The sequence below is a fragment of the Phyllostomus discolor genome, chromosome 10 (assembly GCF_004126475.2).
Source record: "Phyllostomus discolor isolate MPI-MPIP mPhyDis1 chromosome 10, mPhyDis1.pri.v3, whole genome shotgun sequence".
Classification (NCBI taxonomy): Eukaryota; Metazoa; Chordata; class Mammalia; order Chiroptera; family Phyllostomidae; genus Phyllostomus; species Phyllostomus discolor.
In genome coordinates this window covers 59,673,452-59,817,630 of record NC_040912.2, presented here as the reverse complement: position 1 = coordinate 59,817,630, position 144,179 = coordinate 59,673,452, and the positions used below count along the sequence as shown (strand labels likewise).

General features: G+C 37.3%; 1 protein-coding gene across 1 annotated transcript; it reads right to left on the bottom strand.

Annotated features, from left to right (window-relative positions):
• Positions 1 to 46,035: 46,035 nt before the first annotated feature.
• On the bottom strand, positions 46,036 to 46,590 carry LOC114508209 (prefoldin subunit 6-like). The gene has a single exon (XM_036010819.1). The coding sequence runs from the start codon at positions 46,473 to 46,475 to the stop codon at positions 46,086 to 46,088; it is 390 nt and encodes a 129-aa protein (XP_035866712.1). The 5' UTR covers positions 46,476 to 46,590; the 3' UTR covers positions 46,036 to 46,085.
• Positions 46,591 to 144,179: the final 97,589 nt, after the last annotated feature.

Genomic DNA, 144,179 nt, shown 5'->3' with positions numbered 1-144,179 from the left:
TTTTTTTATTTTATTTTAATCATTGTTCAAATACAGTTTTCTCCTTTTTACTCCCAATCCAGTCCCCGCTCCCACCCTCCCCACTTCCCTCCCATTACCACCCTCCCCTTAGTTTATGACCGTGTGTCCTTTAAGTTTGTTCCTGTGAACCCTTCCCACTGTCCCCTTAAATTCCCTCTACTCTCCCCTCCAGTCACCGTCAGCCTGTCCTCTATTTCAGTGTCTTTGGTTATATTTGCTTGGGAAACACAGATTATTGATAAATCCCACACTGTCATTCAAAAGAATAATCCTGATGTGGATTTTAGTTGTTCTTCAGAATATCTGTGTTGGGACTCATCTTCAGTTTCCCACAGTGGTAGCTCAATAACTCAGTTTTTTACTTCTTCATTTTCTCTTATTCTTGCTTTTCTTTTTTTTTTTCTTTTTTCTTATTTTTTTTATTTTAATCATTGTTCAAGTACAGTTTTCTCCCCCCTACTCCCATTCCAGCCCACCCACCCAACCCTCCGCCCTTCCCCCCCATTACCCCCTACCCCTAGTTTTTGTCCATGTGTCCTCCGAATTTGTTCCTGTAAATCCTACCCATTCCCCTCTGAAATTCCCTCTTCTTTCCTTTATGTCCTTTGCTCTAGAAAACATATTGGTGAAAATATTGCTGCATGGAATATCTGAGATTTTCCTGTCCATGTTTTCGTGTTCATAGCAGCACAATTTACAATAGCCAAGTGCTGGAAGTAACCTAAGTGTCCACCAGTAAACAAATGGATCAAAAAACTAATGGTACATTTACACGATGGAATACTACATATCAGAAAGAAAGAAGGAGCGCCTACACTTTGTGACACTTTGGATAGATCTAGAAAGCATTATGCTAAGTGAAATAAGCCAGGCAGTGAAAGACAAACACCATATGATCTCACCTTTAAGTGGAACCTAATCAACAGAACAAACAAGCAAAATATAACCAGAGACATTGAAATTAAGAACAAATTAACAGTAACCAGAGGGGAGGTGGGAGGGAATCAGGGGGAGGGGGAGGGGAAGGATTTTTAGGAACATCTATAAAGGACACATGGACAAAACCAATGGGAGATGGGATCATGAGTGAGAGGTGGGGATGGCTGGGGTGTAGTGGTGGGGGGAAAATGGAGACAACTGTACTTAAACAACAATAAAAAATAAATTTTAAACAAAGAAAAAATGAATAAATGAAAGGTATCCCAATTGGAAAGGAAGACATAAACTGTCATTCTTTGAAGGTGACATTGTAGCATATACTGACAACTCTAAAGATTTCACCAAAAATACTAATAGAATAAATGAATGAATTCAATAAGGTAGCAGTATACAAAATAAATGTTCAATAATCAGTTGTATTTTATACAAAAATAACAAACTATTGTAAAGAAGAATTTTAAAAAAGAATCCCATTTACAATTGCATCCAAAAAGTAAAATACCTAGGAATAAATTTAACCATAAAGTAGAAGTTGTGTTACATGGGAAACTATAAAATACTAAAAAAGATTGAAAAAGGTACAAGTAAGTGGAAAGCTATATAATGTTGATGGACAGGAGTAATATCATTAAAATGTTCATATTACCTAAAGCAACCTACGGATTCAATACAATACCAATAAAAATACCAATGGCATTTTTCCACAGCAATAAAACAAAGTATCCCAAAATTTATGGAGAATGACAAAAGACCTATATAGCCAAAACGATCTTGTGAAAGAAGAAAAAGTAGGAGATATGTTACCTGATATCGAATTATACTACAATACTATACTAATTAAAACAGCATTTTCTTGGCATAAAAACAGACAAATAGATCAAAAGAACTAGTTAAGGACACTATGAAAAATCTCATGATTATATGGTAAATTAATCTTGATGGGAGACAAAAATATACAGTAGGTAAAAAGAGTTTCTTCAATAATCAGTGTTGGGAAAGCTGGACAGATACATGCAAAAAGCTAAACTTTTATTAAACCATACACAAGAATAGAAAATCTAAAGTGTAAGATCTAAAAAAAAAAACCTCTGTGACATCAATCTTATCTATATGATTGATGTATATATATATGTGTGTGTGTGTATATATGTGTGTGTGTGTATATATATATATGTATGTATGTGTATATATATATATATATATATATATACACATACATTTTTCTTTAGCAAGAATAAAAGCAAAAGTAGATAAAAAAAACAAATGGCAGTGAGATAGGTGGGAACTGAGTCCACTTCCCCCTGCACATGGGTGGAACACCTAGCTGGTCTTCTGAGGAACAGAGTGAACAGCCAATTGTATTCCAGCATATATGAAGACTGGAGCCCATGAATTGTACAGGACATTGAAAAATGAGATTGTGAGACAATAAAACCTGGAGCTGTGAAAAGACCACAGTTAGACCCAAACAGGGGTCATCCCAACAACAGAGAGTGTGAGAAAATTTTCCTTTGCTACTAGAGAGAACTAGCAAGGTGGGAGCTCTGAATACCAGTACACCTGCTGAAAGAGGAAACAACCCAACAGATAACAATGGAAGAAGGTGAAAGAGAGAGTGGAAGCCACACAAACATCAATCCAGGACCTATCTGGAGATACAACTAAATGGTGGAGAAATTTCTCAGAACAAACAATTGAACAATGCAAGAGAGAAGACCAAAAATCTTGTACACACAGAAGAACCAGCTTCAACACAACCTGTCCACACCTGCACAACAGAATAAAAGACATGGTTGATGGAGTGACCATCAGTTAACCAGCTGGAGGGAAGGACCCACCAAAGAAAGACACAACAGTCGAAACACAAAGACATACAGAGAACCAAAATAAATGACAGCTCCAAACCAGAAAGCTCAGGAGACTAAGGAGACTGCACCACTGAAACTCACAGGTATTATACCATAGAAGGTCATACCATAAACCTAGGGAGTCAGAACAGATAAATTTAACAAGCAGAGGCTAACAAGAAGTCTCACAAACAATGAGAAGTCAAAGAAACAATCCCCAAATGAAGGAAAGGAGGAAGCCTCAGAAAGAATATTAAATGAAATAGAGGCAACTCAACTCTCAGTATTTAGTTCAAAGCAATGGTTACTAGGAAGCTCAATGAGTTCACAGAGAATTACCAGAAACTACAGGGAAATTACAATGAACTCACTGAAAACTATATCAATATGAAAAAGAAAATAGAAACTATCAACAAGAACCAAGAGGAAATGAAGAATATAATTTCTGAACTGAAGAACAAAGTACAAGGAATCAAAAGCAGGGTCAATGAAGCAGAGGATTGGATCAGAAAGCTGGAGAACAAGGTAGGAAAAAACACCCAAAGAGAGCAAGAAAAGGAAGAAGCTGAGAAAGAATGAAGAGGCATTAAGGGAAGTGTAGGACAATGGGAAACATAACAATATCGATATAACAGAGATACCAGAAGAAAAGCAATGGATAGAAAACCTGTTTGAAAAAGTAATGATAGAAAACTTCCCTCATTTGATGAGAGAAAAAAGTCACACAAATCCAAGAAACACAGACAGTCCCAGTCAAGAGAAACCCAAAGAGGCCCATTTCAAGACACATCATAATTAAAATGGCAAAATTCCAAAACAAAGAGAGAATCTTAAAAGCAGCAAGGAGGAAACAGGATGTAACATACAAGGGAGCCCTGATAAAATAAGCAGCTGACATCTCAATGAAAATGCTCCAAACAAGAAGAGAATGGCAAGAAATATTTCAAGTAATGAGAACCAGAGGCCTACAATCAAGGCTATTTTACCAGCAAAATCTCAATCAATATAGAAGGGTAAAGGAGTTTCCCAGACATAAGAAATCTAAAAGAATACACCTCCACCAAACTGACTCTGCAAGAGATGCTAAAGGGACTGCTTTAAGGAAAGGCAGAAAAAGAGAGAGAGGAGCACAGGTACGAAAAATGGTAATGAATAAGTACCTATCAATAATAACCTTAAATATAAACAGATTAAATGTTCCAGTGAAAAGAAATAGAATAGCTGAATAGATAAGAAAGTATGACCCACACATATGCTGCCTACAAGAGACCCACCTCAGGACAACAGACCTACACAGACCGAAGAAAGTGAAGGGCTGAAAACAAACATTCCAGGCAAATGAACAGGAAAAAAAAAAACAGGGTAGCAATACTTATGTCAGACAAAATGACTTCAAGAAAAGGTCCATAAAGAGAGACCCAGAAGGTAACTTCATGATACTCAAGGGAAGAATTCACCAAGAAGACATAAACATTGTAAATATATATGCACACAGCATACGAGCACCCAAATACATAAAGAACATCTTAGAGCACTTCAAGAAAGATATTGACAGCAACACAATTATAGTAGGGAATTTTAACATCCCACTGTCAAAAATGGACACACCTTCCAAACAAAATACCATCAAAGATATTGTGGCACTCGACACTGCCCTAGATGAAATGGACTTAACTGATATATATTGAGCCTTCCATCCCAAACAAGCTAAATACATTCTTTTCAAATGCACATGGAACATTTTCAAAGATAGATCACATGATAGGACACAAAACAAGCCTCAACAAATTCAAGAAAATTGAAATCATATTGAGCATTTTCTCCCACCACAAGGTACTGAAATTAGAAAGCAACCCCAAGGAGGGAAAAAAAAAACACTAAAAATCATGTAGATTGAATACCATGCTGTTAAATAATGAATGGGTCAAGAATGAGATAAGGGAAGAAATCAAAGTTTCTGGAAACAAATGAAAATGAACTCACAACAACCCAGAACTTATGGGACACAGTGAAGGCAGTCCTGAGAAAGAAGTTCATAGCAATATAGGCCTAAAAAAAGTAGAAACATTTAAAATAAACAAGCTAACCCTAGACTTACAAGAACTCGAGGAACAACAACAAAGACAGCCTAGAGTAAATAGAAGGAAGGAAATAGCCATGATCAGAGCAGACTTAAATGACATACAGACTAAAAGCACAATTCTAAAGATCAATGAATCCAAGAGCTGGTTGTTTGAAAAGATAAACAAAATTGACAAGCCCATGTAGGCTCATCAAGAAAAAAGAGAGAGGACCCAAATAAACACTATCAGAAATGAAAGAGGAGAGATTACAATGGATACCACAAAAATACAAAGGATTGTAAGAAATTACTATGAAGAACTGTATGCCAATAACTTTGGAAACCTAGATGAAATGCAAAAATTTCTAGAAAACATAATCTTCCAAAACTGAATAAAGAAGAAGCAGAAAGCCTGAACAGACACATAACAGCAGATGAAATTGAAGCAATAATCAAAAAACTCCCAACACATAAAAGCCCTGGACCAGATGGTTTCACAGGAGAATTTTAGAAAGCATTTAAGGAATAGCTAACCACTATCATTCACAGTATTCCAAAAAGGTCCAAAATGATGGAAGACTCCTAAACTCTTATTTTGAAGCCAGCATCATCCTAATCCCAAAACCAGATAAAGACACAACAAAGAAAGAAATCTTGAGGCTAATATTGCTGATGAACAAAGAGGCTAAAATCCTCAACAAAATATTGGCAAACTGCATCCAGCAATACATTAAAAAGATTGTACACTATGACCAAGTGGGATTCATCCCAGGGATGCAAGGATGGTACAATATTCACAAATCAGTAAACATAATACATCACATAAACAAAAGCAAAGACGAAAATCACATGACCATATTAATAGATGCAGGAAAAACATTTGATAAGGTACAGCACCCATTTATGACAAAAAAACACACAGGAAAGTAGGAATAGCAGGAGCATTCCTCAACATAATAAAGGCCATATATGAGAGACCTATAGACAACATCATACTCAATGGCAAAAACTAAAAGCTTTCCCACTAAGATCAGGAATAAGACAAGGTTGTCCACTTTCACCACATTTATTAAACATAGTACTGGAAGTTTTAGCCACATAAATCATACAAGAAAAGGAAATAAAAGGCATCCAAATCTGAAAGGAGGACTCAAAACTGTCATTGTTTGCAGATGGCATGATACTATACATAGAAAATCCTATAGACTGACAAAAAACTGCCTGACCTAATAAATGAATTTGTCAAAACAGCAGGATACAAAGTGAATACACAGAATTAAAAAGCATTTTTTTATCCAACAATGAAACATCAGAAGCAGATATCAGAAAAAATCCCATTTCATATAGCAACAAGAAAAATAAAATACCTGGGAATAAACCTAACCAAGGAGGTAAAATACCTGTACTTAAAAAACTACACAACATGAAGAAAGAAATCAAGGATGACATAAACAAATGAAAACATATACTGTGTTCATGGATCAGAAGAATTAACATCATCAAAACGTCCATACTACCCAATGCAATTTAAAGATTCAATGTAATACCTATTAAATTACCAATGACATATTTCACAGATATAGAACAAACACCTCAAATTTTATATGGATCCATAAATGACCCTAAATAGCTACTGCAGTTTTGAGAAGAAGACCAAAGTAGGAGGGATCACAATACCTGATACCAAACTGTATTACAAGGCCACTGTAATCAAAACATCCTGGCACTGGCATAAAAACAGACAGATAGATCAACTGAACAGCACAAAGAGCCCAGAAATAAATCCAAGTCTCTACAGTTAATTGATCTTTGACAAAGAATGCAGCAGCATAAAATGGAGTAAAAATAGCCTCTTTGACAAATGGTGTTGGGAAAGGTGGACAGCTACATGCAAAAAAAATAAATAAATAAGACTCAACCACCAGCTTACACCATACACAAAAAAAATTCAAGGTGGACAACAGATTTAAATATAAGGCATGGCACCATTAAAGTCCTACAGGAGAACATAGGCAGGAAAATCTCAGATATTTCATGCATCAGTACTTCACTGATATGTCTGCTAGACCAAGGAACATAAAGGAGAGAATAAACAAGTGGGATCTCATCAAAATAAAAGTTTCTACATGGCTAAAGAAAATAGTATTAAAATTTAAAAAGAACCAACAATATGGGCAAGTATATCTGCCAATGATACCTTGGACAAGGGTTTAATCTCCAAAATACATAAAGAACTCACACAACTCCACTCTAAGAAGACAACCCAATTAAAAAATGGGCAAAGGACTTGAATTGACCCTTTTTCTAGGAGGACATACAGAGGGTTCAGAGACATATGAAAAGTTTCTCAGTATCACTAGCTATCAGAAAGTTGCAATTTAAAACCACAATGAGCTACCACCTCACACCGGTCAGAATGGCCACCATAAACAAAGCAACAAACAACAAATTTTGGAGAGGTTGTGGAGAAAAGGATACCATAGTGCTCTGTTGGTGGCATTGCAGACTGGTGTAGCCATTATGGAAAATAGTATGGAATTTCTTCAAAAAACTAAAAATGGAACTACCTTTTGACCCAGAAATTCCACTGCTAGGATTATATCCTAAGGACCCTGAAACATCAATCCAAAAGAACCTATGCACTCAAATATTCATAGCAACACAATTTACAATAGCCAAGTGCTGGAAGCAAGTTAGGTGACCATAATAAATGAATGGGTCAAAAAAACTATGGTGTATTTACAAAATGGAATTCTGTACAAAAGAAAGAAAGAAAGAAAAGAAAGAAAGAAAGGAAGGAAGGAAGGAAGGAAGGAAGGAAGGAAGGAAGGAAGGAAGGAAGGAAGGAAGGAAGGAAGGAAGGGGGAGGGAGGGAGGGAGGGAGGGAGGGAGGAAGGAAGGAGGGAGGGAGGGAGGGAGGGAGAGGAAGGAAGGGAGGAAGGGAGGAAGGGAGGAAGGGAGGAAGGGAGGAAGGGAGGAAGGAAGGAAGGAAGGAAGGAAGGAAGGAAGGAAAAGAAAGAAAGAAGCCCTGGCTGGCATAGCTCAGTGGATTGAGCGCGGGCTGGGAACCAAAGTATCGCAGGTTCGATTCCCAGTCAGGGTACATGCCTGGGTTACAGGCCAGGACCCCCAGCAACCACACATTGATGTTTCTCTCCCTCTCCCTCCCTTCCCTCTCTAAGAAAATAAATAAATAAAATCTTTAAAATAAAAAAAAAGAAAGAAAGAAGCAAGCAAGCAAGCAAGCTCCTTTGGGACAGCATGGATGGAACTGGAAAGCATTATGCTAAGTGAAATAAGCCAGGCGGTGAAAGAGAAATACCTTACATTCTCCCCTTTCACAGTAACCTAATCAACAAAATAAACAAACAGGGAAAATATAACCAAAGACTCTGAAATACAGGACAGACTGACAGTGATCAGAGGGGAGAGGGGAGGGAGTTTCAGGGAAAAAAAGGTTAAAATGTTTTCAGGAACAATTATAAAAGATACATGTAGAGACTTCTGGCCAAGATGGAGGCATAGGTAGACACACTGTGCCTCCTCGCACAACCAAAAGAAAGACAAAAAAAAAAATTAAAAACAAAAAACAACCAGAACTGACAGGAAATTGAACTGTATGGTCTTCCAACAACTGAGGAGTTAAAGAAGACATGTTCATCCAGACCAGTAGGAGGGGCAAATTAGGACAGCCCGGCTAGAGAGGGCTTAAGGCAAAGCTGTGGCTGGTGGACCCAGCAAGGCAGTGGATTGTGGAAAGAGGCATTGCATGCCAGGGGGCTGGCAGACCAACCAGTCCCACATTTGCACATAGATAAACCAGGTGAAACTGGGTAGTAGGACAGACCACACAACCCAGGGTCCAAGCACAGGGGAATAAAACCTGAAACAACTGATTGAAAACATCTGTGCGGGTTGAGGTGCTGGTAGAAACTCCTAGCCTCACAGGAAAGTTTGTTGGAGAGACCTGCAGGGTCCTAGAATGTACACAAGCCAACTCACATGGGAATCAGCACCAGAAGGGCCCAACTTGCTTGTGGGAAGTGGGGAAGAGACTGAAATCCCTCACAGAGTGGAGCAAGCACCATTGTTCCCTCTCAGACCACTTCCCCACAAGCAGTATCACAACCCAGTGATGTGGGTTACCCTGCCTGGGTAAACACCTAAGGTTCTGCCCCTTACTATGTAACAGGCATGTCAAGACAAAAACAAAAACATGGTCCAAATGAATGAACAGATCAAAGCTCCAGAAAAAAAATACAACTAAGCAACAAAGCGATAACCAACCTATCAGGTGCACAGTTCAAAACACTGGTAATCAGGATGCTCACAGAATTGTTGAATTTGTTCACAAATGAGATGAAAATAATGAAGGCTACTCTAAGTGAAGTGAAGAAAAAATGTACAGGGAACCAAAAATGATGGGAAGGAAACTGGGACTCAAATCAGTGGTGCGGACCAGAAGGAAAAAAGATACATCCAATCAGAAAAGAATGAAGGAACAAGAATTCAAAAAAATGAGGAGAGGCTTAGGAATCTCCAGGACATCTTTACACATTCCAACATCCAAATTTTAGAGGGTACCAGAAGGAGAAGAGGAAGAGCAACAAGTGGAAAAGTTATTTGAAGAAATAACAGAAGAGAACTTCCCCAATCTGGCAAAGGAAATAGATGTCCAGAAAGTCCAGGAAGCTTAGAGAGTCCCAAAGAAGTTGGACCCAAGGAGGAACACACCAAGACACATAATTACATTACTCGAGATAAAAATTAAACAGAGAATCCTAGAATCAGAAAAAGAAAAGGAGGCAGTTACCTACAAAGGAGTTCCCATCAGACTGTCAGCTGATTTCTCAAAAGAGACCTTGAAGGCAAGAAGGGGCTGGAAAGAAGTATTCCAAGTCATTAAAGGCCAGCACCTACATCCAAGGTTGCTCTATCCAGCAAAGCTTTCCTTTAGAATGGAACAGCAGATAAAGTGCTTCTCAGATAAGGTCAAGTTAAAAGAGTTCATCATCACCAAGCCCTTATTAAGTGAAATGTTAAAGGGGCATATAAAGTTCCTTTATAAAGAAGATAAAAAAACATGTACAATAAAATGACAGCAAACTCACAATTATTAACAACCACACACCTAAAACAAAAACAAACTAAGCAAACAACTAAAACAGGAACAAAGCCACAGATATGGAGATCACATGGAGGGTTAGAAACAGGGAAGTGTGAGAGGGAGAAAGGCAGAAAAGGTACAGAGAATAAGTAGCTTAGATGGTAAATAGAAAATAGACGGGGGGAGGTTAAGAATAGTATGGGAAATACAGAAGCCAAAGAATTTATATGTATGACACATGGACATGAACTAAAGGAGAGGGATGTGGGTGGGAGGAGGTGTACAGAATGGAGGGGAGTGAAGGGGGGGAAATGGGACAACTGTAATAGCATAATCAAAAAATATATTTAAATAAATAAGTAAAAATAAATTTTAAAAACTGGGTTCCTCCTAACACTAGGGGGAGACCTAGAGCCTTGGGAAGCCTCCAACACAGAGGGAGGCTCAATCTAAAAACAAACAAACCAAAAATAAATAAATTAATTAATAAAATAAAATAAAATAAAATAAAATAAAATAAAAAAGGAAAAATGGACAATAATGGAGGGGGTGGCATGGAAATGGGAGTGAGGTGGGGGGCTGAGCATTTCAGCTGGGGTGGGATAAAAGGCAGAAAACTGTACTTGAACAACAATAAAAAAAAAGATCTTAAGAGCTTGGAAGATGGCAGTGAGGTAGGTAGGAGCTGAACCCACCGGCTGGTGCACCCAAGCGGGTCACCTTACCAATCTTCCAAATAACAGAATGAACAGCCAACAGAATCCCAGCTGATATGAAGTTTGGAAGCCAAAAGTTGCAAAGATTCTTGAAAAGATGGTAATATTTTGAAGACCAAGGGAAAAGTTCACAGGCCTTGTGCCAGAGACCATGGCTGCTGCAGGAGCATGGAGGAGAGCCTGGTCAGTGATTGCAAGTTAGTTGCACCCTCCACTCCTACATTGGGGAAGTCACAGACCAGGAGGGACCTGGACCCTGAGAGTCACTGAGGGGGATAAAGAGGCACTAAGAGACACACTGCTGGTAGCATACCCCAGCTGGGATGGTAGTCACTGGATGGAGTGGTGGTCATCCAGAGAAATTAGGACAGTACCAGAGAAATTAGGGAGTGGGCGACATCTGCAGCTGGAAAAAGAGAAGGGACAGGATTGGCCTGGTCAGAAAGTTGGTCTGTGTGGAAAGCCAGGTGCTTATTAGGAACAGCAGGCTGCACCCAAGGGGTCTTCTTTCAAAAGAGGTTCCCAGCCACTGTACAAAGAACAGGCACACACAGAAACCTCACATGCAAAGGGTCCTTATGTGCAGTGACCAGGCCAACAAAGAAGGAAGAGAGGGGGCTTGATTTGCTCCCACTCAGTGCACCTCAGGGACTGATCAAAGGGATGCAAAACAAGGTGTATTATTGGCACCAGCCTGATGCATAGGTGCAGAGTGGAGAGTGCTCAGTGCTCTGATGGCATGGGCTGGAAACTGGACATCTGTTAGTATTATAGCCAAGACTGACCCCATCCCTGTGGAACCACAGGAAACGGAAAAAAAACAGGGCCCATTCTGCCTCTCGCTGCCTGCAGGATCTGGGAAGATCTGCAAAACCCACTTGCCAGGTTTAAAGTGAGCAGGTGGCTTTTTTTTTTTTTTTTTTGCCAAGAGTAAGACAATAAGACCTGGAGATCTGAGAAAATCAGAGATGATCCAGAAAGAAGAGAGAGGGTGAAGACCAACAGCTGAGACAAATTTCACTTTGCTGTCCTTCAGAACTTGCATGTTCTTTTTCCTTTCTGTTTAATTAGTTTATTTTCTCTTGTTTGTTTGGTTTCATTGTTTGATTTGTTTTCTTTTTCTCCCATTCATATTGCATTTTAATTTTTCATCTTTGATTTCACTTGTATTCCATAGAACACACTACTCTTTGTCTTTTACTTTTTATTCTTTTTATTCACATTATATATTTCTTATCATACTATTGTTATTCCAAATCCCACACAGCACACTTCCCTATGGTCTTAGTTCATTTTGCCATCTTTCTGAGCTTTATTACTGTGTGGTTAACTTTATTAACCACACTTGGTGTAATCAGACACTACACCAAGTTTCTATCCCTTGCTCTCACTCTTTCTCCTCCATCTAATCTCACATAAGCACTATGCTTTCTTATGTCATCTCATTATGCGCGTGGGTCACCGGCCAGCAGTGACCACAGAACGCTGCGGAAGGCTCACTGAAAAACACGCGAGAAAAAAACACATTCACAGAGACAAACTAGTTTCTGTGGGAAAGTAGGGACAAAATGGCCACCCCTCCTAGTGGGGAGCACTCCGATTTACCGTCCATACCTGCTTTTATTGGGCTCATTTTGCATAATAATTCAGGTAAAGTACAGTACTCATTAGGGGGAAGTAAGGAACTATAGAAAACAAGGAATTCTGCTGCTCTATTGAGTCAGGGTCAAAGAGCTGTAAGACTTTGAGGAACAAACTAACTTCCTCCTTGGACCCCTCTCATTCAACTGAGAGCATTCTAAACAAAGAAGGTTTCACAGTAATTTACATATTCTTTCTTAGGCCTGATCACCCAGGGAATCTGCCCTTTTCAGCACAGAGCTGCACCACCCTGTCAGTGTTTCAGGCTTAGGTGGAGCAAGAGAACTAAGGCAATAAGGAGATAAGGAGATTTTCTCCCAGAAGATGAGAACTCAGGCTATGTCAAAGCCGAGGAGCGAGGGTCCATCGCCCTCTTTTGCTGTAGCCCCCAAGTCCTTCTTTTGGGGGGCCTCCCAAAGTGATCGTGCCTGTCTTAGGTCATATCCCCCCATGGGGAATCTTACCCATCTTTGGCTAACCGACCAAGCTTTTGGGGGTTCAGTTATGAATAAAGCAGCAGAAGCAGCATTCCTGCCAGGGAGATAAGCTTTTGTCTCCCTGCTGGCTAACGGTTCCAAGGGCATTCCCTTAGCCTTAGCCTAGGTGGGGGTTTCAGCTTCTGATACCAGTCAGGGCAGTTCCCAACATCCTCACATTCTTTTTCCCCTCTAATAAGACATTTCTTTTTCACCTTTTATTAAAGTGGATAGTTGGATGCAATATCACAATTATTTCTGTATTTCTCCAAAGGATCTCGTATTTGTTCACTACTTGCTAGCACTTTGAATCCCATAGAATACTCTTATGCTGTCTTACTCCATTTTGCCTTCCCCATGCCTCTGCTCAGTTTAGTAAGGAATTTTTTTTCCTCATTATTTCTTCTTTTTTTCCTCTTTTCTCATTTCACCTTTTTTTTTTTTGTCTGGGAAACCCCTTATTTTGCCTTCCATTCTAATTGACATCATAGCTGGGTAAAGTAGCCTTGGTTGCAGGCCATTGCCTTTCATTACATGGAAAATTCCTTGCCCTTCCTTTCTAGCTTGTGGTGTTTCTATTGAGAAATATGCTGCTATCCCTATGGAACTGCCTTAATGGTATTTCCTGTTTCTCCTTTCAAGATTCTCTCTTTGTCTTTGAAATTTGGCATTTTAGTTATGATGTGTCTTGGAGTAGGCCTCTTTCAGTTCATCTTGATCGGGAGCCTATGTGATTCCTGAACTTGCATGGCTTTTCCCCTATCCAGATTAGGAAACTTTTGTGCCATTGTATCTTCAAGCTGAGTTTCTAACCCTTGGTTCTTTTCTTCTATTTTATTCTTCTTCTAGTATTCCTATGATTTAAATGTTGCACTTCATGTCAGCCTACAGTTCCCTTAAGCTATCTTCATATTTCTTGAATCTTTTTTACACAACTGTTCTACCTGGGTATTTCTTTCTAGCTTGTCTTCCAGGTCGCTAATTTAGTCCTCTGCTTCATCCTGCCTGCTTCTATAGTATTTTATATTTTTGAAATTGTATTCTTAATTTCTTTATAGTTCTTGTTTATAGTTTCTATTTCCTTTTTCATACTGCTATAGTTCCTACTCAGTTCCTTGTAGTTGTCAGTGAGTTTCTTGAGCATCTTTATAGACATTTTTTTGAATTCTATATCTGATAGTTTGCTTGCCTCCATTTCATTTAGCTCATTTACTGGGGAGTCTTCCATTATTTTCAGTGGCAAGGTCTTTCTTTGTCTCCCCATTTTAGGTATTTTTGTTTGTTTCTGCAATTCCAGATGTTCTGCTTTGCCTGCTGTCTTCAAACAGGGAAGTTCTGTGGTAGGAGTTCTGTGGAACTCAGTAGTGCTACTGCTATAACCTCCTTGTCTAGGTGTCTAGGGTTGCCCTTTCTTCTGTTTATGTGAGCTCTCTTGTTGTACTCTGTCTTTACCTGTTGTTGGTTCCTTTGTTGGTGGGTTCTCCCTTCCAGTGCATTTACAGATATTCACAAGTTCTAACTTTTCTGTTAGAACTTGTGAAATTTTCTGTATGCTGTTTTCAGGTGTTTGTTAATGACACAGTACTAACAGATATGTAAATCTACACCAGTAAAAAGAAGCCCCCCACCACATCAGCAGTCTCAACCACAATAAAGTTAGGATTAGTAAATGTGAAAAGGGATTGCAGACATTGTATTATATGTCAAAGGCAATATGATATGACTGTAAGAGGGGAAAATGTTGTATGGTAAGAGGAAGGAGAATTGATAAATGTTGGGATAGAACCAAAGCAAAGAAATGAACAGAGCAAAATTTACAGTGTAAGTATAACACAAAAGGGCTATACAAACAGCGGGGTAAGAAGGAGGAAAAGTATACTATGAGACCTGAAGTGAAATTGAAAATGTACTCAATAAATGGGAGTAAGATTTCAGAAAACCCACAGAAGTGTCAATAGCAACAACAGTTAAATGAAATTTAATGAAGGTGTTATGGGAATAAAGATATTGTAGATAAGTGAAAAGTGAATATGGGATATCTACATTATAAAAAAAAAATGGTTTTGAGAGGATAGGTAAAACAAACTAATAAAAAGTAAGGAGTAAAACCCAGGTTGAAACCCAGGAGTAAAACCCAGGAAAAAAGAAAGAGAGAAACAAAGAGGAAAAAGGGATAATACATGTTCCTTGAAAACCCTTCCCCCCACTACAACCCTCCCTGAACCCCTCCATCACTGTCAGTTTGTTCTTTATGTCCACGTCTCTGGTTCTATTTCACTCATCTGTTTGTTTTGTTGATTAGTTACCATTTACAGGTGAGATCATATGGTATTTGTCTTTCGCTGCCTGGCTTATTTCACTTAGCATAATACTCTCCAGTTCCACCCACTCTGTCAGAAATGTTAGGAGATCCCTCTCCCTTTCTATTGAGCAATATCCCATTGTGTAAATATAGCAAGGTTTTTATTCTCTCATTTACTGATGGGCACTTAGGTTGCTTCTAGCCCTTGGCTATTGTAAATTGTGCTGCTATGAACATTGGGATGCATAGGTTCTTTTGATTTGGTGTTTCAGGATCTTTAGGGTATCATCCCAGCTCTGGTATTCCTGGATCAAAAGGCAGTTCCATTTTTAGTTTTCTGAGGAAATCCCATATTGTTTTCCACAGTGGCTGCACCAGTCTGCATTCCCACCAACAGTGACCTAGGTTTCCCTTTTCTCCACAACCTCTCTAGCACTTGTTATTACTTTCTTTGTTGATAATAGACATTGTAACAGCTGTGAGGTGGTATCTCATTGTAGCTTTGGTTTGCATTTCCTTAGTATCTAGTAAAGTTGAGCATATTTTCATATATATGTTAGTCATTTGTATTCCTTCTTGAGAAAAGTGACCGTTCAGTTTCTCTGCCTGTTTTTTTAATTTGTCTGTTGGTTTGTTTATATGGAGTTGAGTTGTGTGATTTTTCCCAAATGTTGTATATGAATCCTTTTTCAGAGCTGTTGTTTGCAAATATCTTCTCTTATTTGGTTCATTGCCATTTTGTTTTATTGGAGGCTTCTTTTATTGTGCAGAAGCTTTTTACTTTGCTGTAGTCCTGCATTAATTTTTGCTTTTACTTCCCTTGCCTTTGAAGTCAAATGAAAAAAAATCTTACCTAATACCAAAGTCTGTAAGTTTAATATCTATGGTTTCTTCTGTTATTTATTGTTTCAGATATTATAGTCTTTTGATCCATTTTTGTTTAATTTTTGCATATGGAGAAAAACTATTGCTTAGTTTCATTCTTTTACATGTGGCTTTCCAATTTTCCCAGCACCATTTATTGGAGAGGATTTCTTTTCTCCATTATATGTTTTTGGCTCCTTTGCCAAAAGTTTTTTGTCCATACACATATGGGTTTATTTCTAGGCTTCTAATTATGTTTCATAGTCTATGTGTCTATTTTTTGGCCAATATAATGCTGTTTTGATTATTGTTACTTTTTTGTGTAATATGAAGTTAGGGAATGTGATATATATTGAGATGAATCCAAAACTATCAGTGAATCAAACATTTCAACTGAGTTAAAGAATTATAGCATTCTGTTCTCTATTTTGGGACAAGTGAGTGAATTTTTCTTTTTTAATTTTTAATTTTTCTTTCTTTTTTCTTTTAGGTTTTAGAGACTTTTTATCCATTACCCTTTATCCCCTAAGGGGATAACATCATCCATCTTTACCTGCCCCCTGCCCCCATAATCACCACACTATTGTATATGTCCATGAGTCCTTTCCCATTTTGCTAAATCCCTTCACCCACTAACTCACCCCCAGAGCTGGCAGCCTGCTCTCTATCAGTCTAACTCTATTGTGCTGTTAATTTAGTTTGTTCATTGGGTTCCACATATGAGTGAAACCATATGATATTTGTCTTCCTCTGACTGGCTTATTTCACTTAGCATAATGTTCTCCAGGTCCATCCATGCTGTTGTAAAAGGTAAAATTTTCTTCTTTTTAATGGTAAAGTAGTATACCATTCTGTAAATATATCATAGTTGTTTTATCCATTCATCTACTGATGGATATCTGGGCTGTTTCTAAATCTTGGCAACTGTAAATAACACTGCAATGAACTTAGGCATGTTCATATTCTTTCAAATTAGTGTTTATGGTTCCCAGAAGTGGAATAACCAGGTAATAAGGCAGTTCCATTTTTAATTTTTGAGGTAACTCCAATCTGCTTTCCACATTGATTTCATCAGTTTGCATTCCCACCAATAACACAAAAGGGTTCTTTTTCTCAACATTTTCACCAGCACTTGTTTATTGATTTAATGATGATAGGCATTCTGACTAGTGTAAGGTAATATCTCATGGTGCTTTTAATTTACATTTCTCTGACAATTAGTGATGTTGGGCATGTTTTCATATATCTATTGGCCATTTGCACATCCTCTATGGAGAAGTGTCTCTTCAGATCCTTTGCCCATATTATAAAACAAAACAAAAAGCCACAATCCAATTTAAAAAGTGAGTGAGGTATTTTTTTCTGCAAAAAAAAAAATGCACACTAGTTTTTGTTCCTAGACATAATATAAGCTTAGGAACACCTTTCCTCACAAAGAGAAGTTAAGGTTATTTTTGGTCTTGGTCTTTATTTTGTGGAATAGAATGACTATGAAAACAAGACTTTTCATAAGAAAATAGTGTGTTGTATTCTAAAAGGGTGTTTTTAAATCTTTATTTTGTAAATTATATATCATCCTCTTTAGTACTGATGATTGAATTTTAGGTACTACCTGAAATGTCATTCAGAACTAGATGACTTGAACCTATTTAGAGGAAATAATTTAAAGTTAAAGTGTTTTTCAGATGATGAAAGAAATATTGGAACAACCTTGAAAATTGACTAAATATGTTATTTTACTCAAGCAATGAACTGTCTAAAATTAACTAGTAATAAAAAACAGTGTCATTTTCTCTTTCTGAAAAAATGATTAGTTATTAGCAGGCAATGAGTTTAGAATGTTTTGTTAGAACTAGAACCAGGACTGTAAGTTATAAAATTGAATAAAAAATAATTATGCTCTCAAATTTTCACACTTATTTCATCATGAACATCTACCATTTACCAGGCATACACTAAACATAAGACTTACAAAGATGTGTTCATAGCAGCACAACTTACAATAGCTAAGTGCTGGAAGCAACCTAAGTGCCCACCAGTAAATGAGTGGGTGGAAAAACTATGGTACATTTACACAATGGAATACTATGCAGCAGAAAGAAAGAAGGAGCTCTCACCTTTTGTGACAGCATGGACTGAACTGGAGAGTGTTATGGTAAGTGAAATAAGCCAGACAGTGAAAGAGAAATACCATATGATCTCACCTATAAGTGGAAACTAAACAAAACAAACAAGCAAGCAAAATATAACCAGAAACATTGAATTAAAGAACAAATTGACAGTAACCAGAGGGGTTGGGGGAGAGGGATAATGAGGGAAAATAGGGAAAGACCATAAAGGAATATGTATAAAGGACACATGGACAAAGCCAAAGGGAGTAGGTTGAGGGTGGGAGGCGGGGATGGGTGGCATGGGGTTGGGGGTCATGCTGGGTGAAAATGGAGACAAACCTATTTGAACAACAATAAAAATAAATAATAAAAACTAAAAAAAGAAAAAAGATGAGTAAGACAATGTCTGCTCTTTTTGGGTTTTTTTTTTCATTTTTTAAGCTTCAAGTACAGTTGTCTCCATTTTCACCCCATCCTAACCGACCCCGTACCCTACTCATCCCCATCTCCCACCCTTGAACCTACTCCCTTTTTGGCTTTGTCCATGTGTCCTTTATATATGTTCCTTGATGGTACTCTTAAATTTTAAATGACATAGTACAAGGGTAGATTATTAATAGATGTTGATCTGCGAGGTAAAATTAGTACAATTTAATGAAAAATGAATGAATTATGAATTTTTGAAGCATTTATTGTATAATTTTAAGTGAATAGATCAGAAATTAAAATAATGTTCATATTGACTTTCTAATTTGTTTATATAGAGTAATTTGTGTATTTCTTTAAACAATTTTAAAATTAGTTCCTTTTATGGTGAACATAAACTCAATTTTAATTAGAAAAAATAGAAGCTGTTTAAAGACGAATCTTTCATTCACTAAAATAGGCATTTCTTTGTTCTAAGGTAGTCGTTGATAAATAACAACCAGCATGCCAAACCCAGCCTACAACTTGTTTTTGTTTTACGGCTCCCTATGAAAAAATTTTACAAAACTCTGGTCTAAAGAATAGAACTGACAAATATGTACTTCAAAAATACCTTTTACTTTTCACTATTTATGGAGAAAAGCCACAGGAAAATCATAAGGATACACCATAAATTACTCAGAGTTCAGAAATTTCCAGAAGATAACTCTTCAGGCTACAGCAAATAATTTTTGAACAGCACTTTATTCACACACTTAATATAAATTGTTGTGTTATTTTCAAAGTAATGTTATGCATCACAATATTTTGTTCCACTTTCAGTGATAATGAAACTGAGACATGGACAGATCAGAACTGTAAGCAAGAATTGGAGCCAAAATTTGAATTCAGGCAAACTATTCTAGGGCCACAGTACAGCTTTCTTTATATGAGGGAATCTAAAGTGCTACATATCTATTTCCTGAATTGAATGGAAGTTGGCTTTAAATCAGCCTTCACAAGGTGGTTGTCTGAGGAACCATCACCAAACTTAACTTCTATTTCTAATTGGAAATAAATGGCTTTAATCATGTCTATAGATCAAAACTTCCATTTATAGGCTGACTTCATTCTCCTGGTAAATGGACTTGGTAAAGTGCTCTAAGTTGACAGAATATACATAAAGATTAAATATTTTTTCACTCTGAAATTTTTCAATTTGCAGAAGTTAATTAATAAATAAAAAATCATTACAATTATTCCCATTAAGGATTCACACAGTCAAACTAATAAGAAAAAATTAACATCATCTTTATGTGGCTATTTCATGCCTTTCCATGGAAATTTCATCACCTTTTTACAACCAAATGTGATAATAAGGTAACTTTAAAATTCTTTTGTTTGTTATTTCAATGCTCAACTTTTTTCTCCCCCTTTCTTTTTTATCTCTATATATTGAATATTGAATGTATTGGAGTATTATTGGTTAAAAAATTATATGGTTTTCAGGTGTACAATTCTATAATACATCTTTTGTATATTGTATTGTGTGTTTACCACCCAAAGCTGCCTTATTCCATTACCATTTATTCCCCCATACCCTTTTCTACCTCCCCCAAATCCCCTTTCCCTCTGGTAATCACCAAATCACCATGCAGTTGTCTACATCTGTTGGTGTTTTCTTTTCTTTAATCCCTTCAGTTTTCATCCAGCCCCTCAAACACTTGCTCCTGACAGTGGTCAGTCTGTTACCTATTTACTACTATGTTTCTATTTTGTTAGTTTATTTTACTCTTTAGATGCCATATATGATTGAAATCATATGGTGCTTTTCTTTCTCTGATGGGTTATGAACTAAATACATGCTATACAGTTTCATTTAAGTGAAATAAATCAGACAGCACAAATGCTCTTATATGTGGAATAAAAATATAATAAAACATAACAGAAGCAGTGAAGGAACTAGTGGTTTCCAGAGGGAAGAGTGGTGGGAGACAGGCGAAAAGGGTGAAGGGTGAAATTACAAAATAGATAAGTCATGGAGTTATAATCTAACTTCTTACAGTGACAAATGGTTACTACACATAAGATGGTGACCACATAGAAAGTTTTATGAATGTCTAATCACTATGTTGTACATATGAGATGAATATAATATTGAATGTCATCTATACTTTAAAAAACATACTAAACAAAAAGGACACTATGAGACTGTAGTGTGTGATCATGTAATGAACTATCAGCTATATGACAAAGGAGGAAAAAAATGTTTCTCCTTTTTAAAAAAATTATTTATTTATTTATTTTTATAATTTTTTATTCTTGCTCAAGAACAGTTGTCTCCAATTTCCCTACACCACACAACCACACCCCACCTATCCATCCTTGCTTCCCACCCTAAAACCTATCTCCTTTAGCATTGTCCATGTGTCCTTCATGCATGTTCCTTGATTTCCCTTCCCCTATTTTCCCTCATTTTCCCTCTCCCCCATCCACTCTGGTTACTGTAAATTTGTTCTTTAATTCAATGTCTCTGGAAATGTTTTGTTTGCTTCTTTATTTTGTTGATTAGAATCCACTTACAGGTGAGATTATATGGTATTTGTCTTTCACTGCCTGGCTTATTTCACTTAGCATAATTCTCTCCAGTCCCATCCATGCTGTCACAAAGGGTATGAGCTCCTTCTTTCTTTCTGCTGCATAGCATTTCATTGTGTAAATGTACCATAGTTTTTCCACCCACTCATTTACTGGTGGGCACTTAGGTTGCTTCCAGCACTTGGCTATTGTAAATTGTGCTGCTATGAACATTGGGGTGCATAAGTTCTTTTGGATTGGTGTTTTAGGATACTTAGGATATAATCCTAGCAGTGGAAACTCTGGGTCAATAGGCACTTCCATTTTTAGTTTTCTGAGGAAATGCCAAATTGTTTTCCATATTGGCTGCACCAGTCTGCACTCCCACCAACAGTGTACTAGGGTTCACTTTTCTCCTCTACCTCACCAGCACTTTTTTTGTTGATTTGTTCATGATGGCCATTCTGATTGGTGTACCATCTCACAGTGATTTTAATTTGCATCTCTCTGACCACTAGTGATATTGAGCATCCTTTCACATGTCTTTTGGCCCTCTGTATGTCCTCCTTGAAGCTATGTCTGTTCAGGTCCTTGCATTTTTTAATTGGGTTGTTTGTCTTCCTGGAGTGGAGTTGTGTGAGTTCTTTTTTTTTTTTATTTTGGAGATCAAACCATTGTCTGAGGTATCAGTGACAAATACATTTTCACATAAGTTGATTTCCTTTTCATTTGCTGATGTTTAGCCATGTCCTTAGCCATGCAAAACCTTCTTATTTTGATGAAGTCCCATTTGTTTTTTCTTTCCTTTAGGTCTCTTGCACTTGGAGATATATTGGTAAAGTATTCCTCCATGCAATATCTGATATTTTCCTATATGGTTTTCTCTGGAGCTTTTATGGTGTCACAAATTATATTTAAGAGTTTTATCCACCTTCAGTTCATTTTTGTCTATGGTGTAAGTTGGTGATTGAGTATCATCCACCAGTTTGCATGTAGCTATCTCAATCTCCCAACACCACTTGTTGAAGAGGCTATTTTTACTCCATTTTATACTGCTGCTCCCTTTGTTAAATATTAATTGACCATACACACTTGGATTTATTTCTGGGTACTCTATTCTGTTCCATTGCTCTACATGTCTTTTCTTATGCCAGTACTAGTTTGTTTGATTACAGTGGTCTTGTAATACAGTTTGATATTAGGTATTGTGATCCCTTCTACTTTGTTCTTCTTTCCCAATTTCTGTAGCTATTCGGGATCTTCAGTGGTTCCATATAATTTCTGAGGTGTTCTATGTCTGTGAAATATGTCATTGGTACTATAATAGGCATTGCACTGAATCTTTAAATTGCTTTGAGTAGTATGGAAATTTTGATGATGTTAATTCATCCAATCCATGAGCATGGTACATGCTTCCATTTGTTTGTGTCTTCCTTAATTTCTTCCTTCAGTGTTGTGTAGTTTTCTGAGTACAGATATTTTACCTTCTTCATTAGGATTATTCCCAGGTATTTTATTTTTCTTGTTGCTATATCAAATAGGATTTTTTCCATGTTTTCTGTTTCTGGTACTTCACTGTTGGTATACAATGCCTCTGATTTCTGAATATTGACTTTGTATCCCACTATTTTGACAAATTCATTTATTAGGTTGAACAATTTTTGGTGGAGTATATAGGATTTTCTATGTACGCTATCATGTCATCTGAAAACAATGACAGTTTTGATTCCTCCTTTCCAAATTGGATGCCTTTTATTTCTTTTTCTGGTGTGATTGCTGTGAATATGACTTCCAATACTATGTTGGATAAGAGTGGTGAAAGCTGACATCCTAGTCTTGTTCCTAATCTTCCTCTGAAAGATTTTAGTTTTTGCCCATTGAGTATGATGTTAACTGTAGGTCTGTCATATATGGTTTTTATTAGGTTGAGGAATTCTGACTCTGCTCCCACATTGCTGAGTGTTTTAAACATAAATGGGTGTTGTAACTTATCAAGTGCTCTTCCAACACCTATTGATATGATCATGTGATTTTTGTCTTTGCTTTTGTTTATGTGATGTACTACACTTACTGATTTGCGAATAATGTACCATCCTTGCATCCCTGGGATGAATCTCACTTGATCATGATGCATGATATTTTTAATGTATGGTTGGATGAAGCTTGTCAATATTTTGTTGAGGATTTTAGCATCTATGTTCATCGGCGATAGTGGCCTGAAGTTTTCTTTCTTTGTTGTGTCTTTATCTGGTTTTGGGATTAGGATGATGCTGGCTTCCTAATAAGAGTTTAGGAGTCTTTCATCATTTTGGATTTTTTGGAATAATCTGTAAAGAATAGGGATGAGCTCTTCCTTAAATGCTTTTTAGAATTCTCATGTGAGAATTCTAAATCTGGTACAGGGCTCTTGTGTACCAATTATTGCTTCAATTTCATCTGCTGTTATTGGACTGTTCAGGCTCTCTTCTTCTTCATTGAGCTTTGAAAATTTCTATTTTTCTAGAAATTTGTCCATTTCAACTAGGTTTCCAAATTTCTTGCTGTACAGTTCTTCATAGTAATTTCTTACAATCTTCTGTATTTCTCTGGTGTCAGTTGCAATCTCTCCTCTTTCATTTCTGATTGTCTTTATTTGGGTCCTCTCTCTTTCTTTTCTTGATGAGCCTGCTTAAAAGCTTGTTGATTTTGTTTATGTTTTCAAACAAGCAGCTCCTGGATTCATTGATCCTTAGAATTATGCTTTTAGTCTCTATGTCATTTAATTTAATTCTGCTCTGATCTTGGTTACTTCCTTCCTTCTACTTGCTCTGGGAGCTGTCATTCTTGTTGTTCCTCAAGTTTATGTAAGTATAGGGTTAGGTTGTTTGTTCCAAATGTTTCTCTTTTTTAGGTAGGCTTGTATTGCTATGTACTTCCCTCTCAGGACTGCCTTCACTGTGTCCCATAAGTTCTGGGTTGTTGTGAGTTCATTTTCATTTGTTTCCAGAAACCTTTTGATTTCTTCCCTATTCTTATTCTTGACCCATTCATTGTTTAATAGCATGCTATCCAATCTCGATAATGTTGAGTGTTTTGGTTTTTTTCCCTTGGGGTTGGTTTGTAGTTTCAGTCCCTTGTGGTGGGAGAAAATGCTTCGTATGATTTAAATTTTCTTGAATTTGCGGAGGCTTGCTTTGTGTCCTGTCATGTGGTCTATCTTTAAAAATGTTCCATGTACATTTGAAAAGAATGTGTGTTTAGCTTCTTTGTGATGGAGGGACCTATATATATCAGTTAAGTCCATTTCATCTAGGGCATTGCTGAATGCCACAATATCTTTGATGGTATTTTGTTTGGAAGGTGTGTCCATTTTTGACAGAGGGGTGTTAAAATCCCCTACTATAATTGTGTTGCTGCCAATATCTTTCTTGAAGTGCTCTAAGATGTTCTTTATGTATTTGGGTGCTTGTATGCTGTGTGCATATATATTTACAATGTTTATGTCTTCTTGGTGAATTCTTCCCTTGAGTATCATGAAGTTACCTTCTGGGTCTCTCTTTATGGACCTTTTCTTGAAGTCCATTTTGTCTGATATGAGTATTGACACCCTGGGTTTTGTTTTTTTTTTTTTCCTGTTCATTTGCCTGGAATGTTTGTTTCCAGTACTTCACTTTCTTCAGTCTGTGTAGGTCTGTTGTCCTGAGGTAGGTCTCTTGTAGGCAGCATATGTGTGGGTCATGCTTTCTTATGCATTCAGCTATTCTATGTGTTTTGATTACAGAATTTAATCCATTTACATTTAAGGTTATTATTGATAGGTACATATTCATTGCCATTTTCATACCTCTTTCTCTCTCTCTCTCTCTCTCTCTCTCTCCTCTTTCCTTTCCTTAAAGCAGTCCCTTTAGCATCTCTTGCAGAGCTGGTTTGGTGGAGGTGTGTTCTTTTAGACTACTTTTGTTTGGGGAGCTCCTTATTTGGCCTTCTATCTTGATTGAGAGTCTTTCTGGGTAAAGTAGCCTTGGTTGCAGGCCTCTGATTCTCATTACTTGGAATATTTCTTGTGATTCTCTTCTGGCTTGGAGCGTTTCCATTGAGAAATCAGCTGCTAACCTTATTGGGGCTCCCTTGTACATTACTTCCTGTTTCTCCCTCGCTGCCTTTAAGATTCTCTCTTTGTCTTGGAATTTTGCCATTTTAATTATGATGTGTCTGGAAATGGGCCTCTTTGGTTTCCTCTTGATTGGAACTCTCTGTGTTTCTTGGATTTGTGTGACTTTTTCTCTCATGAAATTAGGGAAGTTTTCCATCATTACTTTTTCAAATAGGTTTTCTTATCCCTTGCTCTTCATCTCCTTCTAATATCCCTCTTATACAGATACTTTATATTCCATGTTGTTCTGCATTTCCCTTAACCTTCTGGGTATTTTTTTTCTACTTTGTCTTGTAGCTTGCTTCCGATTTTCTGCTTCATTGATCCTGCATTTTATTACTTCTACAGTATTCTTAGTTCAGAAATTGTATTCTTCATTTCCTCTTGGCTCTTGTTGATAGTTTCTATTTCCTTCTTCATGTTGATATAGTTTGCAGTGAGTTCATTGTAGTTTCTCTGTAGTTTCTGGTAATTCATTTTGAGTTCATTGAGCTTCCTGATAACCATTGCTCTGAACTCAATATCTGATAGTTGAGTTGCCTCTATTTTATTTAGCATTCTTTCTGAGGTATCCTCCTTTCCTTTCATTTGGGGATTGTTTCTTTGTCTTCCCATTGTTTGTGAGACCCTTCTTGCTAGCCTCAGCTTCTTTAATTGATCTGTTCTGGCTCTCTTGGTTTATGATGTGAACCTGTGAGATTCAGTGGTGCAGTCTCCTTGATCTCCTGAACTCACTGGTCTTGGGCTGTCATTTAAGTTTGCTTTGCGTTTGTCTTTGTGTTTTGATTGTTGTTGTGTCTTTCTTTGGTTGGCCCATCCCACCAGCTGGTTAACTGAGGGTCACTCTGTCCACCACCTCTTGTATTTTGTTGTGCTGGTGAGGGTAGGTTATGTTGAGGCTGGTTCTTCTGTGTGTACAAGGTTTTGAGGATTCTCTCTTTCTCTTGTTCCGTTATTTGTACTGGGTAATTTCTGCACCATTTATTTATATTTCCAGATATAAATGGATCGAGGTTCATGTTGTTTCATGAGGTTCATGGAACCTCTGGATTGAGGTTCATGTTGTTTCTACTCCCTCCTTCACCTTATTCTGTTGCTATCTGTTGGTGGTTTCTTTATTGTTGGATTTCCTCTTCCAGTGTGTATCCTGTTGTTTACCACTTCCACCTGCTCTTTTTTGATCAGTTGGAGGAGGAAGGCAAAATGGTTTAAAGCAGCAAGAGTGTATTTTATGGTATTTACAGCTGGTAGAGAAGAGATAGGAGATCCCATGGCTATGTAAAGTGTTAACGATAATATTCCACCCAACTAGCCACCTTTTAGATAGGATGGAAAGAAGATAAGACTCTTGTTGGGGAGGGAAGAATTGTGAGTTGGATCTAGAAAGCAGTGAGGTTGTGGGAGGTCAGATTCTGAGGTAAGGTGAGAGTAAAGGATAGTAAATGGGTGTAGTGTGTGAGGGAATGGAGTTAACCACTACAGTAATAGAATTCAGGAAATTGTGAAGTGGGCTAAGATCTGGGAGAGGTGTTGTGAAGTATTTACAATTGTATGGAACAGCTATTATTTATAATGATATTAGAGCAATAATCATATGACAGAATCTATGTGATCTCAATAACAAGAATAGGGAGTATAGGACCTTGAATAGTGTGCTAATGGAACATGAGTGAAGTGAGGGACTTTAAATTAGCAATACAGTATGAAAGAGAGAATAGGGGAAACCTGTCGAATGATACAATATAACCAGCCAAGCAAAGCAGACTATACAGAAAGAAGAGGAATCCAAAAATACTATTCAAATAGAAGATATAAGAACAATGAAAAAATAATAATACAAATATGAAATAACTTGCAGATTCTCTGTAATAGCAAAGTGAAATTTGTCACACTGTCTCAGCTGTTGGAATGCCCCCTATTTTGGCCCAGCTCTCATCTTTTCAAAGTTCCAGGGTTTTTTTGTCTCACTTGTGGGTCTTAAAAAAAACCTGAAGAAGGAAGGAAGAAGAGATAAAATTGGAAAGCAAGGAAGAAGGAATAAAGCAAGAAAGAAGGAAAGAGAGGGAAAAGGAAATGAAAGATATAAATAATAAAAATTTTAAAAATTACCAAAAAAAGCCTCTTGTTTGTTTCAAACTGGCCAAACCAGTTTTTCTGGTCTTGCTGACTGCCTCAGGTTGAGGGGCAATTGGTATGGCTTTTCTCCCTTTGCAATATGCATTCAGTCAGCCTCATGCACACTCTCCCAAGAGCTAGTCTGGGACTCTCCCTGGCACCTTGGGTGTAGCATCCAGGCCTTCCTGAGAGTGCACTCTCCCCAGGGTTATCGCTGTGGGATGGGGTGCAGGTGTGCACTGGCACGCTAGTCCAGGCTGCCTTGGTCTCAAGGTTCATCCCTTGGTTCGGGTGCACACCCTTCCTAGTGCTATGGGGGTGCACGGGGCCTTCTGTGCAACCTTCTGTGCAACCTTGGGATTGCTGCCCAGCTGGGTTGGGAGGAGGCTGGACTGGCTGCTGCAGGAGAATTCCCCAAACAGTGTCTCTCTTTTCACTTTTTCTTTTTGAGAAATTTATCCTACTCAAGCTTGCTGCTACATACAGTGGCCTGGCTTCTTGCACAGTCCAATTCTCCAGCCATACAGGTGACTATTGGGGTCAGGGCCTGTCACTGCATGACTCTCAACTTTCCCCAGCTGGCATCCACAGACTCCTTGGGTGCTCACAGCCCCTGTGTGTTTGCCACTCAGTCTTTAATCCCCTCTCTGTGACTTCAGGCAACCAGGTCTCTCCTGGTGCTGCTCAAACCTTTTTTGGCTGGGGAGGGAGCAGTTGATCCAGCTCTCTCCCAAAGACCCTGTGCCAGACTCTGTGGGCACCAAACCTGGGGCTGCAGCCACCTTGGTCCCCACGCTGGTCCCTGGGACCTTATTGTCCTGAAGCACTCTCCTTACCGCCTGGTTTTTCAATGTCTGCTACAGTTTTCGGTCTCTTATTTTCATACATGCTGGGGTGCTGTCGTCTGTTTGCTTTGTTCCTCCGTAGATCCCCTAGGTTTTTCTCCCATGTGTAGGAGGAAGTGGAATCTGCTCCTTCCTACTTCATTACCATCTTCCTCCTGTGACATTAAAGTTTAATGTCATGGAAAATAATTACTTGTCCCAAGGTTTAAAACATGTTTTTTTGAAGCACTGTTAATATAATATTTGTAATAGATATGCATTTTCAAAAGTATCTAAGCTATAGTATTACCAAGATCTTTTTTCCTTACAGTAATTTACATCATGATGTTATCTTTATTCTTTTTTCAGTCATTTGAATGATGTAAAAGCCTATAAGACAATATGTCAATTTCTGTGAATAGCAAAATAAACTGCTTTAAGACATACTTGATTCCATATCTGATTCTAATAGAGTTATAAGTTTTCATTCAAAAACTTTCTTTGGGGTTTATTTCCATGATCATTTCTGTCCTTGTGATATAAAAATCTTTAAAGGTATAAAAAATCATTCAAAGATGTACTTTTTTGTCCCCAGACCATTTTTTATAGGTCATAGTGGCCTCATATAAATAGTATATATAAGAACTTTCTATTTTTTTGCTTACTTGTACAAACATATGATAATTATGACATCCACATGTTCAAATAATCAAGATTTATTATTGTGTAACGTGAATGAATGGAGTGAAGATGAGATTTCAAATGCACTTTACTGAGTTATTAAAATCCTTTTCTTATCCAGTAATCATAGTCCATCTCACATCCTTAAATGTTTATTATTACTTCAAGGTACAAACACATACAAGAAGGTAGCTATTATTTACTGTTATATGCTCATTGAAATATTTAAAAAGTATGTACATCTGATACTTTGAAAAAACAAAATTATAGAAAAACTAATCATCACAGGACTCCACACTAGGAAGACAAACAGTCCAATTAAAAATGAGCAGGGGACCTAAACAGATGCTTCTCCAAAGAGGACAAACAGACATACCATAGACACATGAAAGGAAGCTCAATATCACTAGCCATCAGAGAGATGCAAATTAATACCACCAGATACCATTTCACATAGGTCAGAATGACCATCATTAACAAATCAACAAACAAGTATTGACAAGGATGTGGGGAAAAGGGAAATGTAGTACACTGTTGGTGGGAATGCAGATTGGTGTAGCCCCTGTGGAAAATAGTATGGAATTTCCTCAAAAACTAAAAATAGAACTGCCTTTTGACCCAGTAATTCCAATGTTGGGATTATATCCAAAGAATTTTCTTTTCCCACATTTTTTATTGTTGTTCAAGTACAGTTGTCTCCATTTTCTCCCCATACTTGCCATCCCCACTTCCCACCCTTGATCTTACCCCCCTTTGGCTTTGCCCATATGTCCTTTATACATGGTCCTGATAACACTTCCACCTTTTCTCCCCATTATCCCCTCCAACCTCCCCTCTGGTTAATATCAGTTTGTTCTTAACTTCAATGTCTCTGGTTATATTTTCCTTGCTTGTTTGTTTGTTTTGTTAATTAGGTTCCACAAATACAGACATAATATGGGATTTGTCTTTCACCGCCTGGCTTATTTCACTTAGCATAATGCTCTCTAGTTCCATCCATGATGTCACAAAGAGTAGGAGTTCCTTCATTCTTTCTACTGTGTAGTATTCCATTGTGTAACTGTACCATAGTTTTTGATCCATTTGTTTACTGAAAGACACTTGGGTTGTTTCCAGCCTTGGTTATTGTAAATTGTGCTGCTATGAACATTTGGGTTCTAAGAATCCTTAAACACCAATTCAAAGGACCTATGCACACCAATGTTCATAGCAGTGTTATTTATAATAGCCAAGTGCTGGAAACAGCCTAAGTACCCACCAGTACATGAGTGGTTAAAAAAAGTGTGGTTCATTTACACAATGGAATACTATGAAGCAGAAAGAAAGAACTCCTACCCTTTACAACCATATGGATGTAACTGGAGAGTATTATGCTAAGTGAAATAAGACAGGTGGTGAAAAACACATACCATATGATCTTTCCTATAAGTAGAACCTAGTCACCAAACAAACAAATGAGCAAAATAGAACCAGAAACATGTAAATAAAGAACAAACTGACAGTAATCAGAGGGAAAAGGGAGGGGAATAGTGGAGGATGGGATGGGATGGGACAATCAAGGAACATAAGTAGAGTACTCATGGGCTTGGACAATAGGGTGGGTATTGCCTGTGGGAGCAGGAAGACCAGGAAGAACAACAGGGAAAAAGGTGGGACAACTGCAACTGAACAACGATAATAAAAAATTAAAAAAACAAAAAGAAAATCTAATAATCTTAGACTTTGGTAATAAAAATCCAGATCCCAATAAAAAATAAGACTAAGAATGCCAGTAATTATTTGGTTGAAGATTTTGTTAATAAAACAAGGAATACTAAGTTTGTCCAGAGACTGCTACATTCCCTAAAACCACTAGCTTTATAAAATATGAAATTTGTTAATTCTTTAAAGTTTCAGGAAACAGTGCTTGTATATTATGAAGCTGTTTCTCATTTCCTGAAATAGTTCAATATTTTTTTAATGCCTCTTGAATAAAGCATTTTAGAGAATACAAATGTGAGTAGGACATAACCTGTATCCTTAAGATTCTTCGAGTGTACCAGGAGATAGATTCAGAATATCTAAGCTACAAGACAGTTGATGTATTATATGCTGAAGAACTGGTAAAGAAAACTGAAATGGCTACAGATGCCTAATAAAAACATAAATGTATAACTTGAGCAAGAGAAGTGTAATAGGGAGGAGTGGTCCATGTAGAAAACCTGAGGAGTCCATACACTACTTAAAGCCTTTCAAAGAAATTCTTGTACACACTGTGAATGAACTCAGGAGTCCATGAAGTACTTAAATACTTTCAAAGAATTTTAATAAATTCTATGCTAGCCAAACAAAACATAATTCAATATTATTATGTTAAACTATAACATATATGAGCATTTTTGTGTTTTGTGTATGTGTGAAATGTAATAGAAAGCATTGTTTTAGGACATAAATAATTTAGAGTTGAGTTGATATTTATGGCACTTAGAAAAAGTGGCACATTATATGTACATCATTGTAATGGGGGGACCCTTGATAAATGGGGAAGAGTGGAGAAGTGCTGAAGATGGGGTATGTCACCCAAACAACCAGGATGATGCATGCACAACACAGCAAACAGAGGTGCATAGGGCTGGTGCCAAAAGCTAGGAAGGTAACTAAGAAGGTCACATCTATTTCTGCCATATAGGGGGTTATGAGGGTGTTCCTTAAAAGTGGAGCATGCACAAATGCTATGCAGGGGATTTCTGCCATGTCATTTCAGCTATGTATAGAGGTCCCACTGGAACATGTTTTCCAGCTCCAGGCATTTCCAACTTGCCTAGAATGTCCCACAGGTGAACTCTCTATGAACAGGTCAATCAAACTATTTGGGCTGATGGAACTCTGGGCAAAGTAATTAATGTGTGACCCATAAAAGTTAACTTAAAAGAAGGGGTGTGAGTCCCACAGAAGAAACAGTACTTGCTCAAAAAATGATACTTTGGAGGAGATTCAGCCACTATTACAAAAATTCTTAAAATTGGGATTGCCCAATCTCTACGCTGTGTTGACAATGGTGTCTGGAGATAGCAAATTATTTTTGGTCCTAGACTTAAAAGCTGCCTTTTTTTGCATCCCAATGGATGAACAGGCTCAACTACTGTTCACCTTTGAATGGCAGGATACAGGAACAAAACCACACCTCAATACTGCCGGACTTAAGGATTTAAGAAATCCCCAACTATATTTGGTGAAGTAAGGACTTAAGGAATATTCAATTGAAATCAGGAGTTCTTCTGCAATATGTAGATGACATATGGATAATAGCAGCACCTATGAGGACTGTTTGCTCAACAGCATCACAGTCCTAAATAAGTTGTCAAAAAGGGATATAAGGTATCACCTCACAAGTCTCATATTTTAAACAGGAGGTGGCATATCTGGGATTTCAACCAAAACAGGGGACTGGGAGCTTGACGATGGATAGAAAACAAGCCATTGCTACACTAAACATCCCAGAGAACTGAAGGCAGCTTCATGGATTCATAGGGATTACTGGGTTATGGTGAATTTAGATTTCAAATTTAGGACTTTTACAAAAACCACTGTACAATTCCTTGAAAGGACTAGACTCTGAACCTTTAGAATGGACAAGGCATTGTCAGGTAGCATTTGATATCTTCAAGGAAAAGTTGTTTTGGCTCCTACAATAGGATTGCCAAATTTACACAAGCCTTTCAAATTATATGTTCATGAAAGGCAGAGGATTCAACTGAGGTTACTAACCCAGATGCTGGGAAACACCCCCAGACCCATAGCCTATTTCTAAAAGAAGTTGGATCACATGACAAAAGGTATGACCACCATGTCTTTGAGCAGTGCCATCTACCTATGTTGTCTTATTGAAAGATGAGAAGTTCACTTTGGGGAGGTCTACTACAGTATTAGTACTACACCAGGTCCTACATCTATTGGAACAGAAAGGAAGGTATTGGCTGATAGCAGGGTGCATGGGAAATAACAAGCCATTCCATTGGAAAATCCAAATGTTATCTTGCAGGCTACCACAACTTTTAACCCAGTCACTCTGCTCCCAGACACAGAGGGAAACTCAGCATTCTAACATTACTGCTTGGAAATTATTGACTAAGTTTATTCTAGCAAGTCAGATCTAATGGACCAACTATTGGTGGCACCAGACTAGGAGCTGTACACAGACTGGAGCAGCTTCATGAATAATGGCCAGTGATGAGCTGGACACGTGGTAGTTACTATAGACAAGGTAATAAAAGCCCAAGCCCTTCCACTGGTAACCTCAGCACAAAAGACTGAGTTGATTCCCCTCACAAAAGCCTTAGTACTGTCCCAAAGAAAAAAAGGTTAACATCTAAACATTTATATGGACTCAAAATGTGCCTTCATGGAGCAACATGGAAGGAGAAAGGACTCTGAACACTGGAGAACAAGGATAATAAACATGCAGAGAAGACTTTATATTTGCTAAAGGCAGTGAATCTACTGGACCAGCTTGCCATAATACACTGCCCAGGATTGTGAAGAGATGGTTCCCAAATAAGCCAGAGAAACCAAACTGCTGATAAAGCAGCTAGACAAGCAACTGAAGGCCACCACTTTTAAGGGTTTTGACCCTCCTACTTGGACTTCTCAAAATTTAAACCTCATTACCCAGAATAAGATGAGAAACAAGCCCATAGATGGGAATTCATTAACACTGATCACAATTCCATATGGAAGACAAACACATATGTAATATTACTTCCTGAGGTTTTAGTGTGTCCCATCCTCAAACACCTGAATGAAGGGACTCATAATGGGAGAAATGCTTTGATGGATGCCATTAGTCCACATTTGAAGGGTCCACATTTACAAAGGACTATTCAGAGGATTATCCAAGCCTGTTTGATATGTGCCAAAAACAATCTTGACAGAGTGTACCCCAGCAAAAAAGAAAGCACAAATAAAGGCTTATGCTCATTAGAGGGACATCAAATGCCTAAAATCAGAGGAAATTTCAAATTCTCACTAGTTTTTGTGGACACTTTTTTCCAGATTGGTAGAGGCATATTCCACTAGAAATGAGAAAGTGACTGTGTCAGTGAAACTTCCTCTTCAAGAAATAATTCTTAGGCTTGGACATCTTCACAGCATTCAGAGTGACAATTGACCATCAATTACTATGTAGGTCTCCCAGAATGGACAGTTACTACAAATAAGATGGAAACTACATGCATTTTGAAGACCTCAATCTATGAGAAAGACTGAGAAAATGAATCACACAGTAAAAAGACTAGCAAAAATATGCCAGGAAATACATTTGGAATGGGACTCATCACTTCCTACTGCTTTGCTCCAGATTAGGATAGCACCCAGAAGTGGTCTTAAGTTAAGCCCTTTTTAAATAGTTTATGGGAGACACTTCCAAATCTCAGTTCTGGGAGTGCCTCCATCCTTAGATTCAGAGTACAAGCCAAAAAGTAAGTAATATGTATAATATATAGGGAAAACACTAAACAATTTGCTCAAATTTTCTCATTGCAGGTTTGTGTAATCATCTAATATGCACTTACAGTTGTTCCAGCCAGGGGAACAAGTGTTATTAAAGATTTGGAAGACTCAAGGTTCTAAACACCAGTTAGCCAAGCAATGGACTGGACCCTATGATATCCTACTGACAACACACTCTTCTCTTAAGCTCACAGTAATTAAGTCTTGAATCCACTACACACAAATAAAATGGGTACCACCTGAGGAGAATTTGAACCCTGATGCTGTGGCTGATGCTGAAAAGGAAAGCTGCACCTGCATTCTGGAAAGAGATTTGAAATTTCATTCAGAAGAAGATAAAGAATGTCTTTACCATTGGGGCTTTGTGACATTTGTGACCTCAGAAAGGTCATTTATGTGACTGGTTAGTGTGACTGGTTGGTGGAGAACAATATTCTAAGGCTAGTTTTGGTCTCCTCTTTTCTTTTTTGGAAGCCTTTCTTTGGTTTGGATTTTTGTTTTGTTTCTGTTTTAAAAAGGAGTTGAGGTTTCTAAGGGTTAAAACTTCACATTAGATTAGGGAGTACTGTAATGAAGGATATAAGGCTTGGAAATGCAATTATGGTGGATATTAGCAGGACAAGGATTTTACTTTTTGCTTTGTAGTCTTCTTCCTATTTGATTCCTCTAGGATTTGTCATTCTTAATAAGTGAGTAATGACAGAAAATTTCCTTTTCATGAAACCAATAATACCAGTTTTAAATTATGGATTTGATAACTAAGACTTTTACTGAAATGTCATGCCTAAAGGATGCATGTCTGGGCTTTGTTTATTACCAGTAAGCCTTGAGGAACTGAGGTTGACTTTGAGACCTAATGAAAGCCCAGTGGAGAAATGATCTGTTACCTCACTCGGTCATGTTCATGGCAGCCTCTCCAGGAAAGGATAAAAGATTGAGTTCCTGAAAGATATCAATGACAAACCTTAAAACATGCTGGGAAACTCTAGGACTTGATGAATACAGGTACTGCAGGTAAAGCCATATGGCATGTATGAGGCTTGACTTCTGTGCCCTGAAGGGCTGATTAAGGGTCAATATAAAGATTCCTTGTGCAAGTTCAACCAAAGCAGATTTAAAAAGCCTATGTGTTCAGTGCTGCTCTTGTTGTTTTTATACAAACAATAAGGCAAAATTGAAAATTGACAGTATTTTTTTAGGACAACATAGTTGATTTTACAGAGAGGAGTCATGTTTTTTTTCATCAGGTTTTGAGAAAAATCACAATACTCAGTCATGAACACTGAACCCTAGTGCAGCTAACTGTCTTTAAAGTTTTTTTTTCACTGGACAGTTGAACTGGTTTCATTTGATGATATCGAAATGTCACTGCTTAGTATCATTCCAGTAAGGCCTTGCACTGAACATCTTCTCAAAAGACTGTTGAAGGTTCAGAAATGGTATAGTCCCCAGTTGAAAAGGGGGAATCTCAGAATAATCCCCTTAGCTTTTATTTAAATTGATTATAGTAGGCAATAGAGTTTCATATAGGTTTTCTGAATCAAGAACGTTGTAGTATTAGTTCCTACCTTTGTCATTTAGTTATTATAGCTTTTGTGTTTATTTAGGTTTTTTCATACATTTTTTATTGTTGTTCAAGTACAGTTGTCTCCAATGTACACCCATCCCTCCTCCCCACCCAGACATCCCCACTTTCTACCCTTAATCCTACTTCCCCTTTCGTTTTGTCCATGTACACTTTATATATGTTCCTGAAAACCCCTGCCCCTTTTCCCCTCATTATCCCCTCCCACTTCTTTGGTTACTTTCAGTTTGCTCTTAATTTCAATGTCTCTGGTTATATTTTGCATGCTTGTTTGTTTTGTTGATTATGATTATGCTTTCTACCCCTCTTTTCAAATTTGTCACCTTCAGAATATGATAAGGATGCCAACTCATCCAGTTATGCCATCCTTTGGACACCATGCACACTGCTTTCCAGGAACAACCAACTGACCTGAACTTTTACAAGATCTTCCTCTCTCATGTGAAAGTCCTCTCCACTCGAGACCCCCTTTTATTAAGGACCTCTGGACCAGAGAATAAATAGGACTATGCTTCTTGGCCAATAGGAAGTAGTTACAGAATGAGACATTTTTCCAGCTGCCCTTGTAAGATTACAAGTGTCCAGAGTGTTAAAGGTGGAGGGATTGTAATGGGGCAACACCCCTTGATATGGGGAGGGGTGGAGAAGCACTGAAGATGGTTCATGCATGAATTGCCCCAGCAACCAGGTTGATGTGTGCACTATGCAGCAGAAAGAGGCACATAGAACTGGAACAAAAGGTAAGGAGGTGTTTTGATGGGAGAGACATACCTTCACATCTACTTCCACTGTTGGAGGGGAATACGCAAGATCTTTAAAAGTACAGTGTGTGCAAATGTCACATGCTTTTGTTTTCCCCATTCACTGGCTGGTGCATCCATGGCTGGGGGTCTGAGGTTCCTGAGATAGCAGGCCTAGCCAGAATAATTCCCCATGCCCTCACCTGTGTGCTCCAGGATGTGCCTGGCAGGGATCACACTAGATTCTGGAAAGAGGGCAGTGGGGGAAGCTCAGACCAGTGGGCTTAGGGAGCATGGCTAGCTGACAAGCCCTGCACACCTTCCCCAAACAGGAAACCATGGTTGCTGCTGCCCATCCTTGGCCAAGTTCTCCAGTGCAGGCCTAGCAAACCCCATGTCCCTTCTAGATAGAAAACTGTGATAGCCGTTGCCAGCCCTCACCCATTGTCAGTGAGGGCCTATTGCTTTCAGGCCCTGTGCAGCTGAAGGGTAGGCCCTGAGGCCCTCCCTGAATACTCTGGGCCTGACCAGGAGCACTATAGATTCTAGGACGGTAAGAAGATGACAGTAGGGGAAGGAGGCTTGGGTCACTGGGCCCCAGGAGACAATGTGGCTAGAAAGAAAGCCACTCACTCCTCCCTTGTGTGCAAAGCCACAGGAAGCTGCTGTGATGGCCATCCACCATCTGCCTGCGTGCTCCTCTGACAGGGTGAGGCAGGACCCCAATAGAAACCTGTTTTGTATATGTTAAATGTAAAAAATATTTTTTCCTTTCCACTGGACCCTATCTCAGGAGGGTTTGTATGTGCCTCTGTGTGTGTGTGAGAGGGTTGTTTTTGTTTTGTTTTGTTTTGTTTTGTTTTGTTTTTTTGCTTATGGGAGGCAAGTAGTGGGACCCCAAGTGTTGTTTGGTTAGACCATTAAATATTTTTATGATGGTGTGGCTCATCAGGCTGTTTTGGCTCAGTTGGTTGGAGCAACACACCTTTTACCAAAATGTTGCAGGTTAAGTTCCTGGTCGGGGCATATGCCAAGAGTGCTGGTTCAGTCCCTAACTGGGGCACATAAAAGAGGCAATCAATTGATGTACCTCTCTCACATACATGTCTTTCTGTCTCTTTTAATAAATGTGTCCTCAAGCAAGGATTAAAATATTATCTTTATGGTGGGACAGAAAATATAAATTCAACTCAAGTTTGACATGATATTTTTCTTTGTTACCAGAAGTTTTGTATGCAAATGTTTCACAACATCATTAACTGGGAAAATAAAAGCTTATAATTGTTTTATAAATATACAGTTGGATCATTAGAGATGGTGGTTTTACTTATGATGTTTAAATTAAACCCTTGGGATATTATTAATATTTAATTGGCAGAATTTGTAATAATCTCCATTTGTAGTTTTCACTACTCCAAATATTTTAGGAATTTTATTAACACTTACCTGAAATGCTATCCCAAATCCCAAATTTAAATACATACAATATTTGCCATTGTAGTAACTTAAATACAACAAAATAAACTTTAAAATATTTTTATTTGAATAAATTATAGAATACTAAAGAGAGAATTTCTTAAAAGTTTCAGAAAGAACAGATTGACAGCAATATATTTTACATTTTTTCAGCTTGTTTCAGACACTCAGTAGGTTAAACCACAAATTTCAAGAATAATAATGTGAAAATCTTAAAAACAAAATAATTATTCTAAGAAATTATTAGTGCCATTTTCAAATACATTAATTATTGTTAAAGTCAAAATAATAAAAATATTTATTATATATGATTTGTCTTTTAATGCCTGGCTTATTTCACCTGTCATAATGCTCTCCATTTCCATCAATTCTGTTACAAAGGTTAGGAGCTCCTTCTTTCTCTCTGCTGTGTAGTATTCCATTGTGTATAATCAACAAAACAAACAAGCAAGCCAAATACAACCAGAAACACTGAAATAAAGAAGAAACTGACAGTAACCAGAGGGCAGGAGGCAGAAGGATAATGGAGGATAATAGGGGAAGGTCCATCAAGGAACATGTATAAAGGACACATGGACAAAGACAAAGGGGGTAGGTTCAAGGGTGGGAGGTGGAGAGGACTAGCCTAGGGGCCATGGAGGGATGAAAATGGAGACAAATGTACTTGAAAAACAATTTTTAAAAAGAAATATTTATTATGTCAAAATACCATTAACTTGTTCTTTTCTTGAACCGTTCATTCATTCTTGAAGTATTCCTGTAGTGTATGAGACTATACATAATTTTTGTCCCTGGTTGCAAGCACATAGCTCCTAAACCCCTTGTAATTTTCTAATTAAGAAGAGGATTAGAAACATATTTTATGTTGGGAGATCAGGACATCTACAAGCAAAGAAATGAAACTGGATCACCAACTTATACCATATAAAAAATAAACTCATGGTGGATGCAATACTTAACTATAAGTTGCAACACCATGAGTCCTAGAGGAAAGTATAGGCAGGAAAATGTCAGGTATACCACATAGCAATATTTTCATGGAAAAGTCCCCTAGTGCAAAGGGATGTAAAGGAAAGAATAAACAAGTGGGACTTCATCAAGATAAAAAGCTTCTACTTGTCTAAAGAAAACACCAGCAAAATGAAAAGGGAACCAAACATATGGGAAATATATTTGTTAATCATAACTTGGACAAGGGTTTGATCTCTAAAATATGTAAAGAATTCATATGACTCCACTCCAGGAAGACAAACAACCCAATTAAAAAATAGACAAAGGACCTAAACAGACCCTTCTCCAAGGACATACACAGGGCCCACAGACATATGAAAGGATGCTGAGCATCACTAGCCATCAGAGAGATGCAAATTAATACCACAATGAGATACCACACAAGTCAGAATAACCATCATAAATAAGTCAACAAACAATAAGCACTGGAAAGGCTGTAGAGAAAAGAGAACCCTAGTACATTGTTGGTGGGAATGCAGACTGATGCAGTCACTGTGGAAAACAGTATGGAATTTCCTCAGAAAACTGAACTCAGAAAATAGAACTACCTTTTGACCTAGCAATTTCCATGCTGGGATTATATCCTAAGAATCTGGAAATACCAATTCCAAAGAACCTATGCATCCCAATGTTCACAGCAGCACAATTTACAATAGCTAAGTGTTGGAAACACCCAAGTGCCCATTAGTAAACAAGTGGATCAAAAAATTATGGTACATTTACAAAATGGAATAGTACACAGGAGAAAGAAAGAAGGAGTTCCTACCCTTCCTGACTGCATGGATGAATATGGAGAGCATTATGCTAAGTTAAATAATCCAGGTGGTGAAAGACAAACACCAGATGATCTCATCTACAAGTGAACCTAATCAACAAAACAAGCAAGCAAAATATAACCAGAAACATTGAAATAAAGAACAAACTGACAGTAGCCAGAAAGGAGGGGGGGGAGGGATAATAGGGGAAAATATGTAAAGCATCACCAAAGAACATGTATAAAGGACACATGAACAAAGCCAAAGGATGTATGATAAAGGATGGGAAGCCAGGATGGGTGGGATGGGGGGAAGTGGTGGGTGGAAAATGGCAAAAATTGTACTTGAACGACAATACAACTAAAACAAAAACAAGAACAAGGTAAAAAGAGAAATTCTTTTTTTAACTTTATTTTTATTGTTGACATTACTACAGATGTTCCAATTTCCTCCAGTTTTACCTACCTCCCCAGGGCTCTCACCTCTCTTTCTCCTTGCCATTACCACACTATTTTCTGTGTCTGTGAGTCATGCATATATGCTCTCTGGCTCACCCTTTCACTCTCTTTCATCCAGTCTTCACCCCCACACTACAACAGTTGAGATAAATACCATATAATCTCATTTATATGTGGAGTCTAATGAACAAAATTAACTGACAAACAAAATAGAAACTGAAACATCTTTTATTCTAGTATCAGGTTCCTGACACAGCTCCTAAATCTCTTGGAATATCCTGGGTGAAAAAGCAAAGTCTTTTCCCCTCCTATATTTTAAAGATGTTATTTATTTATTTATTTATTAAAGTATATTTTATTGATTATGCTATTACAGTTTTCCCAATTTCCCCCTTTATCCCTCCTCCAGCCTGCACCCCCAAACTTTCCAGCATCACCCCCTTAGATAATGTCCATGGGTTGTAATATAAGTTATTTGAATTCTCTGTTTCCTATACCATTTTTTAACCTCCCCTTGTCTATTTTATGCCTACCAATTATGCTTCTTTTTCCCTGTACCTTTTCCCCCATTCCTCCTCTCCCCTTCCCCACAGAAAACCCTCCATGTGATGTCCATTTATCTAATTATGTTGCTGTTCTAGTTTTTTGCTTTTTGTTTGTGTTGTTCTTCTCTTTTAGGTTCATTTGTTGATAGTTGCGAGTTTGTTGTCATTTTAATTTCTATAGTTTTTTATCTTTTTTTATTTCTTAGATAAATCCATTTAACATTTCATATAATAAGGGCTTGGTGATGATGAACTCCTTTAACTTGATCTTCTTTGGGAAGCACTTTATCTGCGCTTCCATTCTAAATCATAGCTTTGCTGGATGGAGTAATCTTGGATAGAGGTCTTTGCCTTTCATGGCTTCAATTGCTTCTTTCCAGCCCCTTCTTGCCTGCAAGTTTTCTTTTGAGAAATCAGCTGATAGTCTTGTGGGCACTCCTTTGTAGGTAACTCTCTCCTTCCCCCTTGCTGCTTTTAGGATTCTGTCTTTATCTTTAATCTTGGGTAACTTAATGATGATGTGCCTTGGTGTGTTCCTCTTTGGGTCCAACTTCTTTGGGATTCTTTGGGCTTCCTGGACTTCCTGGAAATCTGTTTCCTTCCCCAGATTGGGGAAGTTTTCCTTCATCATTTGTTCAAATAAGTTTTTAATTTCTTACTCTTGTTTTTCTCCTACTAGTACCCCTATAGTTCAGATATTAGAATGTTTAAATTGTCGCAGAGGTTCCTAAGCCTCTTCATTTTTTTTTTGAATTTTTCTTTCTTCATTCTGTTCCAGATGGATGATTATTTCTTCCTTTTGTTCCAAATCATTGATTTGAGTCCTGTTTTCCTTCCTGTCACTGTTGAATCCCTGAATATTTTGCTTTATTTCACTGTAGGTATCTTTCATTTCCTTTTTCTTTTTGCAACCAAGCTCAATCAGTTCTGTGAGGATTTTGATTACCAGGGCTTTGAATTCTCCATTAGATAGGTTGGCTACCTCCACATCACTTAGTTCTCTTTCTAGAGTTTTGCTCTGTTCTTTCATTTGGGCCATATTTCTTTGTCTCAGCATGCCTCTTAAGTTGTAAGGGGGTGGGGTCTTAGGTATTCACTATGGCAGGGCAGCCCTCCTTGCTATGCTGCAGTGCTGTCTGGGGGGGAGGTGCCAGAAAGTGAATAATGCATCTCACCTGCTCGTCTCTAACCCACTTTTCAATGAACCCTCATGTGAGAATGGGGGTCTGTCCCTCCTTGGCACTTGCTGTAGTCCATAGTCAGCTCTGAGTCTCAGTTTTCCATTCAGCCAGCCCTGCCCTCACAGTCCACCACCTAGTTGCAAGTTCTCTCTGTCTGCCTATCTTACTGGCCTGATTGGTTTTGTTGACTGTTTCTTTAATTACTTGGTTGTCAGAGTTCCATGTAGTTTGATTTTCTGGCACTTCTGGTTGTTTATTGATTTTAGATTGGTTGCTATTCTCTTTTTGGTTATGCAAAAAAAGTGAAGGGTTTCTACCTATGCCTCTGTCTTGGCCAGAACAAACAATAAAGTCTTTTGTCTTAATCAGGTGACTCTTGGTGATCTGCTGGATGGTAACTTGTTACCAAAAATAGAGAATAGAGAGACTAGAAATGTAGTTAATGACAGATCATGCTGAATCCTACATGCTGAGGCCTCCATAAAAAATCCCATAAGTATGGTATTCAGAGACCTTCCAGTTTGGTGAATACATCACATATCACACCTTACATTTATCTTTTTTAGATTTGTTTAACTTTGCTATAACTACAGATTTTTAACTGTATCAGCAAATATAATATTTAAAAATTAAAGACAACTTTATTGCCTTGAGAATAGGCAACAAATTATCTGTATTCACATTAGATCCCTCACAGATGTAATTTACAATTTTTATAAAGGTACAGAATATCCAGATATTCAAACAAATAATTGTTTAAAATATTTTAACAATACTTTATTTTTATGCTATTGCAATTGTCCCAATATTCCCCTTTTGTGCCTCTCCACTCAGCCCCAACTACCTCAGACAATTCCACACACATTTGCCCATGTCCATGGGTTATGCACATATTTTCTTTGGCTAATTCCTTCACCTTCTTTCATCCAGTCCCCCCATCCTTTTCTCTCTCACAGCTGTCAGTATGTTCTATGTCTCTATATCTATAATTCTATTTTGCTAATTAGTTTATTTGTTCACTATATTCTACATGTAAATGAGAAGATATTGTATTTGTCTTTCACTGACTAACTTATTTCTTAGCATAGTAGTCTCTTGGTCAACCCAGGCTGTCACAATTGGTAAAAAATATTAAATTGAATGGAATAAGGGTGAATTCCTGTGATGTATTCCAAGTAAATTTCATCATAGTATCATCTTTTGCATATGATCTTTAAATAGCTAAGCTACTGCAGAAACTGTGACATGTAGGTTTTCCTATTTTTAGGAATATAGAATGTCAGACTCAGGTCTAAGGTGATGCGAATGGGGAAAAGAAAAAATGTAATAATGTAATTTTTCAAAAAAAAATTTCCACTTCTATAGATTAGCCTCAACAATCATAAAATGTGAATAAGGTTACATAAAATGTTTAATATAAAAATGGCAATATTAATTCTTTGACTCATCCCAGACTATGAGAGTCCAATCCATACTCATAATGTGAAGGCATTTTATTCCCTGGTTCACAGGGATCATTGGATAGTTCATATAAAGAAGAATATTACATCTAAACAGAACTAAGATGCACATTTTATTTCTATGTTATAGTCATTGAAAATTGCTAATTCAACTAAGTCTTTTATACTTAACATTATGGAGGACACTTCATTTTACTATAAGGAAGATTGTGATTGATAAAATTAATTCCCTCATTATGACTCTTATTCTACAGTAAGGGGAGTGAGGCAGTTAAAAAATACAAGGAGGTACCCCAAAGAAACTAGAATTATCTTCTGGAAGGTAGGACCCTTACAGTAGAGGCTTCCCCTGCAAGGTGAGTGTTCTAGAAACCCATCTGTATCAGTGTACCACCTAGCATTCTTGTATGAGGCTACATTAAGTTTCAGTGAATTTTTTGAAGACTCTTTTAATGCATTTTCTCATTTCATAATGGGTGATTTACTAACACACCTGCCCACATTGTGCTGAGTGTTTAGTAGTTTTTGACCAAAAACAACATGACTCCTGTACTCGATCCACCCTATTTCTCACACTGAGTGCCTCACACTGAGTGCCTTTGTTTTGTGTTCCTGCATGAAAAAGTCTTCAAATAAAAATGTTCTGCTAATGTGGAAGAGGTTAAACAAAAAACAGCAGAAGCAATAACTAAATGACATCAAAATTGATTAGTCCAAAAACTGTTTTGAGCAGTGCAAAATCTTGGCAGGCATATTGCAACAATTGGACAGTACTTGAAGGTGACTGATGTTTAAACATGTGAGAATAAATACATAGGGACTTGAAAGATGGTGGCAAGGTAGGTGGAAGCAAAACCCACTTGCTCTTGCACCCAACTGAGATACCTAGCTGATCTTCTGGAGAACAGTGAACAGCCAATGAAGTTTTTATGAAGTTTGGAAGTCAAAATTTTAGAGGATGTTGAAAAACAGAGAATAAGGAGATTGTGTTGGGATGGTAAGTTCTCTGGAGTCTGTGCAGGGACCAAGGCTAATGTAGTCCCTGGCCTGGTGCTTGGTACTGGGGTCAGCAGGTGACACAAGAGCTTTGGAGGAGAGGGAAATCAATGATTGATTGTAGCTCCACAGTCCATCAAAATAAAAAGCTTCTACATGGCTAAAGAAAACAGCATTAAAGTGCAAAGAGAACCAACAATATGGGAAAACATATTTGCAAATGATACCTCAGACAACAGTTTGATCCCCAAAATGTACAAAGAATTCACCCAACTCTACTCCAGGAAGACAAACAACCCAATTAAAAAATGGACAAAGGACCTGAACAAACATTTCTCCAAGGAAAACATACAGAGGACCCAGAGACACATGAAAAGATACTGAGCATTACTAGCCATCAGAGAGATGCAAATTAAAACCACAATGAGATACCACTTCACACAAATCAGAATGGCCATCATGAACAAATAAACAAACAAGTGTTGGAGAGGTTGGAGAGAAAAGGGAACCCTAGTACATTGTGGGAATGCAGACTGGTGCAGCCATTGTGGAAAACAGTATGGAATTTCCTCAGAAAACTAAAAATGGAACTGCCTGTTTGCTCAGCAATTCCAGTGCTGGGATTGTACCCTAAGAGACATGAAACACCAATCCAAAAGAACCTATGCACCCCAATGTTCATAGCAGCACAATTTACAATAGCCAAGTGTTGGAAACAACCCAAGTGCCATCAGTAAACAAGTGGATCAAAAAATCATGGTACATTTACAAAATGGAATACTACACAGGAGAAAGAAAGAAGGAGATCCTATGCTTCCTGACATCATGGATAGTTCTGGAGAGCTTTATGCTAAATGAAAAAAGCCAGGAAGTGAAAGAGAAATACCAGATGATCTCACCTATAAGTGGAACCTAATCTACAAAACAAATAAGCAAGCAAAATACAACCAGAGACTCTGAAATAAAGAACACACTGACAGTAACCAGAGAGAAGGGAAAAGAGGGATTACAGGGGATAATAGGGAAAAGGCATCAAGGAACATGTATAAAGGACACATGGACAAAGCCAAAGAAGGTAGGTTCCAGCGTGGGAGGTGAGAATAGGTGGGGGGGGGGGGTGAGAATAGGTGGGGTGAAATTGGAGACAACTGTATTTGAACAACAATAATTAAAAAGTTTATATCTGAAAGCCTAAGTATAGTTGCTTTCACATTAACATTTTCTCCTGTGTTTTAATCATTGTGAATATTGGGAATATCTGAAAAAACTTACTCAGAATGTACCTGCTGTGGTTGAAACTTTATAGTTACTTTTCAAACATGACCTTTACTCAAATGTAGGCACAGAAGAAAATTTAAAGATAGCCTTCCAAAAAACTTTCTTTGGTTTTTGTTTTTGTTTTTTGTTTTTTTTTTTTGCCACTAAACAGGTGGCCAGGAGCCAGGGGAAAGGATGGAGACAATTATGACAGAAATGTCTGTTCAGAAAACAGCCAAGTGTTTTCACATTTTATTAGCTACTCTATAAACCGTAGAGCTGCCTGGTTTCCCTCCCTTCCCCCAGCCATGGGGTCAGGCCTTCCCAGGAGCCCCTGCCTTTGTCACCTGGGCCCACTGGAACACCTGCTTCAGCAGAGCGAGGGTCTTCCTCTGTTGCTCTGACTGCTGCTCAAGGTTACTGAACTGGGATTTGTATCTCTTAATTTCAGCTGTTATATAGTCCAGGCTCTTCCCCACTGTGGCCTGAGTGCACCCCAGTTCCTGTTTGACCAGCACAAGACCCAGAAGTTTAAAGACCTTGCTAGACCCATCCAACAGAGTCAGTTCCTCCTTCATGATATTATTTTCCACTAGTTGTACTTCCAGCTTCTGCCACCCTGACATAGATTTACTCAGGTCCTTCTGTAGCTGTTGATATTTCTCCACTTTTCCCTGTAGCTTCTTCTGAATCAGCTCAGCCATGGCGCAGACAAAAGTCTGCAGAAGTAGGAAAGGGGTGCTGGGTCTAACGCTCTAGAAGGTACCCAAGCACCCCTAAAGGTCTGACCTGCGGAAATGACAGCAATCTTGAAATGCAGCCTCTAGGCGGGGTACTACTATCTTCTCCCCATCCAGATATCAACACGACCTCAATTGTAGGGGGCGGTGGTTGAAACAATACCCCAAGCCGCTCAACTAAAACCTTCCAGAAAGCTTTCTTATGAAACAATTTTAAGTTGCTAATGAAGTGTTTATCTTCTCTCTTATTAATGATTACTCAGAATTAATTTTCACACTCTTTTAAATTTCACACCATTTGTTGAAACTTTGTTCAAGTCTGATAAAATGTTAAATAGTACACTCCAGATGATTGAAGCATGAAAATTAATATCTATCAGCCCTACTTCTTATATTTACTGACTGCATGCCTTTGGCCAAGAATGGCTATTATCCACAGGATAATTAAAAACAAGTGTTGAAGTTGTAGAGAAAAAGAAACCTTCATTTACTTCATTCTTTTAATAACTTGCTCAGACTCTGGGGGGTTTCTATTGTAAAATAAGAATACCAATAATAGCTATAGCATATTGTTCTTCAGGATTAACTGAAATAAAATAACTGAAGGCCTTAACCAATGTTTTGACATTGTATATCCAATATATGGTAATTACTATTACTCTCCATATTGATTGCTACCTTTTCTCTCTAGTTCATATTTGGCTGTAAATTCACTATAATTCTGTAGAAACTGTGTTCTCAAAACTTCAATGTCACAAGCTGACAGTAGCCAGAGGGGAGAAGGAAAGGAATTTCAGGGGAAAAGGAGAAGTGTTTACAGGAACAAGTATAAAGGACACATGGACAAAAACTAGGGGTGTGTGGAAATGGGAGGGAGATGGAGAAGGCTGGGGGGTGGGCTAGGATGGGGGTGAAAGAAAGAAAACTGTACTTGAACAACAATTAAAATAAAATAAAAGTTAAAGAAACTTCAATGTCATAATTACCTTTTTACTCATATTTTTAATTTATTTATATTTATATTTTATAAAATCATAAAATATAATTTTATATTTATATTTTATTATATTTTACCTTTAAGTAGGTAAAATATAATTGTATGGGCATAATATATCAAAAACATTTATTATGTTGAGCCTAATTTTATATATTTTTCATTAAATTTATTAAGGTGACATTCATTTATAACATTGCATATGTTTAAAGTATACACTTTTTGATTCATCATTTATATATTGCATCATGTGCCCAACACTTAAAGTCAAATTTTATTCCATCACCATATATTTGACCCCATTTACCCTTTACAACCTCACACCTCACCCTCTTTTTTGTGGTAACCACCATACTTTTTTGAGTCTATGGAATTTTGTCTTGTTTGTTCATTTGTTTCTTTCAGTTTTTAATCCCACATATGCATAAAATCATATGGCTATTGACCTTTTCTGTCTGATGTATTTTGCTTAGCATAATACTCCCAAACTCCATTTCTGTTCTCACAAATGGCAGTATTTCATTTCTTATGGCTGAGTACTATTCCATCATATATATGTACAACATATTCTTTATTCAATCATCTGTTGAAGAACACTTCAGATGTTTTCATGTCTTGGCTATCATGAATAATGCCGCAATAAATGTAGGAGTGCATATATCTTTGTGAATAAATGTTTTCAACATTTTCAGATAGATATGCAAAGAGGGGTTACTAGGTTTTATGGTAACTCTATTTTTAATTTTTGGAGGAATTTCGATACTGTTTTCCATAGTGGCTATACCAATTTACATTCCCATCAGCAGTAAATGAAGGTTTCTTTTCCTCCACATCTTCAACACTTGTTTTTAATGATCTTTTTGATAATAGCCATTCTAACATGTGTGAGGTGGTAGTTTTGATTTCTGTTTCCCTGATAGATACAAAAGTTGAGCACCTTTCTATATATTTGCTTGCTCTTTAAATGTCTTATTGGGAGAAGTTTCTGTTTAGGCACTCTGCTCATTTTTTTTTTATTGAACATATTTATGCTGCATTGGTTAATACAATTATATGTTTAAGGTATACAGTTCTATAATACATCATCTATATATTGTATTGAGCATTCACCACTTCAAGTCATATCTCTTTCTATCACCATTTACCCCCATCTGTCCTTTCCTGCTTCCCCCTGAGTCACATTTCCCTTTGGGATTGTCCATACTGTTTCTTGTGTACGAATGTATATGAGAGGGGTTTTTGTTTTTTGCTTAATTCCTTCACCTTTTTAATTAGTTAGTTTGGTGTTGAATTGTATGAGTTCTTTACATATTTTTATTTATTTTTTTATTTTTCATTTTTTTTAAGATTTTATTTATTTATTTTTAGAGAGGGAAGGGAGGGAGGGAGAGGGAGAGGGAGAGAGAGAGAAACATCAATGTGCGGTTGCTGGGGGTTATGGCCTGCAACCCAGGAATGTACCCTGGCTGGGAATCGAACCTGGGACACTTTGGTTCCCAGCCTGCGCTCAATCCACTGAGCTACGCCAGCCAGGGCTAGTTCTTTACATATTTTTAGATATTAACCCCTTGTCAGAGGTGTTGCTTGCAAATATCTTCTCCCATTTGGTTGTTTAATCTTTTATTTTGTTGGAAGTTTCTTTTGCTGTGCAGAGAAGCTTTTTAGTTTGATATAGTAAGTCCCATTCATTAATTTTTGTCACTACTTTTATTCTGGGGTCAAATTCATAAAATCCTTTCTAAGACCAAGGTCCATAAATTTCGTACTTATCTTTTATTCTATATAATTTATTGTTTTAAGTGCATATTTAGGTCTTTGATCCACTCTGAGTTATTTTTTTTTGTATATGGGTACAAACAGTAGTCTAATTTTCTTTTGCATATGACTTTCTACATTCCTAAATTTACTAAAGAGGCTCTACATTTACTAAAGAGGCTTTCTTATTTCCATTGTGTGTTTTTGGCTCCTTTGTCAAAAATTATTTGCCCATATACATGTGGGCTTATTTTTTAGATCTCAATTCTGTCCCATTAGTCTGCTTGTCTGTTTTTTCTGCCAATACTATGCTGTTTGATTATTGTCATTGTGGTATAATTTGAAGTCAGGGAGTGTAATACCACTGACTTCATTCTTTTGTTTAGCATTGCTTTGTTTATTTGTGGTTATTTGTGATTACTTTTTCCTCTATCTTTTTTAAAAGATGCCATTCAATTTTTGATAGATTACATTATATATGTGTATTGCTTTGGGTACTATGGCCATTTTAACTATGATGATTTTTCCAATCCATGAAAATGAAATATCTTTCCATTTCTTTATGTCCTTTTCAATCTGTTCTAATAATGTTTTGTAGTTTTCAATGACCCTTTGTCAAATTTATTTCTATTTTAATTTTTCCATTTGAACTGCAAACGTGATTTTTTTTTCTTTATTTCTTTCTTTTCTGAAATTTCATTGTTAGTATGTAGGAATACAATGGATTTCTGTACACTGATTTTGGATCCTGAAACTTTATTTTATTTGTTTATTGTTTCCAATAGTTTTTTTGTGTGTGAAGTCATTAGGGTTTTCTATATTAAAAATCATGCCTCCTTTTTGCCAATTTGGATGCTTTTCATTTATTTTCTTAAAATAAGATTCCTAGTTCTATATTGAATAACAGTGGTGAGAGTAGACACCTTTTTTTTTTCGTTCCTAATGTTATAAGACCTCAGCAGCCTCCCTTCTGTATCTTTGCCCATGCCTCAAATTAACTGCAGAGTGTGCCTGTCACTCTGAAAAAAATATTTTGGTGGTTCTAGTTCTCAGGTTTGCAGATAATGTGCTCTCCAACCCAAGAATCACAGCTACAGCTTATTCTTGGGACCACTGATAGCTCTAAGACGGTGAGGAGAGGTCATATTTGTTAGTATGAGGGGAGTCATCCAGGCTCTGTAGCTTCTTTTTCTGTCTGATGGTGGCAATTGCCATACCACCGTGACTGCACATTTGCACTTTGTCCCTATCCAGGTGACTGGGTTCCACTGCAGCATTTACTGACCACTCCCACAGGAGTGCACACAGTATCTCTTTGTTCCTCTCAACTGAAGGGAGTACCAGCAACAATTTGAATCCTCCCCTCTTACAAGAACCTCAGTGAGCTCCAGGATGCATTTTTGAGACTGTCTCAGCAATTCTCATTTTTCGTCTTCCCAGTTTTTTTCACTTGCCCACCTTCAGATATGGATCTCTCATTATGTTTGTGTCTTGAACAGGGAATCCTCTGTTGACTTACAGTTGTTCAAACTGTTGTAACTTGAAAAGGAGCAATCCAAGGGAAGTCCCATGCTACTATTCCTCTCTGCGGAACCTAATTTTGATGGTTGAAATGGCAGCAGAGTAAGAGTATATGTTGTACACATCCTTCCAGAAACAAACTGGAAATAAAATTAAAGAAGGGAATAGTCACCCAAGATAAAATGGAGATTACCTGAAAAAGAGACCTTTAACCAAGGAAAAGCAAAAACTATCTAAGACCAGTAGAAAGAGAAGGGTCATTAAAGGGGCTGGCCCTCTATACATTGATAATGGTCCAAGGTGGTGGCAGTGCTGTAGGAGTTTCCTCTTGAAAGGAGAGAAGCTAGGATCACAGATTGGGATCCCAAGCACAGAGTGCCAGTGCAAGCATCATTTGACCAGATAGCATCCAGGGGTAAAAAACCATGGAGATTTCTTTGCTGAAAGGGATAAAACCCACTAAAGACAAAAACATTATTTTTAACTCTTAAAGAGGCCAAAGTATAAGTTTTGTGTTTATGACCATTACCTTGGGCCCAAGCAAAGGTAATGTGGTGCAGATTGGAATTGTGCAAGGAGAGTCTGGAGTGGGAGGCATTGGGATGAGATGTGGGGCCGTGAGGTTTTCTGTGCCAAGATATACCTGGATTCTTTCTTGAGATAAGCAAGCCCCTTCCAAAAGAAAAGTAATTACCTTACCTGTGGCATACCACTTGCCCAATCTTCTGGAATCCTGCTTGCTCCAACCTGTATATTTTTTTGTTTTGTTTTTTTCTTGTTTTATTTTAGTTTGTTTGAATTTTTTCTATTCTTCATTCTTTTCTCCCATCCTGCATCTTAATACCAATGGAGTAGACAGCAACATACACAGACTTAGGAGGTACCAGGGACTAGCTTTAGGGCACAGTCACTCCATGCACTTTCTCAGGAAATAGACCAGTGCCTTCCCATGATTGGAGAGCCATTGAAACACCCTCCTGGTTTTCAGAAGACCAAATTATGAGCTCTAGAAGACCCACCCTTTAGCCTATTAAGGGCTCCACCCTGCCAAGAATAGAAATAATCCTAGACAGATTCAGACTATTGGCTCAGGGGCAGGAACACACACCAAACAATTTCCCTGAAGTCTGAAAGGCATCTTACACAGAATATCCAGGAGTCCCATCCCCATGGTTCCATCAGAAGCCCTCTCAGAAACAGATCTTCATGTGATCTAAGCAGTCAGAAACAGCGATTTGTTCTGTAGTGAGTTGGGACATATGCTGACACACCCTGGACCTAGTGCTGATACAACCCAGCTTTAAGAGAAGCTTGGCTTATCCTGAGAATAGCCAAGCCTGAAGGAGACAGCCACATATTGTGGATCACATGTGGCTATGAACAAGCCGCTAAGGGCTAGATGTGAACAGCACCTTGCATTGGCTTGTACCAGCCTCAGAGAACATCAGAGCCACATCAAAAGGGAAAACCCAGCAGGTAAGCACTAAACTCTGCTCAGACAAATCCCACTTTGTTCTTTATCATTACTTTCATTATTTTTTTCTTTATCATAGCCTTTTTTATTTTTTTTTCATTTTTTTCTTTTTCTTCTATTTTTTGTTCCCTTTTTAAAAATTCCATACCTTTTATTTTACCCTTACCTTTGATTACCCACTATTTCCCTCTTCTTTCCTTTTCATATTTTGATATTCTTTTCTTCATTTGTCCTTTTACCATTTTTCTTCTTTCATATCATTATTCCTATAAGTCCTTTTCACGTTTCTGCCCTCATGATCACTTTTCTTTCCTTTGGTTTTCCATTATTCTGTTTATTTTCTTACCCCTTTCTCTACTATTTCATTTCTCTTTCCACTTTTATTATCATTCTTTTGTCATTGATATTTCTGTTGTTGTAGGGGTACATTTCTTTGTTCCGTTTCATTTTGAGTTATTTACTTTGTTCTGTCAGCACCTGTATAACAGTGTGCAAGACATTTTAGGGGTTGAGGATCTCAGCCAGCCAGCTGGATGGGAGATGCCACCAATGAACAGACTAACAACATTTAGGACACAAATACAACAGGAAAGTCCACATAACCCACACTAAGGACATTTTTAGAACATCCAGATTAGATCAATGAGTCTGCGCCACTGGGTCCCACAGGACTCCTACCACATAAGACTACCTCACAAACCAGGGAAACAAAACAGACCTACATAATACATAGAAAAAATAGACAGTTAAAAATGGGAGACATAGAGGCAACTTCCAGCTGAAAGAAGAAGAGGAATCCCCAGAAAAAAAAAAGAGCTAAATAAAATTAAGACAAGCAAATTATCAGACATAGAGTTCAAAGTAACAGCAATAACAGTGCTCAAGGAACTTAGAATAACATCAGCATGAAAAATGACATAGAATCTATGAATAACAATCAATCAGATATGAAGAATGTAATATTTAAAATAAAGAATACACTAGAAGGAATTAAAACCAAACTAGACAAAGCAGAAGATCAAATCAGCTATTTGGAAGACAAGGTGGAAAAACACCCATTCAGAACAACAAAATTTAAAAAGACTTTAACAGAATGAGGATAGCATAGGAGATCTTTGGGAAAGCATATTAAACATAGCAATATCTGCATCATAAGGATATCAGATGTAGAAGAAAGTAAGGGATAGCAAGCCTGTTTAAAGACATAATGACTTAAAACTTCCCCAATTTGGTGAAGGAAAAACTCACACAAGTTCAGGAAACACAAGACTACCAAATGAGATAAACCCAAAGAGTCCCACACCAATGTATAGCATATTTAAAATAATGAAATTGAAAAACAAAGAATATTGAAGGCAGCAAGAAAGAAACAGTTACATACAAGGGAGCTCCAATGAGGCTGTTAGCTAATTTCTCAAGAGAAACACTATAGACCAGAAGAGATTGGCATGAAATATTACAAGTAATGAAAATCAAGGGCCTGCAACCAAGACGACTCTATCCAGCAATGTTCTCATTTTATATGGAAAGTGAAGTAAAGAGCTTTCCAGACAAAAAAAGGGGGGTGGGGATGAGGAGTACATTCCCACCAAACCAGCATTGCAAAAGATGCTAAAGGGACTGTTTTAAAAGAAGAAGAAATATATAGAGAGGAACACAGGTACTAAGGGAGAAAATGCCATGGATAAGTAACTGTCAATAATAACCTTAAATAAAAATGGATTTAATGCTCCAATCACAAGACATACTGTAGCTGAATGGATAAGAACACATAACCTGCAAGGGACCCACATCAGAACAACAAATTTGCACAGGCTGAAGGTGAAAGAATGGGAAAAATATTCCATACAAATGGAAACAAACAAAAAAAGCAGAGGTAGCAATACTTCTATCTAACAGAATAGACTTCAAAACAAAGATCACAACAAGGTCAAACAGGTAACTAAGTAGTATAACTGATCAGTCCAACACTAGAATATAACCCTTGTACACATATGCACCCAATATAGAAGCTCCTAAATTTGTGAAGACAATTGTGGAGGATTTTAAGAAAGATATTGATAGCAATACAGTAACTGTAAGTGATTTTAACACTGCACTGTCAACAAGGAACAGATTTCCTAGACAAAAATTCAACAAGGATGTAATGGCATTAAATGACACACTGGATCAAGATTGATTTAATTGATATTTATAAAACATCTCACTCCAAAGAAGCAAAATATATATATTCTTCTCAAAAATATATGAGTCATTCTCAAAGATAGACCACAAGATAGGATATAAACTAAGCCTTAATAAATTCAAGAAAATTGAAATCATATCAAATATCTTTCAGTATTACAATGACTAGAAAATAAACATCAACTTAAAGAAAAAAACTAAAAATAATTTAAATACATGGAGGCTAAATAACATGTTATTTAAAAAACAATGTGCTAAAAATGAGATCAGGAAGAAATTAAAAGGACTTGGAAACAAATGAAAATGAGCACACAACAATTCAAAACCTATGGGACACAGTGAAAGCAGTCTCGAAAGGGAAGTTCATGGCATTAGAAGACTACCTAAGAAGACAGAAAAACTCAAATAAAAAAACACTAATGTTACACCAGAAGAGAACTAGAAAAGCAACAACAAACAAAGCACAGAGAGAACAAAAGGAAGAAAATAATCAGGATATAAGCAGAAAAAAAATGATACAGAGACTAAAATAATTTCAACAGGTCAATGAATCCAGGAACTGATTCCTTGAAAAAATAAACAAAATTGACAAACCTTAACCAGACTCATCCAGGAAAAAAAAAAGAGGACCCAAATACATAAATCAGAAGTAAAAGAGCAGTAACAAGCAACGACACAGGAATACAAAGGATGTAAGAAATTACTGTTAACAAATATATGCAAAAAAATGGACAAGCTGGGTGAAATAGGTAAATTTTTAGAAACATAAAATCCTCCAAAACTAAATCAGGAAGAAGCAGAAAACATAAATAGACCAATAACAACTGGTGAAACTGAATTACTAATCAAAATACTCCCTGCATGATGCAGACTCTGACCAGCAGTGTCCCTGATGTTGTGGATGTGATAAACAAATTCACACAGACTGCAGAAGCTCTGTGAAGAAAAAAGCACAGCATGGCCACTCTCTGAGTGAGCGAGCATCCTGATCCTTGCTTGGACAGGCTTTTATTGCTTTTCTGGGAGTATTACCTCAAGAAAGGTCTTCATGCATCATTGTCAGGAAGTAATGGTTAAACAATAGATAATATTCAAAGAACTATGAGGGCTTATTCTGAGTCAGGGTCAGTTAGTTAAAGGGCCATAAAACTTTGGGAAACAAACTCATTTTATGCTTGGACCCTTATCAGAAAATTGAGGACATTTTTGGCAAAGCAGGTTTCACAGGATTTTATGCATTCTTTCTTAGGCTTGATCACCCTGGGAAACTGCCTGTTCCTGTTCAGGGCTACACTGCCCTTTGGCATTGTTTTAGGCTTAAGTCAGGCAGGGGAAGTAAGGCAGACAAGAGATTAGGAGACTTCTTGCAGACAGAATGAGGACTCAGGCTATATCAAAGCTGAGGGGTGAGGGTCCATCAACCCCTTTTTCTATGGTCCCCCAAGTGCTTCCCTGAAGGCTCCTTCACAACCATGCCTGTCTTAGGTTGTCCCTCCTTTGAGGAATCTTACCCAACATTGGCTAATCAGTCATCCACCTGGGGCCAAGCAGGGTGAAGTAAAAGGGGACAAAAGTGGCACCCCTGCCAGGAAGATAAGCTTTGTCTCCTTAGTAGCTTATGGTACCAAGGTCTCTTACTCAGCCTTAGCCATGGGGGTGGGAGCAGTTGCAGCTTCTGAAACCAGGCAGGGTGGTTCCCAACACCTGCACACAAAAGTCTTGGACAGACTGACTTTACAGTCAAATTGTACCAATTATTCAAAGAAGATCTAATACCTATCCTTCTCAAACTATTCCAAAAAATTCAGGAAGGAAGAAGACTTCCAATATTTTGTTTACAAAGCTGGTATTATTCTAATTACAAAATCAGATAAAGATACAAAAAAAGAAAGAAAATTATAAGCCAATATCTCTGATAAACATAGATGCTAAAATCCTCAGTAAACTGGATTACTGAGATTACTGGATAAACTGGATTACTAAATTAGCAAACTGGATGCAGCAATGCATTAAAAATATCATATAGCATGTTTACTTGGCATTTATTCCAGGGATGCAAGGATTGTCCAATATTCCAAATCAATAAATGTGATGTATCACATAAAGAAATGAAAGACAAAACTCACATGATCATATCAATAGAGCAGAAACTTTATTTGATGAAATCCAGCATTATTTATGATAAAAACACTCAGAAAATGGGGAAAGAGGGAGCATAGCTCCAAATAATATAGGTCATGTACAAAAAAAATCTACTGTCAATATCATACTTAATGGACAAAAATTAGAAGTTTCCCTTAAGATCAGGACAAGACAAGGTTTTCTGCTTTCACCACTCTTATAAACATAGTACTAGAAGTTTTAGCCACAGCAATCAGACAAATGAAGAAATAAAAGTCATCCAAACTGGAAAGTAGGATGTAAAATTATTATTATTTGCAGATGTCATGATATTGTACATAGAAAGCCCTATAGAGTCCATCAAAAAATTACTCAACTTAATAAATGATTTTGGTAAAGTGGGGAGGTATAAAGTCAATATTCAGAAATTTATGGCATTTTTATATACTAATAATGAACTGTCTGAAAGAGAAACAAAGAAAACAATCTCACTTACTATTGCAACAAAAAAGGGTACCTAGCAATAAATTTAACCAAGGAAGTAAAAGATCTGTATTCCAAAAACCATAGGACACTGAAGAAAGAAATTGAGGAAGATACAAATAAGTGGAATTATATACAGTGTAATGCATTGAAAGAATTATCATCATTAAAATGTCCATGCTTTCCAAAGCAATCTATACATCCAATGCATTTCCTATTAAAATACAATAGGCATGTTTCACAGATCTAGAACAAATATTCCAAAAATGTATAAGACACCAAAAAAAAAAAAAAAGATCCTGAATAACCTCAACATCTTGATAAAGACAAATAAAGTAGAAAGGATCACAATACCTGATATCAAACTATAAGCCAAGGCCATTATAATCAAAACTGTCCAGTACTGGCATAAGAACAGACACATAGATCAACAGAACAGAATAAAAAGCCCAGAAATAAACTCATGTCCATATATTCAATTAACATTGGACAAATGAGCCAAGAGCATACAATGGAGTAAAGACAGTCTCTTCAATAAATGGCATTGGAGCCCTGGCTGGCACAGCTCAGTGGATTGAGTGTGGGCTGTGAACCAAAGTGTTGCAGGTTCAATACCCAGTCAGGGTACATGCCTGGGTTGCAGGCCATGACCCCCTGCAACTGCACATTGATGTTTCTCTCCCTCTCTCTCTCTCTCTCTCTTTCTCCTTCCCTTCCTTCTCTAAAAAATAAATAAATAAAATCTTTAAAAAAATAAAAAATAAATAAATGGCATTGGGAGAACTGGACTAGAATATGCAAAAGGAAATTAACACCAGACCACCAACCATCTTACACCAACTCCAGAAAAAACCTGAAAATTGATAAAAGACTTAACATAAGTAATGATACCACAAAACTCCTAAAAGAAAATCTATGTAGTAAAATTTCAGATATCTTGTGTAACCGTATTTTTGACTGTTATATCTCTTAGGGCAAGGGAAATAAAGGAAAAAAATGAAAAACTAAAGCCACAGCCAATTAAAAATTTTCTGCACAGCTAAAGAAAACATCTTCACAAAGAAAACAAGGAGCCGACCATGTAGGAGAAAATATTCATCAATGATACATCAGACAAGGGTTTAATCTCCAAAATATATAAAGAAGTCATATGGATACTTCCAACTAAGATGGAGGCATAGGTAGATACATTGTGCTTCCTCTCACAACCAAAATCAGGGCAACAACAAATTTAAAAACAAAAACAGCCAGAATTGACAGAAAACTGAACCTAATGGAAGTGTAACAACCAAGGACTTAAAAAAAGAAACATTCATCCAGACTGGTAGGTGGGGTAAAGACAGGTAGCTGGAGAGGGCTCATGGAAAGGTGATGACTGGAGGATGGGGGTAGGTGGTGGCTGGTAGAGTGGGTGATCCCACATTTGCATGCAGATAACCACAAAGGTACAACTGGGGAGAAGACAGACCTTGCAAACCAGGGTTTCAGCATGGGGAAATAAAGCCTCAGAACTTGTGACAGAAAAAAACCTGTGGGTATTGTGGTAGTGTTAGAAACTCCCAGCCTCACAGGAGAGATCTTTGAAGGGACCCACAGTGTCCTCAAACATACACAAAATCACCCATCCAGGAATCGGAACAAGAAGGGCCAATTTGCCTGTGGGTAGTGGAGGAAGTGACTGAAAGCCTGAGGAGAGTTAAGCAAGCAGCACTGTTCCCTCTCAGACCCCTCTCCCTACATGGCACCACAACACAGCTATTTGGTTGCCTCACCCTGGCACATACCTAAGGCTCTGCCCCTTATAATGTAACAGGCAGGCCCAGACAAAAAAAAAATCCAAATGAAAGAACACATCAGACCTCTAGAAACAATACAACTAAGCAACCAAGAGATAGCCAACCTATCAGATACACAGTTCAAAACACTGGTAATCAGGATGTTCACAAAACTATGCACAATAGGTCACAAAATAGAGGAAGAAATTAAGGCTTTACAAAGTGAAATAAAGAAAAATACATAGGGAACTAAGAGTGAAGGGGAGGAAACCAGTCCTCAAATCAACAACTGGGAGCAGAAGGAAGAAATAAACATTCAACCAGAACAGAATTAAGAAATAAGAATTCAAAAGAATGAGAAGCTTAGGAACCTTCAGCACAACTTTAAAAGTTTCAACATCTGAAACATAAGGGTACCAGAAGGAGAAGAAGAGCAGAGAATTGAAAACTTATTTGAAGAAATAATGAAGGTGAATTTCCCCAATCTGGAAAAGGAGATAGACTTCCAGGAACTCCAGGAAGCTCAGTCTCAAAGAAGTTGGTCCAAGCAAGTACACACCAAGGCACATGATAATTACATTACCCAAGATTAAAGATGAGAGAATCTTAAAAGCATCAAGAGAAAACAAAACAGTTCCCTACAAAAGAGTTCCCATCATACTATCAGCTTATTTCTCAAAAGAAACCTTGCAGGCAAAAAAGGACTGGAAAGAAGTATTCCAAGTCATGAAAGTCAAGGGCCTACATCCAAAATTACTCTATCCAGCAAAGCTATCATTTAGAATGGAAGGGCAGATAAAGTGCTTCCCAGATAAGGTCAAGTTAAAGCAGTTCATCATCACTAAGCCTTTATTATATGAAATGTTAAAAGGAACTTATCTAAGAAAAAGATCAAAACTATGAACAGTAAAATGACAACAAACTTACAACCATCAACAACCAAACCTAAAAAAAAACAACAAACTAAGCAATCAACTAGAATAGGAACAGAATCACAGAAATGGAGATCACATGGAGGGTTATCAATGGGTAGTGGAAGAATGAGGGGAAAGGTACAGGGGATAAGAAGCATAAATGGTCTACAAATTAGACAGGGGAAGGTTAAGAATAGTATAGGAAATGGAGAAACAAACAAACTTATATGTACAACTAATGGGCTTGAACCAAAGTGGGGGGATGCTGGTGGGAAGGGGATTGCAGGGCAGGAGGGAATAAAGGGGGGAAATGGGACAACTGTAATGGTATAATCAATAAAATACATTAAAAAATGAAAACCAAGAACTCATGTGACTCAACACTAGGAAGACAAAGAATCCAATTAAAATAAGGCAAAGGACCTGAACAGACACTTCACCAAGGAGGATATACAGAAGACCCATAGACCTATAAAAAGAAACTCAATATCACTAGCCATCAGAAGATGAAAATTAAAAGCATAATGAGATATCACCTCACACCTTTTTCATTAATGATGATTAAAATTGCCATAATTAATAAATCAACAAACAAGTGCTGGAGAGGATGTCAAAAAAAGGGAACCATAGTAAACTGTTGGTGGGAATGCAGACTAGTGCAGCCACTGTGGAAAACATCGTGTAATTTCCTGAAAAAAATAAAGATGGAACTGCCTTTCAATCCAGCAATCCCACTGATGGGAATATACACTAAGATACCTGAATCATCAGTTCAAAAGAACTTATGCACCTTTATGTACATAGCAACACTATTTACAATAGCCACATGCTGAAAACAGCCTAAGGGTCCTTCAGTAAGTGAATGGAAAAAAAAACTGCTACAGTTACACAAGGTAATACTATGCAGCAAAATGAATGAACTCCTACCTTTTGCAAAACCACTGATGGAACTGGAGAATATCATATTAAGTGAAATAAGACAGTTGGTGAAAGACAAATACCATATGATTTCACCTATAAGTGGAATGTAATGAACAAAACAAACAAACAGGCAAAATAGAACCAGAGGAATGGAAACATGGAAGAGATTAACAATGACCAGAGGGGAGTGTGGAGGGGTTGGAGGGAAAGAAGGGGAAGGGTCTAATGAATTATGAGTATAAATAACCCATGCACATTGACAAATGTTTGGGTATTGACTATGGGAGCTAGGATTGGCAGGGTAGGGGAGACCAACGTGGGGATATTGGAACAACTGTAATAACACAATTAAAAGTGAAAAAAATGATACATTTATACAATGTAATACTACACAGCAGTAAGAAAGAAGGAACTACTACCTTTTGTGACAGCATGGATGGAACTGAAGACTAAGCAAAAGGTTTCAGGTGAAAAAAAAAAAAGAAAGAAGCCAGTAAGTGAAAGACAAATACCATATGATCTCACCTATAAGAAGAATCTTGTGAACAAAATAAACTAATGAGTAAAATAGAACCAGAGACATAGAATCGTGGGATAGACTGACAGCAGTAGGTGATGGCAGGGTAGGAGGGAGCAGATAGTGGGACTAATTGAAAGAAGGTGAAGGGTTTAGTCAAAGAACATATGTGAAGGACCCATGAACATGGACAAAATGTAGGGATAGATTATGGATGTAGGAGTAGGGATGAATGAATATGGTTGTAATACTATAAACAATAAAATATTTGAGAAAAAGACAACTGTCATCACCACCACTTCATTGGTTATGGCTGTGTAACATGGACTATTCTTCCCTTTTACTCATGCTTCTACTTTATGAATATAAAATATTTTTGCCTATAATGAGAATAGACTTTCACACTTTTTTCTCACTACTTTTTTAGAAAGACTTCTTTCAACCCTACATTCAATCCCTACTAACTCTTTATCAAAGGAGGACTGTTAATGCAATAGCCTATGATAGTCATTGTACTTTCCAAGTGGTTAGTGTTAATGTGGCTTAACAGGCCACCATGTGTGAGCCTCTCTTTCCTTTTATTCACTGTTTCTAAGAGAATTTAGACATTCTTTTGTACACTATTGATCTTGCTTTTTATTATCATCCTTACAGGAAACAGACCTGAAAATGTTCCCTATGGAGGTAAGGCTACCTGCATGGTTTTCCTTGTTCTAACATCTCTGCCTGTGAATGGCTGGGTATCTCCAATTTTATGAGACATTATGTAAAGAAATTTAGAGTCTGTTTGAAAGAACTAGGTGTTTTATACTTCCAGGTCTAGTTTATCAGAGAAGCTTTGTCTGTATGCTTTCTAATTTGCCTAGGACTTAAGAAATCTATTTATCTATTGTTTCTTGAGTATGGTAAGATACAAAGGGCACATACAAGAGAGAGGAGGTGAATGAAAGATTTAGTCATCTGTAACTACTAGCATTATGTTCCTCCCTTCACTACCATTTTAGTTATGGTTTTAAACACTCATTAAAAGGGTTATCAGAGGATAATCCATTTGTATTCACAGATGTTCACTGAATATTTATGTTTTTCACTATGCATTAGTTTTCTTAAACTCCACCTAGAAAGGGATTTCACAGTGCAAATTTTTATTTAAAAATAAGAATCCTCACAGTGAAATAAACACTAGTCCTAAATATAACCTTCATGTTTTGCAGAAAATCACAGCCATAATCTCCTCAAGAAACAGATGATTGATGATTAATGCCACTGTTTAATGTCACAGGGTTTGCAGGTTCCATTATTTAAATTATCATACACTGATATGGTTAGAAATATATTTTAAAACCCCGTGTTATGTCTCACTTGTGTGCTATAACTTCACAACCTCATGACAAAAAAGTAATACATTTTAGTTTCAAAATTAAACTTGAAAACAACAAACTAAATAACAATAACCAAAATGTTTGACTAAGGGTTCCCAGAACTTTTAGAAATACACTACTAAATAAATAAACAGGATAGCAGTGAGGTAGATGGGAGTGGAGTCCACTTCCCCCTGGAAACAGGTGGAACACCTAGCCAATCTTCTGAGGAACAGAGTGACCAACCAACAGAATCCCAGCACATATGAAGGTTGGAAGCCAAAATTGTAGAGAACATTGAAAAACAGATGGTATGAGATTGCACTGGGATGGCAAGGTCTCTGGGACAAGCATGGGGACCAGGGCTGCAGCAGCCCTGGGCCTGGCTGGTGCCAACTTCAAGATCCTTGGGTGAGAGCCAAATCAACAGCTCCCTCCCCTGCCAAACAGGGAGGACAGGGTGGCACTAGGATGGACCTGGATGTTTGAAGTCATTGGGGAGAATAAAGACAAAGTAGGAGATGCACAGGAGCAGCATTCACCTGCTGGGAATGTGCCAGCTGGGTCATCACCAGAGAAATTGGGGAGCCAGGTGACACCTGGAGAAGGGAAAAGAGTTGGGCTGTGACAGACCCTGACCAGGATAGTCTCCAGTCTAGTCAGAATTTGGGCTGTGTGAGAGGCCAGGTGCTTGTTAAGAGTGACAGGCTTGAACAGGAGGACTTTATTCAAAAAAATACTCCAGTCATTATTTAGACAACTCTCCCTCAGTGGCCATCGCTGCTTCTGCTGCTGCTGCTGCCAGCGCTGCCACAACCAGGGCTGCATCCTGCCCCCTCTCCACAGCAGCCACAGCTGTGCCCCTGCCCCACCCCCACCCAGTGTTGCTGGTTGGCTAAGAGGAAGAAGGAGGCACCCCTCTCAGAGGAGAGCAGCAGGGCTCAGGGAGTTAGCAGTTCTCAAAAAGACTTAACTCAGGGGGGAGATGAACTACACTGAAGAGACTTTGAGAGTGCCTAGCACCTAGGACAGCAAAGAGGGAGAAGGTGGTGTGTGAGTTGCCCCTAGTTAGTCCACCTCAAGGATGGCACACTTGGTGGTTTGAAGGCACCAGCCTGGTGCAGACAGGCAGTGAGAGCCTGGCAATGCACAGAGGACCTGGACTGGAGGCTGGTCAATTGAAGATTGGGGGCCAGACCTGGCCCCCATCTTTGCAAAACCATAGGAAAGGAAAGGAGAAAAGCAAAGCCCAACACCCCTCAACCTAAAGCATCCAGGAAGATGAGGAAAACTCTCTTGGTGGGTTTAAAGTCAGCAAGAGGCTTTTTTCCCCCAAGTTATACAACAAGACCTAGAGCTGTGAAAGGTCCAGATACAGACCCAAAGAAGGAACACAAGGCTAACCCCAACAACTGAGAAACTGAGACAAATTTCCCTTTGCTATTCCAGAGAACTTGCAAGATATTGTTTACCTGTATTATATTATATTTTCATTATTTTTACTTTTTATTTTATTAGTTTTTTTAATTTCTCTTCTTCCTGTTTAGATTTCTTCATTTTATTTGTTTGTTTAATTGTGTTGTCTGACTGGTTTACCTTATTCTCTCTTTCATAGTGTATTTTGATTTTCCTTTTTTTTAACTTCACCTCTGTTCCAATAACACACTATCCCAGGGCGTGTACTTTCTATTCTTGTTATACAAATCATGTATTTCTTGTAATATTATTATTGTTCCAATATTATTGTAAATAATTGTAGTTCCATATAATTGTACATACTACATAGCAACCCTCTCAGATCTTAGCACATTTTACTATCTACTGCACTTTTATTACTGGTGTGGTTAACTCTATTCTCTTGCACACTATGCTTATTTTCTATTCTTCACTCTCAATATAGCTCATAATCTGGCCTCCCACAAGCTATCTGTTCTCTGGATTCAGCTCACAATACTTTCCCAGTCTAACAAGAGTCTTATCTCTTTTTCACTTTTTATAAAAAGTGACTAGTTGGGTGAAATACCAGGGTTAACACTACACTTATCAAAAGGATCTCCTATCTCTCCTTTACATTTTGGTACTTTAAATCCAATAAGATACACCCCCAGTGTCTTAATCCATTTTGCCTTCCCCCTCCAATGATCACATACAAAAGTAGGTGGGAGCTGTGAACACCAATATACCTGTTGAAAGAGAGAACCCACCAACAAAGGAACCACCATCAGATAATAAAGGAAGACAATAGAGGAGTGAGTGGAAGCCACACCAACCTCCACCCAGGACCATCTGGAATTACAACTAAACAGTGTAGAAATTACCCAGAACAAACAACTAACAATTGCTAGAGAGAAGCCTCATAACCTTGGATAGACAGAAGAACCAGCTGAGACACAAACTGTCTGCACCTGCATGACAGCATACAAGACATGGTGGGTGAAGTGACCTTCAGTCAACTAGCTGGAGGGAAGGACCCACCAAAGAAAGACCCAACAATATTCAAAACTCAAATACATCCAGAGAGCCAACATAAATGGCATCCCAAGAGCAGCAACTTCAGGAGATCAAGGAGATTGTAACACTGAATCTCACAGGTCTTTTACCATAGAAGTTTACACCACAAACCTAGGGAAGCAGATCAGATCAATTTAAGAAGCAGAGGTTAACAAGAAGAGTCTCACAAACAATAAGAAGATGAAGAAACAAACTTCAAACAAAAGGAAAGGAGGAAGCCTCAGAAAGAATGCTAAGTGAAACAGGTAATTCAACTACAAGATATTGAGTTCAAAGCAATGACTTTAGGTAAGCTCAATTAGCTCACAGAGAATTACCAACAATTATAGGGAAACTCTGATGAACTTACTACAAATTATATCAAAAATGAAGAAGGAAATCGAAACTATCAACAGAAGCCAAGGAGAAATGAATAATACAATTTCTGAATTGAAGAACACAATACAGGGAATAAAAATCAGGCTAGATGAAGCACAGGATCAATCAGTGAGCTGGAGGACATGGTAGAAAAGAACTTCCAGAAAGATCAAGAAAAGAAAAAAAAGACTCAAAAAAGAACAAAGAGGGGTTAAGGGGACTACAGAACAAAAGGAAATGTAATAATATCCATATAATAGGAACACCAGAAGGAGAAGAAGAAGAGCAAGGGATAGAAAATCTATTTGAAAAAGTAATGATGGAAAATTTCCCTAATTTGAAATTAGGGAAAAAGTCATACAAATCCAGGAAAGACAGAGAGTCCCAATCATGAGAAACCCAAAGGGGCCTATCCAAGACACATCATAATTAAAATGGTGAATTTCCAAGACAAAGAGAGAATGTCAAAGGCAGCAAGGGAGAAATGGAAAGAACATAAAAGGGAGCCCTGATAAGGCTAGGAGCTGATGTCTAAATGGAAACACAACAAGCCAGAAGGGAATGGCAAGTAATATTCCAAGTAATGAAAAACAAAGGCCTTCCACCAAACTACTCTATCCAACAAAGCTCTCAATTAAAACAGAAGTTGATATAAGGAGTTTCCCAGACAAAACAAAATTCAAACAATACACCTCCACCATAAAAGCATTGGAAGAGATGCTAAGCGGATTGCTTTAAGAAAAGGAAGAGAAGCAGTGAGAAAGAGAGGAACACAGGTATGAAGCAAGTAAAATGGCAATGAATACATATCTATCAATATTAACCTTACATGTAAATTAAGTGCCCCAATAAAAAGACATAGAATAGATGAATGGGTAAGAAACCATGACCCACACATATGCAGCCTAAAAGAGACCCACCTCAGAACAAAAGACTTACCCAGGCTAAAAATGAAGGTTGGAAAAAAATATTCCAAGCAAATAGACAGGAAAAAAAGGTCAGAGTAGCAATATTCGTATCAGACAAAACAGACTTCAAAACAAAAGCCATAAAAGAGACTCGGAAGGTCACTTCATAATACTTAAGGGAAGAACCTGCATAAACATTGCAAACACACATGCACCCAACATAGAAGCACCCAAGTATGCAAGGTAAATCTTGGAGAACTTCAAAATGATATTGACAGCAACGCAATTATAGTAGGGGTTTAACACCCCATGGTTAAAGATAGACCTTCCAAACAAAATATCAACAAAGATATTGCAACATTGATCAATGTCTTAGGTCAAATGGACTTAACTGATATATATATAACCTTTCATCCCAAACAAGCTAAATATACATTCTTTTTAAATGCACATGGAACATTTTCAAAGGTGGACCACATGAAAGGACACAAAATGAACTTCAAAAAATTCAAAAACATTAAAATCATGTCAAGCATTTTCTCTGATTACAAAGGACTTAATCTAGAAACCAACCTCAAGAAAAAAACTCAAAAACACTCAAATCATGGAGATGAATAGCATGCTATTAGACAATGAATGGGTCATAACTAAGATGAAGGAAGAAACCACAAAGTTTCTGGAAACAAATGAAAATGAACTCACAACAATCCAAAATGAATGCAAACAGGGAAGGCAGTCCTGAGAGGGAACTACATACCAATACAGGCCTACCTAAAAAAGACAGAACCATTTCAAATAAACAATGTAACCGTATACCTACAAGAACTGGAGGAACAACAACAAAGAGAGCCCAGAGTGAGTAGAAGGAATAAAATAACCAAGATCAGAGCAGAATTAAATGACATAGAAACTAAAATAACAATCCTAAGGATCAGTAAATGCAGGAGCTGGTCCTTTGAAAAGATAAACAAATTGGCAAGCCTTTAACAAGAGTCATCAAGAAAAAAGAGAAAGGACCCAAATATACACAATCAGAGATGAAAGAGGAGAGATTACAACTGATACCACAGAAATACTCAGGAGTGAATGAAATTACTACAAAGAACTATATGCCAAGAAATTTGAAAACCTAGGTGAAATGGACACATTTCCAGAAAAATATAGTCTTCTAAAACTGAATGAAGTAGAAAGCCTGAACAGACCACTCACAGCTGAAAAAATTGAACAAGTAATTAAAAAACTCCTGACACAAAAGCACTGGATCAGATGGTTTCACAGGATAATTTTACAAAGCACTTAAGGAAGAGCTAACCCCTTTACAGACTATTCCAAAAAGCTAAGAACCCAAAACTCTTTTTATGAAGCCATAATCATCCTAATCCCAAAAACAGATATAGACACAACAAAGAAAGAAAACTTCAGGCCAATATCACTGATGAACATAGACGACAAAATCCTCAACAAAATATTGGCAAACCCCATCCAGTCATACATTAAAATGATCATACATCATGATCAAGTGGGATTCATCTCAGGAATGCAAGGATAGTACAATATTCATAAAACAATAAATGTAATACATTAAATAAACAAAATGAAAAACAAAAATCCCATGACTACATCAATAGAAGCCAAAAAAGCATTTGATAAGGTACAGCACCCATTTATGATAAAAACACTCAGGAAACAGAATCCACTCTCCTCAATATAATAAAGGCCATATAGAAGAGACCTGCAGCCAACATCATGCTCAATCTGCAATAACTAAAAGCTTTGCCACTAAGATCAAGAACAAGACAAGGTTGTTCACTTTTACCACTCCTATTCAACATAGTAATGGCAGACCTAGCCACAGCAATCAGACAAGAATATAAAAGGCATTCAAATTGGAAAGAAGGAGGCAAAACAGTCATTGTTTGCAGATGACATGATAGTGTACATAAAAAATCCTCTAGACTCCACCAAAAAACTACTCAACCTAATAAGTGAATTTGCAAAACAGTGGTATATAAAGTCAATATTCAGAAATCAAAGGTATTTTTGTACATCAGCAATGAAATATCAGAAACAGAAATCAGGAAAAAAATCCCATTTGACATAGCAACAAGAAAAATGAAGTACTTAGGGATACACCTATACAAGGAGGTAAAAAACCTGTACTCTAAAAACTTCTCAACATTGAAGAAATTAAGGAAGACTAAACAAACAGAAGCATGTGCCATGCTCATGAATTGGAAGAATTAACATCATCAAAATGTCCATACTACCCAAAGCAACTTATAGGTTCAATGCAATCTACATTAAAGTACCAATGACATATTTCACAGATATAGAATAAACATTTCAAAAATTTATATGGAAACATAAATTACCCTGAATAGCTTCAGCAATTTTGAGAAACGAGAGCAAAGTAGGAGGGACCACAAGACTTGATACTGTCAGGATGGGTGGGGTAGGACAAGTGAGAATCTAGTTACAATTAGCATTTTGGACTACAAATATGGCCACCATTTGGACTACAAGTAATATGGTGACTGAACTCTGACCCAGAAGAGGTGACTGACATCAGACCAGGAGCCACCAATGCTAAGTTGCTTCTTTGTTCACCAAGAACCAATCCTTGGCCCCACGCGAAATCCAGCCGTATAAAACTCCCACCCTTTCCCTTCTCCCGTGGGGTCTTTTCTTAGCCCCTCCTCTGGGCAGGGAAAACATTGCCCGGGAGCACAAACTTCTAAAATAAAGCTCATCTGCCTGTTTCCATGGCGAATTGGCTGTTTATTTCCTTGGCAGGGTCTAAAAAAACCATGCAGATACTATACTACAAGGCTCAGTTTTGAACTCAGTATTCTGAGTGAAATAAGGCAGGCAGGGAAAAACAAATACCATGTGATCTCACCTTTAAGTGGAACCTAATCAACAAAAGAAATAAGCAATCGAAATATAACCATAGATATTGAAATGAGAAACAAACTCACATTAATCAGAGGGGAGGTGGTTGGGATAATAGAGGTAAAAGGGAGAAGTGTTTTCAGGAACAACTATAAAGGACACATGGACAAAACCAAGGAGGCATGGGATCAGGGGAGTGAGATGGGATGGCTGCAGTTGGGAGGAGTGGTGGGAAGAAAATGCAGACAACTGTACTTCATCAACAATAAATAATAACAATAATAATAATAATAAAGCAATCACCCTGAATGTAAAGCTGACAACCAAAAAAATAATTAATTAATTAAAATAAAATAAACAAATAAATAAATAAAAATTAGAAAGCTAATTTTAATATGAATTACTAAGAGTAATTACCATTTCAATGAAATCTATAGCCCCACCCTTTGGGACAGCATGGATGGATCTGGAGAGCAATATGCTAAGTGAAACAAGCCAGGTGGTGGAAGACAAATATCATATGACTTCACCTATAAGTGGAATCTAATCAACAAAACAAACAAGCAAGCAAAATATAACCATACACATTGAAATAAAGAACAAACTGACAGTAACCAGAAGGGAGGGAGAAGAAGGATAATGAGGAGTCTCTGGGATCCCCTGCTCATGGGGTCCACTGTGTTGTAGCTAGAACAAAGGAAATTCACACTGACTACCAAATCCTGTGAAAGAAAAGGGCGTGTGGTTTCTCTCTCAAGGAGAGCAAAAGCCTCAGACCTTGCTCCAATGAGCTTTTATTGTCTAACTGGGCACATTACAAGAAGGTCCTCATTAACTATGCACAGGCTCACTTTAGGTGGTTACCTTTTACAGAAAACAAAGGAGATGATCCCAGTAATCACATCACAGAAGAGGGAGATTTGCAAATGAAAAGGCAAAAGTGGTTGAACCAGTTACACTGGCCCTTGGAACGTTTAGCATGGTTTTTGGGAAGTTATTTTGTAGTAAATGTTTGCCACTGGGTCCTGGGCCTATGCCATACAGAATGGTCTACTACAGGGAGAAATAGGGGAAGAGTCATCAAGGAACATGCATAACGGACCCATGGACAAAGCCAAAGGGGAGTAGGAGCGAAGGTGGAAGGTAGGGTGAATAGGGCAGGGGGGAACTGTTGGGGGGCGATGGAGACAACTGCACTTGAACAATAAAAAATAAATTACATTAAGTTAAAAATTTAAAAAGCTAAGTTTTATATGAACAATTAGAGAACAAATTACCATTTCAATGAAATCTAATGGTGAAATGTTTAAAGGCTCATACTATAAAGTGAAACAGAACTGGATTTAAGAACTTAGCAGAGTGAACTCAAATGGGTTATATAATTTTTGCAGGTCTAGGTTCCCTCCTCAATAGAAAAGAGTTAAAGATTTCTTTCTCATAAGGATGTGGTATCAGAGTTAAAGTTTCAAGCACATATGAATGTCTGGCACAGAGCAAGAGCTAAAAATAAAAATAAATAAAAATAAAAGAATTGGCTAATTAGATGAAGTGCCCGTCTAGTAGATACTAATCACCATATTGTGAGCTTACCAATGAGCTAACCACCATTGTGAATGAACTCAGAATAAAACTAGAAAAGTATAAGAATACTTTATTTTCATTTTTAACACTAAATTCATATATGCCTGCAAGATTTTAATTTTTTTCATTTTTACAAAAGGAGACAGTAATAATGCACTGAAATATTTGTCTGAGTATATAACAATATTAAGTGGAATTAACATTTTTAAAGATTGTATTTATTCATTTTTAGACAGGGGAAAAGAGAAGGAGAAAGAGAGGGAGAGAAATATCAGTGTGTGCTTGCCTTTTGACTGCCCTGTACTATGGGCCTAGCTTGCAACCCAGGCATGTACCCTGACTGGGAATGGAACTGGCAACCCTTTGACTCACAGTCCATGCTCAATCCACTGAGCTACACCAGTGGAGGCTGGAACTAACATTTTAACTTATTTCCCAACCTCTGTGTCTTCTCTCTCTCTGATTTATTTCTTCTGATTTATTTATTGGTATTCCCGTGTTCAAAGATCTCCACAAATTTTCCACTGTCCACTAAACAAAGTCCAAATATCTTATCTTGTTTTTCAATGATCCCCTCGAATTTAGTCCTAACCTAGCCTTCGAATTTATTCTTAACTCATTTCCTTTCTAAACATTATGCTGTAGCCATACTGAACTAGTTAATAAAAATCCTTAAGGAATTATTCATTTTGTTTTTATAACCCTAATCTCTGCAATGTATACATGTCCTTCCCACTCAATACCAGTCTGAGCAGTTTCCAGGTTTGTTGATTTTGTTCTTGTTCTTTCCAAAATTTACATTGTGATTTGTCACCATTTTTTATAATTGAAGCCTTAATTTATTTTACACAATGACTTTGTAGTTGTGTTATTGGTAGAAGTTGTAACTCCACTTTTGTTGCGAGTCAGCCAGATTGTTTAAAATGGAGGCACTCTACAGCAGTAGTTATCAAAGTCTGAAATCTGCTCTGACTGGTGTGGCTCAGTTGGTTGTATGTCATCTTTCAAAGTCACAGGTTAGATTCCAGTGAATCTGCACATGCCTTGGTTGTGGATTCGGTTCCCAGTCTGGGCTTGGGTGATCCCTGGTCCATACTCATACAATTCTCAGTCCAAAATCCAGTCCCTGACCAATTAATTGATGCTTCTCTCTTGCATCAATGTTTCTCTCTCTCCCTTCTGCTGTCCCTTCCTGTCTCTTTAAAAGCAATGGGAAAAAAGTGCCCTCTGGTGAGAATAAAGAAAATAATTGAAATTTATTGAAATTTGCTTATGTTGAAGGGGGATTATTGGAAGAATGCTATGAAATTGCTTACAGCTCAACTGTGGGAAGGGAAGCCAGACCTCATGGATCTCAAAATCCATCAAGCAGGCTGTCTCCATCTCATTTCTCTGACTGAACATGTGCATAGCTCAATTTTCCCATTATTATCTTTTTAAAAATATTTATTACTATTATTTTTTATTTGTCATAATTTAGAATGTTGTTTTGGTCTTTTGAAATGTTAGTGATTCCAAAACAACCCTAGTAAATACCATTTCAACTTCATCATCATATACTTAATTATAAAAGTAAGATAATCCAAGGGAAAATATTCTTATATCATCTTCAATGTAATGTTGATACCTTCTAAATTTGTTACCTAGCTAAGCCAGACTGAACCCATGCTTCCCCGATCTAAACTATGCAAACACAGACACTTAAATCTTCTTTTCAGTTTAGTGTGGCAGAAAGTAGATGGCCAGATGTTATTTTTTGAACAAATAAATGAGTTAAAAGTATCAATAATGCACAAGATATATATTACTTTTTATTTCTTACTAGTCAATAGTTCTGACCTCTTTTATCACATACAGAATTTTCCTCAGCTGTGAACCTACTGCACACTGTATGTATTTATATTATTTTATTATGCATTTTTTTGTCTACTTCACTTATTAAGAATTTGAGAGTTTTCAGAATTGCAACCTTTTTTTAAATACTCACCAAAAATGTATGTATTGATTTTAGAGACAGAGGGGGAAGGGAAAAGAGACAGAACAAGAAACACTGATATGGGAGAAAAACATCAATCTGTTGCCTCCTGTGTTCACCCTGACCAGGGATCATACCTACACCCAAGTCATGTGTCCCTCCCATGGATTGAATGTGCAACCTTTGGCTGTATATGATGACCCTTCAACAAACTTAGCCACCCAGCCAGGGCAAAATTTCAATCTTGAACAGAATATAAAATCCTCAGATTTGTATGGAACCACAAAAGGCCCAAATAGTCAAAATAATCCTCGAGGCGCGGGGCGGGGCGGGGGGGGGGGGGAGAAGAACAGAGCTGGAGATACTAAACTACCTGACCTCAAATTATACTACAGAGCAACCATAATCAAAATAGCATGGAATTGGTTGGAAAGACACACAAATCAATGAAAAATAAATGAGAACCCAGAAACAAAACCATGTGTATATGGGTAAATATTTTTGACACAGGAGCCAAAAAAATACAATGGAGAAAAGAAAGCCTCTTCAATAACTTGCGCTGATTTTACTCCTTTCTTTCCAATTTGGATGCCTTTTATTTCTTCTTCTTGTTTGATTGCTGTGGCTAAGACTTCCAGTACCATGTTGAGTAAAAGAGGTAAAAGTGGAAATCCTTGTTTTATTCCTGATCTTAAGGTTAACACTTGTATTTTTTTGCCCATTAAGCATGATGCTGGAAGTGGGCTTAACATATATGGCCTTTATTATGTTTAGGTATGTTCCCTCTAGTCTCACTTTGCTGAGAATTTTTATCATAAATAAGTGCTGGATTTATCAAAAGCTTTTTCCACATCTATTGATACTATCATGTGTGTTTTTTATCCTTCATTTTGTTCACATGGGGAATCACATGTATTGATTTGTGAATGTTGTACCATCCATGCATTCTTGGAATACATCCTACTTGATCAAGGTGTATGATCTTTTTGGTGCATTGCTGTATTAAGTTTGCTAATAGTTTGTTGAGGATTTTAGCATCAATGTTCATCAGTCATACTGGCCTATAATTTTTATTTTAGGTTCTTTATCTGATTTGGGAATTAGGATAATTCTGGCCTTGTAAAATGAGTTGGGGAGACTTCCCTTCTCTTGAATTTTCTGAAACAGTTTAATAAAGAGAGTTATTAGTTCTTCTTGGAATATTTGGTAAAATTCACCTGTGAAACTATCTGGTCCAGGGCTTTTGTTTGTTGGAAGTTTTGTAATTGCCTCTTCAATTTCATTAGGTGTAATAGTCTATTCATATTCTCTGATTCCTCCTGATTTTGGGAGGAAAGGTTGTATGTTCCTAGGACTTTATCAGTTTCATGCAGGTTGTCCAGTTTGTTGCCATATAATTGTTCATAATATTTCTTACAATCCTTTGTATTTCTTTGGTGTCAGTCATTTCTCTTCTTTCATTCCTGATTTTATTTATTTTGGTTCTTTCTCTTTTTTTTTTTCTTGGTGAGTCTGGTGAAAGTTTTGTCAATCTTGTTTATCTTTTCAAAAAACCAGCTCTTGGATTCATTGATCTTTTGTATTTTCTTAAAATTCTATTTCATTTATTTCTGCTCTGATGTTAATTATTTTCTTCCTTCTATTCATATTTGCCTTTGTTTGTTATTCATTTTGAAGTTCCTTTAAGGGTGAAGTTAAATTGTTTATTTGAGTTTTTTCTAGTTGTTTTTTTTTTTGAGATAGGCCTGTAATGGTATGAATTTCCATCTTAGGATTGCTTTCTCAGAACCTGAGACCTTTTGGATTGTTGTGTCCTCATTTTCATTTCTTCTAAGGTATCTTTTGATTTCTTCCCTGATCTCATTGTTGACCCATTCATTCTTTAATAACATCTTATTTAGCTTCCATGTTTTTGTGTGTTTTTCAGTGTTATTCTTGTGGTTGATTTCTAGTTTCATGGCATGATGAGCAGAGAAGATGTTTGATATAATTTCAATCATCTTAAATTTATTGAACAATAACAATAAATTTATTACTAAATTTATTGTTTTTATCCTAGCATGTGATCTATCCAAGAAAATGTTCCATGTGCACTTAAAAAGTATGTATAGTCTGCTGTTTTGGGGCAAAATGCTGTAAAGATATCAATTAAATCCATTCGATCTTGTGTATCATTTATGGCCGCTGTCTCCTTGTTGATTTTCTATCTGGAAGATCTATCCATCAAAGTCAATGGGATGTTAAAATCCCCAACTCTGACCATATTTGTATTGATCTCTCTTTTTATGTCCATCAAGATTTTCTTTACAAACAGGTGTGCCTATGTTGGATCTGTAAATTTTCACTAGGGTTATATCTTCTTGCTGGATTGTTCCATTTATTATTATGCAGCGTCTTTCTTTGTCTCTTATAGAGTCAGGTATAAGTACTGGTACCCCAGCTTTTTTCTTTTCCATTTGCATGATACATGAAATATCTTTTTCTAGTCCTTTACTTTTAGCCTGTCAGCATCTTTTGATTTGAGATGGGTTTCTGGAAGGTAGCGTGTATATGTATCTTCTTTTCTTTTCTTTTTTTTTTTTTTTACTTTTTTATTATTGCTTTTTCAAGTACAGTTGTCTCAATTTTCCTGCCACCACTTATTCCCCCCACCCACTCTGACCTCCCACCCTCAATACTTCCCCTCTTTGGCTTTGTCCATGGGTCTTTTAACATGTTCCTTGATGATCTTTTCCTTCTTTCCCCTGTTATCCCACTCCCCACTCCCCTGTGTGTACTGTATGCTTGGTATTTATTTCAATGTTTCTGGTTACATTTTGCTTGTTTCTTTGATTTGTTGATTAGATTCCACTTATATGTAAATCATATGGTATTTGTATTTCACCACCTGGCTTATTTCACTTAGCATAATGCTCTCCAGTTCCATCCATGCTGTCACAAAGGGTAGGAGCTTCTTCTTTCTTTCTGATATGTAGTAATCCACTGTGTAAATGTACCACAGTTATTTGATCCACTCATTTACTAATGGGCAGCTAGGTTGCTTCCAGCATTTGGCTATTGTAAGTTGTTCTTCTATGAACATTGGGGTGCATAGGTTCTTTTAAATTAGTGTTTCAGGATTCTTAGGGTATAATCCTAGCAGTGGAATTGTTGGGTCAGAAGGCAGTTCTATTTTTTATATATATATTTTATTGATTATGCTATTATAGTTGTCCCATTTCTCCCCTTTATTCCCTTCTGTCCTGCAGTTCCCCTCCCACACACATTCCTCCCCCGTCTTAGTTCATGCCCATGGGTCTATATTTCCTATATGTTGGGAACCGCCCTGCCTGGTATCAGAAGCTGTAACCCCCACCTAGGCTAAGTCTAAGGGAATGCCCTTGGAACCATAAGACAGCAAGGAGACAAGCTTATTTCCCTGACAGGAGCACCGCTTCTGCTCCTTCATACCTCACCCTGCCTGGACCCCAATGCTTGGTTGGTTAGTCAATGACGGGTAAGATTCCCAAAGGGGGGAATGATCTAAGACAGGCATGATCACATGGGAGGCTCCCAAAAGAAGGACTTTGGGGGCTACAGCAAAAGGGAGTGATGGACTCTCACCCTTTGGCTTTGACAAAGCCCTAATCCTCCTGCTCTGCAAGAAAATCTCCTTATCTCTTAGTTGCCTTAGTTCCCTTGCTCCACCTAAGCCTGAAAAAATGACAGGGTGGTGCAGCTCTGTGCTGAAAAGGGTGGATTCCCCGGGTGATCAGGCCTAAGAAAGAACATGTAAATTACTGTGAAACCTTCTTTGTTTAGAATGCTCTCAGTGGAACGAGAGGGTCCAAGGAGGAAGTTAGTTTGTTCCTCAGTCTTACAGTTCTTTGACTCTGACTCAAAATAGACCCGCAGAGTTCCTTGTTATCTATTGTTCCTTACTTCCTCGTAATGAGTAATGTACTTTACCTGAATTATCATGCAAAATGAGCCCAATAAAAGCAGTTTTGGACGGTAAATCGGCGCGCTCCCCGCTAGAGAGGGTGGCCATGCTGTCCCTACTTCTCCACAGAAACTAGTCTGTCTCTGTGCATGTTTTTTCTTGCATTTCAACGAGCCATCTGCGGTGTTCTGTGATCACTGCTGGCCAGTGACCCACGCACCACCTATACTATTCTTAACCTCCCTCTATTTTCTACCTACCATTTATGCTACTTATTCCCTGCACTTTTCCCCCCATTTCTCCCTCCCATTCCCCACTAATAACCCTCCATGTGATTTTTATTTCTATGAATCTGTTCCTCTTCTAGTTGTTTGCTTACTTCATTTTTTTATCTTTTGTTGTTGATAGATAGTTGTGAGTTTGTTGTCATTTTACTGTTCAGACTTTTGAGCTTCTTCTTTTCTTAGACAAGTCCCTTTATCATTTTGTTACAGGGTGCAGCCAAGAGGGGGGACCCCAAATGGACATTTGAAATGGGGTCCAGAACTTAAGGTGTCCAGGAGATTTTGGGATGTCTCCATCCCCCGCCCCGCCAGGGTGTGGGTTGGGGGAAGGGACAGATGGAGCAGGGCCATTGAGAGCTGTTTAGCATAGCAACAGCCTTGCAGCTAAGCTCTGGTATGGTCGTTGGCATATCTATAACCTTTGACTGGTTGCATAGATAAGTTAAGTAGCTGTGATCAGCTCTAAGCCAGGGGAATGGAAGTAACTTCCCCACCCAGAAGTAACTTCCCCACCCAGATGTAACTGGGGGGTGGGGGGCAGGTCCCCTGAGTTACAGCGCCTGCATGGGAGCTCAGAGAGGATTGGCTCAAGGACATGGGGCCCAGACTCATGATGGCAGCCCAGTAAAGCTGGAAGGATATGAGTTCTGGCATGGGCAGCCCTGAGGAGGTGAACCATGCTACTTTAGGAGGAGAACCATGCGCAGCCCTGAAGAGAACCACGCGGACTTGACGGAGTGGAGGCTCCTGCAGCCCTGAGAGAGGGAGAACCACGCGGCAGCCCTGAGGGAGAGAACCACGTGGCCTGGCAGAGTGGGGACCCCCACAGCTTTAGAAGGGGGAACCACCACCTGGTTTTAGCAGAGATCCCGGCGACTCAGCGAAGGGTGCTGGGAACCCAGGGAGGTCTCCCAGTCGAGATTGAGTACTAACTGGGAAGAACCAGAGGACTGCTAAGCCAAGGACTTCTATTTCCTTTCCTGAGATACGGTAATCTGGACTGGACAAAGGGGGAAGGAAGGAAGGACTGTGTCTGTTTGTGGGTGTTTTTAGGGACTTCGGGATTTTGGTGAAGACATTAGGTCACTACTTTAAGTTTGTATAGCATTAAATAAACGTTTCCTTTCCTTTTCACAAATCTCTGGCATTGAGAGACGTCTTTCCTCTGGCGGCGGACATAACGGACCCAGGGCCTTCTTTCAATAATAGTATATCATCCCAGGCCCCCCTTGTTGTGTTCTGTAACAATTTCATTTAATAAGGGCTTGATGATGATGAACTCCTTTAACTTGACCTTATCTGGAAAGCACTTTATCTGCCCTGCCATTCTAAATGATAGTTTTCCTGGACAGAGTAATCTTGGATGTAGGCCCTTGACTTTCATGACTTTGAATACTTCTTTTGCTGATAGTCTTATGGGAACTCCTTTGTAGGAAACTGCCTCCTTTTTTCTTACTGCTTTTATAACTCTCTTCTTATCTTTAATCTTAGGTAATGTAATTATGATGTTTCTTGGTGTGTGCTTGATTGGGTCCAGCTTCTTTGGGACTCTCTGAGCTTCTTGGACTTCCTGGAAGTCTAGTTCATTTTCCAAATTGGGGAAGTTCATTATTTTTTCAAATAAGTTTTCAATTCCTTGCTCTTCTCTTCTCCTCTGACACCCTTATGTTTCAGATGTTGGAATGTTTAAAGTTGTCCCAGAGGTTCCTCAGCCTGTTCTCATTTTTTTCTTGAATGCTTGTTTCTTCATTTTGTTCTGGTTGAATGTTTATTTCTTCCTTCTGGTTCAAATTGTTGATTTCAGTCTTGATTTCCTTTCCATCACTCTTGGTTCCCTCTACATTTTCTTTATTTCACTTTTTCCTCTTTTTTGCAACCATAGTCAACCATCTCTGTGAGCATTCTGATTACCAATGTTTTGAACTGTGCATCTGATAGGTTGGCTCTCTCTTGGTTGTTTAGATGTATTTTTTCTGTTGCTTTATGTGTTCTTTTATTTGGGCCATTATTTTTTTTGTCTGTGCCTGCCTGTTACATAGTAATGTGTATAGCCTTAGGTATTCACCAGGGTGGGGCAACCACATAGTTGTGTTGTGGTGCTGTGTGTAAGGAAGGAGTCCAAGAGGGAATAATGCCACTAGCTCAGCTCTCTTCAGGCTTTCAGTCACTTCCTCCACCACCCACAAGCAAGGTGGGCTCTTCTGTTGCTGTTTCCAGGGTGGTTGGTTTTGTGTATGTTCTAGGACCCTGTGCATCTCTCCAGTGAACTCTTTGTGAGGCTAGGTGTTTCTCCTGCTGTCTCAGCCCCCACACTTTTTTTCAGTCAGAGGTTTTGAGGATTTATTTACCCACACTAAATCCCTGGGTTGCATGGTCCTATCCACTCCCCAGTTTTTCCTCCTGGTTTATCTGGACATATATTTGGGACTGCCCACTCTGCCAGGTACAGCCTTTGCCAGCCAGGTCCTTCAGCCACTACCTTACCAGGAGACCTCTCTGCCTGGCTGCGCATCTCCACCCTTCCTATAGTCTGAATGAATGTTTCTTCTTTAACTCCTTGGCTGTAACACTTCCATACAGTTTGATTTCCTGGCAGTTCGGGTTGTTTTTGTTTTTAAATTTGTTGTCCTTCTTTTGATTGTGTGAGGCAGCACAGTGTATCTACCCTCACCTCCATCTTCACTGGGAGTCATGTTTTCAGTTTTTTGAGGAAATTCCATACTGTTTTCCACAGTGGCTGCACCAGTTTGCATTTCCACCAACAATGTACTACAGTTCCTTTTTCTCCACAACCTCATCAGTGCTTACTGTTTGTTGATTTGTTTATGATGGCCATTCTGACCTATGTGAAGTGGTATCTTTTTGTGGATTTAATTTGCATCAGGGTCTTGTTTTCTTATTCATTCTGCTACCTTCTGTCATTTGGTTGGAGTATTTAAACTATTTACATTTAAGATGATTATTGATAGGTACATATGTAATGCCATTTTACTGTTAGACTATTTTCCTTTATTTTTTTTTTTTATTCCTTTCTCTTAATTCCTTCTTCTTCTTAAAGCAAGCCCTTTAACATTTGTTACAGTACTGGTTTGGTGTTAACAAAGTCCTTCAGCATTTTTTTTGTCTGGGAAGCTCCTTATTTCTCCTTCAATTTTAAATGACAGCCTTACTGGGTAAAGTGGCCTTGCATGTAGGTTTTTCATCACCTTAATTATTTCTTGCCACTCCATTCTGGCCTTAAATGTTTCTTATGAGCAATCCGATGACAGTGTAATTGCTGCTCTCTTGTAGGTAAGTACCTGCTTTTTCTCATGCAGCTGTTAGGTTCTCTCCTTATCTTTAAGCCTTGTCATTTTAATTATGATGTGTCTTGGCATAGGCCTCTTTGGGTCCAACTTGTTTGGGATTCTCTCAGCTTCCTACACTTGTGCTATTTTTTCCTTCACCAGATTGGGGAATTTTTGGTTATTATTTATTTCTTCAGATAGGTTCTCAGGCCCTTGCTCATCCTCTCCTTCTGGTATTCCTACAATGTGGATGTTGTTATAATTCATGTTACCCAAGATGTTTCTTAAGCTCTTCTTACTCTTTCAGGTTTTGTTTTTTTGTTGCTGCTTGACCTGATTGTTTTTTTTTCTACCTTGTCTTCCAAAACACTGTTTCCATCCTGTGCTTCATCTAACCTACTGTTTATTCTTTCCAATGTATTATTTATCTTAGATATTGTGTTCTTTATTTCTGACTGATCATATTTTATGGTCTCTATATATTTTTCCATGCTGTCGAATATCCTTATAATCATTACTCTAAACATTCTACCTGATAAATTTCTTACTTCTATTTCATGTAGTTCCTCTGGAAAATTGTCTTGTTCTCTCATTTGGGGACTATTTCTTTGTCTTCCATTTTGGCTGCTTCTTTGTATATTCCACCTTATACGTTAAACTAATTTATGGATAATCTAATTAATCTGTAGTCTGCAGTCAGGCTTAAGCAAAACAAGGAAAGGCAGTGTAATTCCTGTGGGTAGAAATATTGCTTTCCCTCAGTCTGATGCCAGTCAGAGAGGAGTGATCTGCTTAAGAGAGATGGCTTCTGTAGTATGGGGGATAATTCAGCACATGGATTCTGGCTGCTGTTCCCTCAGTTGTCTCCCCAGAGCCACCAACACCAGACATTCCTCATGTGTGTCTAGTTCACAATGTTCTCCCTTGCCAGGACCCTGGGAAAGTGGCTGTAAATTAAATGTTGTACTTTGATCCTTTAAAAGGCTCTCTGTATCACCAGAAGTCTCTCCCTGGCTGGCATAATCCCTGCTGCTTTCCACAGCTTGATGTTATCTGGGTTCCTTTCTGGCTTTGGTGCTACAGGCTGGTAAGCCCAGCTTGGGGTTTAGACCCCATGCTTCTCATTGGGAGCCTCCTGGCCACAGAAATATCCCTCTGGAATTTTATCTGCCACATTTGAGGTCCCAGCCAGCCCACCCTCTTGCATCTTGTCCACACTCCCTACCTGGCACATTGTGGTGAAGTGTTTTCTTCTGTCTGTCTCTGGTGGTAAGGCTTTTCTCCAGCTAGTGTTCAGTTGGTTATTCAAGATGATTTATCTACAATTTATTTGTAATTCCAAATTGGTCCTGAAAGGAAGTTAGTGTAATTCTTACATATATTTGTTTGCAGATGACATAACACTATACCTAGAAAATCCCAAAGATTCCACCATAAAACTACTAGACCTGATAAATGAATTCAGCAAATAGCATGATACAAAATTAATATTCAGAAATCAGTTGCATTTTTATATGCCAATAATGAAAGAACAGAAATGGAAATCAAGACAACAATCTCATTCACAATTGCTTCAAAAAGATTAAAATACCAAGGAATGAACCTAACCAAGAATGTAAAAGGCCTGTACTCAAAAAATTGTAAGACACTAAAAATATTGAAGATGCTACAAATAAGTGGAAGCACAGACAATGTTCATGGATAAGACAATTTATATCATTAAAATGTCTGTACTACCCAAAGCAATATATAAATTCAATGCAATTCACATCAAGTTTCCAATGATGTATTTCACAGATCTAGAAGAAATATTTCAAAAGTTTATATGGAACCACAAAAGGCCCTGCATAGCAACAGGGATGCCAAAAAAAACAAAGTTGGAGGAATCACTACATAATATCAAACTATACTACAAGGCCATAGTAATCAAAACAGCCAGGTACTAGCATAAAAACAGATACATAAATTAATGGAACAGAATAGAGAACATAGAAATAAAACCACACCTTTATTAATATTCAACAGAAGAAGCAAGCACATACAATGAACTAACTATAGTTTATTCAATAAATGATGTTGGGAAAATTGGACAGATACCTGCAAAAATGACACTAGACCACCTTCTTTCACCACATGTAAGAATAAACTCAAAATATTTCAAAAATGTATATGTTAGATTTGAAACTATAAAAATCCTAGGAGAAAACATAGGAAAATTTCAGACATTTCTCATAGAAATGTTTTACCAGATGTATCTCCCCAGGCAAAAGAAACAAAAGAAAAAAAATAGGACATCATCAAACTAAAAAGTTTTTGCATAGCAAATAAAACTGTCAACAAAATGAAAAGACAACCCACAGAATAAAAGAAAATATGCACTGATACATCTGATAAGGGGTTAATAGCCAGAATTTATAAAGAATTTATAAAACTCATCGCCAAAATAACAAACAACCCAATTAAATACTGGGCAAAGGACCTGAATAAACACTTCTCCAAAGAGGACATACAGATGGCCAATAGACATGTAAAAGAAGCTAAATGTCAATAATCATAGAGAAATGCAAATGAAAATTACAAGAAGATATGCTTTCACATCTGTCAGAATTGCTATCATCAATAAATCAAGAAACAACAACTGCTGGTGAGGATGTGGAGAAAGGAGAACCTTTTTGCACTGTTGATGGGAATTCAGACTGGTGCAGCCACTATGGAAAGCAGTATGGAGATATGTCAAAAACTTAAAAATGCATCTGCCTTTTGACCCAGTGATCCTTATTTTGGGAATATATCCAAAGAGACCCAAAACAGTAATTCAAAATAACATAAGCATCCCTATGTCCATGGCAGTATAATTTACAATTGCCAGGATATGGAAGCAGCCCAAGTGTTCATCAATAGATGAGTGGGTAAAACAACTATGGGACATTCACACAATGGGATTCTACTTGGCTATAAAAACAAAGAAATTTTTACCCTTTGCAACAGCATGGATGGAGAACACTATGCTAATTGAAATAAGCCAGGCACAGAAAGACAAATACCATATTATTTCAGTCATATGTGGAATGTAAGAAACAAACTGAACAAAGAAAACTGCGACAGACTCATTGATGAACAGATGACAGCTAATGTGGGGGGAAGGTTAGAGAATGGAGTGATTGAGCAAAAATGAAAAAGGACTAGTGGACATGGACAACAGTGTGGTGACTACTGGGGTGATAAGAGTATGGGGGATGAAATGATAGTGGAAAAATATAATCAAGATTATATATTTTTAGATTCATATTTTGCTGTGTATATAGTCTGTGTAAAATGTTACCCTCATTTTTGGTCAAAACTTTCAGTAAAAAAACATGTTTTAATTTTTTAATTCAATTTTTATTTATTTATATTTAGAAACAAAACTGATTATCATATTCCAGGGTATTATTTTGCATACAGATATTGTTACTGCTTCTTAGAGTCACACTTTTGAGATATAAGTATAAATGAAAGAGTTAAAAACATTTGTACAGCTATGGATTTAGTACTACCCATGTATAATGTGCATCCTTATTTTTCACTCAAAATTCAGGCAATGAAGTGTTCATTTTACATGGAAAAATATGGTAAATATTGCTGGGAAAATTGGAATGTCTCATGCAAAAGAATAGAGCTAGACTACAGCTTGTCCCCATGCACAAAAATTGATTCAAAATGAATTAAATTCCTAAATATAAAATCTGAAACATAAATTACATAGAAGAAAACATAGGTACTAAATTTATGGACCTTGATCTTAGAGAAGATTTTTATAAATTTGACCCCAAAGGCATGGGAAGTAAGGCAAAAAAGTAAATAAATGGACAATATCAAATTAAAATCCTACACAGCAAATGAAACTGCCAATAAAACATAAAGGCAACCAAATAAATGGGAGAAGATATTTGCAAACAATACCTCTGTCTAGAGGTTAATATCCAAAATATGTAAAGAACTCCTACAACTCAACACTGAAGAAAAGGACAATCCAATTTAAAAATGGGCAGAGGACCCAATCAGACACTTCCTTTGAGAAGATCATACAAATGACCAACAGAAAAAGATACTGAAATTCACTAGGTACTAGGAAAATACAAATCTAAACTACAAAGAAATACTACCTCACATCTTTTAGAATGGCTATTATCAACAAGATAAGGAAAAACAACTCTTGAAGAGGTTGTAAAGAAAAGGAACCTCTATACACTGCTGGTGGGAATGCAAACTAATACAACCACTATGGAAAACAGTGTGAAAATTCCTCAGAAAGTTAAGAATGGAGTTACTTTATGACTCAGCAAAACCTTCTGGGTATCTACCCCCCAAAATTTGAAAACATTTGCATATATATATATATATATATATACTATACACACACACACACACACACATATATATATATGCATTCCTACGTTCATTGCAGCATTATTCATGGAGGCCAGGATATGGCCTCCGTGTGTCCAAAGTGTCCATTAATAGATGACTGGATAAAGAAGATGTGGTACATATATACAACAGAATACTATTAAACCATAAGAAAAGATGAAATACTGACATGTGGGAACACATGGATGGACATTGGCAATATTATACTAAGCAAAATAAGTCAGATAAAAATCTAAGAATCATATGATTTCATGGGTATGTGGGATACAAAACTGAAACTCATAGACACAGAAAACTGTATAATGCTTACCAGAGGGAAGGGATTTGGAGGAGTACTTAATGGAACAAATATATAGTAACTAAAGATTATTTGACTCTGGGTGGTGGGCACATGATGCAATATATAGGCCATTCAGCATAGACATGTGTACTTGAAACCTATATAATCTTAACCAATGTCACTCCAATAAACTTAATTAAAATTTTAAATAATAAAGAATAAGTGAGATTTTTAAAATAGTTCCATCATCTTTCTTTAATAGCTATAAGTACCTTAGTGTCTGTCACATAATAACATTTCACTAAATGTTACTGGTAAAAGTACCAGGACTCGTGTCTCTAATAACAATGTCTTCTTCAATCCTGAGTTAAAGGATAAATGTACAAAGCATGTATCTTACCTGAAAGTTCATAAGATGTTTTATGGCTTTATCATGTATAAGAAATTTTATTAGACATAAGATGTTTCCATGCACTGACACTTGGGCATTGCCCTGGCCTAAACTTTCATGGAAAAAAAAAAAAAAGCAAAAACAGCCATGGCAGGTGTGGCTCAGTGGATTGAGCGTGGGCCTGCCAACCAAAATATTGCTGGTTCATTTCTCAGTCAGGGCACATGCCTGGGTTGCAGGCCAGATTCCCTAATGCAGGGAATGCGAGAGGCGATCACACATTGATGTTTCTCTCCATCTGTTTCTCCTTCCCTTCTCCTCTGTCTAAAAATAAAAAAAAAATTTTTTTTAAATTTTAAAGAAGCAAAAACACTTCTTTATTTTCCTTGAGTATTTTTTATTGAGGTATAATTTACATACAGTAATCCACAGTTTTTATTATTATTTTTTTTGGCTTAGAAAGCAGTTTAATATACATTGTCTTATTTTATTTCTCTTTCTTAATCATTTTTTATTAATGTTTGGATACAGTTCTTTCCATTTTCCCACCACCACTTTTCCCTGCCCCATACACACCCACCTCCCACCCTCCATCCTACCCCTCTTTGGCTTTGTCCATGGGTCCTTTATATATGTACTTTGATGACCCTTTTGCTTCTTTCCCACATTATTTCCCTTCTCACTTCCCTCTTGTTACTTTGTTCTGGATTTCAATGTCTCTGGTAATATTTTGCTTGCTTCTTCGTTTTGGTGATTAAGTTCAACTTATAGGTGAGATCGTATGGTATTTATCTTTCACCAACCAGATTATTTCATTTAGCATAATGCTATCCAGTTCCATCCATGCTGTTGGGAGGGTAGGAATTCCTTCTTTCTTTCTGCTACATAGTAGTTGTTGTGTAAATGTACCACAGTTTTTTGATTCACTTATTTATTGGTGGGTACTTAGGCTGTTTCCAGCACTTAGATATGTTTAACCATACAGTTGGTTCTCTTTGCATTTTAATGCTGCTTATTTTAGCCATGAAAAAGCTTTTTATTTTGATGAAATCCCATTTGTTTATTCTTTCTATTATGTCTCTTGCTCTGGAGATGTATTGTTGAAAATATTGCTACATGGAATATCTGAGATATGCCTGCCTGTATTTTCCTCTAGGACTTTTATGTTGCCACAACTTATGTTTAAGACTTTTAAGAAACTTGAATTTATTTTTCTGAATAGTGTAACATAGTGGTCAAGTTTCATTTTTGCATGTGGCTGTTCAGATTTCCCACTACCATTAGTTAAAGAGGTTATTTTTACTCCATTTATGCTGCTGTTCACTTTGTCAAATATTAATTGACCATAGAGATTTGGATTTATTTCTGGTCTCTCTATTTTGTTCTGTTGGTCTATGTGTATTTCCTTACGTCATACCAGGCTGTTTGATTACACTGGCCTTGTAATACAGTTTGATATCAGGTATTGTGATCCCTCCTACTAGGTTCTTCTTTCCCAAAATTGCTGCAGCTATTCTTGGTCATTTATGGTTCCATATCAATTTTTATGCATTTTTATATATCTGTGAAATATGTCATTGGTACATTAACAGGGATTGCATTGAATCCATAAATTGCTTTGGGTACTATGGACATTTTGAAGAAGTTAATTCTTCCATCTCATGAACACGGTATATGATTTCATTTGTTTGTGTCTTCCTTAATTTCTTTCTTTGGTGTTGTGTAGTTTTCTGAGTATAGATTTTTTACCTCCTTAGATAGGTTTATTTCTAGGTACTTTATTTTTCTTGTTGATATATCAAATGAGATTTTTTTTTTCCTGATTTCTGTTTTTGATATTTCATTGTTGGCATACAAAAATGCCTTTGATTTTTGAATATTGACTTTGTATACTGCTATTTTGCCAAATTCACATTTTAGCTTGAGTAGTTTTTTGGTGGAGTCTAGAGAATTATCTGTCTACAATATCATGTCATCTGCAACAATGACAGTTTTGCTTCCTCCTTTACAATTTAGATGCCTTTTATTTCTTTTTCTTGTCTGATTGCTTTGACTAGGACTTCTAATACTATGTTAAATAGGAGTGGTAAAAGTGGACATTCTTGCCTTTTCCCTTATCTTCATGGGAAAGCTTTCAGTTTCTCCCCATTGAGTATAATGTTAACTATATTCTCCAATAGATGGCCTTTATATGTTGAGGAATGCTACCTCTATTCCCACATTGCTGAGTGTTTTTTATCATAAATGGATGCTGTACATTATAAAATGTTTTTTCCACTTATATTGATATTATCATGTGATTTTTGTCTTTCCCTTTGTTTACATGATGTATTACATTTTTGATTGTGAATATTGTACCATCCTCACATCCTTGGGATAGTTCCCACTTGATCATGGTGTATGATCTTTTTAATGTATTGCTAGATGCTCTTTGCCAGTGTTTTGTTGAAGAATTTAGCATCTATGTCTTCCAGCAATATGGTCCTGAAATTTTCCTTCTTTCTTTTGTCTTTAAATGGTTTTGGGATAGTATGATGCTGGCTTCACAAAAAGAGTTTGGGAATCTTCCATCTTATTGTATTTTTTGGAATAGTCTGTGAAGGATAGGAGTTAGCTCTTCCATAAATGTTTTGTAAAATTCTCCTGTGATACTGTCTGCTCCAGGGCTTTTCTGTGCTGGGATCTTCTTCATTTCTACTTCTCAATTTAATTGCCTGTTTTTCCTCAGTTGAGGTTTTCTGCTTCTTCTTGATTCAGTTTAGGAAGAATATATTTTTCTAGAAATTTGTCCATTTCACCCTCGTTATCAAATTTCTTGGCATGTATTTCTTCATAGTAGTTTCTTACATTCCCTTGTATTTCTGTGGTATCAGTTGTAATCTCTCCTCTTTCATTTCTGATTGCATTTATTTGGGTCCTCTCTCTTTCTTTCTTCATGAGTCTGCTTAAAGGCTTGTTGATTTTGTTTATCTTTTCAAAGAACCAGCTCCTGGATTTATTGATCCTTAGAATTATGCTTTTAGTCTCTATGTCATTTAATTCTGCTTTGATTTTGGTTATTTCCTTCCTCCTACTTCTATGGGCTGTCTTCATTGTTATTTGAGTTCTTTTAGACATAGGGTTAGGTTGTTTATTTGATATGTTTCTTTTCTTTTTTAGGTAGGCCTATATCACTATGAACTTCCCTCTCAGACTGCCCTCACTGTTTCCCATAAATTTTGGGTTGTTGTGTGTTTATTTTCATTTGTTTCCAGTAATTTTTTGATTTCCTCTGTGATCTCATTCTTGACCCATTGATTGTTTCATGGCATGCTATTCAATCTCCATGAGGTTGAGTGTTTTGAGTGTTTTCTTTGAAGTCGGTTTCTAGTCTCAGTCCCTTGTGGTCAGAGAAAATGCTTCTTATGATTTCAATGTTCTTGAACTTGTTGAGGCTTGTTTTGTGTCCTATCATGTGTCCTATATTTGAAAATGTTCCATGTGCATTTTGCTTTTTGGGGGATGGAAGGCTCTATATATATCAGTGAAGTTCATTTGATCTAGGACATTGTTCAATGCCACAATATCTTTTGTTTGGAAGATCTATGCATTTCTGACAGTGGGGTGTTGAAATCCCCTACTATAATTTTGTTGCTGTCAATATCTTTCTTGAAGTCTCCCAAGATTTTCTTTATGTATTTGGGTGCTCCTGTATTGAGTGCATATGCATTTACAATGTTTATGTCTTCCTGAATGGTTCTTCTCTTGAGCATTATTAAGTGAACTTCTGGATCTCTTTTTATGAAGCCCTGTTTTTGAAGTCTATTTTGTCTGCTATGAGTTTTGCTACCCTGGCTTTTTTTCCTGTCTCTTTTTTTGGAATATTTGTTTCCAGCACTTCATGAGTGTGGGTCAGGCTTTCTTATCCCTTTAACTATTCTATGTCTTTTAACTGGAGCATTTACTCTGTGTAGATTTAAGGTTATTATTGATAGGTACTTATTCATTGTCATTTTTCATACCCGTGTTCCTCTCTCTCATTCTTTTCCTTCCTTTTCTTAAAGCAGTGGCTTTAGCATCTCTTGTAGGGCTGGTATGGTGGAGGTGTATTCCTTTAGACTTCTTTTGTCTGGGTAGCTTGTTATTTGGCCTATCTTGATTGACAACCTTGTTGGGTAAAGTAGCCTAGGTTGCAGGCCTCTGATTTTCATTACTTGGAATATTTCTCGCCGTTCTCTTCTGGCTTGGAGCATTTCCACTGAGAAGTAAGCTGCCAGCCTCATCGGAGTTCTCTTAGATAATAATTCCTGTTTCTCCCTTGTTACATTTAACATTCTCTCTTTGTCTTGGAATTTTGCCACTTTAATTATGATGTGTCTTAAAGTGGGCCTCTTTGGGTTCCTCTTGATTGGGACTCGTGATTCCTGATTTTGTGTGACTTTTTCTCTCATCAAATTAGAGAAGTTTTCCATCATTACTTTTTCAAACGCATTTTCTATCCCTTGCTCTTCTTCTGGTATCCCTATTATATGGATATTATTATGTTTCATGTTGTCTTGCCACTCCCTTACCACCTCTTCATTCTCTCTGAGTCTCTCTTTTTTTTTTCTTGCTCTATCTAGGTGTTTTTTTTCTACCTTATCTTCCAGCTTACTGATTCGATCCTCTGCTTCATCCAGCCTGATTGCAATACCTTCTAATGTGTTATTTCTGAGATTTATTGTTCGTTTCTTCCTGGTTTTTGTTTATAGTTTTTTTTTTTATTTTAATCATTGTTCAAGTACAGTTTTCTCCCCCCTACTCCCATTCCAGCCCACCCACCCAACCCTCCCCACTTCCCCCCATTCCCCCCACCCCTAGTTTTTGTCCATGTGTCCTCCAAATTTGTTCCTGTAATCCCTACCCATTCCCCCCAGAAATTCTCTCTTCTCTCCCCTCTGGCCACTGTCAGACTATCCCCTATTTCAGTGTCTTTGGTTATATTTTGCTAGTTTTTTGTTTTGTTTTGTTTTGTTGTTTAGATTCCTGTTAAAGGTGATATCATGTGGTATTTGTCTTTCACTGCCTGGCTTGTTTCACTTAGCATAATGCTTTCCAGCTCCATCCATGCTGTTGCAAAGGGTATGAGCTCCTTCTTTCTTTCTGCTGCATAGTTTCTATTTCTGTTTTATGGTGATGTAGTTCTCACTCAGTTACTTGTAGTCATCTGTGAGTTCCTTGAGCACCTTCATAACTGCCAATATGAATTGTATATCTGATAGTTTGGTTACCTCCAATTTATTTAGCTCTTTTAGTGGGGATTCTTCCATTCCTTTTGATGGCATCATTTTTTTGTCTCCCCATTTTAGGTGAATCTTTTTGTTTCTTTCTGCACTTCCTGAAGTGCAGAAAACTTCCATGAAGTTTTATGGTAGAAATTCTATATGGTTTGCTGGTGTGGTTTCTTTGGTCTCCTTCTTTGGGTGCTCTAGGTTTGCCCTTTCTTCTGTTTGTGTGGGCTCTCTTATTGTACTTGGGTTTTTTACCTTTTGGTGGTTCCTTTGTTGGTGATTTTCTTCCTCCAGCAGATACACTGATGTTTGCAGCTCCCACCTATTCTTGTATGTGATCAGTGGCAGGGGATAGGCAAAATGTATTAAGACACCAGGAAAGTATTTTATGGGATTTAAAGTACCAACAAGTAGAGAAGAAATAGGAGATTCTTCAGATAAATTATGCACTAACTGTGATATTTCACTCAACTAGCCACTTTTTATAAAACGTGAAAGAGAGATAAGGTGCATGTTACAGTGGAGGATGACTGTGACCTGAATTCAGAAAATAGTGTTTGTGCAAGGTTAGATGATGAGATATAGTGAGAGTAAAAATAGAAAGTTGGCATAGTGTGAGAGAGAATAGAGTTAACTACAACAATAATATGCTCAGGATTAAAGTGAATTGGCTAAGATCAGTGAGGATTGCTGTGTAGTATGTACAGTTGTATGGAACAACAATTACTTACAGTAGTACTGGAACAACAATAATATGACACAGAATATATGATTTGTTTAACCAGAATAGAAAATACCCAACCAAGACTTGCATGTTATTGGAACATGGGTGAAGTGAAAGAAGGAAAATTATAATTCAATAAAGAGAGAATAAAGAAAACCAGTCAAACAATGCAATTAAACAGATAAATAAAGCAAGGAAAACTAAACATAAGGAAGAGAAATAAAAATAATAATAAAATAAAAGTGGTAAAAATAATGAAAAGATAATAATACAAATAAGCAATAAAATGCCAGCACTATGGGATAGCAAAATGACATTTGTCTCATTTTCTCAGTTTTGGGGTTAGCCTTTTGCTCACCTTTTTGATCTGTCTCTGGACCCTTGGTAATTTCATGTCTTATAGTCTCATTTGTGGGATTGAAAAAAAAGAGAGAGTATCCAAAAAAAATAATAATAAGCCTCCTGCTGACTTTAAACCTGTTCAGTGAGTTCTGCTGGCCTTCTTAGATGCTACAAGGAAGAGGGGTGCTGGGCATCACTTTTCTCCCTTCCTATGGTTTTGAAAGGATGGCTACCAGGTGTGGGTCACTGGCCCAGGTCCTCCATGAGTTGCCAGGCTCAAATAAATCACCAAGCTGCTCACAGCATGAGTGGATCTCAGGAGCAGAGACCAAGACAAGAGGGGTACACAGCTACTCAGTCTCTGGGCACATGCAGCTGAAATCACTCTCAGGGTGAGTCAGCTGCTGATGGACAGTTTCTTACAAAGCAGCTGCCTTCCATTCCTAACAAGTGCCCAGCTATTCACATAGCCCAGCTTTCCAACCAGTCCACCAGACACTATCCGAGTCAGGGTCCAACATGGCCCAACTCCTCCTTTCTCCAGGTGTCACCTAGTGCCTCAATTTCTCTGGTGCTGGTGTCCATAGTCCCAGCAGATGTGTACTGCCTCTGTGTGTCTCCCATTTAATCTATATTAATCTATATTCTCCCCAGAGACTTCCAGTATCTAAGTCCCTCCTGGTGCTGGGTTGCCCTCCCTGCTCTGGTAGGAGAGGAAGCTGGTGTTCTAACTCTCCTCCTCCTATCCTGCACCAGGTGCCAGGCCAGGGGCCACAGCAGCCTTTGTCCCTGAACAGATCCCAGGGACCTTACTGTCTCAGCTCAATCTCCTCACTGTCTATTTTTCAATGTCCTCTGCAACTTTTTGCCTCTAAACTTCATATAAGCTGGGATTCCATTGGCTGTTCACTTTGTTCCTCAGAAGTTTGGCTACATGTTCCAGCTGGGAACAGGGAGAACTGGGCTCTGCTCCCACCTACCTCACTGCCCTCTTCATTCCTCTCATTAAAACTTTTTCTGTGTCTCATAAATTTTGCATTGTGTATTCATTTTCATTTGTTTCCAGGTAATTTTGTATCTCTTTATTTCATTTATATCACTTTTACTATTTAATAACATGCTATTTAACCTCCATGTATTTGAGTATTTTTGAGTTTTTTATTGAAGTTGATTTCTAGTTTATGCCATTGTGATCTAAGAAAATAAGAACAGTAAAATGACAATAAACTCACAACTATCAACAACTGCACCTAAAAAACAAAAACAAAAATCAACTAACCAAGCAAGTGGAACAAGAACAGATTCACAGAAATAGAGATCACATGGAGGGTTATCAGTGGGGATGGGGTGTGGAAGAATGGGGGAAATGGTACAGGGAATAATAACCATAAACGGTAGGTACAAAATAAATAGGGGAAGGTTAAGAATAGTATGGTAAATAGAGAAGCCAAAAAACGTATATGTATGACCCATGGACATGAACTAAGGTGAGTAAATGATGCTAGGCCAGTGGGTACAGGGCAAAGGGAAATAAAGGGGAGAAAAAATGGAAAAGCTGAAATAGCATAACCAATAAAATATATTTTAAAAAGAAAATACTTGATATAATTTCAATCTTCTTGAATTTGTTAAGAATGATTTTTGTTACCTAACATATGGTCTATCTTTGAGAATGTTCCATGTGCACTTCAGAAGAATGTGTGTTCTGCTGCTTTGGGATAAAATGTTCTGTAAAATTGTAAATATCAAGCTTATCTGATCAAGTATGTTGTATAATGTAGCACTTTCCTTGTTAATTTTTTGTCTGAAAAATGTCAGTGGGGTGTTGCTGTTGGCCCCAGCTTTTTTAATGTTTCTATTTGAATGGAATATTTTTCACAATGTTTCAGCCCCTGTGTAATTTATTTCTGAGTTGGGTCTTTGTAGACAGAATATGTAAGAGTTATATTTTCTTATCTATAAATATTTATCAACTTATGCCTTTTTTCTGAAACATTTAATCCTTTTTCATATAAGGTTATTATTGATGGGCATGTATTAATTGTTATCTTTGTTTAGACTTATATTCTTTTCTCTATTTCTCCTTTCTCTTAAAGCACTTCCTTGTCCCTTTAACATTTCTTGCAATGCTAGTTTGGTAACAATTAAATTTTTTAGCTTATTTAATGTAGGAAGCCCTTTATATTGCCTTCAAATTTAAATAAAAGTTATTCTGGATAAAGTATTCTTGGTTCAGGTCTTTTTCTTTTTCTTTTTTTAAATCACATTGATTACTTGATCCCAATCCCTTCAGGCCTGAAGTGTTTCTGTTGAGAAATCAGCTGACAGCCTTATGGTAACTCACATGTAGGTAAATAACTGTCTTTACTGCTGCCTTTAAGATTTTCTCTTTGTCTTTAATTTTTGCCATTTTAATTGTTATATGTCTTGGTGTGGGTATTTTTTTTTTTAATTTATCTTGTTAGGACTCTTTCTCTGTTCTTCCTGAACTTGTGTGACTTTTTCATTCACCAGGTTTAAAAAATTTCCAGCCATTATTTCTTCAAACAGTTTTTATATCCATTGCTCACTGTATTCTCTTTCCAGTACCCCTATGATGTGGATTTTTGTTTTACTTGGTGTTGTCCCAAAGGTCTCTTAGGCTCTTCTAAGTTCTCTCATTTTTGTTCATGTTCTCCTTTGTTGCATACTGCTATCTTGTCCTCTGATTTGCTGGTACAGTCCTCTTCTTTATCTAACCTGTTATTGATTTCTTCTAGTGTATTCTTCATTTTAGATATTGTATTCTTCATTTGTGATAGGTTATTTATATTTTTAATTTCTTTTCTGATGCTTACTATCTCTTTAAGTTCTCACTGAGATCATCCATACTTTCCTTAAGGTCCTTGAGCATCTTTAAAACCATTATTTTAAACTCTGCATCTGGTATTTTGGTTGTTTCCATTTCATTCACTTCTTTTAAATATATTTCAGAAGATTTCTCATGTTCTTTGGTTTGTGTCAATTTTATTTGTTTCCCCATTTTGTCTCCATTTGTTGGGTCAATATGCTGTCCCAAAGCTGTTTGAATGATTTTATGATGAAGGTGTCTTGTTGGGCTCAGCAGCACAATCTTTCATATCACCTGTGCTTCATGCTTCAGGAGAGTTTTTTTGTTGGTTATGTGTACCAACTCTTGCATTTTGGTCTTGAATCTTTATAAGTAAAGTTAACCTGTTAGGCTCAGAGAATATAAGGGTAAACCTCGATCACAATATATGAGATGTTGTGCAGGGATTTCCCACAAGATAAGGTCATTCCCAAAAGTTTTTGGTGCCTGCCAGCGTCCTTGTTTGGGTATGCCAGTTGTGTGGTTTATTCAGTCAAGACCTGGTGTGGTCTGAAGCACACTACTGGTTGTGTTCGTTCTGCGTCCACTTTAGTGGGTCTACTTTAGATTAGGTTTAGGTACATTTTACTGCCAAACATTGTGTTTTACTGGCCTTGGACTACCTATCTGTAACTACCATGTTGTTCGCTATTTTCTGTTTGTGTCTACTAGAGCTATATGTGCATATGAGGATCCAATCTGTATAGTTGTGTTGGCTTCCTTCCACTTAGAGGTTCATGCAGATGTGTAAAAAGACCAAAGCTTCTTGAGGTATGACACCACTTTTTAGTTACTCTGACTCTCCCTGAGCTTTCTAATGAGACACTGTAGGGTTAACCTACAGTGAGATAGGGCTAGTGGATCCCCTACTTGGAGGTGACACAATCAGGCACTCAGTGTGGGGAAATTAGCACTTGCTTTGTAGCCAAACTCTTCAGTCTTTGCTAAAGTCTCCAACTCTAGTTTTCCAAGAGGGGGATCACTGGAGATTCAGCCACACTGGGCTCAGGGGGATAGATGAAAAATATCTCCTTTTGGAAATGATGCCAGCCTAGCCTGCTGGTAGTGTCTAAGCTCTTTATCCTGGTCCTAGACAATAGCTTCTGAGGGCCTCATAGTTTAGCAGTCCCCACTCTGAGCTGTCTTCAGTGCCCAGCAGGGGTATCTGAGACTTGAAAGGGCTGATCTAACAGTTTCCCATTGAGGGTGGTTCCCCATAAGAGAGGGTCAGGTATTTCTTCCTCTTCCTAGGGTAGTATGGGCTGAACTAACAAAAGAGATTTTATTTTCCTCCTAACAATGTACCTACATAGCCCAGCACTTGTCCATCTGGTTCCCAGGCAGAAGCCTATCTGGACATACAGTCTGAAAATTCCAGCCCTGTGTGGCTTTCTGGTGTGCTGACAAATCAAGCAAAATCAGGCCAAAAATCTCATTTCTGCACCACACTCTGATATTTTGATGTGGCTGGTCTCAGTAGGGTGAAACCCAAAGTCCCTGCCTTGTGCTGTCTCTTAAACATGAATTTGGGGCTGAAAGTCCCAGCTTGTCATGACTTTCATGCACAACCAAGTATACTAGTATGAGACCAAAAGTCCAATTCCTGGATAATCCCTCTGTGCCTCTAAACTCAGCAGGACTGAGACAGAGTGGCTTGGCAGATGGGGATAGTAGTACTGCTTTTCACTTGAGGTGGGGATACTGGTATTTTTTTCAAGCCACGTACTTGTCGTGGTCTGTGTCTCTGCCAAAAGGCTCCCCAGAAAATAGAGGGCACCTAAAGTCACTGCTAGGTGTATTCAGCAGAACCCTCCACAGGACAGGAGTACAGCAAGGTAGCCTCTTCAGCAGTTGGAATCTAGATCATAAACCCCCCAGGCTGGTTCTGTAATAATAGGATGCTCTACCATGGGAGGGTGCACTCTGAGTCTCACGAGTGGGGTGAAATCCCACTGATTCCCACTGCAAGACGCTACATAGTCTCCTCTTCTTGTCTGTGTTGCTTTGAGTTGGGGATCCCTCTAGGACTTTGCAGCCTCAGTATCTCTCTAGCTTTTCAGTTGCTACTGCTGATGTATGTAAAAGTTCTCCCAGTCTGAAGCTTAGCCTTTTCTCAACCAGTCTCTATGTAGATTTTTCTGTATTTATTAGTTATATCAATAAATACAGAATTAGCTATATCAACAGACACAATTCAGGCCAGAAGAGAGTGGCTTGAAATATTCAAGGTGAAGAAAAGCAAGGACCTACAACCAAGATTACTTTACCCAGAAAGGATATCATTAAAAATCAAAGGAGAAATAAGAAGCTCCCCAGACAAAAAAAGTAATGAAGGAGATTGTTAACACAAAACCAGCACTGCAATGAATGCTAAAGTGTTTGCTTTAAGAAAAAGAAGAAAAACAGAAAGAAAGAAAAAAAGAACAGAGGAAAACAGTTAACAATAAAATGACACTAATACATATCCATAAATAATCACCTTAAATTTAAATGGCTTAAACATTCCAACCAAAAGATATAGGCTACCTGAGTGGATAATAAAACAAGACCAATATATATGCTGCAAATAAGAAGCCCAACCTGAGATTGAAACATACACACAGATTAATACTAAAGATATGAAAAAAAGATATTTCATGCAAATGGAAAGAAAAAAAAGTTGGGGTAGCAATACTTATATCCAACAAAATAGTCTTTAAAACCAAGGCTATAGTAAGAGACGAAGAAGGACTCTACATAATGATAAAGGGAACCATCCAATAAAGGGATATAACCCAAGTAAACATTTACACAGCCAACATAGGAGCACCTAAATATGTAAAGCAAATCTTGAAGGATGTAAATGGAGAAAACAATTATATCCTGTCATAATCACAGATTTTAACAAACCATTGACTTCAATGGATACATCTTCCAGACTGAAAATCAATAAGGGGACAGTGGCCCTAAAGCACATACTATATAAAATAGATGTAATTGACATCTTCAGAACATTTCACCCCAAAGCAGCAGAATACACTTACTTTTTTAGTGTACATGTACATTATATCAAGCATCTTCTCTGACCATAATGCTATAAAACTAGTAACAAATAACAAGAAAAGTAGTTAAACACTCCCAAAGACATGAAAGCTAAATAACATGTTATTAAGCAATGGATGGGTCAACAAAAAATCAAGGAAGAAATCAAAAGATACCTTCAAAAAAAATGAAAATGAGAACACAACAACCCACAATCTATGGGACACAGAGAAAGCAATCCTAGGAGGGAAATTCATAGCATTACAGATCCATTCCAAAAAAAAAAAAAAAAAAAAAAGATAAAGCTCAAATAAACAACCTAACTAAATTTAAAAGAGCTTGGGAAAGAAACACAAACAAAGCTCAGAGTGAATAAATGGAAAGAAACAATAAAAATCAGAGCAGAAATAAACAAAAACAAGTCCAAGAGCTGGTTCTTTGAAAAGATAAGTACTATTAATAAAAATTTAACCAGACTCATGAAGAAAAAAGAGGTAGAGTTCAAATAAATAAAATAAAAAGTGAAAAAGGTGAAATAAGTACTGACACCCCCCAAAATATGAGAAACCGTATACTAACAAACAGGACAATTAGGACAAAATGGATAAATTTCTAGAAATGTACAGTTTTCAAAATTAAATCAGGAAGACTGAAAGAATTTGAATAGACAGATTATTCCTAATGAAATTGAGGCAGTATTCAAAGCTCTCCCAACAACAGCAACAAAAAAGCCCCAGGCTTCACAGGAGAATTTTAACAAAAATTCCAAGTAGAATTAATACCTCTACTCTTCAAACTATTTCAAAAAAATTCAAGAGGAGGGAAGGCTCTAAAGCTCATTTTACAAGGTCCACATCATCCTAATTTCAAAACCATATAAAGGCACCACAAAAAAAATAAATTATTGCTCAATATTCCTGATGAACATAGATGCTAAAATCCTCAATAAAATATTAGAAAAAAGAATTCAGCAACACATCAAAAAGATCATACGCCATGATCAAATGGAATGTATTCCAGGAATGCAAGTATGGTACAACATTCATAAAACAATAAATATCATTCACCCTATATACAAATGAAGTATAAAAACCACATTATCATAACAATAGATGCAGAAAAACATTTGATAAAATTCAACACCCATGTAGGATAAAAACTCTCAGCAAAGTGGAATTAGAGGGAAACATACCTAAACAAAATAAGGCCATGAATGACAAACCCAGTGCCAGCACCATACTCAACAGGCAGAAAGTACAAATGGTCTCCATTAAGACAGGAACAAGACAGGGATATCTGCTTTTACCCCTCTTATTCAACATAGTAGTGGATGTCCTAGCCAAGCAATTAGACAAGAATAAGAAATAACATGAATCCAAATTGGAAAGGAATAAGTAAAACTGTCTATATTTAGAGATGACATGGCACTGTACATAAAGAACTCCAAAGATTCCACCAAGAAACTACTAAAACTAATGAGTGAATTCAGTGAAGTGACAGGATACAAAATTAATATTCATATATCAGTTGTTTTTTATTTATTTTATTTTATTTTATTTTATTGTTGTTTGAGTACAGTTATCTCCACCTTCACCCCATGGCACACCCCCACCCCACCGACCCCTACTTCCTACCCTTGACCTCAAACTTCCCATTTGCCCCTGGGTCCTCTAACACTGTTCCTCAATGACTCTTCTTTACCTCACAATCCCCCTCCCACCTCCCATCTCATCACTGTTAGTTTGTTCTTTATTTCAATGTCTCTTGTTATATTTTGTGTGCTTGTTTCTTTTGCTGATTGGGTTCCACTTATAGGTGAGATCATATGGTATTTGGCTTTCACCACCTGGTTTATTTCACTTAGCATAATGCTCTCCAGTAACATCCATGCTGTTGTGAAGGGTGGAGCTCCTTCTTTTTTTCTGCTGCATAGTATTCCATTGTGTAAATGTACCATATTTGATCCACTCACTTACTAAAGGACATTTAGCTTGATTCCAGCACTTGGCTATTGTAAATTGATACCAAAAATGAACTAATGGAAAGGGAAGTTGAGAAAACAATTATATTCACAATTGCTTCAAGAAGGATAAAACACCTAAGAGTAAAGAAACCCAAGATGTTAAAATCTGTACTTTGAAAATTATAAAACACTGAAGAGAGATTGAAGAAGATACAAATAAGTGGAAGCAAATACTGTGTTCATGAATATAAAGAAATAACATCATCAAAATGTCCATACTCCCAAAGTAATCCATAGATTTAACACAATTCCTATCAAGATTTCAATGACACATCTAACAGAACCAGAACAAATATTTCAAAAGTTATATTGAACCACAGAAAGCCTTGCATAGCAATAGCATTCCTGAGAAAGAAGAAAAGTTGGAGGGACCACTATACCTAATTTTAAACTATATTATAAGGCTATAGTAATCAAAACAGCATGGTTCTGGCATCAAAATGGACACATAGAAAAATGGAATAGAATAGGAAACCCAGAGATAAACCTTTATGGTCAACTAATATTTGAAAAAAGCAACCAAGCACAAAAAAGGGTAAAGACAGTTATTCAATAAGTGATTTGGGGAAAATTGGACAGATATATGCAGAAAATTAAAGTAAAGCACTTTCTTATGTCATACACAAGAATAAATTAAAATGGGTTAAAAACTTAAATATTAGACACAAAACCATGAACATTGTAGAAGAAAACATAGACAGCACAAACTTGGACATTGCTCAGAGCAATATTATATCAGATATATCTCCCCAAGCAAGGGAAACAAACAATAAAAAATAGTAATAAAGAAATGGAACTACTACTTAGAGCCAAGATGGAGGCATAGGTAAATACACTTTGCCTCCTCACACAAACAAAAGAAGGACAACAACAAATTTAATAACAATAAATTACCAAAACTGCCAGAAAATTTAACTGTATATAGGTTCAATAACCAAGGAGTTAAAGAAGAAACATTTATTCAGACTGGTAGGACAGTTGGAGATGGGCAGGCAGAGTAGAGGGGAAGCAGAGCAAAGCAGCAGCTGGCAGACCAAGCAGTTCCATATTTGTGTGCAGATAAGCTGGGAGGAAAAACTGGAGAGTGAGACAGACTGCATTATCCAGAGATCCAGTATGAAAAAGGGAGCCTCCAAACCTCTAGCTGCAAAAACTTACAAGGGGGTTGGCAGGAGAATAAAGCCACATATTTACAGGAGAGTTCATTGGAGAGACCCACAGGGTCCTAGAACATACACAAATCCACCCATCTGGAAATCAACACCAGAAGGGCCAAGTTAGCTTGTGGATAGCAAGGAAAGTGACTGAAAGCTGGCTGACAGCTGAACAAGCAGCATTGTTCCCTCTCAAACCACTCCCCCACATACAGTGCCACAACACAATGACAGACATTGCCCTGCCCTGGGGAATACCTAAGGCTATGCCCTTTACTATGTAATAGGTGTGCTGAGACAAAGAAATATGGCCCAAATGAAAGAAAAGATCAAAATTCCAGAAAAAGAACTAAGCAAATGTGGAGGTAGACAACCTATCAGATGCAGAGTTCAAAACACTGGTAATCAGGATGCTCACAGAAATGGTTGAGTATGGTCTAAAAGTAGATGAAAAAGTGGAGGCTATGCAAAGTGAAATAAAGAAAAATATACACAGAACCAACAGTGAAGGAAAGGAAATCAGGTCTTGAATCAATGGTTTGGAGCAGAAGGAAGAAATGAACATTCAACCAGAACAAAATGAACAAACAAGAATTTTTTTAAAAAGTGAGGAGAGGCTTAGGAAACTCTGGGACAACTGTAAAAATTCCAACATCTGAATCATAGTGATTGCAGAAAGAGAAGAGGAAAAGGAAGTAATTGAAAACATATTTGAAAAAAATAATGAAGCAGAACTTCCCTAATCTGACAAAGGAAATAGACTTCCAGGAAGTCCAGGAAGCTCAGTGTCCCAAAGAAGTTGGAACCAAGCAAGCACACACAAAGGCACATTATAATTACATTACCTAAGATTAAAGATGAGAGAATCTTAAAAGCAGCAAGAAAAAAGTTCCCATAAGACTATCAGCTTATTTCTCAAAAGAAAGCTTGCAGGCAAGAATGGGCTGGAAAGAAGTACTCAAAGTCATGAAAGGCAAAGACCTAAATCCAAGATGAATGTATCTAGCAAAGCTATCATTTTAAATGGAAGGGCAGATAAAGTTCTTTCCAGCTAAGGTCAAGTTAAAGGAGTTCATCATCACCAAGCTCTTATTATATGAAATGTTAAAGAGACTTATCTAAGAAAAAGAAAATCAAAAGTATGACTAGTAAAATGACAACAAACTCACAACTATCAACAACCAAACTTAAAAAAATAAATAAATAAAAAATGAACTAGGCAAACAACCAGAAGCAGAACAGATTCACAGAAATGGAGATCACATGGACGGTAGGGGAGATTTTATCAGTGGAGAGATGGAACAGGGAGAGTGGGGGAAAAGGTACAGGGAATAAGAACCATAAGTGGCAGGTACAAAATAGACAGGGGGAGGTTAAGAATAATATGGGAAATGGAGAAAGGCAAAGTGGGGTAGGATGGAGGGTGTCAGGTGGGGATGACTGAGGTAGGGGGGTGAGGGAAAATGGAGACAACTGTACTTGAACACAATAAGAAAGAAAAAAGAAAAAAGATGAAGGACTCAGAAGTCACCTTTGACCCAACTCTCTGTCCCTGCTGAAGAGATTCAGATTAAAAAATGTGCTTCAGGAAGAATATTTTAGGATGTTCCTTGGCCTAAATTTGAATTAAGTATGATAAATATGAAAGCTTCAGGAAGGTATGTGTGCCTCCTTGATTCTCAGATACTTAGCAAGAATTTGCTTGCTATAGTATCTCTTCCTTAACTTCAAGTAAATAGCCCCTTCTCATTTCTGTAATCTAATACCCCATTCCCCCTCCCTTTTTCCTGTGTCCATGTCATATATATTTAATGTTGTTTCACTGTCTTTGGAAATTTTCATGCTTATGTAAATCCAACATTCACATGTATTAAAATGTTGATTTTTCTCTTGTTAATCTAGTTACTTTATTAGCCTACCTAGAAGAGCTAAAAGGTGGAAGAAGCCCTGGCTAGTGTGGTTTAGTGGACTGAGTACTGGCCTGTGACCAAAAGGTCACCAGTTAAATTCCTAGTCAGGGCATATGCCTTGGTTGCAGGTTAGGTCCCCAGTAGGTAGTATGTGAGAGGCAACCACACACTGATGTTTCTCTCCCTTTTTTTCTCCTTCCCTTCCCCACTCTCTAAAAATAAATAAAATCTTTTAAAAAGTAAATAAGGTGGATGAAAAACTATTGGGTTGGCCAAAATTGCTATTCAGTTTTCTCCATAAAAGGCACAATTTTCATTTTCACTAATAACTTTATTGATTTAGATATTTTGATTATGTTGACTATCTCCTGTTTGTTATCACACTGATTGTTCTCAGTGTCTTTATTTCATCACTATTAACTTCAACTGATCTACCTGACCAAGAAGTATCATCCAGCAAGAAATCTCCAGCTCAAAACTACAGAAACCACTTCTGACACATTGAATCAAACAAAGCACTTTCTCTATTTACTCCATCAATTTTCTTTTTTTGTCTGTGTTTCAGCATATGTCAAAAATGTTGTGCATTTCCTTCCATCTTCAATATTAAAATAGCTATAAAAATTCACCAATTTTGATTTTTTTTTAAATGCATGCTGAGATGACAGCTGTCATAGGACAATCTAACAAACTATTTCAAATGATGGTAAAGATAATTAAGCACTTCTAAAGCCATCTTATGGAAAAAATCAAACAAACTTTTAGACCAACACAATATTATTTTTAGCCTACATAATGGCATATATTTTCTTTTCATTTTCTCATTCTTTTTTCCTCTAGGAATTTATTCTTGTCTAAAATAAGATATGATATGCACAAAAATGGCATGTTATCTGTGAGTCAGATGACATTAGTGCTTGGTAGATTGCTCAATATGCCTGGTACTTAAGAATTTATGTGTGAGTCATTATCACAGTATATATGTAACATTGATATATGTGGCTAGGATTCATGCTAATTGGACTTGATTTTATAATCACGTGTAAGAGTCACTGCTCTGAAAAACTGCTCTGCATTTGTGCTTGTGTTTTTGATAGGGGACTCAAGACTTGGAAAATTTTAGCTTAAGGTAAAAAGTTATAAGTCTAGCAAGTAATGTGTATGTTAAGCTTTTATTTCAGAAACCACTGATAAGGTCCATCCTGGCTCCTGGGAAAAGCAGCTGACCTCATGGGGCACTGGTTAGAGATTACCACCTGGGGACATGTTGGAGGCATCTGGGCCTTTTGTGTGACCACATCCCCCCTTGGGAACAGCTAACTGCAAGAACAGGAATGCTGAAGCTTCACTGACCTAATCCTCCCTGAATTTCAAAGCCCTCACTGCACCTTGCTTGTCCTCCCCCACCCCCCCTTATAAAAGATTTGTCCAGGAAAGAGAAGGCAAGATGGTTCGTTAGGGTATGAACCTGCCATCTTCTCAGATCGCCAGCCATCTGAATAAAGTGCCCATAAAAGATTCAATTGTTGTCATTGCTTATTGGATTTGGTAGTGACAGGTAGCCTAAACGCCAGTGTCTTTTCTGGTTACATTTTGGATGAAAAATATAGTTTCTATTTCTTTGCTCATGAAAATGACTGTGATGATCTCTGTGGGGTTTTTTTTTGTTTTTTTTTTTTTTTTGGTTGGTTGGTTTGGCTTGCTTTTTGAGCACTCAGGAATTTACATTAGCAGAAGAATACTTTCTTTTAAAGAACTGATTTTTACTGTTGCCATAGCTTAATTATTCTTAAAGCACCTTTGAATTTACAGAGAGATTTTTAAGGTTTCCACCATCATTTCATAATGGTAAAGAGAAGTTTAACAATAATTTTCATTGTACAGTATCTACAGTCTGGAGTCATTGATGAGTCATTGGGGAGATGAACAACTAAGTCATATTCATTAAAGAGAAAATAAAAATGAACTCAAGATGAAGGGTTGGAAAAAAAAATATTCCAAGCAAATGCAGGGGTAAAAAGCCAGAGTACAAAGCTTATATCATACAAAATAAATTGCAAAAAAGTCATAAAAAGAGAAACAGAAGGACACTTCATAAATTCTACACTTCATTAAAGGGTAGAATCCATTAAGAAGACATAAACATTGAAAACATACACGAACTCAACTAAGGAGTGCACAAATATGTAAGGAAAATCATGGAGGACTTCAGGAAAAATACAGATGGCAACACATTTATAGTAGGAGATTTAAACACCCTACTATCAACAATAGATAGATCTTCTAAACAGAGAATCAACAAGGACATTGTGGCACTGAATGATGTACTAGATCATATGGACTTAGCAGAAATATGAAGAACCTTTCACTTCAAAAAGAAAAGCAAAATACACATTTTTTTTCATGTGCACAGGGAACATTTCCAAAGATAGATCATATGATAGGACACAAAACAAGGCTCAACAATTCAAGAAAATTGAAATTATATTAAGCATTTTCTCAGACAAGAATGACTTGAAACTAGAAAACAACCTCAAGGAAAAAAGTCAAAACAGTGAAATTCATGGATACTGAGCAACATGTTATTAATAGTGATGGGTTAACAATGAGATCAATGAAAAAATTTAAAAGTTTCAGCCCTGGCTGGCATAGTTCAGTGGATTGAGCACGGGCTGCGAACCAAAGTGTCTCAGGTTCGATTCCCAGCCAGGGTACATTCCTGGGTGGCAGGCCATAACCCCCAGCAACCGCACATTGATGCCTGTCTGTCTGTCTGTCTCTCTCTCCCCCCTCCCTTCTCTCCCTAAAAATAAATAAAAATCTTTAAAAAAAAATTTAAGTTTCTGGGAACAGACTTACAGCCAGGATGAAGGTGTAGGTAGACACACTGTGCCTCCTTGCACAACCAAAATAAGGACAACAACAATTTATAAACAACAAAAAAAAAACAACCAGTACCAACAGAAAATTGAACTGTATGAAAGTCCGACAACCAAGGAGTTAAAGTAGACATATTCATCCAGGCCGGTAGAAGGGGCAGAGTCAGGCAGCTGGGCAGAGTGTGGTCATAGCAAAGCCATGGTTAGTGGACCCATGTGTGGAAGGCAGCAGTGGGTGGACACCAGGCATGCAAGGCGGCTGCTGGCAGACCCAATAAGTTGGTGGATTGTGGAAGGGTGCAGTGCACAAGGCAGCTGGCCAACTGAGCTTCCCACATTTGTGCACACATAAACCAGGTAAAACTGTGGAGCAAGAGAGACCAAACAACCCAGAGTCCCAGCACAGGGAGATACAGCCTCAAAACACTGATTGAAAGCACCTGTGCGAGTTGAGGTGCCAGGAGAAAATCCCAGCCTCGCAGGAGAATTCACTGGAGAGACCCACAGGGTCCTAGAGTATAAACAAACCCACCCACATGGGAATCAGCACCAGAAAGGCCCAATTTGCTGGTGGGAACTGGGGGAAGTGATTGAAATCCGGTAGAGAGCAGAGCAAGCACCATTATTCCCTCTCAAACCCATGTCCCACAAACAACGTCACAACCCAGTGATGTGAGTTGCTCTACCCCTCACTGTGTAACAGGTGTGTCAAGACAAAAAGCAATGGCCCAAACAAAAGAACAGGTCAAAGCTTCAGAAAAAAATACAACTAAGCAACAAAGAGAGCCAACCTATCAGATGCACAGTTCAAAGCACTGGTAATCAGGATGCTCACAAAACTGGTTGAATTTGGTTGCAAATTAGATAAAAAATGAAGGGTATGCTAAATGAAATAAAGGAAAATGTACAGGGAACCAATAGTGATGTGAAGGAAACAGGAACTCAAATCAATGAAGTGGGCCAAAAAGAAGAAATAAACATCCAACCAGAAAAGAATGAAGGAACAAGAATTCAAAAAAAAATGAGGAGATGCTTAGGAACCTCCAGGACATCTTTAAACATTCCAACATCTAAGTTATAGAAGTGCCAGTAGGAGAACAGGAAGAGCAACATATTAAAACTTATCTGAACAAATAATGAAGGAAAACTCCCCCAACCCGGCCAAGAAAATAGACTTCCTTCCAGGAAGTCCAGGAAGCTCAGAGAGTCCCAAAGAAGTTGGACCCAAAGAAGAACACACCAAGGTACATCATAATTACATTACCTAAGATTAAAGTGAAGGAGAGAATCCTAGAAGCCGCAAGAGATTAGGAGACTATAACCTACAAAGGAGTTCCCATCAGACTATTAGCTGATTTCTCAAAAGAGACCTTGCAGGCAAGGAGGGGCTGGAAAGAAGTATTCCAAGTCATGAAAGACAAGGACCTACATCCAACATTGCTCTATCCAGCAAAGCTTTCATTTAGAATGGAATTGAGATAAAGTGCTTTCCAGATAAAGTCAAGTTAGAGTTCATCATTACCAAGCCCTTATTATACGAAATGTTAAAGGGACTTACCTAAGAAAAGAAGATAAAAACCATGCACAGTAAAATGATAGTAAACTCACAATTATTAACAACCACACCTAAAACAAAAACAAACTAAGCAAACAACTAGAATAGGAACAGAACCACAGAAATGGAGATCACATGAAGGGTTAGCAACAGCAGAGTGGGAGGAGGAGAGAGAGGGGAAAGGTACAGAGAATAAGTAGCATAGATGGTAGGTAGAAAATACACAGGGGGAGGATAAGAATAGTATGGGAAATGTACAAGCTAAAGAACTCATAAGTATGACACATGAACATGAACTAAAGGCAGGTGATGAAGGTAGGAGGGAGTGTGCAGGGTGGAGGGGAGTGAAAGGGAAAAATGGGACTACTGTAATAGCATAATCAATAAAATATAATAAAAAATAAAGGAATAAATTCTCTTGGAGTCAAAATTTTTTTTTCTGGAAACAAATGAACCTGAACACAAAACAGCCCAAAAACTATGGGACACAGTCAGGGCAGTCCTGGGAGGGAAGTTCATAGTGATATAGGCCTAAACCAAAAAAACCTAGAAGAAATCAGAACTAATAAAGAGAGAGAGAACAAGAAGAAAGAAAGAAAGAAAGAAAGAAAGACAGAAGCAAAAGAAGGAAAGAAAGAAAGAAGAAAGAAATCAATAAAGTAAAGGAAGGAAGGAAGGAAGAAGAAGGAAAGGACATGCATAAAGAAAGTCATGACAAGGACTGAAGGAAGGGAATGAATGAAAGAAAATAAAGAAAGAAAAAGAAAGCAAGAAAGAAAGTAAAGAAAGCAAAGAAAGAAAGAAATCAAGAAAGGAGTAAAGAAAGGAAGAAAGAAAGGAAGGAAGGAAGGAACTTGAGATGAACAACCTTACTCCACATCTACAAAAATTAGAGGAACAACAGCAAACAAAGCCCAGAGAGGGTAGAAGCAAGGAAATAACAAGATCAGAGCAGAATTAAATGACATAGAGACTAAAAGCACAATTCTAACGATCAATGAATCCAGGAGCTGGTTCTTTGAAAGAAAAACAAAACCAACAAGTCCTTAAGTAGGCTCATCAAGAAAAAAAGAGAGATGACCCCCCAAAAATAACATCAGAAACAAAAGAGGCAAAATTACAACCAGTACCACAAGAAAACAAAAGATTGTATGAAATTACTACAAACAACCATATGCCAAGAAATTTAACAACCTGGGTGAAATGGACAAATTTCTACAAACATAAAATTTTCCAAAAGTGAACCAAAAAGAAGCAGAAAGCCTGAACAGACCATAACAGTTAGAGAAATTGAAGAAGTAATACAAAAAATTTCTCTGGAAACAAAGGCATAGATGGGACAGTTTCACAGGAGAATTTCACAAACCACTTAAGGAAGAACTAACCCCTATCCTTCTCACACTATTCAAAAAATCCAAGTAGAGGGAAGACTACCAAACTCTTTTTATGAGGCCAGCATTATCACCAGACAAGACACAAAAGGAAAGAAAACTACAGGCTAAACTACAGGTGAACATAGAAGCTAAAATTCTCAACAAAATACTGGCAAACTGCATCCAGAAATACATTAAAAGAATCACAAACCATGATCAAGTGTGATTAATCCCAGGGATGCAGGGATAGTACAATTATTGCAAATCAATAAACATAATGCATCACATAAAAAAGGAAGGACAAAAATCACATGATCATAGTAAAAGATGCAGAAAAGCATTTGATAAAATTCAGGATCCATTTATGATAAAAGCACTCAGCAAAGTGGGACTAGAAGGAGCATACTTCAACATAAAAAAAAAAAAGGCCACATCCAAGAAAACTACAGCTAACATCATACTCAATGAAAAAAAAAAAAGCTTTTCCCCTAAGATGAGCAACAAGACAAGGATATCCACTTTCACCACTTCTATTCAACATAGACTAGAAGTTCTAGGCTCAGTGACTAGAAGAGAAAAGAAATAAAAGGCATCCAAATTGTAGAGGAAGAGGTAGAACTGTCATTTTTGCAGATTATATGATAGTGCAAATAAAAAAACCCTACAGACTCCATCAAAAAACTACTTGACCTAATAAGTGAAGTAGGCAAAACAGTGAGATTTAAAGTCAATATTCAGAAATCAAAGGCATTTTTGTACACAAAAAAAATAACATATAGGAAAAAGAAATCAGAAAAAAAAATCCATGCATTATAGTAACAAGAAAAAGTGCATAGGAACAAACCTTACCAAAGAGGAGAAAGGTCTGTACTCATAACACTACACACAATGAAGAAAGAAATTAAGGAAAACACAAAAAATGGAAGAAAATACTGTGTTCGTGGACTAGAAGAATTAACATCAACAATATGTCCATACACCTAAAGCAATTTATAGATTCAAGGCAACCTCTATTAAAACACCAGTGATATATTTCACTGATATAGAACAAATATTGCAAAAATTTTTCTGTAACTATAAACACCCCCAAATAGACACAGCAATCTTGAAAAAGAACAAACTAGGATGGATCACAATTCAAGACATCAAAGTATATTTACAAGGCCACCATAATCAAAAGAGTCTGATACTGGAATAAAAACAGACATAGTTCAATGGAACGGAATAGGGAGCATAGAAATGGACCCGTGTCAAAGTGGCCAATTAATATTTGACAAATGGGGCAAAGGCATAAAATGGAGTAAAATAGCTTCTTCAACAAATGGTGTTAGGAGATCTGGACTGTTACAAGCAAAAAAAAAAGATGAAATTCAACCACCAATTTACACCATACACAAAAATAAACTCAAGATGGATAAAGGACTTAAATTTAAGTTGTGATACCATAAAAGTCCTAGAGGAGGACATAGGCAGGAAAATCTTTTATTCTATGCAGCCATATTTCCAGCAATATAGCCCCTAGAGTAAGGGGCATAAAGGAAAGAATAAACAAATGGGACTTCATCAAAATAAAAAGCTTCTGCATAGTTAAAGGAAACATAAGCAAAATGAAAAGGGATCCCACCATATGGGAACATATATTTGACAATTACATCTCAGACAAGGGTTTGATCTCCAGAATATATAAAGAACTCACATGACTGCATACCAGGAAGACAAACAATACAATTAAAAATGGGCAAAGGACCTGAACAGACACCTCTCCAAAGAGGACATACAGAGGATGCAGTGACATATGATTGCATGGTCAGCATCACTAGCCATCAGAGAGATGCAAATTAAAACCACTATGAGATGCCACTGTGTACTTGTGAGAATGGCCTCATAAACAAATTAACAAACAAGTGTTGAAGAGGTAGTGGAGAAAAGGGAAACCTAGTACATTGTTGGTGGGAATGCAGACTGGTGCAGACCATGTGGAAAACATTATGGAATGTCCTCAAAAAACTAAACATGGAACTTCCTTTAGACCTTGTAATTCCACTGCTGGGATTATACCCTAAGAATCCTGAAACACTATTTCAAAATAACCTATGCACCCCAATGTTCATAGCAGCACAATTTACAATAGCCAAGTGCTAGAAGCAACCTAAGTGCCCATCAGTAAATGAGTGGATCAAAAAGCATGGGGCATTTACACAATGGAATACCATGTAGCAGAAAGAAATAAGGAGCTCCTAACCTTCACAACAGCATGGATGGAACAGGAGGGCATTATGCTAATTGAAGACAGTCAAGTGGTGACAAACAAATACCATATGTTCTCTCCTATAAGTGGAATATAATTAACAAATCAAACAAACAAGCAAAATATAACCAGAGACATTTAAACAAAGAACAAACTGACAGTAACCAGAGGGAAGGGGTTAGGGAGTAATGGGAAGAGATAGGCAGAGGGTTGTCAAGGAACACGTATAAAGGACACATGAATGAAGCCAAAGGGGGGAAGGATTAAGTGTAGGATGGGAGGGTTGTGGTGGGGAAAGTGGTGGTGGGGAAATGAAGACAATTGTACTTAAACAACAATAAAAATAAATAAAATCAAAATAAAAGAAATTAAGAAAAATCCCATTTAGTAGAGCAACAAGAAAAATAAAGTACCTAGAAGTAAACCTACCTAAGGGGTAAAAGACCCATACTCAGAAACTACACAACACTGAAGTAAGAAATTAAAGAAGACACAAATAAATGGAAGCATATAGCATGTTAATGGATTAGAAGAATTAAAATCATTAAAATGTCCATACTACCAATAGTAATTCATAGATTCAGTGCAACGCCTATTAAATCAAAAGAATCTATGCACTCCAATGTTAATAGCAGCATGATTTACAATAGCCAAGTGCTGGAAACAACGTAAGTGCCCATCAGTAAATGAATGGATCAAAAAAATATGGTACATTTACCTAATGGAATACTACACAACTGAAAGAAAGAATGAACTCCTACCCTTCATGAAAGCATGGATGGAACTGGAAAGCATTATCCTAAGTGAAATAAGCCAGAGGGTGAAAGACAAACACTGTATGATCTCACCTATTTGAAAAACCTAATCAATAAAAAAATAAAAACAAGGAAAATATAACCAGAGACATTGAAATAAAGAACAAACTGCCCTGGCTGGCGTGACTCAGTGTATTGAATGCCTGCAAGCCAATGGGTTATTGGTTTGATTCCTAGTCAGGGCACATGCCTGGGTTGTTGGCCAGACCCCCAGTAGGGGGCACACAAGAAACAACCACACACTCATGTTTCTCTCCCTCTTTTTCTCCCTCTATTCCTCTGTCTCTAAAAATAAATTGATAAAACCCTCAAAAGAAGAGAAAAAACTTAGAGTAACCAGAGGTGAGGGGTGGTAGAGGGATAATAGGGGCTATAGGGCATTGGTTGTCAACAAACATGTATAAGGGACACATGGACAAAGTCAAAGGGGGTGGGATCAAGGTTTGGAGGTGGGAGTGGGTAGGGTGGAGGGATTGTTGGGAGAAAATGGAGAAAACTGTAGTTGAACAAGAAAAGTAAATAAATAATAAAAATTAAAAAATAAAATTCCAGTGACATATTTTACTGACATCGAACAAATACTCCAAAAATTTATATGGGGTCATAAATGACCCCCAATAGTTTCAGCAATGTTGAGAAAGAAAAAGTATGAAGAATCTGAATACCAGATATCAAACTATTACAAGGCCGCTGTAATCAAAACAGCCTGGTACTGTTCCAGGGCACAGCTGTTGTGGAAAATAACTCACACATGGGGGAGATGGCGAAGCACGATCCTTTATTACGCATGGGCTCAGAGGGGAACCCCAAATTCTGAGCAATGAGCTCAAGCTGGAGTTTCTTTTATATGCTTGTTACAAGGCAAAAAGGGAGGGTGGAACAACTGCCAAAAGCAAGCATACAGAAGCAGAAGCGAAGGTTAGTGTTTTGGCCTTGATACAGCTGCTTATCAGGGAAAGGCTGCTGTCTGGGAACAGCTGCTGGTCAGATCCTACTTAAGAATAGCTACTGCTCAGCTATGTCCTGTCACATTCCCCCCTTTGATGTTATAAGATGCTTTTATCCCTTTAGCATCACTATATTCCTGGCTATATGACTGGGGTCCTTGGGAGGGTTGCAACTGCTGATACTGGTGTTGGTTCTGCTGGAGGGCTAACACTTTGGTGGCTGCCCTTCGAGTCACTGTGGCCTCAGGTGCTGGACCAAGGTCCAGAGGATGCAGGGTCTCATATGCCTGACACTTCCGAGTCTGGTATCCTATGGTCCTGGATATTACTCCAGTCCCATACACCTTCCCTCCCCAAGTGCAGAGGGATTGCTGTGGCTGAATGCAACCTGATGGCATGTCAGTGGAGGAGCTGAAAGCTGAACTTGGAAGATAGTAAGAGACCACTCTACCACCGAGCATAATCCTATGCCCAGGGGTATTACATTTGCAGGCTGGGGCTGAGACAGAGGAAGCATTTGTTAAGTGAAGCATATAATAAACCCAAATGCAGAGACCAAGCAGAGATAAACTATTCCTAGGGTGATCTGCTCCGTGGGATTCCATTCTGCAGGTGTCACAGTCACTAGTCCAATTCCCAATGCTCCTGTGAAGGTGACAATTAAAGTCAGGTACCCTGCGGAACAATGGTCCATTCCTTGGTGTCTTCTTTACTGGCTGGCGTCCTCCGGTGCCTCAGTGTGGGTATTCTAGGTGCAAGCCTAGTCCTCAGGTCCTCAGGATCTGCTGCTGTTTTGGCCCAGCTGTAGTGGATCCAAGGGGTGACTCCTGCAACCTAGGCAATGCTAGTGGCAGCAAGTCTGTCCAGGGCAGTCCTGTTTCCTGGTAGAATTTAGCTAAGGTTCCATTTTCCATCTGCACCCTTGATCATACCGTGAGTACTTCTGACAAGCCTGGTTACTGAGCGTTGTGCTGGCGACACTGCTGGAGTCCCGAGGGAGCTTGCAAGCCACTGGGGAAGGCGAACTCAATGGAGCACCGTGAAGGGCTGTGACAGAGGACTGAGCAGACAGCTGTGGGGGCACTTCAGATACACAGCGCATGCCCTCTGCAACTCAACATGAAGAGTAGGAGTGTGTTCAGGATGTGCTTCTGGTGTTCTTTCCTTAATTCAGCCATGCGCTTCAGCAGCGTGACTGTGCATTCCTTCCCAGCACCGTTCCTGGGATGGGCCGCCAGGAGGTGGTTGTCCATGTACTGCAGAATTGTCAGGTCCATCCCCCCTTAGTGAGGGGCTTCGGGTCTCTTGTTAGGGCTTCCCCAAATAAGGTTGGGGAGTTCCTAAACCCCTGTGGCAGTTTAGTCCAGGTCAACTGAGTTTTCACCGCTGTGTGCGGATCTTTCTATTCAAAGGCAAAAATGGGTTGCCTGGAAGGTGCCACAGGAATGCAGGAGAAGGCATCCTTCAGATCAAGGCAGGTAAACCAGGTTGCTGTTGGGGAAGCTGGCTCAGGAGGGTGTATGGGTTCGGGACAACTGGGTGGTGGGTGACAGCTGCTTCGTAGACAGCCTGAAGATCCTGGATGGGCCAGTACCCACTCCCATCTGGCTGCCATCATGGGTCTGGGCAGGTGTGGCCCCATGTCATGAGCCAATTTTCGCCCAGTTCCCACGCAGGTGCTGTAACTCGGGGGACCTGCCTTCCGGTCACATCTTGGGCAGGGGAGTCTTTCTTTATCTCCCTGGCCCAGAGCATGACCACAGCTATTTAGCATATCTAAGTGACCAGCCGAATGCTATAGGTATGTCAAATGACTATGCCATGGATTAGCTGTAAAGCTGTTGCTGTACAAAACAACCCTGCATGTTCTTGCTCTGTGTGTCCCTCCCCCAACTCATACCTGTGGGGGAAGGGGTGAAGACATCTTAAAATCTCCTGGATGCCTTGAGTTCTGGACCCCATTTTAAATGCCCATTTGGGGTCCTCTCTCTTGGCTACACCCTGTAATAATTTCTCATTTTAGATATATACCCACTTTAAATTCTATTATGTGATTTAAATTTATTTTATTTATTGTTTAATAATAAATCAAATTACTGTATTGCTTTTAAAAATATTATACATAAGATATCATATATAAAATTTATCTTAGTATAAAAAAGGAGCATTATAAAGGGTTATTTTATCTTAGGATAAAAAAGTAGCATTATAAAGGGTTATAGAACATTAGAGAGAACAATTAACTTTTGACTTCTGAAATTTATAGGGGAAATGTATCATCTCTCCTGAGTGTTGTAGATGATAATCTGTACAAATTACAACAGCTTCTTTGTTAATCATTTTTAAAGGATTGACTAGTTATATTAAAGAAATATAGAACAGGAATTTGCCCTTTAGCATTACTGTATATAGGATACAATGATCTGTTTATGATGGTTCTTAGCATTAGGGACCCTATTCCATCTGTTAGATCAGATCGTAGCCTATAGGAAAAGCCATCCTGATATAATATGTAAACATATTGAAAGCATAACAGTGGACCCATTTATTAGCCTTCCATTGGTCTTTGAATTACATCTATTCCCTATGTAGCCTGAGGGCTTTGCTGTCTCAGACAAGGCAAAAAATAAAGCCTTTTTCCACAGACATACATCAAACTTCTTTTTCCCAGAAAATGTCATCATTGTTTTATGAAGTTTTCACTTTGGTTCTCACTCCCACTGTGGTTCAGCCAGGTACTAGAGCCGAGAAAAATTCAAGCAGACTTTGTATGTTTAGCTCCTTTCTGCCCCCTCCCTCTAGAGTCTTCCATGACCATATGCAAATATGCCCTCTGAAGGCTGATGAACATCTCATCATTTTTTGACACAGGTTCAACTTTTCATTGTCATCACTAAACTTTTAATAATCTGATGCACATAATAAAAAGCAATTCTATCTCAACCTGGCTGAGATAGAATCCCAGGCAGAGGCAAGACAGATTTTAAAAAATCACCCTAATGGATTCATGTACTCAAGTATGATGGTTTTCTGTACAGAATTTATACCTGGGTTTCTCAGGTACAAATGCCAGGTTAACCACTTACCAGCTCTGTGACTTTTGTCTAGTTATTTAACCTTTCTGATTTAGTTCTTCTATACAAGGTGATAATAGTACATGCCTACCCCATAGGATTTTGGTGAGGATTAAATTAATAAATTTATGAAAATGTTCTTAGAACAGAACTTTGTGCAAAGTACATACCTACCACATAGGCTTGTGGTGAAGATTAAATTAAGTAATAAATGAAAAACAGTTTAGAACATCACCTTGTGTTGCTAGCACTCAATTAGTGAACACTCAATTAAAAATAGCTATATAATGAGCACTCAATTAAAAATTGTTATCCTTAGGATTCTGTTTTTGTATTTAAGGATATTCACTTATATTTCAAAGATATATAGTTTTCCAAGTGTTCCAATAAAAATAGATTTAAATGTTTATATATTCATTTTTATTTCTTCTTGTGCTTCATAAAAAACATGAGTCCTTTCTTTCTCCGAATGACATGTATGTGAAAATTAAAATATTTTCCCATGACATCATATATTTTAAAATGAGTATTTTGTCTATATTACTGTAAAATGTGAGCCAAGATATTTGGTCATGACAAGCATGGGTAGTTCCATTTAGAGCCAAATTCAGTTTGGGTCCAAGTGTATCCTGGATCCAATGAATCCAATGACACTGCATAGAATTCTTGCAAGTTTACAGCATTGTCCTTTACACTTATTTGACTATGTGTTTCTTTCCTGTTGGAAAATAAAATTTCAACTTCCCATTCACATTGTTACTATGATATGTCTAATACCTATCCATTACCATTAACAACACCAGTGATCATCACCACACCCAAATATCGATTAATGCATGAAGATGATTATAATGGTGGTATAGCCAAAACAGATTTCTTAACTATTCTGTGTCAGAGTTTCAGCACATTTCTAAATAGAATACTGTATCATCCATTTTGACTGAATTGGCTAATAGTCAAATCCACTTTGAATTTACTGAAACTTTTTCTCTCACCTAGGAGGAAGAGCTTAAAGGTTATGAAGATTCCAGACTTTTCTCCTGTGTATAAGTTAAATACTAGAATCATTAAAGTATCTAACACATTTAACCCTTGCTCTCAATATTTTACATTTATAAATATTTGCTTCTTCTTTCCTGCTTTCTCTATTTTTACAGCAATCACTTTTCATTATTATTTTTTCTGGATAATAGTAATGGCTTGTTTACAGCTGATTGTTAAAACAAGGGGTTTGTGTGAATGTAATACATATTTTACCCACTCATCTACTGATAAGCACTAAGGCTATTTTCAGTATTTGGTTATTGTAAATAGTGCTGCAAAAAAAAAAAAAGAAGAAGAAGAAGAAGAAGAACAGGGGCTTTAATGCCAGGTAAAGATGAAATCTTCACGATGTGAACTCTTGTCCTTAGCAGGTTTTTTTACCTCAACTACTGGGACTCATCATAAAAGCACCATTTTAGAATTTACCATGTAATTTCTAAATAACAACAGGAATAACCACTTACATACTCAAAGAGCTACAATAAATTTTCCATCCAAGTAGGCACACTTAAAATAATACAGTTTACATCTACTCAATTTATTTAAATGCATTTGCTATATTTCCCAACAAAAGAAAACAAATCTCATGAAATTATTCCCCAAATATTTTTCTGCTTTTAAAAACAACACCAGACTTCAAAGAAGCTTGTGGCTACCTATGACTCAAAGGATTATTTGCTCAAAGAGTAATGCCATTGCCACTGCATATCATTGTGGTTTTCCCTCATAACAGAGAATTCAAAGATATTAAAAAGTTCTCAGTAAATTAGCATTATTCTATGATCAATTTTAATTAATCATTTGAGTAGGGTAATGTATCACTGCATGTATATTATGGAAAAATTTATCAGTGTCATTGGCTTATGATAAAAAATAGCCCTTATCATCAACTATCCTTACAATGAAGAAGGAAAAGAAATAAAAAGTTCAGGATGGAGAAAAGAAAGGAAGAGAAGTGGGTGGAAAGAAAATAGATAATAAAGACATGAAGGTACTGTAATATTTAAATAGTAACAGTATGTCTATCTTTCTTAACTTATTATACTTAACAGTGCAGATGAACAACAGTATAGAAATGCAAAGTTACTTAAAATGTTATGGGTACGCGAGGTAAGCTATTTGTATGATGTTCCCATCTTTGCTGGAAGACTTTGTTAAAACTGGAAAAACTATTCTTCAAAGACTAAAAGAAAAACTTCAGCAATTATGTAATTCCTCCCACACTGGTAGAGGTAAATATGTTCATATTTCTCTCCGCTAATCCTCAAGGCTGCATCCACATGACAAACAGAGATTCAAGATATCTTAACAACCATTTGGTTATCTGTAATACTATCTTCCCATCTTGTTATCTGGTGTCTTTCAGATTAAACAAGTTTGTTGAAAATTAATGTATAAATGAATCACAAACCTGGATCCTCTAAAGCAATGGTATCAGTTCTTTGTCACACAAAGGAGTTGTATGGGAAAGTTTTGTTTTAAATGTTGATGTCCAGAGGCTATTAAAAACAAATAAGATGGATTTCTCCAGAGTTAACCTCTGGACATCAGTACTGTTTTTAGAGGTATTTTTATTGCTGTTTACGTACAGTTTCCCCCATTTTCCCACCACCACTACCCCCTATCTTCCTCACCTCACACACTCAATCCTTCCCCCCTTTGTCTTTGTCCATGGGTCCTTTATAGATGTTCTTTGATGACCTTTTCCCATCTTTCCCCCTGTATCACCCGCCCCCTTCCCTCTAGTTACTGTAAATGTGTTCTTTATTTCCATATCTCTGGTTATATTTTGCTTGCTTCTTTGTTTTGTTGATTAGTTTACACTTGTAGGCAAGATCATATGGTATTTTCCTTTCACCACCTGGCTTATTTCACTTAGCATAATGCTCTCCAGTTCCATCCATTCTGTTGTGAAGGGTAGGAGCTCTTTCTTTCTTTCTACTCCATAGTATTCCATTGTGAAAATGTACCACAGTTTTTGATCCACAAATTTACTGATGGTCACCTAGGTTGTTTCCAGCACCTGGCTATTGTAAATTGTACTTCTATGAACATTGGGGTGCATAGGTTCTTTTGAATTGGTGTTTCAGCATTCTTTGTTTTTTACAGATTTATGTGTTTATTTTTATTTATTTTTTACTGTTGTTCAAGTACAGTTGTCTCCATTTTGACCCCACCATGGTCCCCCAACACATCCATCCTCACCTCCCACCCTTGAACCTACCCCTTTTGGCTTTGTCCATGTGTCCTTTATACATGTTCCTTGATGGACCTTCCCCTATTTTCCTCCATTGTCCCTCTCTCCACTCCTTTCTGTTTAGTTAGCTTCTTCTTTATTTCAATGTTTCTGGTCATATTTTGCTTGCTTCTTCACTTTTTTGATTAGGTTCCACTTACAGGTGAGATCAAATGGTATTAGTCTTTCACCATCTGGCTTATTTCACTTAGCATAATACTCTTCATTTCCATCTATGCTGTTGGGAAGGGTAGGACCTCCTTCTTTCTTTCTGCTGCATAATATTCCATTGTATAAATGTACCATAATTTTTTGGTCCACTCATTTACTGATGAGCATTTAGATTCTTTGGATATAATCTGAGCAGTGGAATTGCTGGGTCAAAAGGCAGTTGCATTTTTATTTTATTTTATTGTATTTTATTTTTAAAGAGTTTATTTATTTTTAGAAAGAGGGGAAAGGGATGAGAGAGAGGGAGGGAAACATCAATGTGTGGTTGCCTCTCACATGCCCCCTGCTGGGGACCTGGTCTGCAGCCCAGGCATGTTTCCTGATTAGGAATCAAATCTTGACCCTTTGGTTTGCAGGCCCACACTCAATCCACTGAGCTACACCAGCCAGGGCTGCATTTTTAATTTTATGAGGAAATCCATACTGTTTTCCACAGTGGCTGCACCAGTCTGCATTCCCACCAACAACATACCAGAGTTCCCTTTTCTCTACAAGCTCACCAGCACTTATTGTTTGTTGATTTCTTTATGATGGCCATACTTACTGGTATGAAGTGGTATCTCATTGTGGTTTTAATTTGTATTTCTCTGATGGCTAGTGATGCTGAGCATCATTTCATATGTCTCTGGGACCTCTGTATGTCCTTCTTGGAGCAGTGTCTGTTCAAGTCCTTTGCCCATTTTTTAGCTGTATTGTTTTTATAGCTTTCCAAGTGATTCTGCAAGTGGAACTAGATTTGAAACCCACTGTCTTATATCTTTTGAGAAAGTAAGTGTGGTAAAATCTTTTCAGATTTTAAACAATTATTAGGTTTCTTAAATTTAAAAAGAACATGGGGCATTTTGAGTAGCTCAGAGATTGAAGCAAAAATGTGTATGTATGTTAAAAAGTGAGACATTAGATATGTCTAAGATAATGGCAGAGTAGGTGGATGTTACACTCACCTCCTGCCAGCACCAAAGTGAAATTACAACTAAAATATAGAAAAATCAACCTGAATAACTAACTGAATACTAACTGAACAAGGATAATAAAATCAAAGATTTACAAAAGTAGCCACATCAAGGCTAACAAGAAGGGTTTAAATTTAAAAAAAAAGCTGGCCCTATTCCCATGGGCCATAGCTGATATTCCAGAGGAATATCTCAGCTACAAAGTTTCTGACTGACAAGCATGGGTCTCAATGACAAGCCAGGCTCCCAAGCCCAAAGCACCAGAGCCAGGAAGAGGCACACACATAACATCTGGCCGTGGATATCAGTGGGTATTCTGTCTTCCAGGAAGTTATGGGAGCCTGCAATAAACACATAAAACCTCATAAAAGGCCAGTGCACAAAATCTTGTTCACAGCCACTTAACATGGACTCTGGTGGAAGAAAGCTAGAACAGACTAGAATTCTGTGAGGAGAGAATGGGCTTTGTGGCTCTGGGAAAAGTTGAAGGGACAGCTTTCAGGAACCCTGTGCTTATTCCCTCTCCCACACTGCAAGCTTCATGTTCTTAGATGGGGCACTCCCCTTCTTATGGCATCAGCCTAGGGGAATGCAATAGGCCCACATTTGAACTACTTGTTGCTCCACACTACGGAGCTCATGCCCTGATGTACATCAGCTGCCTAGGCTGGGGTGTAAATGTCTAGACAGACTCAGGAGGTGTTAATGATTGAGTGATGTGGCTATTGGGTAGGGGCATTTCCCTCGCTTTCCCATGAACCTGACTGGCACCTCCCCTTCATGGAAGATTCACTAACTCAACCCTCTGGAACCCCACTGGCCCCAACCTCCTGAGTTTTGGTGGCCCCACCCTGATAAAGCCTGGCAGAATCCTGGACACACTGAGTTGTGTGAGTCTGGAAAGTGGCAGGGGGAGGCCAATCCTCCTATCTTCCCCCAGTGTGACCAGCACCTCCCCTTCAAGGGAGATGAACTAGCCTTATTCTCTTTATTCCTGGTGTCCCCACATTGCTGAGCTTCAATTTCCAGCATAAACTTGGACAGACTGAGCTGTGTGGCTCTAGGGTGGAGGCCATTTTTTCTTTGCATGACTGACCGTCATGAGTTCTCCTTCCATGTGGCCAACTCTTGGTCTGTTTGGACCTGATAAATTATGCTGAACTCACCCTGGTGACTCAGTGAGACCCAGCCACACCACGAAGATCTGAGGGCACCCAGCAGGTGGCAGCAAGTCTTAGTGTACCCTGGGATATTTGTTGAGTGACCTCATAACCAGTACTGGCATAAAATTTGAACCTGTGTCAGTCCAGTGAACACCAATTGCCACTACTTGGTTACTCACTGAGAACCTACTTCATGCAACTTGAATACTGCCAGTGGCTCTTTCATTGACTGGGCATAACATGCAGCCAGCACTTAGAGGCCAGCAAAGGTGGATCTTGGGGTGCTTTGGTATGTTTATTGACTTGCCACTGGTCCTGGTGCTGGAAAAAGCTGAACTTGGTACACAACTTTGTCCTTCTCACACATATTCAGGACCAACACAGGCAGCCACAAAATGTGGACCACTTTGCAGCCCCAAACAAGTGGCCCAGGACAAGTTACAAGATGGGTCAGGCATTGTCCTACACCAGAGTCTCTCCCAAGAGATGCCATAAAAAACACACCCAGTGGCCACCTTTAGACAACATCAGAATCCAATTAGCTTCACAAGTGGCATATTGAAAGGAATATTGCAGCAAGCACCAGACCCCGCAGAAGTGAATTCCATTTTGTGTGGTAAGCACTTGCAGAGCAGATTATACAAGTGTGGGGCCAGTACTCACACTTAGCCAGCTTAAGGGTTGACTTCACTCACAAGTGGATCAATAGAAATAAAACTCAATTACAACAGAAATGACTCACACAGGGTACATTCCTGGAGTACCCATACTGGGTAATCAGGGAAACTGTGCCATTTAGTCAGGGAACAACTACTACATAAGACCATCCTACCCAGACTGAAAGTCATCATATCTTTCTAATACATAGAAACAAACACAAAGAAACAGCCAAGATAAAAAGGCAAAGAAACATGCCTCAAATAAAAGAACAGGAGGAATCTCCAGAAAAAAAAAGTTAAATGAAATGGAAACAAGAAACCTACGAGATACAGAATACAAAAAAAAGTTATAATAATGCTCCAATAAAGACATAACAAGAATAAAAAATGACATAAAACCATAAACAGAACAAGTCAGAAATAAAAAATACAATATCTAAAGTGGAGAATACACTGGAAAAATAAACAGTAAGTTGGATGAAGTGGAGAATTAAATAAGTAATTTGGAAAACAAAGCAGTAGAAAAAAAAACAAATGGAGCACGAAAAACAAATGATAAAAATGACAATATTTTTTTTTAATTTTCATTGCTGTTCAAGTACAGTTTTCTGCATTTTACTCCCATTCCAACCAACGCACCCCAGCCCATCTCACCTCCCTCCCATTTCCATCCCTGCCCCCTTGTTTTTGTCCATGTGTCCTTTATACTTGTTCCTGTAAACCCTTCCCCTTTTACCATGAGATTCTTTCCTGTCTCCCCTCTGGTCACTGTCAGCTGGTTCTCTATTTCAGTGTCTTTGGTTATATTTTGTTTGTTTGTTTGTTTGTTTGTTTGTTTGTTTTGTTGATTAGGATCCTATTAAAGGTGAGATCATATGGTATTTGCCTTTCACCGCCTGGTTTATTTCACTTAGCATAATGCTTTCCAGTTGCATCCATGCTGTGCCAAAGGGTAGGAGTTCCTTCTTTCTTTCTGCTGCATAGAATTCCATTGCGTGAATGTACCATAGTTTTCTGATCCATTCATTTACTGATGGACACCTAGGTTGCTTCCAGCACTTGGGTATTGTAAATTGTGCTGCTATGAACATTGGGGTGCATAGGTTCTTTTGGATTGGTGTTTCAGGGTTCTTAGGATATAATCCTAGCAGTAGAATTGCTGGGTCAAAAGGCAGATCCATTTTTAGTTTTCTGAGAAAATTGCATATTGTTTTCCATAGTGCTTGTACCAGTTTGCAATCCCACCAACAGTGCACTAGGGACCCCCTTTCTCCACAACCTCTCCAACACTTTTGTTTGTTGCTTTGTTTATGATGGCCATTCTGATTGGAGTGAAGTGGTATCTCATTGTGGTTTTAATTTGCATCTCTCTGATAGCTAACGATATTGAGCATCTTTTCATGTGTCTCTGGATCCTCTGTATGTCCTCCTTGGAGAAGCGTCTGTTCAAGTCCTTTGCCCATTTTTTACTTGGGTTGCTTGTCTTCTTAGAGTGAAGTCCTGTGAGTTCTTTATATATTTTGGAGATTAAACCCTTGTCTGAAGTGTCATTGGCAAATATATTTTCATATACGATTGGTTCTCTTTTTATTTTAATACTGTTTTCTTTAGCTGTGCAGAAGCTCTTTATTTTGACGAGATCCCATTTGTTTATTTTTTCTTTATGTCCCTAGCTCTAGGGGACATATCAGTAAAACATTGCTGTGTGAAATATCTGAGATTTTCTTGCCTATGTTCTCCTCTAGGACTTTAATGGTGTCACAATTTATATTTAAATCTATTATCCACCTTGAATTTATTCTTGAGTATGGTGTAAGTTGGTGCTTGAGTTTCATTTTTTTGCACATAGCTGTCCAGTTTTCCCAACACCATTTGTTGAAGAGGCTATTTTTACTCCATTTTATGTTGCTGCCCCTTTTGTAAAATATTATTTGACCATAGAGACTTGAGTTTATTTCTGGACTCTCTGTCCTGTTCCATTGGTTCATGTGCCTGTTTTCATGCCAGTACCAGGCTGTTTTGATTACAGTGGCCTTGTAATACAGTTTGGTATCAGGTATTGTGATCCCTCCTACTTTACGCTTCTTTCTCAAAATTGCAGCAGCTATTAGGGGTCGTTTGTGGTTCCATATAAATTTTAAAGTGTTTGTTCTATGTCATTGAAATATGCCATTGGTACTTTAGAAGGTATTGCATTGAATCTGTAAATTGCTTTGGGTAGTATGGATACTTTGATGATGTTAATTCTTCAATCTTTTTATTTTTAGTGTTTGTATTTAGCATTCTTTCTGAGGCTTCTTCCTTTCCTTTCATTTGGGGGTTGTTCCTTTGTCTTCCCATTGATTGTGAGACTCTTCTTGTTAGCCTCAGCTTCTTAAATTTATCTGTTCTGACCCCTTTGGTTTATGGTGTGAGCTTCTATGGTAGAATACCTGTGAGATTCAGTGGTGCCCTCTCCTTGATCTCCCAAGGTCACTGGTCTTAGGCTGTCATTTAAGTTGACTCTGTGTTTGTCTTTGACTTTTGATTGTTGTTGGCTCTTTCTTTGGAGGGTCCTTCCCACCAGCTGGTTAACTGAGGGTCACCCTGTCCACCACCTCCTGTATTTTGTTGTGCTGGTGAGGGCAGGTTGTGTTGAAGCTGGTTCTTCTGTGTGTACAAGGTTTTGAGGATGCTTTCTTGCTCTTGTTCTGTTGTTTTACTGGGTAATTTCTCCACTATTTAATTGTATTTCCAGATAGGTCCTGGATTGAGGTTACTGTGTTTTCCACTCCCTCCTTCACCTTCTTCTGTTATTATTTGTTGGTGGTTTCTTTGTTTTTGGGTTTCCTCTTGCAGCAGGTATCATGGTGTTCACAGCTTCCACCTACTTTTTTGTGATCATTTGGAGGGGAAGGCAAAATCATTTAAGACAGCAAGAGTATATTCGATGATATTTACAGTAACAGCTGACAGAGAAGAGATAAAAGATCCCTTGGCTATGTATAATGTTAACTGTGATATTCCACACAACTAGCCACTTTTTAGAAAGGGTGAAAAGAAGATAGACTCTTGTTAGGGAAGAAAGGATTGTGAGTTGGATCTAGAAAGTAGTGAGATTGTGGGAGGTCAAATTCTGAGATAAGGTGAGAGTAAAGGATAGTAAATAGGTGTAGTATGTGAGAGAATAGAGTTGAGCACTACAGTAATAGAGTTTAGGAAACTGTGAAGTGGGATAAGATCTGGGAGGGGTGTTGTGTAGTATTTAAAATTGTATGGAACAGCTATTATTTACAATAATAATGCAGCAACAATCACATGACAGATTCTATGTGATGTGGATAACAAGAATAGGAAGTATAGGACCTTGACTAGTGTGCTAATGGAACACAAGTGAAGTGAAGGACAGTAAATTAGCAATACACTATGAAAGAGAGAACAGGGGAAAACTGTCAAATGATACAATTTAACCAGCCAAGCAATGAAGACTAAATAGAAAGAAGAGGAATACAAAAGTACTATTAAAATAAATGGTGTAAGAATAATGAAAAAATAATAATAATATAAATATGCAATAACTTGCAGGTTCTCTGTAATAGCAAAGTGAAATATTTATCACTGTCAGCTATTGGAATGACCCCTCTTTGGGTCCAACTCTGGTATTTTCACAGTTCCAGATTTTTTTGTCTCACTTGTAGGAATTTTAAAAAAATAATAGAAGAAAGGGGAAGGAAGGGAGAGGAGATAAAATTGGAAAGAAAAGAAGAGGAATAAAATAAGAAAGAAGGAAGGAGGAAAAAGTAGTTGAAAGATAAAAAATAATACAAATTAAAAAATAAAAAATTACTTTAAAAAAGCCTCTTGATGGTTTCAAACAGGTCAAACCGGTTTTGCTAGTCTTGATGGCTGCAGCAGGCTGACAGGTGATTGGTTTCACTTTTCTCCTTTCCTGATCTGCACTCAGTCCGCCTCCAGCCCAACTCCCCAGCAGTCTTTGTTCTCTTAGTTTCTGAAGGTTCAGGTGTGCACTCACCCCAGGGCTAGCTGGGAGCCCCACCCTAGGGCTTTGGGTGTGGGTTCAGTAGGCCTTCCTCAAAGTGCACTCTCCTTGGGTTGTGGGCATGCGCACTTGGCCAGGCTCTGGTCCCTCAGGCTCAGGTGTGCACTCTTAGCAGGGCTATGTAGGTGCACTGCTAAGGTGGCAGGGCCTTCTGTGCCACCTCAGGAGCACTGTCCGCCTGGGTGGGGAGGAGGCCAAAGTGGCTGCTTCAGGAGAATTTCCCAAACAGTGAAAAATGACAATAATTTAAGAAACCTTTGGGATAACATAAAGAGTAACAACAACTATATCATAGGGGTACCAGAAGGAGGAGAGAGAAAAGGATCAAGAACCCATTTGAAGTAGTAATAACTAAATACTTTCATAACCTAGTGAAAGAAAAAGATGCAAAAGTTCAGGCGGTACAGAGGATCCCGAACAAGATGAATCCAATGAGGCCCTCACCAACACAAATCATAGTTAAAATGGTAAAGATTAAAGGAAAAAATATTAAAGACAGCATGAGAAAGACAGTTACATACAAAGGAGCTCCCATATGACTGTAAGCTGATTTCTCAACAGAAAAATTTCAGGGCAGGAAAGATTGACATAAAATATTCAAACTGATGAAAAGCAAAGACCTAAAATCTACTTTACTCAACAAAGCTGTCATTTAAAATTGAAGAAGAAATATCAATATTCCCAGTTAAGAAAAAGATAAAAGAGTTCATTACCACCAAACCAGTATAATAAAACAGAAAAAGTTAAAGGATCTTCTTTATGAAGAAGAACAAAAAAATAGGAGAAGGAGAAAAAGGAGAAGAAACACAGAAAAACATAGTTATAAAGAATAGAATGTCAAGAATACATACCTATCAATTGTCACTTCAAATATAAATGGTTTAAAGATCCAATCAAAATATAGAGTAGCCAAATATATAAGAAAATTAACTCAGAACAAATCATGCACACAAACTAAAAGTAAGTAGATGGAAAAGATATTTCAAGCAAATGGAAATTCTAAAAAACCTGGGGTAGCCCTGGCTGGTGTGGCTCAGTGGTTGAATTCTGGCCTGCAAATCATAGGGTTGCTGGTTTGATTCCAAGTCTGGGCACATGCCTCGGTTGCAGGCCAGGTCTCCTGCAAGCCAAGGGGCACACAAGAAGCAGCCACACATTGATGTTTCTCTCCCTCCCTTCCCCTCTCTAAAAAAATAAATAAAATATTAAAAGTAAATATAAAAATAAAAAACCTGGGATAGTGATATTTATATCAGGCAAAATAGATTTCAAAATAAAAGCCACATAACAAGAGATGAAAAATGACATTACATAATACTAAAGGGATTAATCCCAAAGAAGATATAATTTATGTAATAAACATCTATGCAATCAACAAAGCAGCACCTAAACATTTAAAGCAAATCTTGATGGGCATAAAGGGAGAGATCACCAGTAATACAGTGACAGTAAGAAATTTTAACAACTAATTGACATCAACAGAAAGAACTTCCAGACAGAAAATCAACAAGAAATCAGTGGCCTTAAATGACACACTAGATCAGATAGATTTATTTGATTACTTCAGAACATTTCATTCAAAAGCAGCAGAATATACATTATTTTCAAGTATACATGAAACATTTTCTAGAATAAAGCACATATTAAGACACAAACGAGTCTCAATAAATTTAAGAAGATTGAAATATCAACCATCTTCTCTATTGCTAATGGCATGAAACTAGAAACCAATCACAAGGAAAAAATATGAAAAGCATATAAAGGCATGGAAGCTAAATAAAGTTATTAAACAATGAATGTGTTAACAGTAAGATAAAGAAAGAAATCAAAAGGTACCCTAAAATAAATGAAAATAAACACATAACAACCAAAAATCTATGGGACACAGAGAAAGCATCCCTAAGAGGGAAATTCATAGCATTACAGCTTTATGAAACAAGAAAAATATCAAATAAACAACATAAAATTACACCTCACAGAGTTAAACAAAGAACAACAAGCAAAGCCTAAAGTGGATAGAAAAAGGAAATAATAAAGATCAGAGCAGAAATAAAATAAAGTTTAAAAAAGACAAAAATCAATAAAACCCAGAGCTCATTCTTTGAAATGACAAAAAAGATTGATCAACTTTTAACCAGATTTATCAAGGGAAAAAAAAAGAGAGGCCAAATAAAATCAGAAATGAAATAGAAGTAAAAATTTATACTAAAGAAATTTATTTAAAGAAATAAATTATAAGAATATATTATAGCTCTGGCCAGTGTGGCTCAGTGGATAGAGCACCGGCCAATGAGTCAAAGGGTAACTGGTTTGATTACCAGTCAGAGGATATGCCTGGGTTGCAGGTTCCCAGGAGTGGTGCACAAGAGGCAACCACACATTGACATATCTCCCTTTCTCTCTCCCTTTCCCCCTGTCTATAAATAAATAAATAACATTAAGAAATATATTACAAACAACTGTGTCCCTAGAAACATAAAATTTTCCAAAACTTAATTAGAAAGAATAATAAATTCTGAATATGTAAATTACAGCTAATGAAATTAAAATGGTAATAATAAAAAAACACACACAACAAACAAACAAAAGTTCTATGCCAGACAGCTTCAGAGATGAATATCACTAAACATCCAAAAACAAATACCTACCCTTCTGAAACTATCCCAAAAAGGTTGAAGGGGAATGTAAACTTCCAAGCTCTTTTGATGAGGCATTATCTTGATTCAAAACCAGATAAATACACTACAAAAAAAGAAAATTATATTTTGCTTATTTGTTTTGGTGATTAGATTCTACTTATAGATGAGATCATATGGTCTTTGATTTTCACCACATGGTTTATTTCATTTAGCATAATGCTCTCCAGATCCATCCATGCTGTCCCAAAGGGTAGGAGCTCCTTCTTTCTTTCTGCTGCATAGTATTACATAATGTAATTGTACCACAGTTTTTTTATCCACTCATTTAATGATAGGCACTTAGGTTGCTTCCAGCACTTGGATATTGTAAACTGTGCTGTTATGAAAAATGGGGTGCATAACTTCTTTTGAATTGATGTTTCAGGATTCTTATGGTATAACCCCAGCAGTAAAAATGCCATTTAAAGGCAGTTTCATTTTTAGTTTTCTGACAAAATTCCATACTGTTTTCCTCAGTGGCTACACCAGTCTGCCTTCCCACCAACAGTGCACTAGGGCTCCCTTTCCTCCACAACTTCACCAGCACTTGTTTCTCAATTTGTTTCTGATGGCCATTCTGATTGGTGTGAAGTGGTATCTCATTGTGGTGTTACTTTGCATCTCCCTGATGGCTAGTGATGCTAAGCATCCTTCAGGTGTCTCTGCGCCCTCTGCATGTTCTCCTTAGAGAAGTTCAGGTCCTTTGCACATTTTTGATTGGATTGTGTGTCTTCCTGGAGTGGAGTGGTGTCAGTTCTTTATATATTTTGGAGATTAAACCCTTTTCCAAGGTATCATTGGCAAATAAATTTTCCCACATGGTTGGTTCCCTTTTCATTTTATAGCTGTTTTCTTCAGCTGTGCAGAAGCTTTATATTCTGTTGAAGTCCCATGTGTTTATTCTTTCCTTTATGTCCCTTGCTCTAGGGGACATATGGATGATAATATTGCTGTATGGGATATCTGAGATTTTCCCTCCTATGTTCTTCTCCAGGACTTTTATGGTGTCTTGGTTTATATTTAAGTCTTTTATCCCCCTTGAATTGATTTTTGTGTATGGTGTAAGTTGGTGATCAAGTTTCATTTTTTAGCATGTAGGTGTCCAAATTTCCCAATACCATTTGTTGAAGAGGCTGTTTTTACTCCATTTTATGCTTCTGCCCCCTTTTTCAAGTACTAATTGACCATAGAGACTTGGGCTTATTTCTGGGTTCTCTATTCTGTTCCATTCAACTATGTGTCTGTTCTTATGCCAGTAACAGACTATTTTGATTACTGTGGCCTTGTGATACAGTTTGATCAGGTATTGTGATCCCTCCACTTTCTTCTTCTTTCTCAAAATTGCTTCCACTATTTGGGTCATTTATGGTTTCACATAAATTTTTGAAATGTTCATTCTATACCTGTGAAATATATCATTGCTATTTTTATAGGAATTGTGTTGAATCTATAAATTGATTTGGGTAGTACGGGTATTTTAATGATGTTAATTCTTCAATTCTTGTATTTTTAGCCTGTTTTTATCTTTCAGTCTTAGGTGGTGTCTTGGAGGCAGCATATATATCAATGTTCTTATATGACCAGCTACCATATAACTTTCAGTTGGAGGATTTAAGCAATATATATTTAAGGTGATTATTGACAAATACATAGTATTTGGTGTCATTTTATTCTTAACTGTTTTCCTCTTTTTATTTTTTTATTTTTCCTCTTCTTAAAGAAAGCCCTTTAATACTTTTTGTTGTACTGGTTTGGTGTTAAGAAATTATTTTAACTTTTTGTTGTCTAAGAGGCTCCTTGGTTTTCATTTGATTTTATATGACGGCCTTGCTTGGTAAAGTAGCCTTGGATGCAGTTCCTTGTTTTTCATCACCTTGAATATTGCATGCTACTCTCTTCAGGCCTGAAATATTTCTGATGAAAATCAGATAATACTTTTAATTAGTGCTCCCTTGTATCTATCTGCATTTCTTGTGGCATTTAGGATTCTCTCCTTATCTTTAGGCCTTGCCAGTCTAATTACAATGTATCTCAGTGTAAGCTGCTTTGGGTCCAACTTTTTTGGCACTTTCTGAGCTTCCTGGACTTGGGTGTTTTTTTTCCTACACCAGATTATGGAAGCTTTGGTCATTATTTTCCAAATACATTCTCAATCCCTTGTTCATTCTCTAGTATTCCCAAGAAGTGGGTGTTATTATGCTTCAAGTTGCCCCAAGGTGTTCTTAAATTCTCTTCATTTTTTAAAAATTCTGTTTTCTTTTTGCTGCTCTGTTTGGGCATTTTTTTCTACCTTGACTTATAAATTACTGATAGATCTTCTGCTTCATCTCACCTATTGTGTATTCCTTCTAGCATACTATTTATTTCAGATATTACACACTTTATTTCTGGCTGGCCCTTTTTATGGATTCTATGTCTTTTTCATGGTGTGTGGGAACCTTATAATCATTATGCTAAACTCTCTATCTGATAAATTGCTTGCCTCCATTTCATCTAGTTCTTCTTTGGAAAAGTATCTTGTTCTTTTATTTAGAGTATGTTTTTTGCCTTCAAATTTTGGCTGCATTTTGGTATTTGTTTCTATGTATCAGATATTTCTTCAAAGACTTATGTAGAGGCTTCTGTCAGATGCTGCTTGTGATTGGCTTTGGGAAATCTGTTTCTAGCTATCACTGATACAGAGCTAGAACTGATTAATGAATTCAACAAAAGAGCAGGATATGAAATTAATCCAGAAATCAGTTGCATGCCAATAATGCATGCCAATAATTTCAGTTTATATGCCAATAATGAACTAACAGAAAAAATTAAGATAATAATCCCATTTACAATTGCTTCAAAAAGAATATAAATATAGAAATAAACATAGCCAAGCATATAAAATACCTGTTCATTAATAATTATAAGACACTGAAGAAAGAAATTAAGGAAAACACAAATAAGTGGGAGCTCATACTGTATTCAATATGAATTAACATATGGAAGCATGTACCATACTCATGGACTGGAAGAATTAACATCATTAAAATGTCCATACTACCCAAGCAATCTATAGATTCAGTGTAATTCCTATTAAAATTCTAATAAAGTATTTCACAGAACTAGAGCAAATATTTCAAACATTTATATAGAACCAGAAGAGTCCTTGCATAGCAACAGTGATCCTGAGAAAGAAGAACAAAGTTGGAGGAATCATATTCCCTAATATGAGAGTATACTATAAGGTCATAGCAATCAAAAGAGCACAGTACTAGCATAAAAACAGACTCATAGATTAAATGAACAGGACAGAGAGCCAGAAATAAACCTTCACTGTTATAGTCAACATTTGACAGGGGAAGAGAGCACATAAATAGGCTAAAGATAGTTTATTCTATAAATGGTGTTGGAAAAAAATTGAACAGATATATGCAGAAAGTGAAACTAGACCACTTTCTTAGACCACAAGAATAAATTCAAAATGAATGAAAGATTTAAATGTTAGACTCAAAATTATAGATATTGTAGAAGAAAACATAAGCAGCAAAATACCAGGCATTGTTCATAGCAATATTTTATTTTAAACATCTTGCCACATAAAGGAAACAAAAGAAAAAATGAACAAATGGGACTACATCAAACTAAAAATTTTTTCATGGCAAAGGAAATCATCAAAAAATAATAAGGCAACCCACAGAATGGGAATATATATTTGTTAATACATGTGATAAAGGGGTTAATATCCAAAATTTTCAAAGTACTTACAAAACTCAACACCAGCAAACCAAACAACCCAATTAAAATTGGGCAAAGGACCTGAATAGACATATAGCTGGCCAATAGACATATGAAAAATGCCTAAAGTCACTAATCATCAGAGAAATGTAATTTAAAACCACATTGAGATATCTCACATCTCCCAGAATGACTATCATTAATAATAATTGTCGGCGAGGATGTGGTGAAATGTGAACCCTTTTGTACTGTTGGTGGGAATTCATATTGGTGCAGCCACTGTAGAAAGCAGTGTGGGGATACCTCAAAATATTAAAAATGGATCACACTTTGACCCAGCAATCCCACTTCTGGTAATATATCTAAAGGACTCAAAACACTAATTCAAAGAACATAAACACCCTTATGTTTATTGCATCATTATTTACAATCACCAAGATATGAAAGCAGCCCAAGTGTCCATCTGTAGATAAGTAGACAAAACAACTAGGGTACATTCACACAATGGAATAATACTCAACCATAAAAAAAGAAAATTTTACCCTTTGTGACAATATGGATGGACCCGGAGAACATTATGCTAAGTGAAATAAGCCAGTCAGAGAAAGAAATGTAACAAATGATTTTACTCATTTATGGGCTCTATGAACAAACTGAAATAACAAGCAAAATATAGACAGACTCATAGAGAGCAGGATGACACCTAAGAGTGGAGGGATGTTACGGGGTGGAGGGATTGAGCAAAAGGAGAAAGTGACTCATGGACAAGGACCACAGTATGGAGATGGCAGTGGGGAAAGAGGTATAAGGAGTGTAAAATGCTAACGGAAAAAATGCAGTAAAATCGTTTAAAAATGGCAAAGTACATGAACAGATACTTCTTCAAGGAGGACATACATACATATGGCCCATAGATTTATGAGAAATGCTCAAAATCACTAGCCATCAGAGAATTGCAAATTAAAACCACAATGAGTTATCATATCACAACTGTCAAAATGGCCATCATTAACAAATCAACATATAAGAAGTGTTGGCAAGTATGTGGACAAAAGGGAACCCTAGTGCACTGGTGGTGGAAATGTAGACTGTTGTAGCCACTGTGGAAAATAGTATGGAATATCCTCAGAAAATTAACAATGAAGCTGCCTTTTGACTCAGAAATTCTACTACTGGAAATATACCCTAAGAATCCTGAAACACCATTTCAAAAAAATGTACACACCCCCATGTTCATAACAGTAGTATTTACAATAGTCAAGAGTTGGAGACAGCATAAGTGCCAATCAGTAGAGAGTGGATTAAAATGCTGTGGTAAATTTACACAATGGGATGCTACTCAACAGAAACAAAAAAGAAATTTCTACCTTTTGCAACAGCATGGATGGAACTGGAGACTATTTTGCTAAGTGCAATAAGCAAGTTGGTGAAAAACAGATACCATATTATATCACTTCTAAGAGGAATCAAATAACAACAACAACAAAAAAAAACTAATAAGCAAAATAGAACCAGAAGCATAGAATCATGAAATAGATTGGCACCTGTAAAAGAGAGGGAGACAATGGGGAGTAATTGAAAGAAAGTGAATGGATTAATCAAAGAATATATATGAAGGACCTATGGACATGTACAATAGTTTGGGGACTAACTATTGAATTGGGAGAAAGGTTGGGTGAAATAGGGCAAAGGGGGAAAAGCGTGATAACTGTAATAGCATAAACAATAAAATACAGGGTATGGCACAAGTAATGCCCCTGTTTTATTACAAAATATTCTATTACAAAATCATAAGAATGTAATTTAGTAACATAACAATATCACACTCAAGCACATCATATGACATTTTAGGTAAAATGTTCAAATTAAATCTACAAATTATTATACCCATATTATCACCCTATCAATCACACTCAAGCAGGCCTTACTTCTGCTGGACCCTGTATTTTAAAAAATGAAAAAAATAGAAACCCCAACCTTTTCATATTTGCCAAACTTTTGTATTTACCAGGTTATATACATATATATCACATTTGTTAATATATATAATCTATATATAGATTATATATGTTGTATGTTATATATACAGACATATAATCTGTTTATTGTTATGCATTACATATTTTATATATTACATATTTGTTATATAGTTTATATATTATATATCAATATATGATATAATATCATATAATTACCATTATAATTATCATTATATCATATTATATGATATATAATATATGCAAATATATCTTCTTTATATATTTTATAAGCAAAATATCATCTTGTTTGTATATTATATATATTTTTATACATATATATAATCTGTCCAGAAAAAGTCCAACCATTGTTAATATACAAGATGGTTCGCAGGGAGGACATCAATATAGCCTGGCTAAGGAGAGTGGACTGGAATGCACATGCATGAATAACAATGACTTCACTCTACTAATCAGTTGGGATGGTAGACTCCATTAAGTGAGCATATTTGTGGCCATAGCATTCAAAATAATTGAATGAGTAGAGCAACAAATCTGCATCAAATTTTTCATTAAGCTGCACATTCCTCCATGGAAACTATTTGGATGATTCAGAAGGCCACAGCTATGGGCAACTGGTGATTGGCAACTTCATCATGACAACAAAACCACTCAAACATCACATCTTGTGCAGAGGTTTTGGTGAAACATCAGATCATCCAGGTGACTCATCCCCACTACAGCCCAGTTTTGGAGCCCTGTGAGTTCTGGCTTTTCCCAAAACTAAAATCATTTTTGAAAGGGAAAAAATTTCAGACCATCAAAAAGATTCAGAAGACAGCTGATGGTGACTGGGAGAACTATGTGAGGTCCCAGGTACCTATTTTGAAGGATACTGAGGCATCATTTTCCTATGTACAATGTTTCTTGTATCTTGTATTTTCCTTAATAAATAACTCAATTTTTCATATTACATGGGTGGATACCTTCTGTATATTTTATATTTATATTTGGACGTGTGCCTCTTAGAGGTGGGATTCAGGCAATTATTTATTACTTCCTGGATGAAGCAATTTTCAGGAGGCTGCTGAAGTTTAAGGTAGCACATCAGTCCAATAGTAGGATTCTTGGTGGGGCACCACCAGTATCTTTTATGGAACCAAACTTTGAATTCAGGTCTCTAGATTCCTACAAATTTTCTATTCATTGTGTCATTTTTTCCTATAGTGTACCTTTTTTTCTCCCTACTCAATATTCCATAATTCAGCCTCTTATTCTTCTCTCTCATCATAATAGTAAGGTAAAACAGTGAACTACCAAATATATATTTTCCCTGCGTTTTCCTTTCTTCAGCTTGTCATCTTTCTGTTAATTGTTCAGTGTCTCTGACAACATCAGGGCACATTTTGGCATGCTGCGCTATTCTGTATCCATGAATTAGTATGGATTTTGGTATTGTGTCAATAGTAATAAATCTAAAATTCACTTTTTTGGCCTAGGTACCCAGCCTCCTACTTCTTCCTTAACAGAAGATATTGAACAAAGTATTTAGATCAACCATAACTACTTAAAATAACACACTTAAATGTAAGGATAATATAAATAAAAATCTGGCCACAGGAAGATTCAAGTGATTGCACATCTTAAATAATAGCAGTTGGTGAATTTGTGCTGGCATATTTAAGTAGGTCACCTAATCAGTTGTGTACTGTCTTGGTGGATATGAAGCATAACATATCAAGCAGGAAAAAAGCTGTATGCAGTCTATCTCCATAACTACAGGGAAGACGACATTACAAGAGACTTTGGCCAACTACCTCCACAAAAGCAATTTTAACCTCAAAACAATGAGAAGTGACATAGAAAACTACTGCTGATGTCTGGATAAACTAGGCATTGAGCCAGATTTTTTTAAAAAAGAAAGAAGTAGCTTCTCTTTCTGGAAGACTAAAGGCTTTGATCCTTAGACAGATTTGCTGAACCCGCTGAAACCTGAAAGGACTGAGCTAACTACTGCATGCATAATATAAGAGAGTAGAATGAGAATTTAAAAGTAATTTAATTGCAGTATATACTATATTAAAGATTAGATAGCAACATGTAACCAAACAATCAGTGGAGTACCACCACCTGCCTCCCATAATCAATAACTATAGAAACATAGTCTGGGGGAAAAGAAAATGACATATATATATATATATATATATATATACACACATATATATATATTTCATTATATTTCAACATATATATCATTTATATAAATAAAATACATACATATTATATGATATATATTATATGTATAATGAAATATATGTATCACATGGCTGATTACTTGATGCCTACCCCTACCCCTTCTGCTGGAGGAATGAGCAGGCTTCTGGCAAGTGGCCACCACAGCAGTTTCCCATGGCTTCCCATTCAGGGGAGGGGTATGAGGTTTGTCACCCAGCTGCCTCCTGAGACCTGCCAGCCATAAGCTCCTCTCCCTACCTGGCCACTCTCTCCTTTCCAGCCTTGCTCATAGTACTTGTAGTGTTCTGGATGAGGTCCCAAATGCTCATGGAAAGTCGTGGGGCTTGTTGGGCCTTTGCCAGAGGCATGGGCAGCATCCACTGCAGCTTCCCACCTAGGGGAGGTGTGTGGGGTTTGTCAGGCCCAAGCCTCCTGCAGCCTACCTCCCTAGCCTCCTCACCTCCCTTTTTACCAGAGCTTGTTACACTCCAGGTGCACCCTCTCCTTTTGAAGGCTCCTCCTGAAATCCCCTGCACAACAGAAGCAGATGGGAGGGTATCTTCCTGGTTTTTTGAACCACCATTATAAACCCTTTTTTGTTGTTGTTATGCACTCATCAACCCAATTGCTGGAGTGATGCATGCATGTGCCATTATTGGGGCTTCTCCACATCTCCCTATTTCCAGAGAGGAATTCCCCCTATTACAATTCCCTACTTTAATACCCTGGATACTTGTAATCTTACAAGGGCAGAGGGACAAAGGTCTTGTTCTTCTGTAACTACTTCCTGCTGACCAAGAGGTGTAGTCCTACCTATCCCCTGGACCAGAGGTTTCTAACCAAGGGTGGCTGGAGTGGAGAGGAGCCTCCATGCAAGGGAGGAAGATCTTGTGAAGTTCAGATTAGTTGATTGTCCATGGAAATCAGGATGTGTTTTCTACCCCTCCCCATTTCCCAACATGGGGAGGATTTTTCACCTGTTACAAACACATCAGTAAATATTATGAGATTGGTGCATTGTCAAAATTTATGTTATCAAGGATGAAATTTGTTTTAGACATTGTACTGAAAATGATAAATTATCAAGATCTACATAACACTTTTAAATTATATTTTTCTTTCCTCTATCTTACTGAAATATAGAAATTAAATAAAATTAAAACTTTAACTCCAGTTTTCAAGGCATGATTGGTCTCCCTAAATATTTTCAACATCCTCTTCAATCCTCTTCAACAAACTTTTTGAAGCAATCTAGTTAATTTTCATACATGTGTATACCTCTCAAATAGAATTTATGTATTAAAATGTGTATTTATTCTGACATTTTTAAACTTCAGCCACCTTCAAAATAATCTCCATTTCATGCAATACACCTATTGAAACATTTTTCCTCTGCTGAAAACAGCTCTTAAACTCATCAGTTTTGATGCCTTTTACTGTTTCTGCCATTTTTTCACGTCTTTCACACCAGTAAAACATTTTTCTGTGACAAATTTTTTCATCTGAGGAAATAAAACAAAGGTGGCTTAGGGTGAGATCAGGTGAATATGGAGAGTGAAGCATGGGGGTCATGCAGCTTTTGGTCAAAAAATGCTTAACACTCAGCACAGTGTAGGCAGGTATGCTCCAAAATCACCCATCATGAAATGGGCAAATGTGTTGGAAGAGTATTTTTTTTAAAAAATCAGGGTAGCTGAATGCAGCCTCTCACAAAAATGCCATCTGGTACACTGATACAGGTGGGTTCCAAGAACACGCACCTAACATGGAAGCCTGTACTACAGGGGACCCACCCTCTATAACATAATTCCAAGTTGGGGGTAGATAAATATATATGAAATTTTGGGAAGATTTGCTTACAGAGATTTTTTCCAGTGACTAGGAATTTTATCTTTCAGCATGAAATCACACATTGCATCCAACTGATCTGCTTTTTAGAATCTATGACCCTGAGATATTTGGATTTGATCTTTGTACATTTCTGGACATTCTCCAGAGAACTTGGTAATTCTCTGAAAAATTTGGAATGTGTATTTTTTTTCTTTTTTGTCAATGGCAAACCCAATTTATCAGTAATTACATCATAGTCCCTAATAAATTCCTCCCAATGGGATAAAACTTCTGAATAACACTTTCTCCCTCTTTCTCCAACCCCAGTCCTTTATTCCTTGAGTTTCTATAGGCAGGAAATTTTCATTGTATTATACAGTAGGGCCTGGATACCTTAGACTACAGCCAAATTCTACAGACTAGTAATAAAACAGTTTGTAACAGAATGGAAAAATATCACTCAAGAAAACTTTGCCAGGTTGAGTGGACATAATCAACTAGATTAGAATGCCTATTTTTGCCAGTCAAAATTTATACCTGGAAGTTCTAATAAAAAGTGTGCTACTCAAGGAATCTATATGTACACTCATTCTAAACACTGAATAAATTAGTTCACAACATCTGGGACATTATTCATTTCTTTTTATTATTTGTAACATATATAATTAAATTAATAAACTATAATTTATGTTAGCCTAAATTATAAGGCTTGATTTAATATCTTTAGGTGAAACTTTTTTTAGTAACCTCTTTTGTGCTTTCAAGAATATTAGAGTACAACAAAGGTTACTAGAAATAGGTTTCCTCCTGATATACCAAGATTGTGGGTTAGATCCCCAGTCAGGCCACATATAAGAAGTAACCAATGAATGCCCCTTTCTCTCTTTTCTCTCTCTCTCTCTTGCTCTCTCTCCCCACTCCTTCCCTCCCTCCTCCCTTCCTTTCTCTCTCAAAAATAAAAAATAAACAATATCTAAGTAGCATCTGCAGTGGTTTAGAGCAAAACCCCAACCCATCACTAGTCATATGAATTTGTGTGAGTTGCTGAACCTCTTAACATATTGGTATCTTTTCTATAAAGGGGAGTCAACAATAGCAATTACCTCACTGGGCATTACTGAATATCTGATGAGTTAATGTGAACAATGCCCTCTGTCCTGTGTCTTACACAGTAAGTGATCATCATATTTGAAAAGGAAACTATACAACATTTTTACTACATCCTGCTTTGTTATGGAAATGTAACTGTATAATTAAAGTTAACTGGAATGCTCCTATAAATGGAGACTTAATCTTTCTAGAATATAAAGCTGATTCTACTTCCTTGCATAAGATCCTTCAGTGCTTCCCCTTAATCTTGCTGACAATATGCAAACCCCTTGTCACAATGCACTAATTCTCCGTCTTCGCTCCACATTTCCTTAACATTATCTATTACCATGCCTGGCTTGAATAAATACAACTGTCATACAAAACTACTCACAGCCCCTACATATGCCATGTTATCCATGCCCATGAGCCTTTATTTACATTCTATGTCTGGAAGACCTTCTCTTTGCCTTCCTTTCTGCTCCCGCCAAACTTCTGCTCCCCATTCATGACGCAGCTCAAGCATGTTTTCTTCTGGATAGTCTTTGCTGATCCCTTTCATTCCCTGAGAAAAAGCGATCATTCATCTTTCTACTAGATTCAATTATCATACAGGACATTAAAGGCCTGTGTTCACATGTCTGTCTCATTAAGCTATGTGTTTACTGATGACAGGCATGGATTTTGTCTTGTTTGATATCTCTCCAGCATAGAACTTATCTTGACTACTCATATAAATGATCATTAATATGTATTTTACTGAATTGATTACTGACTAAATGTATTCACTGACATGTTTACCAGTTCTTACCACCTATTGTTCCACCATGATCTAAACCACCACTGCCTCCAAGCTGGTTTCTCTGCATCCATCTGCCTCTTCACAGTCTATTCCCAGCAAAGCAGCCAGATTAATACTTAATATCCCCTAATTGTTTTTCATCATTATTAAAGTAAAGCATAACACCCTTAAAATGTCCTCAAGACCTGAGTGATCAGTACCACACTGTCTCACAAACCTCATTTCCTTTGATTTTAGTCCTCTACCACAAAACCACATCTACACTGGCTTCCATTTCATCCCCTGAACACACTAAGCATGTTCTTGTCTCATGGCCTTTGTGCTTAACAGTTCTCTCTGCATAGCTCCTTTCTTCACTTTGAGTCTCTCCTCCCATATCAGTTTATTTTGGAACTCTTTCTGGTCACTCCATAACAATAGTCATGCCTCATCTCTCCCAAATGCCCTATCCCCCTTCTATATTTTTTCCCTAGCACTTAGCTTCATCTTTTTTATATGCAATATATTTACTTCACACTTGTTTGTTACTTGTCTTTTCCACTTGTATGTAAAAAGTGATATGTGTTTAATTAATTAACATATTTAACCTTATTTCATTTATAGAATAATATTCTCTTCTTCCTGACTAATTAATAGTTTTGGTTCACCTTCTGCCATTTCTATTTATTTTTCCTTCTTTCCATAACAGAAGAAACTTAGAATGGGACAAAAATGAGGAATGTATGTAAGTTGATGAACCATACTTTAGGTTATTATGTTTTTAGTATGAAGGCGGGGAACCTTAGGAAAGCTTATGAAGTACGTAATTGGTCTTTGAGCTTCAGTTCATTTTTTTGTTCCTATATACTTCACTCATACCATTTTCTTTCTTATTTCAAGTAGTCAGTACTTTGCATTCCTTCTCTCCAATTTAGAATTCTTAGTGACTACTCCCCCATTCTGATTATTGACCTCTTTTTACAGTATATTTGATACTCTCAAGGAAAAGTCTTCTTGCTTTCTTCTTATTATAGAGAATTCTCTAAGAAAGTACCAGATACTCATGCATGCTAAATCATAAAAGGATTTGAAATTTTTCAGAGATTAAAGTTTTAAAATAGAAAACTGAAAATGTACTGTAGACTATGAAACACCAGCAAGAATAAAGAGAAGCTATTTTTTTTTATATTAGCCTTGTTAACTCTAAAGTGAGTCTTGTAGGAGGTCATAACCCTAGTGCTAGGTACTAGGCAAAACAGAAAACTAACGTGCTCTAGAGTTGAGAGCTAGCTTTTTAAATATATAGAACTAGAAGAGTTTCAAGCAAATAGTGGATTCTATGGAGATATGTATTATATCATTAATGTAGTTAAATATTTTTGTGGCTGAGTGGAAATCTCATGAACTTTAAAGAAGAATTTTACAAGGCTTCTACAATTAGTATTTTACCAAGTGTATTGGTTTCACAGCTTCCTTGCTATTTTGTCTAATGTTTTCCTTTTCTTGGTTCAAAATTCCTAGCAATTTTCTATATATGTATACCACATTAAAATGATAATTTTTTCATGAGACAAAAAGGCATATATTTGGAACATTTAAAAGGTACTTTTTTCATTTTTATGTTTCAATTACAGTTTACATTCAATATTATTTTGTATTAGATTCAGATGTACAGCAAAGTTGTTAGAAAATCATGTACTTTACAGAATGGTACCCCTGCAGCAAGTACCCACCTGGCCCCATACCCCAATATCATGATATTGCTAAGTATATTCTAGGCTATAAACTACATCTCTGTCACTATTCTGTAACTACCAATTTGTACTACTTAATTCCTTAACCTTTTTCACCCAGTCTGCCAAACCCCCTTCCTTTCTGACAGCTGTCAGTCTGTTCTCAGTATCTATGAATCTATTTATATTTTGTTTGTTCATTTTGTTCATGAGATTCTACATACAAGTGAAATTATATTATATGTGTCTTTCTCTATCTGATTTACTTAGCATAATGCCCTCTAAGTCCATCCATGCCATCACAAGACGTAAGATTTCATTCTAATTTACAGCTGAGTAGTATTCAATTGTGTAAATGTATTACTTTTTTTTAATCCATTCATACACTAATCAGCACTTGGGCTTCTTCAAAATCTTGGATTGTAAACAATGCTGCAATGAAAATAGGGCTGCATATATTCTTTCCAAATACTGTTTAAGGGTTTCTTTAGATATATTGCCAGAAGTAGAATTGCTGGGTCATAAGGCAGTTCCACTTTTAATTTTTTGAGGAACTCCATCCTGTTTCCCACAGTTGCTGCACAAATCTGCATTTCAACCAACAGTACATGAAGGTTCCATTTTTTCCACATCATTAGTCACACTTGCTGGTTGATGTTTTGATGTTAATAGTCTGACAGGTGTGAGGAGATATCTCACTGTGGTTTTAATTTGAATTTCTCTGATAATGATTAGTGACACTGGGCATCTTTTCATATGCCTATTGGCTATCTGTATGTTAACATCTTATTTTCTAATTTCATGGCACCTAGTGTACATATAAACTGACATGTCATGTATTGGAACATCTGTAATAGACTGTATTGTGGTGGAGACTCAGCACTGAACACTGTGAAACAGTGTTTTGCAAAGTGTTTTCCATGGAGCAACGGTATCAGGATCACTGAAATGGTTATCAAAAAAACAATTTCTGGGTGCCTGACTAAACCAACTGAATCAAGTGTTTGAAAGATGGTAACCTTCTTTAATAGCCTAAATGATTCAAATGCTAGGGGACTCCTGACTTGCTTGAAACTAATTTATAACTCTCATTTGGCTGCTTTAGATTAAAAAATAGAAAAAGAAACAACTCAAACTTTTTTCCAAAAGCACTAAATGAGCAGTAATCAGTGTGGCAAAGTTTTAAATAATCTAACTATACTACAAATACAAAGTAAGGCAGCACTATCTATAAAATATTTAAAAACAGTAACCAGAGAGGAGGGGGCAGAGGGATATGAGAGAAAATAGGGGAAAGGTCATCAAGAAACATGTATAAAGAACATGTGGACAAAGCCAGAGGGGGTAGGTTCAAGGGTGGGAGCAGGAATGGGTGGGGGGTGGTGGGGAGTGAAAATGGAGATAACTGTACTTGAAAACAATAAAAATATAAAATAAAAATTTAAAAAACATATCCCTCCTGGTAAAAATATCTTGGTAAAAAGTAAATTAAAAACTGGAAGTGAAAAGGTTACTAAAGAAATAGAAGGTAAATGATCGCTTATTAAATATAACAGATCACTTCCTTTACACAATTTCATAGGTTTTTACTCTATGTATCAGGTGTGTCCAACCAGCAGCCTGTGAACCACATGCAACCCAGGATGGCTATGAATGTGACCCAACACAAAATCACAAATATACTTAAAACACTATGAGACTTTTTTTGCAATTACATGTTGCAATGTATTTAATGTGTGGCCCAAGAGAACACTTCTTTTTCCAATGTGGCCCAGGGAAGTCAAAACATTGGACACCCCTGGTAGATCATGAATCCTCAAGAGTGATTTTTAGAAATTATATATTTTTAAAAATTTTCCCTCCAAATTTTTAAGTTAAAATTTTAGCTGTGAAAATGATCAAATTTTCTTGGGAAATTCATCAGATTTCACCTTGGGTTAAGATAAATTCAATGCTTTAGTCTGATCTAAGTTGAGATAAATATAAGTACTGTGCAAAAACAAAGCAGAATCAGGAGAAAAGAGAGGGAAGGAGATATAAAGTCTTCTGTATATCTTTACATCATTACATAAATGCCATAATGCTTATACACTATCTGTCTTACCACCCAAAAATTAGCTTTTAGAACTCTCAAGTAAAGAACTATTCAATTGAAGAAAAGAAGAAAAATGTACCCCTTGTGACTATATGGTTAGACATGGAGAACATTATAATAAGTGAAATAAGCCAATTAGAGAAAGACAAATACCATATCATTTTACTCATATGTGGAATCTAATGAACAAACTGAACTAACAAAGAAAACA

Excerpts from the sequence above, each read along its gene's own strand:
- LOC114508209 (XM_036010819.1), bottom strand. The coding sequence starts at position 46,475 with ATGGCTGAGCTGATTCAGAAGAAGCTACAGGGAAAAGTGGAGAAATAT.